The sequence below is a fragment of the Meriones unguiculatus genome, chromosome 9 (assembly GCF_030254825.1).
Source record: "Meriones unguiculatus strain TT.TT164.6M chromosome 9, Bangor_MerUng_6.1, whole genome shotgun sequence".
Lineage (NCBI taxonomy): Eukaryota > Metazoa > Chordata > Mammalia > Rodentia > Muridae > Meriones > Meriones unguiculatus.
Window position 1 is genome coordinate 62,533,346 of NC_083357.1, and position 128,124 is coordinate 62,661,469.

Here is a 128,124-nt window from a genome sequence, read left to right on the forward strand (position 1 = left end):
GACTGGAGCCCTCACCCCCACCATGAAGGGCTAAAGGAGAGATGCTTTGTTATTAACTGTTTCTCTTGTTCCCCAGGAGGCACTGAAGCAGTCCATTACACTTTGAGAGAGGGCGGGTTGGGACTTGGTAAATCAACAGTTTATAAGTGAGAACATTGTGAAATGGGCCATGCCTGAGACAAGCTTTGGAAAATCAGAGTGCTCCCAGGTGGATAATACAAACGGGTAATTGAATAGGACTTTAATAATTCATAGGGCCTCTATCTCCATGTATTAGAAGGTTCACTAAAGCAGGATGTGGTCTAATGTCTAATGAATTGCAGGCTTAAGAGAATCAGTGTGGTGATAGCTATCTTAGGAGGCTAAGACTTAGCTTTCTGGGAGTGTTTGACTCTCAAAAACAAACAGTGGTTGGAGAGATGGCTCAGTGGTTAAGAGTGCTTATTACTTTTTTAGAGGTCCAGGGTTTAGCCCTCAGTATCCACATTGGGCAGCTTACAACCTTACAGTAACTCCAGCTCTAAGGGATCTGACGCCCCCTTCTGGCCCCTACAGGGATTGCACACACACACACTATACATAATTAAAAACAAAATCTTTAAACAAACAAACAATCGTAAAGTAGGGACCAGTCTAAAACTTAGACTCTTCTTCAAATGTAATTTTTCAAGATTAAATAATTTATTGGAAAGAATGTCTTCCCTTTTTGTAGAGCAGGATAGATTTCTTCAGGTGAGGCTCTACCTCTTAAAGATTTTCCCACCTCTTACTATTGTCAAACTGGAAACTTAGCTCTAGCTACACCAGCCTTGGGAAACAAATCATTTCCCAAACAGTGCAGCCACCTTAAAAACAAAACCAAACCTAATTAATTCTCTGTGTGTGTGTTCCTGTGGGTACACATGTCACATGGCATGTAAGTGGAAGTCAGAGGACAATTTGCAAGAGTCATTTCTCTTATTTTTTATTATTTGGGTTCCAGGGTTTAGACTCAAGGTCACCAGGCTTGACAGCAAGCACCTTTGCTTGCCGAACCACCTCGGCCTACACATCTTGTTTTATAGTGTGACGCCTTACCCAGCTCCGACTTAACTTCCCTTGAGTGTGAGAACAGCTGCCCCAGGCCTCATTAAAGATCCTTGATGTGAAGACCCTTCCTTCAGGGATCACAGCAGAGGAGGGACCCTGGTGACATCGGGAAGCACACAAGTAGCATGCATTAGATTGAATTGAATTAGTGCTTTTGTCATGTGTCATTTGCCTACATCTGGGAGATGTGACAGCCATTCGGATAGCCAGAAGGCAGTATGGAAATCTTTCTGTTGGTCCTTCTACACCTCCCTCGAGAACTGATGTGTCTGGGAGCCACAGTCCATGCGCCTTCAAAACAGTCCTGTTTGGGATCTTATCATTCTGCTTCAAGCTCCGAGATAAACATACTTTCCATCTCTGTTTTTCCGCCCTCACTAGAAAGCAGGCAGGGTTGTCCAGAATGAATTTCCTGTGTCATAGAAACCACAGAAGCTTAAAATGACAAAACCATATGTGCATATTCTGCCTGCCTGGGCTTACACATCCTCTTATACCCAGAGTCCTTAGGGCTTGTGTTCATTTTTTTTTTCCTTTAGTGAGGGTGGATTCTTGCTGAGTTCTAGCTGTAGAGCTTAGTGGCGGAAGGAGGCACAGAGCCGGGTGTCTGTGCACTGGAGTGTCTCCAGTTGTCTACATGTGTAGGAGTCTGTGTAAGTGAAAGTGTCATTGCACAGATCTACACCAGGGACTTCAGGGAAACCCTTGAGCTTTGAGCAACCTCACAACCGGTCAATCCTCAAGCAATGGAATGCAAAGCTTACTTCCTCCAGAAAAAGCCTTAAGACAAGTAAATCAGAGGGAACTGTCATTGGCCCCAGGCGTGTCTGCACACCATTCTTTTTTAGAATTTCTGACTCTTCCACTTAGAGTGAATAATGTTTCAGGTAGGTGCTGGGCCCATTATTATTATTATTATCATTATCATTATTATTATTATTATTTTGGTACAATAAGATACATTGTGACTTTTCTCAACTAGAGCAAAACACCCAAAGTGCTACAAATGCAAAATAGCATATTATTCTTTCCATCTGAAACTCACAGCCTGGTTTTGAGAGGACCACAAAGGAAGCTGTGTTTAGAAGTGTGTGTTGAGGAGGCAGCAGGGGCTCCTACTTTGACTAAAAAAGAAACTAAGCCCAAACAACTGAGCTGATAGATGATTTGACGGCCTGCTTTAGGGAAACTAAATTCTGGAGGGAGTTCAAGAAATTAAAGTTGTAGACGGACTTAACCCATGAGTATCCCCCCCAACACGCACACCTTTTTTTCATTTTCATGTGTGTGTATGTGTGTGTGAAGTGTGCATGTGTATATGCACATTCGCATGTGTTTGGTTCATGCATCCGCCTATATGTGCGTGTGGACATGTGGAGGCCTGAGGTTGATTTTGGGTTGGATCAGGAATTATCCCCCATCTTTCTTCCACTTTCTTCACTGAAGAAAGGTCTCTCAATCAAACCCAGAGCTTGCCAATATAGCCAAGATTGCTGGCTTATCTTGCTCTGGGAAATCCCCTGTTGCTAACTTCAGAGTCTGGGATTACAGGCAAGCCACTAACCAAGCCTGGTATTTACAAGAGTGCTGGGATTCCAACTCTAGCCTTCGGGCCTGCTAAGTCAAGTTTTAACCACTGAACCCTGTCCTAAGCCCATGAGGACTTTTATGGTTGACTAACCAGACCCTTGGTTTCTGAGTATCTACCATAATGCTAAAGACTGTTTGAGAAGCCGAGGCTACGGCACAAACAAAATCCTTAGTCTCACTGAACTTGTAGCCAGATTGTCAGGTGTTAATGAGTGCTAAGAGCGGAGAATATCTCTGTGTAAGGGAATGGGTGGTAGCGGCTGTAGTTTTAGATATGTTGGAAAGAAAATGTCTCGTGTGTCTGAGCATGTAATTAAATACTGGATGTCTTTCGGAAGATCGTTCTAGATTCTAAATAAGCAGTCTCAGAGAGGCCAAGGTGGTCGCTGGTTTGAGAAACAGCAAGGGGCCAATGTCTCTGGATAGGCCAGAACTGCTTGGGCCTATATCACACAGCTTTTGTAGAGAGTGGATGGAGCCCTTGGAGGTTTTGAGCAGAAGAATGACATGATCTGATGGATCCCTGTGTTTGCATGGGTATTGTATAGACTGTAGAGAGGCATCATAGACAGGAGGGAGGCGGGATTCCATTACAGAAGTCCAGGTAGGAGAGATGGTGCCTGTTGGGGGGAAGCTGTACTGGAAATAGGACAGCTAGAGCCAACAGATGTTTTTAAAAATGTATTACAGAGTTTGAAACAGGAAGGAAGAAAGAAGGAAGGAAGGAAACAAGATAAGGATGTTTCCAAGGATGTGTGCTTGTTTCCAGAGAACTAGAAGAATGTTGTGCTTTATCAAGGTGGGAGGGAGCAGATTTCTCAAGGGCTATCAGAAGTCTGTTTCTGGACATGGAACCCCCGAAGCTGGGATGTCGAGCAGAGAACTGGTGATAAGAGTTCAGAGTTGGCTGGGAGATAGTGGCACAGGCCTTTAATCCCAACACTTGGAGGCAGAGGCAGGCGGATCTCTATGAATCCAGTTGACACCAGAAGCTTCACTTAGCTCCTCAAGAGTCCTGGGGCATTCATGTTTTGAACTGAGGATCACCTAGACCATAGAACATTGCTCTTCTTTCCCCAGATTCAATAAGCAATTCATTCAGCAGCAAACGTTTAAGGCACTGTGTAGGACATTGCCTATATCACGGACAATGAGACTGTCCTGTAAATGTTTAGTGTTGTAGGAGATTAAGATGAGACTTTAGCACAGTGAGGAGGGAGCAATTCTGAGGATCTGGCACGGGAGAGGCACCTCATCCTGTCTGGGAAGTCAGAGAAAGCTCCTCAGAGAATTTGCTCCCCAAGTGCTCCTGCTTAGGGGTAAGTAGGGAGAGCCGTGTGGACCAGCGAGTGTCAACAGGGTGTTTCAAGCAGATGATACAGCAGGATGACAGGCATTGTGATGAGCAGCTGAGCGTGTCTGGGGTGCAGCGTGAATGGGGTGGATAGAAACAGAGACGGAGGCTGGAGCCTCACCATGAGTATGCGCTGGGAATGCATTCGAAAACCCTCAGGCAGCCTCTGGGGAGCTTTACGTAGAGGGAAGAGGTTAAGGAAAGGGTAGATTGGAGAAACCAAGCCTGTATGCAGTAGCCTGAAGAGTCTGAGGAGGGTGACCATCTTAAGACTTACAGTGCTCCAAATATGACCTAGACGTGTGTCTGTACAACATTAGGTAGGGAAGGGGACACGGGTCTCGGTCTGCTTTGCTTAATCTCAGCTGATGAGAGATGTTCTTCAAAGGGTTGGTTACTTTAAGGGAAAGGAGGTGCCAGCAAATTCATAGAAAGCCAGGGTGTGGGAGAAAGGAAGAACCGGCAGGCCGGAGACGAGACAGCCCTCAGGAAGGGCAAGCCTGGGGGCAGCAGGCAGGAGAACAGGACTGTAAACCCCCAAATGTCAGTCTTTCCAAACACACTCTGTTTGGCATGCACATGCGTTTTGTGTATCCAGGGCCAGGCCCCAGCTTCCTCGGGACGGTGCTTCGTGTTCGGTGTCTCTGTGTTTAGAACCAGGCGTTTGTGAGGGGATGTTTTGAGTCGGGGATGAAGTGAAGAACTCTGGAATGTACACTGTACTTCCTGCAATAGAAAGGGATTTGCAGCTAACATATGCTGGGAGAAGACATATGTCCCTGAACAGCCTGTGGTTCCAAGAAGAGATTTCAACCAGAAGAAACGATGGGCCCTGTTCATATTCAAAGTATGGGCTTGCTTTGCTCACAGTGGGAGGTGGGGTGGGGGCATATGTTTTGTCAACTGAGTGAGCATTTCAGTTTTATCAAAACTCAGTCATTTTAGGAAGCATATGTTTGGTTAAATATTTAAATGAGGTAGTTTAAGAAAAATAAATTCAGCTGGGTTGGTGGTGGTATATGCCTTTAATCCCAGCACTTGTGGGGAAGGGGCAGTCTCATATCTGAGTTCTAGGCAAGCCTGGTCTACAGGACAGCCAGGGCTACATGGAGAAACCTTGCCTTGAAAAAAAATTAATTAATTAATAAAAAAATAAAGACAAATAAATTCAGGCAGCAGGTTTGGGTCAATGGTAGAATGCTTGCCCATTGGGCACAAGGCCCTGGGTTAACTCTCTAGTACTGTAGAAAATAAATTAGTAAATAAATACATAGCCAGTAATGGTAGTACATACTTGTAATCCCAGCCCTCATGATGCAGAGGCAGGTAGACTTCTGTGAGTTCAAGGTCAGGGGTGGGACTATACAGAGAGACACTGTCTCTAAAATAAATTAAAAAAAGCAAAAACAAATAAACAAACAAAAAAACAAAAGGCAAAGCTGGGCATGGTGACACAAGTCTTTAATCCCAGGATTTGGGAGGTAGAGGCAGGTGGATCTCTTGTGAGTTTGAGGCCAGCCTGGTCTACAGAGCAAGTCCAGGACAGCCAGGGCTCTTACACAGAGAAATCCTGTCTCAAAACAAAACAAAACAAAACAAAATTAAATTAAAAAGACAAATAGATACTTAAAATTATAAAAAAAGAAAAATAAGGAGGAGACAGTTGGCAAATATAGCTGAGTTGGCAGTATGTGTGAAGCCCTGGATTTGGTCTTCAATGCAACATAAATGGGTATATCCATGCATACCTGTGACCTCTGCCCTTGGGAAGTAGAAGAACCCTTAGCTATCTAAGAAGTTCAATGTAGTAGGCCTGGGCTAATGACACTCTCTCAGAAAAACAGTAAAGCCAAAGCCAGACACTCACCCTTTTATGAAGGCTAGCAGTCTAAATCTCACGGTGCCGCTCATACTCCAGCTGGAGACCTACTTTGTATATGAAACTTGCATTTAGCTCAACAAGTATTTCTGGAACCCTGGTTTTTTACTAGGAAGACTCATCTCCTTTTCTTCTCAGACACCTTAGTCTCTGGGTTGCAGTTAACACGGGCGACTTCAAGTTGATCAAGAAAGACACGAGGGGGGTGAGTACACAGACATATTTGAGGAAACTGGAAACAAGCACAGAAAACCATGCACGGACTGTAAACGTTCCTTTAATAACGAAATATGCCATTCCAATCTACACTTTCATGTTAAGGGAAGGCCTTATGTGTTAGGTGAAGTCATTGTTGAGATTCCCTATGATGCTTTGTTCTTAATTCAGAAGAGCACTCTTTCTTGAGGTTGAGAATCAGAAGGGAGATGCTGTCTTGGGTGAATTAGACCCCCGGCAGGATTGTCCGAGAGCAGGTACTGCAGACCTTTTAGAGTAGTTAATTCATACATATGTGGCTGTCTTGTTCGCAGGGGGATATTGGTGGCATCCTTGACCTTCAGCAGCTTAGATGCCAGTGGGGGATCTACAATACCAATAAAAATGTCTCCAGATATTATGTAGTGTTTGTGGGGACAAAAAAAATCACTAATTGTGAACTATCTGCCTTAGGAATTTCCATTTCAGTTGGATAACTTTATTTCAACAAATAGTTGGAGGCAGGGGAAAGGGCATACTGTTTAAAAAATTATTTCTTGTGTATGTGCAGGATGGAGGATAACTTATTGGAGTTGCTTCTCTCCTGCCACCTTGTGCATGCTGGGGCTCTAACTCAGGACATGAGGTTTGACCACAGCACTGTTACCCGTCTCTATAGTCCCCAGGACCCATTATTTCTTATTTGCTGTGAGCTAGGCACTATCTCTAGCTACTCTGTTTTATCTTATATATCAAGAAGCTGATGTTCAGTGTTGAACCCGCCGAAGATGCCAATGCTAGTTCAGGCGCTTAAAACAGGATCACACGTGACCCCTCCAACTTTACCAACACCCCACTGACTCCTAGAAACACAGCAAGTCCCAAATTGGAGGTGAACTGCAACTTCAAAATATTTTTATAACTTTCTTTTTTGAGAAAGGAGCCGACTGTCACTCCTTCGCTCATTAAATTTGACCGTAAGCACACACACTCAGACATGCGCGCACACCCCTCTCCACCGGCCTTGGCCTTATCTCGGAAAAACACAGGACTACACAATGGAACAGCTTCGATTCTCCCTGTTACAAATTATCCAAAAGCCAGAGCCTAACGGTGCCAAAAAGCAACCGGTATTGTTTACACAAGGGCTGAAGGCTAATAGTTAACTTTCTCCCATTTAATTCCAGAAACAGTAAACATCGCCTCGCGTTACAACTACAAGCGAATAAATGTCATAAAACGGGGAAAGAAAACTCCTGGTCCAAAGCAAAATGGAAAGGTTGGGTTTTTCAAGCGCTTCCGCCCTCGCGCGCCGCCCCCGGCTACTCGGCCTCTGGTCCCTGTCGCCCTCGCCAAGCTCCTGTCCCTGGCGCCCAGAGCTTCTGGCTTCCTTTCCCGCCCTGGGGCGCACTGGAAAAACAACAGCCAGAAACTTTGGCTGGGTTTGCAGTTCAGTCGGGGGGTGGGGGGGGGAAGCAAAAAAAAAAAAAAAAAAGAGTTGGTGGGGGGTGGCGAACCAGATACTCTAGTTCGGTTCCGGACAGAGCTGAAGGCTCCGATTTAGGGGTGGGGTCTGGGGGAGGGGGGGTCACAACTCGGTCAGGTTCAAGTGCGCATGTGTGAGAGGAGTCGCTCCAGCACTTATTGAGCGCCCACTGTGTGCAGCCAGCCAGGGTGTGCGGGGCGCGCGCGCGGGGCCGAGGCTGGGTGCGCGCGGGCCGTGCGCGCGCGTGGCCGGGGGTGTGTCTCCGCGTCTGGCTGGCTGGCTGGCTGGCTCGCGGGCGGACTGGCTGCGAGCGGCTCGGCGCGCTCCCTTCCCGGGCGGGGGAATCCGGGCCGGGTTGTGGCCGCGGCCGCGTACGTGAGCGCAGTGTCCCGGAGAGGGAGGGCAGGCCGGCCAGGTGGGCGCGAAGGCGGCGGCGGCGGCGGCGGCGGCGGCGGGAGGCGGCGCAGTGCAGGGGCCGCGCCGGTGGCGGGCAGGGCCGCGGCCGCTGCGGGGAGCCGAGCTGTCCGGGCCAGTGGCTGGCGGAGGTGAGCTGCGCGCGGGATCTTGCAGCGGCTGCAGCCCGGGATTGGGGCCGGCAGCCGGGGGTCGGTGTGTGGGGGGGACCCAGGAGGCTCGCGCGGCCCGGGCGGGACTGGTGCTGCGGCGGCGGTGCCGGGGTTGGGGGTGGCCGCTCGCCCTCTCACGCGTAGCCTTGTTTATGTCGCGGGTCCTACGGCCGGATCTCCCTCCCAACTTTGAGCGGTGGCTGGGAGTGGCCTCGCGGGGCCACACTGACCTGTTAACCTGCCCCCCTTTCCGGCTGGGCCGTCAGCCTTGAGCTCTGCGCGCCCCTGCCCTCTCCAGATCCAAAGAGCGCGGTGCTGCGGGACTGGCCTCGCGACACACCCTCTCTCAACCCCTTTCTTGTGGCCCCCTTCGCTGCCCCCTTGGCCCTCTGCCTGCCGGGCTCACCCCGGGTCCCTCCTTGGCCGTGGCACTGAGGGCCTCTGGAGTGGCCGATGGGGGCCTGGAAAGGGAGTTTGTCATGGGCAAACAATTCGGAGGCAGTGTTTCCTTCTTGCCTGGGAGTTAAGCTCTGCGCCTTCACTTTGGGGCCCACTTGGAGGTCTAAAGAGACCCACCTGCCAGCAATCCTGCGCGAGCCCTGTTTTCCATCCCTCCCTTTCCTGTGGTTCTGGAGGACTTCCACCAGACATGGGTTCCCATGATGCCAGGCAATGGTACAGGGGCTATCTATAGTTCCTTCACTGCTTTCTTTATTCTCCCTTAACAGAAAGGTGTAAAGTGGGGCAGTTCGTTTCAAAGCGAGCGCTCAACAGGTATTATAGCCTGGGGACATCCTCCTAAGGGGCTGTGTAAACAGAGGTTCTTCTTTGGAAGAAGAAGAACACAAGGAAATTGGTTAACCCACAGGTACCTCCGAGAAGCCACTCAGTTCTCTTCCCACTGCCAAGCTTCCTGGATGATGTTTAGCTGCACGTAAAATGTCCAAGGTCTCAGAAATCTACAAGACTGGAGAGAGACGCTCTGAGAGCTCAAGTTTAAATTAATGTGCTATGGCTGCTAAGTTAACCGAATGGTTGGGGCACAGGCGGCATGGCAGTTAAAGATGGAGAAGGCCACTCAGCACTCATTTTGAAATAATTTCCACCTGTGGACAATTCCCTGGCAAGACTCAAATTCAGAAGGAAGACTTCACAGGTGACATTCTTGCAAACGGAGTCCAGGGGCTTGGTTGTCTGTGAGAGAGAGAGGCTGCAGAAACATGGATATTTCCCTCCAGGGCTTATAATCTTCTGGAGGACACAGAAATACTTGAGCATGTGAAATAAGACTCCAGATGGGACACAGTTAGTTGTCAAAATGCCAGGTGCAGAAATGGGTGCTGTTGGAGGTCACAGGGAAGGAGCTACGGATTACCAGGCCTGTGTTGTCACATCTTGTCCTTGCAAGATGAGACTCTGAAGCTGGGACCCAAAGTGGGAATGAATATGGGTTTCTCTAGAGACCAGGAGATGGCCTTGGCCCTCTTGGAATGTTTCCTGAACAGTAAGAGATAAAGATAGAGAGGAACAGTGACTGAGATTGTGAAAGTCCTAGAAAGTCAGACTGAGGAATCAGACTTTTATCCTGGGTGTACTAAGGAGACATTAGGCCAGGGAGTGATGTAACAAGGGTATTTGTAAAGGATTTTGAATCTGATGTCAGGAGACAGAGCAGAGAGTAGCCTGTTGCACTTTCCGAGTGCTGTGGGTTTGGACTTGGTTTTATTGGAAGACATTACTATTGAAATAATCTGTTGACGGGGCAGGGTGAAGGGAAGATGAAGCTAGGGATTCCTGGTGGAAGCTGAACACATACCAGGGTCTCGGAGCTGCTGTAGTTGGTGATCAGGATCGGAAACCTGTAGAGAAGGTAATTGACACTTGGGCTCTAGAGAAGTCTCTTGTGTTTGGCAGGTTATCCAGGTGGACGTAGGAACATAGGTGCTAGCGAGTGTGGTTCTGATAGGTGGGAACCCTGGAGGGTAGTGTAGGTGACTCAGGGAGCATGCTGGGAGTTGTCTTGGTCATAGGGGCAGCAGAGAAGTCACTTGGACCCTGGTCTGAGCCACAGGGCCTCTGTTTTGCTTTCACACGCACTGCCTGAGTTTGACACTGCCTGGGTTTGACGGTGAAGGGGGAGGAGCAGCTCTGGGGAGTGGGCTTCTAGGAAAGTGAGACATTTATTTTAACCATTCGGGTGGGGTTGGAGGTTGGAGAGAAGTGGAGTGGGCTTGAAGCTAAAGAAGTAAGTTATCAGGCTTTGCTGCATGCTGAACTTTACTCTTTACAGAGATATTAAGTCTCCTGGGCTGTTTGTGCAGTGGGGAGGGACAAACAGCAGTCTAAAGGAAGGCAGAGGAATTTGGGGCCTTTTGTAAGGCCTGGCTTAACCCAGTCCCAACCAGTTACCCCTTCCCAGGATTCTGGTGACACGAATAAGCAGGAGGTTGCTGATGCTTATATTTTTCTTTTTCTTTTTTTCCTGAGCTCTGAATTCTGCTTTCTTTTTGCAAGAACGACTTAGGGTGATTTGAACAAATTCCCCAAGCCTCAGCTTGCAACATCTGAATTTGAAGGATGATTGCAAAAAGTTGTAGAGTGAGTTGGGGTTGTTATTTCAGTTGCTTTTTTCTCTGAGATGCAGAATCAGTGAACTGAGGGAAGGGGGCCTTGAGGGCTAGTGACTGGAGGCCATACGGATCGTTTTCATTCTTACCTTCTCTTTTCCTTCTGTCCTCTGGTCTCTTTGCTTCTTTTCCTTCCTCTTCTTTCTCCACTCACTTCTTTTTCTCTTCCCTCCCCATTCTCTTCTCTTTCCTCTTTTTTCTTCCCTTCCCTTCCTCCTTCTCTCTCTCTCTTCCTGTTCTTTGTTCCTTCCATCCTTCTCTCCAGTCCTTTTTGCTCTGTGACCCGTGGGCCTTGAATTGACAGCAATCTTCCCTTAAGAGTGACTATCAAAATGATAATCGTGCAGAGCTGACACAGGGTTTGTATGCAGTTGTGACCATGACGTACAGTAAGAAAGTTGAGGGCTGACAAGATGGCTCAGTGGGTAAGGTTGCTTGCCATTGAGCATAATGGCCTGACTTTGATCCCCAGAATTCACATGGTGGAAGGAGAGAACCAACTCCTGAAAGTGCAGGCAAGCACACTTGCACACACACACACACACACACACACACACACCCCTTACACTCACATACTCTCTAAATGTAAAATAATGAAAGGAAATTTATGTCATGACTATATGTACCTAATCATGTATGTGAAAATCAGATTTTAGCTTGTGAAGTCCTACCTCTTTTCTTGATGCAACTTTTTTTTTTATTGTCTTTTCTGTTACATTTCACTAAAAAAAAATGCTATTGTTTTTCAACAAGTGGATCCAACCACTCTCTAGTGGATCATAATTTACTCACAGTTTGAAATGCACCGGGAGACTTCACATTCCTCAAGTATTTATGAAGTTGTGTGCAGAGCGGCACCTCCCAAGGCTGGAGGTAGCTGCAAGCCCAACAGAGAGGTGGGGGTTTATGGTCCAGCTAGAGAGATAAGATAGACGTTGGAGAAGGGGCAAGGCAGAGTGTTAAATGCCAAGATGAAAAGTCAGTGCTTGAAAGTGCTGGAGAAGGTGTGTGTTTGTTTGTTTTTGAGACAGCTAAACCTCTGGATTTTGGGGGGGCTTTGAAGAGTCAAATATGGCTGCCTCCTCCAGATGAGGGATGGCTGTCTTATGAGTATAAAATACAGATGTTATAGTCCCCAGTGTCAGTGTTCCCAGGTGCTTTGAAGCAGTCACTTGAAGCAGTTGGTTGCAGAGTACTGTAGGACATTTGGCTTTGGGACCTCTGGTGTCACGACCGTGAATGCCAAGGCAGGCAGCCCGGGATCTATGTCGTGGGCTCTGACTGGCCACGAGAAGACTGTAAGAACATAACATGGAATCTGGGATATTTGTGTGCAGTGAATTCATGTTCTGCAAATCAGAGGCTGATCCTGAGGAAGTTGGAGCCTGGAAGTATTTTTACATGATCAGTATTACATACGGTGTTTTGTCTGTATGTATGCATGTACACCATAAGTGTGTAGTGCTCATGAGAGCCAGGGGAAGATGTCAGATCTCCTAGAAGGGAGTAGGACTGTGAGTCTCTCTGTGGCTCCTGGGGCTAGAACCTGGGTCCTCTCCAGTCCTAAAATGGTATTCTTTTTCTTTTCTTTCTTTCTTTTCTTTTTCTCTCTTTCTTCTTTTTGAGACAGGGTTTTTCAGTATAGTCCTGGCTGACCTAGAATTCCCTCTGTAGACCAGATTGGCCTTTAACTCACAGACCTCTGTCTGTCTCTGCCTCCCAAATGCTAGGACTAGGACTAAAGATGTGTGTTAACTGCCACTCAACCAGAATGGTACTCTTTATAGCAAACTTCCAGTGGATAAATTCAGATGGGACTTGTTTCTAGGGATGCCAGGGTCTGTCCAGCATCTTCACTGTGGGTTTCTGGCTCTCATGCATAGATGGTGACTTCAGGTATATCATCCAAGGATGATGATAATTTGGTAAGATATGAATCACGACGGTCAAATGCCACAAGACACTGTCTTCTCAGGACCTGTGTCTCTGTGAGGTAGTACCAGGAGTGAGAAGGGACAAGCCTTCTCTCTCTGGTTTCTTTACCCCCGGGATGGCTCCAGGATGCAGGGAGGCTACAGAACAGCTGCCTCAGGTCTAGGTGGTAATGGGTAATGGGAATGACTTCAGAAAAACGAGTCTGGTTTGGTGACCAGCTGGAGTGAATAAATTCAGGTTTGTAGTCTAGAACTTTCTAGTGTGTGCTGAAGAAGCCACAGTCACCTGTGACTCAGAGGCATTCCCACATGAGGGGCCGACCAGTGGGCGCCCTGTTTTGTTTTGGTATAGTTAGGACAAAATTCAAGCATTTAAAAAAATACTATTTTTATAGCAATATAAACCAAAGACGTTGGAAGCTAGACTTGGTGCCTCATACCTGTGATCCTAGCACTTAGGAGAGGGAGGTAGGACTTTAAGTTTGAGGCCTGCCTGAGCTATGTAGACTTTGGGGAAAGGAGTTAAAAAAATTTTTTTTAAAGTTTAACTATATTCCATTAAAAAAAAAATGTGTCTCTAGGAAGTAGGGGTAGCCAGAAGTCAGCTGAGCTCTATCAAATCAAAGCCATTTTCCTGTTTTATATGATGGCTGAGGGGGTAGCAGCTATTACTATTACCTTTTGGCTTTAGTAAACACTTTAAAAACTTTTATTTTTTAAGCCAGCATATAATGTGTCAGATGCCATTATGCCATTTTTGAGAAAGTGTGTTTTTGTGGCTCTCCTTCCCCGTATCTCCTCACCCCTGATACAGCCATCCTCCCTCTGTAGCATTTTCAGTCCCTGAGATAGTCATGTCCCACGTGTCCTCTTCCCTCCCTGTCTCCATTTTTCCTCATCACCCAATAGTACCGTGTCTTTTTTAGATGTTCAGGCTTTTATTGGTAAAGTATTTAACACTTTTTTTAAAAAAGACATAGTTGTTCACAGTAAGTCATAGGTGGTAAAGAGTGATGGGCTGGGTGGTGTCATTAATTTAGTTTGACAATCACATGCAAGAAATTAATTATTGGCATACCACGTCAGCCTCGAGGGAGGTCTGAAAGCCAAAGCTGTGTGAGTCTGCTTTTGATTGGTTTAACTTTTTTTTTTTTATTTTTTCCGGTGTTGGGGGTGTCAGTGTTTTTCCAGTTTAGGAGTCACAGAAGTGGAAGGGATTGCTTATTTCACTGTGAACCAAGGTTCAGAATCAGCTAGAATGAGGAGCGTGAGTTAGAAAGAAATTCAGGAATGAATGAATGTCAAGAGCGACTTTAAACGTTTTGAACTGCGGGCTAGCAAGGTGGCTTAGAGGTAAAGACACTTGCTCTAACATAGCAAGTATGACCCCTGGGCCCACTGGACCCACGTGAAGGTGGACGAACTGACTTCACAAAGTTGTCCCCTGACTTCCATACACAGGCCAGGTACTCATCTGTGACCTACCAGTCATGCACTTTTGGTATAATGCTATTTGGAAAATTAAAACAAACTTGAGCTTTAAAGTTCTGAGATGTTTGCGCGCTCTGATTGGAAGTTCTTCTTATGAGGCCGTGTCCAAAATGTAGACACTGTTTTATGCAGGCATTGCCCAGAGACTGAAGACTATATAGTGAAGAACTATCTCATAATACAGTCCTAGCTGGCCTCATGTTCCTAACAGCCTCCTGGTTTAAGCACGGGCAGCCGCAAATGAGTCTTGATGGGTGTCTTTTATGATGATGGAGTACTACGAGGTTAGGAAAAGTAATGTTTAGGAATAGTTAAAAACAAAACAAAACTGGGAAGATGAACCGCCCAAAGGCTCATTTATAGGATGAACTCAAATGTTTGATGAGAAGCGGTGGTGGATTGGGAGGGAATGAGGGAGAGGGCTACGGCGGGGATACAAAGTGAATAACCTGCGATTAATATAAAAAAATTATTAAAAATAAAAGAAGCTGTGGTAGACGAAGATGTGACCTGCACTCGTGACACTAATTCAGCACACACTGACTCGGCCTCTAAAGTTAGTTGATGGGCTTTGAGTCCCCCCCTCACTCCAAAGACTGGGGGAACAGATTGCAGGTCAGCGTACGGAAGGGTTTTTCCGGTTGGCAGGCCACCCAACAGTGGACGTGCCTGCCTGGGTAGTAGTGAGCTTCCCGTTGCTGGACGCATTTAGGTTGGATTTAAGCTACAGATCAGGGATGTTTAGAAAAGAAGAAGGAATCAAGCCGATCTCTAGAGCCCGTTACGATTTTGAGTCGTTGTGTGACTTGTCACGGCTGAAAGACGATGTGGGGTAGTGGCTGTACCTCTTGGATCAGTATCACAACATACGTTTCAAAGAATGTTTCTTCTCTGTGTGGTTTTTTTTTTCTTCTTCTTCTTCTTTTAAGTACTGGAGATGTAACCCAGACCTCACACAAAGGCTAGCAGCACAGGGTCACTGGGTCACATCCCAGCCTGGTCCTCGCATTTTTGAGATGGGTTAGGACTTGTTTTGTGAGTCTTATCATTGGATTGGGTCCTCCGGAAAAGCAAGGAAGTGGGAGGATGGTAGATCATCAGGAGCACTTCACCCTCTATTCTGTTGGTCTTGTTTGTTTTTGAGTATGTGTGGTGTGCCTGTTTGCCTGTATATGGGCATGTGTGTCTGTGACAAGTAGGTAGAGGTCAGAGGTGGCCGTCAGGCGCCTTCTCAGCTGTTTTCCACGTTAGCTAGTTAGGCAGGGTCTCTCTTACGGGCCCTAGAGCCCACTGACTGGCTGGTCTAGCTAGTCAGTTTGCAGCAGGGATCCCCGGTCTCTGCCTCCTGAGTCTGTCTTGAGTCCTGGGATTACAGGTGTGACCGACAACTGAGCCAGGCTGTCGCTCACCTGGGTGCGGGGCCAGCTCTCCTCTATTTCCATGTTGCTTATGCTTTGCATGGTGTCCATGCTTGTCTAGCTTCTGGAAACGGGTTCTTTGGTCCACATATTGTGGGTATGGAGGAAAGTTAGATGGCATGTAGTTTTGCTGTGTGTGATTTCCAGGATGGAACCCAAGGCGTTACATACTTCCCAGGTAAGGGCTGTATCAGTAAGCTCTGTGCCGAGTCCTAGTGTATGTGTGGGCCATAGGACAGCCTCAGCTGTTCTTTAGATATTCTTTTTTTTTTTTAAAACAGGGTCTCACTGGCCTGGAACTTGCCAGGGCTCTGCCTGTCTACAGGTGTAGTTGGCTTGCATTATTTGTTTGTTTGTTTAACCTGGATTCTGGGGATCAAACTCAGATCCTGACTTGTCTTCCCAGCCCCCTCAGTTCTTGCCTTTGTTGGAGACAAAGTATGTAGTAGCTCAAGTTGTTGGCCTGAGAGATCTCGCTTTGTATCCCAGGCTGGCCTTGAACACCCCATCTTCCTGCTTCCCATCTCAGGCGCTGGGATTACAAGTTTAGGTTGCCACACCCAGATACTTTTTTTTTTTTTTAATTAAAAAAGCAAACTTGTAAGAATCAGCAGTTCTCAGTTTTATTTTGTCCTCTGAGTACTGGGAAGTCATAAAACTCTTGGCTAAAACCAGCCAGCCAGTGGCTAAATGTAGGCAGTAATAAAACTTTTTCTCCCCTTTCTCTCTCTCTCTCCCTCTTTTCTCCCCAAGACAGAATTTTTCTGGGTAGCCCTGGCAGTCCTGGAATTTGCTCTGTAGGCTGGGCTGTTCTTGAACTCACAGATCTGCCTGCCTCTGCCTCCTGAGTGCTGGGATTAAAGGCATTTGCCACCACCACTAGGCTTGCTTGTTTTAATTTAATTTTTATTTTTAGATTTATTTATTTTAATATGTATGAGTTTTGCCTGAAGTCTGTGCACCATGTGTGTGCCCGGTGCCTGAGGAGGCCAGAAGAAGATGTCAGACTGCCGGGTACTGGAGTTATAGTTAGAGGATAGTTTTGAGCCACTGTGTGGGTGCTGGGAACCAGAGTCCTGCAAGATCAGTAAGTGCCCAGAACCGCTGAGCCATTCATTGCTTTAACCCTTGTGACTGTCACTGCTATGCATGCTCCTTACATAGATAGCATAGAAAGGTTTCTAGTGTCCTATTAAACACTTCAGAGTTCCGTGGCTTAGCTGTGTTTGCGATTCTGTCTGTCTGTCTATATATCTATCTATCAACAGACTGGGTCTCTCCACATAGCTCTGGCTGTCCCGAAACTCACTATGCAGACCAGGCTAGCCTGGAACTCACAGAGATCCATTTAACCCTTCCTCTGGAGTGGGGTTAAAGGCGTGCACCACCACTCCTGGCTGAGGCTGTTCTCACTGGGATTGTGATTTCTTCACATTCGCAAGGCCCTGGGTTGGCTCCCCCTGGTCAGTAGTCAATCAGGTAATCAATCAGTCAGTTTCCTGTATGGTGAGGTGGCCCCACTAATGCCGTAGTGTTTTTCTTATGGGTTGTGTAAAGTCTTCCTCTTCGTTAGCCCAAGTGATCCAGATCGGTTCGCAGCTGGAGGAGTCGGAGGAAGCATGATGGGGCAGGAACTGTCTTACTGCTGTGTGCGTGCGCGCCGTGTGCGTGCGCGCCGTGTGCATGCCTGTGCGCCCTGGGTGTGTTTCAGCTTGTTGATTCGGAGCCCTGCAGTATGGGTTAGAACTGGAATGGCTCCAAAGGAGGTCCCTTTGGATTACTAACGTCCCCATGACATACCCCCCCACCCCGACTGACATAAAATTTAACCATCTGCAGAGTTTCCGCAGAGTTAACTGAGTTGCGCTTGTGAGGTTGAAATAAGATCTGTCTTGCAAAACGAGCTGCTGGCTTGAAGCACACGCAGTCTGTGCACTGCTGAGCTTGCAGCCTTCTGGCAGGCAGGGGCCAGATTCCAGTGGAAATCACTCTTAACTAAACACATTATTAAAATGTATTGAGCAGGGTCTCAAACTCTTCTTTAAAAAAAATTAAATGAGTGAGAGTTTTATTGCATAAATAATAGACAAACATATTCTCTATAGGGAAAGAAAAATACAGCCCTCAAACGGGCAGGAAAAAAAAAAGGCTTCCTTGACATTCACTCCTAACCCTAGCTTTTCCCCCCAGAGGTTAACCACTGTCCTGGGGTTGTTGATATTCTCCGGATGCTTTGCATACTTACAGCTGTGCCTCTCCGACTTAGGCACTGTACTGCATGTGGGTAAACCTTACCAGGGTCTCTTGTCAGCCTGTGGAAGCTGCCTTGATGGTATTTCCTGCTTAGATTTAGAAGGGGAACAATTGTTTCATTCTTTCCTTTACTGATGGACACAGGAGTTACTTCTCATCTTTTTCTGTCCCAAATGCCCATATAGAAAACATTGTTGCAGCCTTTGGATAAGTTCTGGAGTAGGGGAGTTCTTGGCTAGTAGGGTAAGGCGATTGTACATCCTGATGAAGGCACGGGATAAGGGGCTCTTCTGAATGTAGAGTTACCATAGGCTGAAGGATGGTTGCATTGTGCCTTGAGCAGGATTTGGTGTGTGCTAGGTGTGTGTTTTCTGGATCTCACTGGCCAGGCAGGCCAACTGATGGTAGGTGAAGAAGGCTGGTTTTAAAAAAAGGCCCCTTTGGGCCCAGTAGTCGATGTCTGGGCCCATGCCCTGAGGACTTTGGTATGTTGGTAGTGCTTGTGTGAAGAAGAGACAGCGTGGGTGAGCAGTACTGTGGATCCAGAATGGGCAATTCTAAGCTCTTCACTCTTTCACTGGAGACCGGATTCATCTCCCCCATGCGCTCTTCAGGATACAGCACATGGTTTCAGTGCTCAAGTTGGTGTGGGGCACTGGGCGGTGTTTCTAGTGTTCCCTGAGAGTGTCTAGACCCCTGTCACACAGGTCCTTAGTGGTTTGTTAGACAGAAGCTGTGTATCTTTCTCCTGTTTGCACTTGTGGCCACGGTTGCCTGCCCTCTGCAGAAGTCCTAGAAGGTACAGACGCTAATTAGGTCCCATTGATGTTGGAGCCAAAGTATCGATGGAGAGTTGCGTGTTCCCGTTCTAAGGCTGCCGTGCTCACATGACCAGTCACCCGTACAAAAGGTAGAAACCCGTTTGTGTTCTGCATGATTACCTGGGTCCTGCCTTCCGACTCTTCCACAGGTGGGGAAGGCAGCGTGTAGTCCGACCCTAGGGCACCAATTTTCCATTTTTTCAGACCTAGAGATGCATTCCTGTTCCTGTGTGGGGTCCTCGTGTAGCTTTCCTTCTGCTCTTCTGCAGGTGTCTGCAGAGCCTGTTTTTTTCTGTCCTTTCAGGATTTGGTGTCCAGACTTAGCACGCCCTCCGCCCTCCCCTTTCCTCCCACTTGGAAGGTTTTTCTAGAGCTCTCAGCTTTGACCTTTCAGCTCACCCTGTCCACCACATAAGCATGGAGCTTTGCAAATTGTCTCCCTCCCTCCCCCAGGGGAGTGACCATTGTTCCCAGGGTGCATAGTTTTTGTTTTTACTTTTATGGGGGTTGTATCCTTTTTTCCCTTCCTTCCAGTTTTTTTTTTTTTTTAGTTAATTTTTTTTAATTTGTAGTGTTGTATTGGCAGAGTGAATGTCTTTATAAAAAAGATCTGTTTGTGTGTGTCTTCCAAGTGTGAACATGCACCCACGGAGGCCACAAGGGAGGGATTGGAACCTCTGAGGCTTAAAGCTGGAGCTCCAGGCAGTCATGAGCTGCCCCAAGTGAGTGCTGGGAACCGAACTTAGGTCCCCTGGAAGAGCAGCGAGTACTCTTACTTGCCGAGCCAGCTTTCCAGCCCGCTGAATGTCTTTTTAACAAGAAGACATTTGTTTTTGTTTTTTTGAGTTAGGATCTCTCCTGACCCTTCTGCTCAGCCCACCCCATGCCGACATTACAGGTATGCGCCTGGCATAGAATGTTGTTTTGCTTTTGGCCCTTGTGGCTACGGTAGAATGGCAGTCTGGTCTATTAGGACGCACACGTCCTACTCTGACAGTGTTGCTACACTACACTTCCAAGGTTTTGATTTTTTTTTTCCCAGATGCCCTTGACCGTTCTTGTCGGTGGCAAATTCTGTTTTCTTCTTTTAAATTTTAGCGACTCTACATTGTGTGTGTAGGGGGTGTGGGGAGGACACGGCTGCCACGGCACGGTAAGTAGAGGTCAGTGGACAGCCTGAAGGAGTCAGTTCTCTCTGCCTGCCGTGCGAGTCTTTGGGTATCAGACTCAGGCTGTCTGGTTCACGTGGTGGCCAGTGCCTTTGCCTGCCGAGCCATCTCACCAGCCCACCATTCTAATTTGCTGTGTTCCCCACTATAGGGCTACTGCCATCCACCTATAAATTTGACTCCCCACCACTACCTACAGTTGGATGTCTGTTATCTGGTCCCTGTACTGGGGACTGCATTTAGGGCTCTGTACATGCCAGTGAAGTCCTGTGTCACAGGCCTGACTCGGACTTACGCTACCCCATTGCCTTTGTTAGAAGTCTCTCTTGGGGGGATGGAGTAAGCCTGAAGACCGGAGTTTGAGTCTCCAGAACCCACGCACAGCAGGTCCAGTTCGCACCTCCGTGACCCAGTGCTGCTCTGGTGAGCTGGCAGGTGTGACAGGAGAATCTCTCAGGCTTGTGGGCCAGCTAAGCTGGTGTTTGCAGCACACCAGCAGACGACAAGGTGGAAGGCCGAGATGGACGCCCCAGGCCGTCCTCCGGCTTCCACATGCGCCTTGTAGCGTATGTGTGCCTACTCAGTAATCCACAGACATCACACCCATGCACCCACACGCTTACACCTTTCTCTTTTTGGACTCTTGTTACCGTCCAACTCATTGCTCCTTACAGTGTATTAAAAAAGTTTACTTTTGGCTGGAGAGATGGCTCAGAGGTTAAGAGCACTGTCTATTCTTCCAGAGGTCCTGAGTTCAATTCCCAACAAACATGGTGGCTCACAGCCATCTATAGTGAGATCTGGCACCCTCTGCTGGTGTGTAGACACACATGCAAATAGAGTGCTCATGCATAAATAAATAAATCTTAAAAAAAAAAGTTTACTTTTTCTTTCTGCTACAAAGATATATATATTTTTTTATTTTTAATCGACCAACAAAATTGTACCTATTTACAGGTGGTGGCATGTGCTGGTCTAACGTTTACTGCATAGCTTAGCTCTGTGTTTGACCTGCATTTCCTCAGTGTTTTCTCTCCTGGACCTGGGCAATCAGAATAGTTAGGTGGAAGAGCTTTGAGACTAAAAAAAAACAAACAAACCAAGGCCCCGCCCTCCGTGTGTGTGTGTGTGTGTGTGTGTGTGTGTGCGCGCGCGCGTGCGCATGCGCTTGTGATGCCTGTCCTTGTGGAGACCACAGGTGGGAGGCTTCCTTGCTTGCTCCCCAGCTTGCTCATCCAGGCTGTCTCACAGCTGAACCTCGGGCTAGCTGGCTGAGAAGTCCAGCCTAGCCAGTTTGCTCTGTGGGATCCTCTGCCTCTTCTGATCGCTGCCTTTACAAGCGGCCTGCCACGTCTGCTTGGCATTTACTCGGGCTCCAGGGATCCAAACTTCAATCCTTAAATTTGCATCATCAGCACTTTATTCATGAAACCGTTCCCCTAGGCCCCCAAAACGTTTTTGAAAAGCAAACAAATATAGCCGGATGGCTATGGTGCACGTCTTTAGTCCCAGGACTCAGGAGGCAGAGGCAGGAGGCTCTCTCAGTTTGAGGCCAGCCGGATCTACAGAGTGAGTGCCAGGACAGCCAGGGAGATGCAGAGAATCTTTGTCCTGAAAAACCAAAACCAAAACCAAAACCACCACCAAAACCAAACAAAAAAGAAAAGCTTTAAACTGTCCTGTAAGATAGAAACTAGTGTCTGTGTGTGTATGTGTTAGCATTTCAAGTCGTAGTTGCCAAGGCATAACAAAGAGGCTTCCCTCTCCCTCCCCCGAAGTTGGGGAGTTGGAGCTCATTTGCTGTGTAGGCTGTTGGATTGTGCCTTCTCTGCGAGTGGCCCTGCTGTTGGGGGGAACCCCATTCCGGATCCCTGGCCCAGGGCCCACTTCTCTTTTCATGCCACGTCAGTGCCACTTTAACCGCACTGTGACTTAAGGTCTTTAACAGGGAACCCGAAGGGTCATCCTGCCCAACCAGCCCCAGCCCAGCCCTTCACCCCATCGTGACCATCCTGGCTGTGCTGAGAATGTGGGGCTTCTGGGCTCAGATCATCTGAGCTCCCAGCTGAGATCTGTCATTTTCTGTGTCTGTGGTTCTGGGGAATTGCCCCCCCCCGGGGGGGATCCAGTTTGCTTATCTGGAAAGTGGGGATGGCCAGGGTGCTTCTCTTGTGAATGATCTGCGAGGATTAAATCAAGTACAAGTTAGTGGTGCTTAGGGAGTTGATCAGCACAGCTATCACGCTAGTCCTGAACACAGCCTGTGGAAGGCTGTGGGTTTGGGTCAGGTTTCCTGTTGCTTGCTCGTGTGTTTTATGTTGTAACCCACCGTTCTAATGAAGTGGACGTGAGCAGCTGTGCTCTGGGATCGCAGCTGTGTGCCTGTAGTCTGCGCAGGCCACACACTCTTCTCAAGGCAGGGTTGTCACCTTCACTGTCGTTCCTACACTTAGCGTTGTCTTCAGGGGCCAGGCCCTGGGGTAGCAGTGCCAGCAGATGGCTAGGGCCTGGGGCTTTGCTCAGTGGCGTCCCCATCCCCAGGTTTCTGGTGAGTCAGTGCTCAAGCGTGTCTTAGCACCAGTGTGGGCTGATCTGCTTCACGAGGCTGGCCAGGCCACACCCCAGGGAAGTTTGGCAGTCAGCCTTGAAAACCCTGGGCAGGGCCCCAAGACAGATGTAGGCACAGGGGAGTGAGCAGGGGAGCAGCCCATGGCTGAAGAGAGGTGACAGGCGTCCAGTCATGTGGGTGACGGGTGGGCCCTAGGCTCTGTGCTCCCCGGATGTCTAGGTTGGCCTTGAGCGTGGTCTGGGTGTGGAATCCAGGGGGTTGTTGGCCAGGAGGCCTCTAACAGCAAGAGGTTGGGTTTCTTTTCTCCCTGTCTTGCTGAAGTCAGCTCTGTTGGGATTTCAGTTAATCAGTGGCTCTCCCATGGTAGGCTTCTGGATTCCCTTGAGAGTGGGTAGTTGTATTTCAGGTTCCGGTACAGTACCCTGGTACAGTGCCAGTTCCTAGATGGCTACTAGGTGGACAGTGGCTGCTCAGAGTCACTTGCCATGGTATCTAGCATGGGCCTAACGGCAAAGACAGAAACACAGTGGTGTGCAGGCTTGGCTCAGTGGGGCAGGTGCGTTCTCGCCCTCACAGGTGAGGTGGGCAGCTGGAGAATTTAAGGTGACAGCTTCTGGGGGCTGCTGAGGCGGACATGGATTCCTGAGGGGGTACTGATGTGGTGCCTGGATTTCCACCCTCGGTGTTGAGTGTCTTTGCAGGCACAGTGTGTCTGTGCCTGCATTGTTTGTCATTGTTAGCTTTAAATCTCACACTGATGCCTAAATTGGTGGCACATTTGCCCTCGGCGCCTGTGGCACCGGGTGCCCTGGTTCTCCACCACAGGAACTCATGAGGGCTGTTGGATGACCTATGAGTCCAGCCAGGAGCGTCACCAGGTACTTTGGCTTTTCCTCCAAGCCCCACTGCTTGTTTATTTGGCCTTGTCAGGGGCCGTGGTAATTCACGGGAGCGACGTCCGAACCTCTTCTAATGGCTTCACTGTCGGCAGCCATTCCCATTCATTTGCCATCACCGGGGTCTGAGGTTAATTCATTTAGACGATGGCCAAGTTCCAAAGTGTGTTTGCTTAACCACTTTTCTGAAGAGAGAGAGAGAGAGAGAGAGAGAGAGAGAGAGAAAGAAAAAGAAAGAAAGAATTCTATCCTATGCACTGCTTCCTTCTTCAGGGAGTAAAACAGCATCTTGTCTAAACTGAGTGTCTGGAGGGGACCTTGGGTGCTTCCTAGTGGCCGCCATCTGTCTGCTTGGTAGGTTTTTTTAAACTCTCATGTCTCTGCTTTAGGTTTTGGGGTGTTGATCTTGCTGGCCTGGCTTGTCACTCCTGCGGGCACTTCATATAGCCCCTTCTTGGGAAAGTCACTCCTTTCTTCCCAAGCACCCCCCCTTCCTATCCTGTGCCACCCTCTGACTCCCTAGTTCCTGGAGAGGGGAGAACCAGGCCCAGGAGGAGGCAGGAATGCTGTAAATGCCCCTCCCCCATTGCTGGTGTGCTTATTTATTTATTTGTTTGTTTGTTTTTGGCAAACGGGTGGCTTTCTCAAGGGACCTTGTTTGCTCAGCTATTGTCCCTCCATATTAGAAATCATCTAACATTCACTTGTTGTGTATGCGCGTGGAATTCGGTCAGAAGACCGCCCAGCCTGCAAGAGTTCAAGCCTTCTCCCACGTGGGTCCCAGGGATAGAATTCAGGTTGTCAGGCTTGGTGACAGGCACCTTTGCCCTGAGCCATCCTCGATGTTTTATTGAGTCACTGGGGTAGGGTAAAGGGTCAGGAAAGTCAGGTAGACCTGAAAAGATGTCTGTTAAACTGAGAGCAGGCAAGAGGCCACCTGAGAGCCCCTCCTTCGTTCCTTGAGCTCCCGAGACAGGCTCTCAAGCTTCCCTTGAAAGGCCACAGAGCGATCAGCTCTCTGGGGCCTGTTTCCCTGGGGATACTCAGCTCCTGGTTCCCTCCCAGGAGACCAGGCTCTAGGGAGAATGCCAAGTCAGCACTCCTTTATCTCCCCGCCTCCTTCAGGGAGGCTCACAGAGATCAGAGTTTTAGCCCCAGTTTCAGTGAGGTTTAACCCACACCCTTCCCTCTCTGGTTTGCATTTATTTCTTAGCTGGTTGAAACCAGGATGTTACTGTGTGGCCCAGGCTGTTCTCCTAGGCTCTAAAGATAATTTTTTTTTCTGCTTCAGCCTCCTCGGTAGCCAGGACTATAGGGATTGCAGGAGTGCACTGCCCGGTTCTTTCTTGTGTGTATGTATGTGTTTACAGAGCTAGGGATTGAACCCAGAGCCTGGGCCATGGCAGGCAAGTGCCCCGCTGCTGGGTATCCCCAGCCTTTTCACCCTTTTAAACATTGTGAAACTGACTCCGCACTAAACCTTGAACTTACTCTGTAGCCTAGCCAGGCCTCAGACCTGTGATTGTCATGCCTCAGCTCCCTAAATACTTGGGATCACAGCCCCGCACCACGAGGCCTGCCTCGGTTTCCAGCTTTTGTGAAAGCAGTCTTAGAGCTGAGTTTGAGTGCTGTTTAAGACCCTGCCTTGGGCTGGAGAGATGGTTCAGTGGTTAAGAACACCTGTTGTCCTTGCAGAGAACCCAGGCTCAGTTTCAGCAACCACAAGGCAATTCACAAGTATTTGAAACTCCAGTTCTAGGGAATCTGCTGTCTTCTGACCTCTGTGGGAACCAGGCATGTTCATGGTGTGCATATAAAACACTCCCAAACACATAAAATATATCTTTAAAAAGCTTTACTTTTTCTATAATTGTGTGTGAGTGTTTTGCTTGTATGTGTGTACTGTACATGTGTGCAGTATCCACAGAGACCATAAGAAGGCAACAGAACCCTTGGAATTGGGGCTGTGAGCTGCCATGTGGGTGCTAGGAATCGAACCTGGGTCCTCTGCAAGAGCAGCAAATGTTCTTAACAACAGGGCCATCTCCCCAGCCCTCCACCTTGTGCTGATGGCTGCCTGCACATCAGAGGAAGCAGCAGGTCTTTTTTTCAGAACTATTTTTTGTTTCATTTGAAATTTTATTTCTTTTATGTGTCTTGAGTATTTTGCCCGCGTGTATATCACTTGCATGCAATGCCCAAGAAGGCCAGCAGAGGGCGTCAAAACACCTACAACTGGAGTTATGGATGGTTGTGCGTTGCCACGTGGGTGCTGGGAACTTGACCAGGCTCCTCTGCTAGAGCAAGTGCTCTTAACTGCTGAGCCATCTTTCCAGGCCCCAAACTAACTATTCTTGAATCTGGGACCCTGGGAAGACTTGTTGACAGTAACAAACCTTGATTGACAAGGAAAATCTGGTCCGTAAGAGGCTCTGCAGTCCCACTGGCTAAGGTTGGGTATTCCTCAACAGAAGTGCCTGGGAACAGAAGCGAGTCAGATATTGTACCCTGCCCCCAAATTGTATTATCTGCAAATGCATACTAAGATAGCCTGGATAGGGAATCCATGCCCAAGCACAGAAGTCATTTGTTTCATATCACGTACCCTGAAACCCTGAAAGTAGTTTTACCTATTTCTCTGTGTGTGTGTATGTGGTATGTGTATGAATGAATAAATGCTTGCATGTATGTATGCATTGGTACATAACTGGTGCCCTCTGAGGCCAGAAGAGCATGTTGAACCCCCCGGGCCTGGAGTTACTGCTGGTTACGAGCTGCCACTGTGGGTGCTGGGAACTGAATGAACCCTGACCCTTTCTAAGAGCAGCGACCGCTCTTAACTGCCAAGTAGTTTCTGGGGCTCCTCGCACCCTGTTTCTAATATGCCTGTGTTTTCACACGAGGCCACGTATGGAACTTTCAGTGGCGAGGCGCGGTGCGAGAACTCACGATGTCCGAGGTTTTCAGATGGGAACCCTCACTGGATGCCCGGCGCTGTGGCGCTGTGCTGAGCATTGTCTTGTTGGATAGAGCCGCAGGCAGGACGGATGGGAACAAAGGGTGCTGTGTCTCTGAAAAAGCTGGAAGGAGGAGGTAGGTGCGAGGGGCGGGGAGTGTCGCCGGGGAGAGCTGTGAACTCCTTCCTCTCCTGCTCTAGTGCAAACAGAACCGCCTCTGTCACCCTGTTGAATGCCAGCTGGGCCGTGAGAGCCACAGGCGCATTTGTTGATCAGGTTCATTTATTATTTGCTGGAAACCAGATCCGATGACCCGCTTCCCTGGCCCATCACTGGAATATGAAAATGGCTCTGTTATTTGAGACCATTATTCCTCCCTTCCATTATCCTGTTACATCTATTACTCCCAACAGTGAGAGGCTTCGTGCTCCATTACCGGGTGCTGTGGAGAGGATTCCAGCCCTGGTTCTTGGCTGGCTGACCTTATTTAAATTTCACCGGTCATCCAAATTATGGGACCCTGATATAGTGTAACCTGGTTTAAAAAAAACCTTCAGGGAAAAAAAAAAAACAACAAAACACCACAATAATTAGAAAACCCAAGAATCTAAATTTTTACCGTGTGGACAACTGATTTGGAATTTTTTTTTTTTAATTATGTCTTTTTAAGTGTTGCATGTGGTCGTGCATGTCACAATACACGAGTCCAGGTCAGAGGACAACTTGGAAGACTTGGATCTCTCCACCACGTGGGGTCAGGGGATCAGACTGAGGTTGCCAGGCTCAGAGAGAAAAATGCAGGTGCTCGCTCACCAGCCCTCGGCCAGTAGATGTAGAAATGCCACATGCATCGCCGATATGTTCAGAGCTAGCTCTCCCAAGAGTGTAGCATGAAAATCTTAAACATGTGCCCCCCCCCCCAGAAGCACTACCTAGGAGCTGGGGAGATGGCTAGGAAGAAGACCAGTGTCTGAGTCCCTTGAACCAAGGTGGACCTAGGAGTGGTTGCTCGCATCTGTAACCCCAGTGTTATGGCGAGATGGGGGTGGGGCGCGAAACAGCAGAAGCTCCAGAGCCCCTAGCCTGGTGTACTTGAATGTCTAATGTTAGAGGCTTTGGGTTAGGGCGTTGGATGCCCTCGCTGGGTAGAATCTTTTTTTGACTTTTTAGATTTATTTTTTAATTCTAATTACATGTGTGTGGCTTTGTATATGTATGTGAGTGCAGTTGTCCAATTTCCTGGAACTAGAGTCACAGGTGGCTGGGAACCGACCTTGGGTCTTCGGCAAGAACAGTTCATGATGTGAGCTGCTGAACTATCTCTCCGGCCACCTCACTGGGATCTCTCTCTTTTTTATTTCTTTCTTTCTTTTTTTGAGGCAGGGTTTCTCTGTGTAGCCTTGGCTGGCCTGGACTCCCTTTGTAGACCAGGCTGGCCTCAAACTCGCAGAGGTCCGCCTGCCCCTGCCTCCCCGAGTGCTGGGATGAAGGGGTACGCCACCAGCTCCTGCTCTCCCAGGGTTTCTAAGTAAGGTTTTTGTTTTGTTTCGTTGTTTGGTTTTTGTTTTCCTGTTTCTGAGAATAAAAAAAGCCCAGGTGGGGTTAAGTTTTGGGTTGTGTTTTCTTTCTTCCAAAGACTTGAGAACCGCCAGGGAGGGATAGGAGGTGACAAAATGCAAATGGTGGCCTGGGAACCAGCATGATCACGAACGTAAATACACGATCGCTGTAACACACACACCTGACAGCTGAGATACCGGCCAGTCATTATTGGAAACAGACTCTGTGGAGATCTGCTGAAAACAAGAGGCACGGCTTTCTGATAACCTTTTGTCCTCTAGTCGAATTTAGAATATAAGATTGGGAAAAAAAAACCAACAAAAAACAATTCAAATTAAAGCATTAGTACAGATTTAAAGGGGAAAACCCTGGTAATTCTCTAGTAAAGGACGAGGACTGCACACAGGATATTAAGTACCGAAGCAGGTTCAGAAGTTTTGTGTCTTTACTCTGACTGGACATCAGCGACGTAGTGGCTGCCAGAGCTTTTGCAGTTAGAGGCCTGGCTCCAAGCTTCGCCCTCCTCGACTCTGAGAAAAACCCCATGTGTTGTGTAATAAATCACTGGCTTATGACCTGTGTCCTGGAAGTGCTGGTAGCTGATGTCATGGCGTGCCACAATGCCCCTGGGTAGCAAGAGGCGCAACCATTGTGTGCAGCTCTGTGCGCCTGCAGATGTGTGCCGAGGCGGGCCGTCGTCCAGCGGCCATTGTGCGGTGAGTGGCGATTTGCGACTGAACCACAGAGCTTGTTTTACTGTTCTGTCAGGTCCAGCCGTGTAACCGATAGCAGATGTCTGCATGAAAGGCTGTTCGTCCACCAGGCTGTATTTGCCGAGCCTGAGTGAGTGCTAACCGTCCCTGGACATTGACTAAAGCACACAAGCTGCCCCTTTCCTATTGGTGACAGCATTTGGGGCTCCAGTTCCTCCTTCCTTATGACATTCTGAGACCGCTTTATGAGTTTATGCCCCAGTGAGGAATCCTGTAAGTGGAGAATGTAAAACCAGAAAGGCGGCATTTGGCTGCGCCCTCAAGTCCAGGCCTTGTTACCCTACAGCACGAGTTTCTTAACATTTTCTCCGCCGCTGCAGAAATCACATGGCAAGCTGAAGGCTGGCGGGTCCAGGAACCCTTAGTAGCTCTCAAGAAAGCATCCAGGGAGTGTGGATAAGAGTCAAAGGTTGGGGAAGAGGGGCCTGAAGGAGGCCCGTGGGACTGATGCATGCAGGCAAGGGGGAAGGGCGAGATGGTCTGTGCCAAGTGACCAGCTAGTAACCACCGGAGTAGGTGTGACTGCCCTTCTACCCATCTCTCCGGCCAACTTCTGTTGTTAGTGCCTCATTACTTCTGAATCTTGGAAGCATAATGCGTGTTTTTGAGTGGATTTTGGGAGAAAGTCGCCAGCCCGTGGAAGCAGGCCAAAAAGCAGGCGTTTTGCCTACTCGTGCAGCTCCCTCTGGTTTCTGGAAGGTACAGGCTTACCCATCAACAGAAGAGCATTCTTTAAAAAAGAAGACAGGCTTCCAAAAACATCGGCAGAGTTTGTTGCCCAAACATCTCAGGTTCGTTCTGAAGACCGGGAGCCAGGGAGGTTTGGAAACACCTCTGTCTTCGTTTTCAGTACTAGAAACCCCAAACTTCCGGCTCAGGAAAGTGGGGGCAGCTCCTGGGAGTTATTTATTTATTTATTTTGGGCCAAGAAAAGGTTTTTTTCTGTGTTAGAGCTGCCACCTGTTGTCAGTAGGTGGTACTGCACTCCAGCTTCCCTTTGCTCTGTGCTGTGTGGCTGGGATTGAAGGCAGGGCCTCCCCTGCACCAAGCACGCACCCAGCACGGAGCCACACACTCGTCCAGTGGCTGCGGTTTAAAAGCCATTCATCTGGGGCACTTTTTTTTTTTAAGTTATCACAAAGCTCTATGAGAGTGTGAAGGCACCAGCCACCTGACTTGGGGACTCGGCATGCCACGTCTCTGCGTTGTTTCTTGGGGCTCCTGGCCAAGCCACCTGTGTATCAGGTTCCAGCCTTTAAACAATGGCTGCAGGGAACCAGCCATTCCACTTTGCTCAGTACTTGCCTCTTTCTTTCCCCCCCAATCTCTGTCTCGCTTTCTCTCTCGTGCGCATGCATGTGCGCTCTCGCTCTTGCTCTCTCTCCCTTATTGTTTGAGACAAGGTTTCTCTGTGTAGCCCTGGCTGTCCTGGAGCTTGCTCTGTAGACCAGGCTGCCTTGAATTCAGAGATCTGCCTGCCTCTGTCTCCTGACTGAAGTTGTGTGCCACCACCACCTAGCTGCCACTTTTTTTTAAATTATCCTTTTATTGTTATTGTTTTTTCTTTTTTATTATTTAAAACAATTTAAAATTTTAAGTATGTTTCGATCATATTTTTTCTCTCCTCCAAATCCTCCCAGATCTCCTCCCCTTTCCTACCCACCCAATTTTAAGTTCTTTCTCAAATAGAAATAAAAATAAAAACCCCAATACAACAAAAAAATCCCCCCACCAAACCAAGAAAACAAGATAAAGCAACATCCAAACAGAAAACGAGAACACAAAATTGCAGCCAACTAAAAACATACAAAAAACCTTGTGGAGTCCATTATATGTTGGTCAGCTGCTCCTGAACAATGAGGCCTGCCTTGGAATAGTTGATACACCCAGTGTCACTCTATTGGGGAAACGAAATTTACCCCTCCCAGCAGTTATAAATGACAGTTCCGTTGTTAATCTTTACCCTATATTGGTTAAGTTTTATTCATTGATTTAATATATATATATATATATATATATATATATATATATATATATAACAAAGCCAGGAATGGTGGTACACACCTTTAATCCCAGCAATTGTGAGGCAGAGGCAGGCAGATCTCTGAGTTTGAGGCCAGCCTGGTCTACAAAGCAAGTTCCAAGGACAGCCAAGGCTGTTAATACAGAGAAACCCTGTCTTGAAAAATCAAAAGTAAAATAAAATAGAAGTAAAACTATAAAAACGTATAATAAGATAAAACAAAAACTATCATATTGGAGTTGGACAACAGAAGGAAAAGAGCCCAAGAGAAGGCACAAGAGCCAGAGACTCATTCGTTCGCACACTCGGGAATCCCATAAAAATACTAAGTTGGAAACTATATCTTTGCTGAGAGCCTGCAGGCCTTGTGTGTGCTGCCCCGGTCTCTGTGAGGGTCTCTGTGAGTTTCTCCGAGCTGTGAGCATGTTGATTTAGAGGGTTTTGTTTTCTCAGTGCCCTTCGTCCCCTCTGGCGCTTATGCGCTCTCCGCCTCCTCTTTCATAGTTATTTTTTTTCTTGTCTTGGTGAGTTGTTGTAGATGTGGTTGCAGTAGAACTTGCCTGGCTAGTTGGGAAAAGAAGCGAGGATTGGGGGTGGGGGTGGGTGCCGAGGGACCCAGACAAATCAGCCCCGAGGTCCCCTTGGACCAGGGCAGAAAGTAAAAGCTTATAGGACAGCTCACAGACCTGTGGTACTAAGTGTTTTAAAGGGTACTTAGGGCTAGGAGATGTGGTTTACTGCATTCATTTATTCGTGTGTAGAGTTAAGAGGACAGACAACGTGCAGGAGTCGGTTCTACCATGTGGGCCCAGAGGATCAAACTCAGGTCATCAGGCTTGGTGGAAAGTGACTTTAGCTGCTATTATTAGCTCCGTGGTCCCGACAGGTAATGGATTGGGGGAGGACTGGAAAGGGGAGCGAGAGGAGGAGGAATGTGCTGGAAAACCCTTTTGGGATATTTAGCGTGTGTGTTATTAACCTAATGGTGTCCTGGGCTGGGGAGGCAGCAGTTGAAAGCCCTGTGGCTTGAATACCCCCCCTGTTCCCCCCCCCCCCCGCCACACCTGGCATGTGCTTCATGCGTGTCTGTTCTTCAGCTAGATACCAGCAGAAGAGAAAAACAGACCTGGAACAGCAGAGACCACAATGCTCAGAGACCCAGAGGAGTTGAGAGGCACAGGATGGCTGTGGGGAGGAGGGCCGTGTGAGCTGGCAGAGGCCGGTTTTTCCTCTTCTGTTTAATGATTATTTTTACTTTATGCATACAAGTGCTGTGCTTGGGTGTATGTCTGCGCACTGTGCGTGTTTGGTGCCATCAGGAGGCAGAAAATAGACCTTTGGATTCCCTTGAACTGTGGTTACAGATGGTTGTGAGCTGTCTTCTGGAAGAGCAGCCGGTGCTTTTAACCGCCAAGCCACCTTTCCCGTCCTGGTGGCCGTAGTTTATAGAAGAAAAGCAGCATGGTGTGTTTCCAAGGTTGTCTGCGACTTTGAAGAGAGCCCAGCTTGGGAGTCTGTGTGTCTAACAAAAGCCCTCCGCACCGATCTGGCAACACCATGTGAAGGACCCTTACTAAGGAAGCGATGGTGGCTGTGTGTTATGCTGAGGCCCAGCCCAGAGGCTGTCTGATGCAGGCAGAGTAGCTGAGACAGCAAAACATTGGCTCTGGCCTTCTGGGCAGTTATGGGGGGGGTGTTGTTAAAACAGCAGTATTACACCTGTCTAAGAAAGTACTGGTGGCTGTTTTTATAGAACAATATTTTCTGATGTAGGAAAGATTTAGCTGGTATATTAAGTGAAAACCAGCTTACCAAAAAACAATTTCATTTTTATAGAAATAAAAGTGGCTGAAATGAGTGAAGTGGCTCACACTTGTGATCCTAGCACTTAGGAGGCTTAGGCAGGAGGATTGCCACAAGTAAGGCCAACTTGACCTGCATAGTAAGTTCCAGGCCAGCCATGACTACGTAACATGACCCCGTGTCAAAAACAGAACAAACAAACGACAAAGAAAACAACAACAGGTGGTATGTGAGTACAGTTAGAGAAGAGGAATCTGGATGTTTTTAGAAAAAAGAAAAAGGGAGTCAGGCCTGGGGCCCTAGCTCAGTTAGTGAAGTGCTCGCCTGTTGTGCATGGAACCCTCGGTTTGGCCTCCAGCACCACTAAGTTACACGAAACAGGAGTTTCAAAATGTAAAATAAAACACAAACAAGAAAATGGGAAGGGCTGGGGAGGAGTGGCTATCTTTGGGAGGCAGGTTCACAAGTGATTTTATTTTCTTTGTGTTTATCAATATTTCTTACATGTCCTCCTAGGAATAAGTCTTTTTTTTTTTTTTTTTTGTATGACGCATAAATAGAGCCAGCAGGATGGCTCATCAGGTATAGCAGCCAGCCACCAAGCCTGCTGTCCTGAGTTTGATCCTTGTGACTGACCTACTTTGTGAAAGAACTGACTCCTGCAAGTTGTTCTCTGACTTTGACACATGGGCGGTGGCACAAATGCACAAAAATACGTGTGTGTGTGTGTGTGTGTGTCTTAGAGAGAGAAAGAGATGGAGAATTCACTCAGTTCATTCACTGTCCCTTTTGTCTCTTCAGCAGACAGGGGCAAAGTATCCAGTATGCTGTCCCGACGCCTTGGTAAGCGCTCCCTCTTGGGAGCCCGGGTGTTGGGACCTAGTGCCTCCGAGGTGCCATCAGGGGCCAGCCTCCCCTTGGAGCCACAGATAGAAGTGCCGGAAGGAGCCATGCCCCAGTCCTCACTCACCTCTAAGGACCCCGTGTTCCAGGATCAGCCCAAGGAAGTCATCAGGGCCCTGGGTACCTCAGGCCACCCACAGGTGGTCTTTCAGCCTGGACAGAAGGTAGGTTGATCCCAACACAGACACATACCCTTGGGCATCGAGACTGGCAGGCTAGTGGTGCCTGAGTCAGACCAGGGCATCTCCATAATTGTCATGCGGAGGAAAACGTGGCCAGGCATTCTGGGGGTGCTCAGAACCTCAGATCAAAGCATGGCCTTGACTCGCTGGCTTTCTGTCTGCCTCACTTCACAAATGTAGGCGGCAAGGAGAAGGACCTTAGACTGCAGAAGCCAGAGAAGCAGTTTTCAGAAGCTGCAGGTGCAGGGGTAGTCCAGATCTGAGGAGAATTTTTTTTTTCTTGTATCCCTTCGCCATGGCTGGGTCCGTGGCCACCTAGGCCTGTCTGTCACTAGATCCAGATTAGTGGGGCTCCTGCCTTAGCCTTCTCTGGGGTCCATCCACAGAGACCTGGCCTTTGTCTTCTCTTGAGGCTTGTTGTCCCCTAGACCTCTGTCCTCATGAGATAAGCTGGCTTTCCTACTCCCAGGTACCCTGACGGGAGGAATAGTCTGTCTCTTTCCCTGTCCAAGGAATGCTGGGGCTTAGAACTCTCCAGAAGAAAAGCATTGAGTAAGAGGCGTATAAGAGTTCAGGGGCAAGGAGGGGGTGGGTGATGGATGAGCATGAATTTGAGATTCAGAGTAACCCCAGTTTCTGGCCCGCTCACTAGCTCCTGGGGTAGAGAGTGTGTAGGGAGCTGAAGGAGGAAGATTTGATCCCACGTGGCTAACCTGAGCGCTTGGGTAGGCAGCAGGTCCCTGGGAATCCCTGCTTTCTCCCGGCCTGTTTAGGCTGCTGTAGTGGAATACCTAAGGTGGGGTAATGAGAAGACAGTAGCTAATTTGGCTGAACCTGCAGGAAACTGGGAAGTCCAAGAGGAAAATGAGAGCAGGAAGTGAGAGGGTCTACATCCACCTGTATCACAATTCTCGCTCTCCCTGCCTGCCCCACTCCCTGGCTTAGCTCTCCTGTTGTGACAGGCCATTCGAGAGAGCAGCAGCTCTCATGACATACTTGCTCCCACTAGACCCCACGCCCTGACACTGGTCTCGGGCATTAAGTATCTAACGTGTGAACACCCCAGTGTTTACACGGGGTGACTGCCAGATCTTAGTGCAAGCTCAGACTTCAGCGGACAGAGCTCCGCACCTATGTCTCAAGGGCTTTGGTGTGGGAACTCCCGAGCGTTGACCACTGGCCATCATTCCCCTGCAGGTCTGTGTGTGGTATGGAGGTCAGGAGTGCAAGGGCCTGGTGGAACAGCACAGCTGGGCCGAGGACAAGGTGACGGTCCGGCTGCTGGACCAGAAGTTACAAATCTGCTGTAAAGTGGAAGAGGTGTGGCTGGCGGAGCTGCAGGCAGCCGCACCCCAGCTGCCAGCCTCGGAGCCCAGAGCCCAGGCGCCAGCCTACAGACCTGTGTCTCGGAACATCGATGTTCCAAAGAGGTTTGTTTGAGTGGCGAGGGTTATAGATATGGTCTGGGGCGCTGTGCGGGGATGTGGGGTCTTGGGTACCTACTTGCTGGGATCGTGAAGCGAGATAAAGAAGAGGCGTCCTCTTAGGAAGCCGGGGTACCGTCCTTTCTTCTCCATCGCTCTCCTGTACTGACGTGTATTCGGTTTGGTGAAAGTTTAAACTCAGCTCACAATTTTTCAGGAGGAGAGACAGGAGCAGATGGCTTAGATCGGTGCCAGGGCTGGTTCTATTCAGGGTGGAGAAAAAACGGTTTCAGCCTTGTGGGCCAAGCAGACTCTGTCATGACCACCTGTTGCAGCAGCCATCAACCCTACAGGCACGACCGTGCTTCCTTCGGTGCAGACTAGTCAAGATCCCCAGACTTTACTGCGATTCTGTGTCCTTTGTATGTGTCATTTGTCAAAAAGTAAAGGGCTTTTGCTTCTTAAATAGCATTTAAAGAGGGAAAGCCGTCCTTTCGTAGCTCAGAACCGGACAGGCAGGAAGCCGCTGTCGGGAGCACAGCTGCCGTCATTCTTCACACTAAAAACCCCCGGGTGAAGAATGGATTTTCTGCCCTAGAGCTTAATGTTATGATGTCACCCTGGGGCTCCGGATGGCGACGCACGCCCTGTGGTATACTCTGTGGGCCTTTTAAGATTTAAAAGGAGAAGCTGGGGCTGGGAAATGGTTCAGTGGCTCTAAAGTACTCGCTGCGCAAGCCCAACAGCCGCAGTTCAGCACCTGGAGCCCATGTACAGGTGGAAGGTAGAGGAGTCTACCCCGTAGAGCTGATCTCTGACCTCCACATACGTGCTATGGCATGAGTGTGCTAGCCCTCACAGCATGCGATAAAATAATAACAATAAAATAAAACGGAGAAACTTTGCCAGCGGAAGGATATGCAGACAGCTAAGCCCATCCCACCCCCTGTTTGTGGGTATGGGGGATGTTGGCAAATTAGGAGGCTTAAAAGTGTTTCTTATTGCGTTCATTTATCACGTTTGGGGGTGCGTGTGCAGGCTGTGGTACACACTCGGACGCCAGAGGGTAACTTTCAGGGGTCCGTTCTCCCACTCTGCGGGTGCTGTGTCCTGAGCTCAGCTAGCCAGGCTTGGCAGCCAGCACTTTTACCCATGGAGTCTTGCTGGCCCAGAGGTCCCAGTGTTTTAAGACCAGAGGAGCAGCGTTTCTGGTAGTGTATCCAGGGGAAGGCCAGCAGAGAACTTGTTTTTCCCTCGAAAACACAACAGAGATGATGTAGAGTACCGTTTACTGCGTTTCCTGTGGTCTGTCTGCTTCAAGCCGGGTTGCTTCGTTTAGTAGACCCGGTGCGTAAAGAGTGAGTGAACGAGGCAGGCCACTGGCCGTTTATTACATTCCAATTTTCCCCAGGTACTCTAGATTTCAGATAGGACTTACTTCACTTCCGAGTGTAGAGGAGAAAGAAAAGCACATGGAAGATTCTAGGCAGCCTGTACAAAGCATGGGGCTTAACACTGGGAGACGGTTTCATCCGGTTATTTATTTTATCCTGGTTTGTTTGCCCGTTGCCTTATGTAATAGGCTCTGTTGACATTCAGAAGCTGACAGAATGCCATGTTTATTTTGGCAGAGGGGGAGAGAGAAATCCATTAGTGTAATTGTTTCCTCTTAAATTTGAATATAAGACAGGGGGAAGGAGGTAATTACAGTGTTTAGATTCCAGTGGGTATCATTTATTCCCATGCTTCACCTTACCCTCTCGACACTTCTCTCTGCCCTCCCCTCCAAATAAAATGCTCCACTGTAAGTTGCAGGGGTGGAAGGAGAGTTTCAGGAAGGCCTTTGCCTTACTGTCGGTTGAGCTTATGCCAGTTGACGGGGTGGGGCTCTGAGGAGACCGCTGTCAGTGTAAGGTGACCCCGGGAAATAAACAGATGTGGCAGCTTCATCTGTGGGCATTGTGGGACCCGTCGGCCCAGGAAGTAAGCACTCCCCTTCCCCTCCCCATTTGAATGCAGGAAATCGGATGCGGTGGAGATGGATGAGATGATGGCGGCGATGGTGCTGACGTCCCTGTCTTGCAGTCCTGTGGTGCAGAGTCCTCCTGGGGCTGAGCCCATCTTCTCTGGTGAGCGAGTGGGGTCGGGCTTGTGCCTGGCATGGCAGAGGCCCATGCCTCTCTCTTCCCAGTTTCTGATTGCCAGGGTGCGCCCGGCAGTAGGGTTCTGGAGGCCCGTAAGACTGTTGATCTAGAAGTGCACGCACCTGAGCAGAAACCTCTTGGTGCTTTGTGACAGTGCCTGGGCTCAGCACCAAGCCAAGCTTCCCCGCCACTCAAGCAGGTTCTATGGGAGCCTGGACAAGGCCTACAGGAACATTTATTTGGTTCACAAAAGCAGAACTCTGCTTGAAGGTCCCCTAGGGGCTTCTGATGATCAGTACTCACTTTTCAGTGCCCAAGTCAGCCTCACCAGTTACAGCAGGCGCACAGGCCACATACCAGAGCTGAATTCTCGAATTTGATTGCTTTGTACAAACCAATAGTGTGGGCCTGTGAAGTGACTCTGGGTGAAGGTGCTTGCTGCTAAGCTCACAACCTGTGTTTGGTTCCTGGGACCCACGTGGAGGAAGAAAAGAACTGACTCCTCTAAGTTGTCCTCTGACTTCCATTTATGCATGCTCGTTCTCTCTCTCACTCACACACATACACACACACACACACTAATAAAAAAGTCCCCAGTAGTATGACTTTTGATTTGGGACCTAAGTTATTCTAATGGAAATTCCTTATCTGCTCATTTTTAAAGCTACGTAAGTGTTTTAGGAGAACATGAAGCTAATTCTAACTCATATTGAGAGGAAAGTGGCCTTTACAAGTGTCCCTTACAAGTAATCTTTGATCCAAAGCAAACTTTATTCCACCCAGAGGCTGTCACTGCACTTGGGGACATCTAGTGGTGAATCCTAGCAGTGTAGCCTACTTTAATGAGCACAGAGAAGACCCCAAGGAGGGATGCCAAATTCTCAGGAAGTTTAAGTCCAAGAAGTTGAGTCAGCAGATTCAGGGAAGTTGCTGAAGGGAGTTCCCTCTTGGATCCTTGTTCATGGGACCATGATCAGTTGTTTCGGACGCTTCTTGAGTTCTGCCCTAAACATCTACTGTTTTAAATTGTTTGTGGCTGTGGTAATCTCTCAGTTTCCAGGAAGAAAGCTTTAAGACAGGACAGGGGTAACCGGGGAGGAGGGGGTTCTTTACCCCGAATCCTATTCGGGCAAGTGACTCCTAGAAGTAAAGAGAGCCTGGCCTGGAAACGTGGGGCCTCAAGGTTGGCCCAGCCTTCAGATCTGCCCTGATCACTTGGGGTGACAGTGTCTCTTTAAGCCCAGGGTCAGGGGACTCTATACCATCCAGATAGGAGCTGGGACTGCTGGGAGCTAAGGTTTTCCCGTTTTTTTTTTCTTGCTATTCCTCTTGTGCCATCAACTGGCTTGGCACGAGATTTGAAGACAGAATCGAGAGCGTCTCACTTGAGCCTAAAGCAGCCCACAGACCCCATCAGTTGAAAAAATACAAACCTAGGCGTGGGGTTTTGCTCAGTGCTATAGTACATGCCGAGAATGAACAAGGCCCCAGGTTTCACCCTTAGCACTACAGGAGACAGAGAGCGAAGTAAAACAGTAAACACCAACAGACGCACACAATCAAGAAAAACTAAACGGGAGACTCCTACTGGCTATGTGTGTTCTTCTTTAGGGGCAGGTGGCCGCTGCAGTGACAGGTAACACAGGGCTTCCTGGCACCGGGAGGTCACCTGGCTGTATTCTCTGAGAGTCCTGGAGGTTTCTTTTCATGCCCTTGTCCACGTTGACATGATTGGAAGGGTCTTTTCAGCATCAAGGGTACCCACCCCACTTGCTTTCACGGTGAGGATATTCCCCGCCAGGCTGGACCCAGGGCAAGTTCCTCCTTTTAGCATGGACAGCATGAAGTAGGTTTTACTCTCATTCTTTTTATTAGTCCTCAAAGAACTGAGGTTGCAGTGTGCATGTGGTAGTCAGTGATCACCCATGTGGCCATGGCAGAAAATACCCAGTAGGCAGAGCGGCTGTAGCACCGAAAATCACCGTAGTATTTGCACCTGCCCTGATCTTAGAGCTCAGGAAGAAGTTTCTTTAATGATTAAAATTGTTTAGTAGTACTTTAGTTTTTACCGTTTTGTTTTGACCCCGGGGATACGCCTGACTGTTCTTCCCCTCCTTCACCTCCCTGCCTGACCAGTTTCCCGTGCAGCCTGCGGGGACCCATGGAAGGAGAGCGGTGATGTGTCTGATAGCGGCAGCAGCACCACGAGCGGGCACTGGAGCGGGAGCAGCGGCGTCTCCACCCCCTCGCCCCCCCACCCTCAGGCCAGCCCCAAGTACCTGGGAGATGCCTTTGGGTCTCCCCAAACTGATCATGGCTTCGAGACTGACCCTGACCCCTTCCTGCTGGATGAACCAGCCCCGCGAAAGAGGAAGGTAGGTGTCTGGTGAGCATATGGAGTGCGTAGGGACAGAGCAGGGACACCGTAGGTCTCAGGTGTTTCTAGTCTTCCTCTGCTTCACTTGTCAAATTCCCAGGCTGAGGTGGCTGCTTCCTCTTCTTTCTCGTTTTTTTGGGGTGTGTGTGTATGTGTTTGTGGGTGTGCATGCACATGGAGGCCAAGGGTCAACCTCAGGTATTGTCTTGAGGTGCTGTTAATCTCTCCCTCCTCACCCCATCTTAGTTGTTGGGTTGTCGAGACAGACTCTCTTAACTGGCCCGAAGCTTCCCAAATAGGGTAGGCTGGATGACCAGTGAGCCCGGGGAATCTTAGGTCTGCCTCCCCTCTTGTTATTATACGCGCGTGCCCCTCTCCCCCTTTTTTCTTTACTGTGACCAGTGAGTCACTTCTCAAGTACTCTTGTGCATGTTCCTACATTCTCCGGGAGTCCCTTCCCTGGAGTTTTCTCTTTTGGGTCCAGCTGATGGTGGCAGCCAGCTGAAGTCCTCATCAGGCAGTGAGAGAGGCTGGGGAGAGGGATGCGCAGACACCAGTTCCTAAGACTTCTTTCCCCCTCAGAACTCCGTGAAGGTGATGTACAAGTGCCTGTGGCCCAGCTGTGGCAAAGTTCTGCGTTCGATTGTGGGCATCAAACGACACGTCAAAGCCCTCCACCTGGGGTAGGTACTAAAGTTGGTGCCTCTTTTCTGAGGCGCCATTTAGGTGTGCCTCTACCCTGCTAACTCCGCACGACCCGCAGCCTACCTTCTGGTGAAATGGCTTGCCTCGGGCGCTTCCCAGTGCCTCTCCCTGACCGCCGTTAGTTAGAAGGATGCCTTCCCTGGGCAGGGAGATTGCATCACGGTCACTGTTGATGCTCTTGCCAGAGCACGAGCTCCGTGTGTCTTGTAGTCGTTTCTTCCTACCTGGTGCAGGAAGCAAGAGGTTTCAGTTCTGGGTAGAAGTGGAACAGTTTGGCTCAATCGCTGGTGAGCTTGTGTGGTGTGGACACGACAGCCACGTTTCACTTCTACTGCTGTATGTGGGAGTTAAGTGTACCAGCTGTAGCACTAATGTGAGGGTCTCATCTCTGTACAGTAGCATGAACTGCCTCACAGGCCTTGGAGATGGGGCCTCAGCAGGGCTGGGTCTGTGTCACACACGTTTGCTGTTGTGTGAGCTCTCGTGTCAGGAAGAACGTCTCCCGTGGATGGGCATGTTCTAATTCCTTATGATATCCTCTGGGAGCAGGGCTCCTGGGTGCTCTCTTGGGCATGTCCCCCAACTTCCTAGGTGGGCACAAGCAGTCATTTCCTCCCTGTAACTTTCCGCTGGATTCGAACCAAGGCAGCATGTCCGTAACGTTGGCCGAATGTGTGTTCCACACAGGGACACCGTGGACTCTGATCAGTTCAAGCGGGAGGAAGACTTCTACTACACAGAGATGCAGATGAAGGAGGAATCTGCTGTGGCTGTGGCCGCTCCCCCTGCCCCGGGGACGCCCACCGGAGAGCCAGCGCCTGCCTCCCGTGTGACCAGCCCGTCCCTTGCTGCTCTTTCATTGCCTCCACCCAAAGTCCAGTCCTCCGGCCCAGAACACCCTGGCCTGGAGGCTTCCCTGCCCTCAGTTGAGCTCAGCAAGTCAGCTCCTGGCTCCTTCTGGCACATTCAGGCTGACCATGCCTACCAGGTACGGAGCAGCCATATGTGGGGGGGCCCAGCCTGGGAGCTCAGTGGTCACTGACTGTCAGAGCACAGGCCTCTGGTCACCTTGACTCAAGAGTGAGCCTCCTGGCCAAGTTGCTGATCTTACTTCCACAGAGAGGGAAAAGGAAAGGCGGGGGATGTAGACCAGTCAGTAGGATGCTTGCTTCACACACACAGGGCCCTGGGTTGATCCTCAGCCCAGCAGAAACCCCGTGTGTGGTATGGAGGCACACAGCTGCAATCCCAGCACTTAGGGGCAGAGGCAGGACGAGCAGAAGTTCAGGGTCACCCTCACCTACAGAGGGATCGGAGAGCCAGCTTGGGCTACTTGAAAACCCGTCTTAACAATGATGACAGACAAAACAAGAAGGAAGAGACAGGACTCCCCCGTGACGCTGGCAGAGGGGAGAAGTCTAGCCATGCGTCGGTGTGTGGATGGGAACTGAGAGCCGACACTGCAGACTGGTTAGAAGAGCTGCTGGGAGTGTACAGGGCTTCCCAGGCAGCCCCTCAGCTCCGAGGACTGGGTTACATTGAACGGTCCTGCTTTGAGTACCTGCTAGGTGTCAGCATTGGCTTAGGTAAGCCTTCCAGTTAGAGTAGGACATGGCCCTGCTTTCATGAAGTGCGCGCTGGAGCCAGTGTTAGCAATGAGGATTTGGCCGGGACTAATTTGTCAAAGTGCCGTTTCCTCGGGATAGAGAAGACGTGACATAGGCCCAAGGAACACCACTCCGTCAGGCTTATGGGCCTGGGGAGTTGTCCTGGTGAGGGGGGCAATGTCATTTAGAATGAGCTTCACTCTTTATACCAAGTTCATACGCCCGTATGCCTCTCTGAAGCCCTTTTTTGTGTTTATAGTTTGACTTTGGCAGACTTGACCAGTTTGCAAGTTAGTAAATGAAAAGCAGTGCTTTCAGCCAGCTGTGCCAGTGCGTGCTTGTAATTCCGGTGGTACCCCGGAGGTCAAGGTCAACGTGGGCTATGTAGTAAGGCCAGCCGCCACCCTAAAACCAGTGGTGCTTTCAATGAAGGGGGGAAAATACCTTGCAAAATAAGTGGGCTCTCCTCGTTAGAATTAGTGGCCACTTAGTCTGTATCTGACCAGGGCTCAGCCTTCGCTGACCATGGCGTCTGGATAGTGTGGCTGGTACTGTTACAGATACATCTAAGCCAGACTTCCCTGCTCGTATCCCCACTCCTAAGCAATTGTCTGGCAGTTCTCCATCCTGTTCCAGAAGCACCACTCAGACTCAGGAGGCTTTGGATTTTTTGCCTGAAGCATGTTCTCAGTAGGCAATCCAGCCATGGAATAACACTGTAAGGAATAAGTCACGAGGCTAGCGTGCAAGCAGTCCCAAGGGCAGGGTCACGAAGTCAGACACTGGAGCCTCTCAGGAAGGAGGTGGTGGGTGTGTTGAAGGGTTAGAGGCTTTGAGGCAGCTCACGGGAAAACCTAACCTGGCTGTCTCGGTGTTTCCCAGTAGGCAGAGATGAGACACTGGTGTTGCCAGCGGGAAGTTACTTGGACCTGAGGCAGATAGGTGTTTCTTAGTTGGAGCCCAGGCTGATGCACTCTTGTCTCCGCAGGCTCTGCCATCCTTCCAGATCCCCGTCTCCCCCCACATCTACACCAGCATCAGCTGGGCCGCTGCCCCTACTACCACCTCTCCCCTCTCTCCGGTGAGTGTATACCCCAACACCCCAAAGCTCTTACCTGCATCCCCAGGGCCGGGGGCCTGTGTAGTTGGTGTTGCCTATGCGTCCTGGGTCAGCCTACACTTGCCCTCAGCAGCTATAAAGACACTTCCAGGGGAGTCGGGTGGAGCAGTTTCTTGCTTAGAAATACGCTGGACAAGGCTAGACTCAGTCCCTTGTTCTGTGAGCATCTGTGAGTGCTTGTTAGAGTTCTAATGCCTGGATGAAAAGGAAGGGAGAGAATGTGGGCCTGTAAGAAGAGAGAACCACAAGGAAGATCCCATGTGCACTCGGAGGCCGAGTGGCCTGGACCAGAAGTCAAGCCACCATGGACGTGGACCCTTGACTCTGAACTGAAGGAAGCTGGAAGTCATTAGAACTGTGCATGGGTGACTCTAGTCTCAAGTGTCTGCCACAGACAAGCCTCCGCCACTGCAGAACCTAGTTACAGAAGGTGTCACTAAGGCAATACAATGCCTCCATTTGTCCCTCCATCTAAGTCCCCTAAAGCCTTATGGGTAGCTCCCACTTCTGCCCCTGACCCGACCCTCTCTGCTGAGAATGTCCTCCTAGGGGAGGTTGCACGGTCCCCTGCACCAGCACCTGCTCTGGGGCTCAGGGAGTCGTCTCTCTGTCCTGAGGGGGGGGGCGAGTGTCATGCTCACAGCTCATGTTTGTATTCGTCATCCCCAGGTCCGGAGCCGCTCCCTCAGCTTCAGCGAGCCCCAGCAGCCGCCACCCACCGTGAAGTCTCACATGATCGTCACCTCCCCGCCCCGGGCTCAGAGCAGCAGCAGGTGAGCCGCCTCACCCCTTGCCTTCTGCTTTCTGCCCTCCGACAGCACTGGCACTGGCGGGGTAGGCTGTGAGTCGACCAGGAGTCCCCAGGGTTAAGTCCCGGAGGCCGTGCTGGCGGAGCTGGCCCCTCCTCCCTGCATCTCTGGCTGCAGGTGCCGCTGACCGGCCCTTCCGGCTCCTCCGCGTTTGCCTGCTCATGCCCAGCCGTTATCTGGGTCTCGCCGCCACTGAATGACACCATCCTCCTCTCATTTCCTGCCAGGAAAGCCCGTGGAGAGGCCAAGAAGTGCCGGAAGGTGTACGGCATCGAGCACCGGGACCAGTGGTGCACGGCCTGCCGGTGGAAGAAGGCCTGCCAGCGCTTCCTGGACTGAGCCCGTCCGCCCGCCTGCATCCGCCCTCCCGCTCCCCGCCCCATGCAGCAGCCGGGAGGCCCCGAGGCCTGCAGCCATCAGCAGAACACAGATGTGGAGTGGATGTGGGCAGCAGGGCCCCCACTGGCTAAGATATAACACTTACAAACACTTTCTCCCCACCTTGTTGGGGCTGTTTTATTTTTCAAGAAAACAAAATGAAACTATTTTTCCCCCTAAAAATAGGAGAGAGCCAGAATTGACCAAGGGTATTCTGCAGCGAACCAGAGACCAAAGAATCACCCCCCAACCCTCACCCCCACCCCATCCTGCCCTCCCTGGGACTAGTTTGTACGCATCAGAAGTAGGACAGGAAGCCTTGCCTGCTTGTGTGCTGAGCTAGGAAGTCCTTTGCTCTTTCAGTTATTCCAGAATGGACTGGGAGCAAAAGGAATTTACTTTTTTTTTTTTTTTTTAGAAAAAGAAAAAAAAAAAAAAAGAACACTGTGGCAGGTGGATGGCCCACAGGGCAGGCGACAGTGCTTTGGTTTTACGTCTGTTGGGGCAGCTTCTGGAGATGGAAGAGGGACACCCTTTTATGATGGCAACTTTTGGATCCGGGTCCCCTCAGTAGACTTTGGCTTCTTCTCAAAGCCTGTCCCAGAAAAGCCGAGCCAGGATGAATTCAGCTTGAGAGTGGCCTTGAAACACTACCCTGAGCATCCTTCCAGCTCTGAGAGGAAGCGTGGGGGGAGGGGGTCTCCACAGAAACTATGCTCCTGCCGAGTAAAGTCCTTCCCGAGCCCGTTTTCCCTTCAGAGTGTCACAGAGGCACTAAAACGTTGGGTCTTCTTGTCAGGTGTGGAAGTCTGGGATGGCAAGGCCTCCTTTTCCTAGGGGTTCTCTGGGAGATCCTCGCAGACTGCTTCTGGGCTATCTACTGACATCCCAGGTGTCACAGGCTCAGGGAGTGCCACCAGGCCACCTCTCCAGGGACCGAGCTGCATTGGCTCATTACTTGTCATGGAGACCGTCCTCCTGACCACTGCGGCTCCACTGGTGCCATCACACGGGAAACACACAGATACTTTTCAGTCTGAGACACACTAAGGACTGTTAGAAAACCCGTGAACCTGAGATATTGCCTGTGAGAGGCAAAAAGTGTAGCCTGGGCTGCTGGCAGAGGGGGGCACCAGTGTCTGGGATGTCTTTGGTAGAGATGTATTTTTATAAGGAGCCAGGGCAGCCAGAGGTGGCCCCGGACACTTCTGCAGCTTCACCTTCATGGCTAATTATGAGCTGGTGACTGAAGTTCCTTCTCTCTCCCTGCTTCCCACGAAGCTTAGCTTCCAGTTTTAGGGAGTGGGTAGGGAATGTAGAGAGAAAGCGTCTGAACATGTGGGGACCCCACCCGGAGGCTCTCCTCTCCCGTCCTTAATCCCAGCGTGGACTGAGCGTCCACTTCAGCAGAGGGGTTTTAACCCAAGCCTTGGTTTGGAGTTTGCAGGTGTGTCTGACTGTAATGGTTTTCTCCATTGGAAGTGGGCTCCCTATGCCATTGGCATGCCAGGCAGAAAAGGAAGGGAGGGGAAATAAAAATTGATGGGACGGATGGCTTAAAAAGTGAGGGAGTTCTGATTTTGTTCGGTTCTTTTTTCCATTTCCGTGCAGCCATCCACATCTCTGTTGGTTCCCTCTTTTCTGGTAGTGTTGGCCTCCTACCCACTGTCCCCATCCACCCATCTACCCACCCCCTGCCCCCTCATCTTGATGCTTTCGAGTTGGTTCCTGACACATGGTCTGGCTTTGAGTTTGAAGGGCAAGGGTGGCCTGTGAACATACCCAGCCACCGGGCCCGCTTTCTTCATGTCTATATCTCCTTGCTTCCCGGCCCCATGGGTTTGGAATCTTGACTGGGTGAAGTTACCACAGGCGCGTGCTTTTGAAACCACCGGGACATAGCTTGCGAGCCGTTACCTTGGGAAACCATCCAGCCACGTTTCCGTTATTCGGAGCTCCCAATGTCACCTTCAGACTTGGTGCCATGTCAGGAGCAGCCTCAGTGAGTCTGAGGCACCCTACTCACTCCATGCTGCGAGTCCAGGGATACTGTGTGTGGCCAGCGGGAGTCTCTGGTACAAAACCGAAGGGCTCTGTGGTAACATAGGCTTGGATCAGGCCTTTAGCCTGCCCCTGAAAGCAGTGCTGCCGCTTCAGACAGTACCGTGAGCAGCGGCCACCTTGTCAGAGGAAGTGTAAAGCTGGACACCTTAGAGGACCCTGTGAAATTGGATGTGAAAACTGATTTGGTGGGGATTAAAAAAAAAACAAAAAACAAACAAAAACCTGTTCTGTTACTTTCTGGTCACCCCAGGTTTTGACTTTGCCAGTGGCAAAAAAATAAATAAAAATTAAAAAAAAAAAAAGATTAGAACAAAATAAAAAGGGAGAAAAAATCCCATCTGTGAATTTGTTGTATTGGCGCTTCTCCCCTTCTGCCACACCCTCCCCGCTGTCTTCCAAGTATTATTTTTACTGTTAAGATTTTTTTTTAAATGTGAAATGAAATGTAAGGTTTTTACAGCAATGACATGAAATATATTTTATAAGGAATAAAATGGTACATTGTCTGACTCAGTGTATGCCCGGACTGATTGCTCTCCTGTCCCTACAGTAGGTGGCAGGTGATAGCCATGTGACAGCTTATAGTGTCGGTAGGTTGGGTGGGGATGTAGCTCGGTGGAGGTGTCTGGCTCTAAGTTCAGTGTCCTAAAGCAAATTCAGGTAGGTCATATTTACCAGGGAGCAGGCTGGGTGCTTTTAGGGCCTGTTGTTGAAAATAAAATGGTGCTGGGCTAAATATCATTAGCCCTAATTATTGCTATGGTGTTACTATCTTACCTGCTATAACAATAAGACACAGTCATCTGTTAGATTTTATAATTAGCTTATAACACCTTGGGCTGGGCAGATATTTTCACCTACAATCTCAGCAACCTCCCCATTCACCTCCCAGCTCCGTCCAGTGCCATCCACCTTAGCCATTCTTATCTGGGCTACCTTTCATCCATAATCTTAAAAAAAACATGCATATATATATATATTGGTATTTTCTCCATCCACACCATCCTTGGAATCCTTCCTCCCAGATCATGGCGCATGGTGTACTCCTTCCTCCTGTCTTCTGCCTGTCCTTTGCTTTCCAAGATTCTCCTGTTTCCAAAGCCTGGGAACCTTAGCCATGCCTGCCTCCTTCCGCCCTTCCCAGGTACAGGCCTGTATTAACCAACCAGGAATAATGTCTTAGGCAGGTTTACGCCAAAAAGATAGGGCAGTAACCAGATCCTGATGGCCATTAATTAGCATCATCGCACAGGCATCAGACCAACCCCCAACAAGGGCCCTTATGGGGTACTCTTTTTTTTTTTTTTTTTTCTTTCCAAACCAAGAGTTTCTCTGTGTAGACCAGGCTGTCCTTGAACTCAGAGATCCACCTGCCTCTGCCTCCCGAGTGCTGGGATTACAGGCCTGGGCCACCACCGCCTGGCTAGGGAACTTTCTTCATCAGCTGAGGATAGTGAATCAGAGGTTTAATAGCTTGCCGAGGGTACCTTACAGCGTGGGAGTGGGGTGAAGGCATTGGTATTGTAATCTGGGAAGTAACTATTTTCTGTGTCTTCTCATTCATTTTCAAATGAAGGCATGTTTTGGGCACATTTCTGTGCCTGATGGGGAATGGGCTGGGAAGTACATTCTATATACTCACCAGCTTTTCATAAAATAATCGAAGCAGGCTAACTTTAAAAGAAACAGGTTTATGAGCTGCGAATCAGCCACATCTCAGATCCTTTAGCTTTGCTGTTCTCCTTGTGGGGCTCCTGTCCTCTCCATGCCCCTCTATCCCCATACCCTTCTTCCATAAGACTCTCTGTGCTCTGCCCAACGTTTGGCCATGAGTCTCAGCATCTGCTTCTATCCCCTGTTGGGTGGAGCCTTTCAGAGGACCCTGTATAGTAGACTTCCATCCTGTTTCCTCTCTTCAACTGCTTCTGATATCTATCCTGTTTGCCATTCTGAATGAGATTTAAGTATCCTCCCTAGGGTCCTCCTTAGTGCTTAGCTTCTTTAGGTCTGTAGATGGCTATCCTATGTTATACGGCTAATATCCTCTTTATAAGTGAGTATATATCATGTGTGTCTTTCTGTTTCTGGGTTACTCAGTCTCCATGTGGATCTCTGAGTGAGGGGAGCAGGGGTTGCCTCTACCATGAATTTGGTTGCCGGCTCTTTGATCACTTGCCCCTGGTGATGCAGCCTTGCCAGGCCACAGAGGAAGAGGATCCAGGCAGTCCTGATGAGAGTTAACAAGCTATGGACAGATGGCAGTAGTGGAGAATTTCCCCTTTCAGTGGACGAGGGGAAGGAGATAGTGGGGAAGAGGGAGAAAGGGTAGGACTGGGGAAGTTGAGGGAGGGGGCTTCAATAGAGATACATAATGAAAAGTTAAAAAAAATATGCTATGCATGAAAAGAAAGAGAAAGGAAGAAAGAAAGAAAAAGAAAGAAAAAGAAAAACAGGTTTAGAGGTCTAATGCAGGCTCTTGTAAGGACTTCCTCAACATGTCACCTCCCAGCAGGTGGCAGTGTTGGAAAAAAATGCCGAGGGATCACAGTGTGAAAATAGGAAGCCAGAGAGGCTAGGGTCTGTAGGTCCCTTTCTCAGGTAACAGCCCCCCACCCCCCTGCCACCTGAGCATCATGCTTCCCGCACATGAAGGTTGGGGACCTCCCCAGACATCTCCAAACCATAGCATGGTGTCTACAGGATATATACAGTCTGCCTCTGAGGGCATTGGTGTCACAGGTTTGACGTCACAGCTGAAGCTGTCCTCTGTGGGCAGGGTCCTCAGAGCAGAAAGCATACCCCTCCACTAGCTCATGCAACTTTATTCCAAGAAGAGCCTGTCAAATCAGGTTGAAGGAAGTTGTGGGGAGTTGTGTTTAAATGTTCAAAGGCTTCACTAAAAGGGGTGTGTCCCTCTTGTAAGAACTACTGCACCTCTCCCATCCAGATTTTCTCTACACAGTCTGGGCTGGTCTCCTCCTGCCTCCCAAGTGCTGAGATTACAGGTGTGCATCACCCTGATGGCCCTGGGAAGAATTCAAGGGGTGGATGGGGGGCAGGATGGAGACCTGGGGTCCTTTTTGTATTACCCTGGCATTCTGTGCAGGAAAGGCAGGGACTAGAGTGAGTGGCTGCTGAAAGGGAAGGAACCAGAGGAGTGGCAAGATGCTGCTGGGGCTAGAGGCCATCTCTGGGGCTGGGCTCTAAGGCTCCCCAACATCGCTGGATGGTGAAGGCCCCCCCTTGACCTTGGGACATGTAAGCAGGATAAGTTAACCATTATTCAGAATTTACCTGTTCTGTGGTACGACTTTTCCACATCAGCAGATTCAACAAACTGCAGACTGAGACTCTTAAAAAACAAATTGCACCTGTCCCATCCAAATACAGACCTTTCTCGTTATTCCCTAAGCAGCACAATAAAACAACTGTGTACATGGTATTAATATTGCATTAGGTTGTAGAGACAGAAATAATTTCAATACACAGAAGCATGTATGTAGGTTATGTACAAATGTGCTTTTTTTGTGCAGTGAATGATTTTGCTACCCACAGGGGGTTCTGGAACTATTTCCTCTAGGATATAGAAAAACAGTTGTATTCTGCTATTTCAGCAGCAGCAAATGGACTGTGGCAGGCATCTACCGTGTAGATATTGAACTGGTCAGTTACTCCAATTGGGGTTTTCTTTGTGTTTTGTTTTTTTTTTTTTTTTTGGGAGGGGGGTTTCCTGGCTGGACTTTTGACAGTCACACACCCTATCACGTCTAATGTTCCATGGAGAAAAAAGTAGGCGGGCATGTTTGCCACTCCTTTTCTCTGTCACAAAGCACCAGCCCCAAGCCAACAGACCCTTTGCATCATGGAAGCTGTTAAAAAAATGTTTCTTCTGGGTCTAAAGCTTTGCGTGGGATCTAGCAGCAGCTGGATATACTCAGAGGTTAACCACCGTCTCCCCTTCAACCCCTGCTCACACATCGACGCAGCCATTTGCATGTGGCTCCACAATGCCTGCTGCCCTCCGTGTGTTCGTGTCCCAGCATCTCCTCGTGTCAACTTGATGGTGTATGCAGCTCTGCCTATGAGTTTCCAGCCATTGCCTCCGGGAGAGGCGGCTCTCACAGTGCGCATTCGCAGAGTCCGTGCTTCTCCGTCGCGTCACTTAAAAGACAGCCAACACGTTTATCAACCATTTGCTCAGTAGAAGTTTAATGGAGAAAGTTGTCTCAAACAATCGGTCAAAAAGAACAGCTCTTTTACAAACAAGTTATGGCAGTGACGAGGCAAAACCCCAGGTCTGATTTCACATTCCTCTCACCTGGCCCTGGAAGAGGGCAGAAGGTGAGTGAGGAGATGGGGCCATTAAAATGTTAGCTGGAGGAATTACAAAAATACACTCTGATGTAGCAACAGGGCGGTGGTGAAACATGCCATGGGGAGGGGCGACAACTGGGCAGGGAGGGGCTGTGGGTGCTCAGTGCCTCGGGAAAGAGGGACTCCTGGCTCCCGGCCGGCAGGTCTGGGGGTGGACACATGCTGTTCTGGGGATCACCCGGATGCCTGCGGAGACAGGAAGGGTTGAAACGTCAAACCCGATAGGTCTTCTGAGCTGTCGTCCATCCTGTTAGCCTAACCACGTGACTAAAACAACTCAAAGGCGGCCACAGTGGCATGTGGTTTCCAAGTGACCAGAAGGGGTCGTTACTTGATGCCCTCCACTTACCTGCCTCTTTTGGGTACTACTGGCAGGAGTGACGCATTGGTTTGTTGGTTTGTTTTTTGAGACAGGGTTTCACAGGGTTTCCTTGGCTGTGAGTTCTGGACTCACTTTATAGACCAGGATGGCTTCAAATTCACAGAGATCCACCTGCCTCTGCCTCCTAGAGTGCTGGGATTACAGGCGTGTGCCACCACGCCCGCTTTTTAATTTAATTTAATTTAATTTTATTTTTGTGGAGTGGTGCATTGGATAGAAGAGAGGGTGATGGGCTGTGACTTAAAAGGCACAGTGACAAGCTCTTCCCAGTAACACTCATCGCTACCTGGGTTCTCAGCTTCACTGTCCTTAAAGCTCTGTCATGTGGCCCAGGCTCTCTAAACTAGGTGTCGAGAATATGAGGTCATGAGTGCCCTGCTGGTGTCTAGCAGGTCAAGGCCAGGTGCGGCAGAAGTTACTAGAGGTATAGGTCAGGGGAGAGGCTGTCCCCAACACCTGCTGTGCCCTTCTCAAAGTCTGTCTAGATCCTTCATTCCACTCCAGTGTTGGGTGGTACTGTTGGGATTCCAATCTTCCGAATATAGGTTGGCATTGGCACCATAGGTGCCAAGAACAACTTTGACAGTGGGAGCAGGCCAGGGTAGAAGGATTTCTATTATGCACAAAGCTGTTTGGGCTGTGTGTACGCAGATGAGCACAACCTCTCCTCTGGCTGGTGACAGGCTTGTGAACACACATCCGCTTTGGAACTCAGCATGAGCGTGTGGAGAAGAGAGAGAGAACGAACTGCTTACATGGCAACAGGACAGCCATTAATAATACCCAAATGAGCTTGCTAATGTACCCATCAGGAACTTTGCATGTTGAGCAAAGCAGCAGACAGAAGCCACTTATTAGCCTGGTTACAGCGCTTCTCAGCTGGAAGTATAATAGAAAAATAAGAAAAACCAATTGTCTGGCTCAAACAGTTTTTTTTTTCTTTTTTTCAAATAAATTGATTCTTGCTAATGGGCCCGGTCTTAAACTGTCTTTAGGTAAAGAATATTGTTGTGGTTTAGAATTAGATATGGGCTTTGCTGTCCCTTAAGAGCCCCTTTAAAGAATGCCATTAAGATTTTGAAGAATTCATGCTTACGTCTGGAAGATTCACTGCTAGGTTCCAGACAGGTCAAGCTTCGAAAGAAGTGGAACGCTTGTCAAGAACTGAAGTTGTGACTTTAGAGTGTACCAGCTCACTCGGGAACTTTGGAGATGGATCATTCTGTTAAGAGAGATACGGAGGCCTTCTCCCCACAATCTAATAAATGTGTCCATCTTTGGGGATAAGCTTGCTTCGAACAAGTGGCCTACCAACTTGGGCCATGTGGGCTGGCCCTGTGCCAGAGTGTGAGCACCAGAGATTAGCATATGGATGGACCTACCTCGAAAGAGGACTAGGAGGGACATGGCTACCTTGGACACGTGAGAAACAAAAAGAGACCATGTGTACTTCTCTGCTCTGTCTCAGAGATGGGCTGCGTCATATTGTCTCTGTTGGGATGCTATATCGTCAAACTAACGCTGCTTTTTGTATGAGGCTGTGTTTCCGAGCTGTCTCGGGAGATGTGTGGGAGCCTGCTCAGGTTCATATCAGCATATGTGGATGAAGGGACACGGACTTTCGGTTGGACTTTTCCTTAAATTCACTGTGCTAACTCCTAATGCCTTCCATAGTTATTCACTGCTGAGAACTGGGCTTGGAATCAGCCGGCAGTAACTGGGCCTCTGCTGTGTGTTTTCTGATAGGGTTTATATGGGTGTGTACCCAAGGATAGGAACGAAGCAAAAGAGAACACAAATGGCATCCTGGGAAGAGGCAAAAACTACAGGAAAAAAAAAAGACTCATTCTTCCTTAGTACATATTTAAAAACCCACTAGATCCATTGGGCCAAAATTCTGGAATCCTGGTTCAGCATGGGTGCCATTAACAATAAAGATCTGGTCTTGCCTTGGCAAAGGACCAGGATGACCAAGTTGTTAGAGGAAGAAATAAGAGCAAAAAGCACAACTCTGGGTCTCAGCAAAAAAGTCTTTGGCAAGGGAGAAATGGGAAATATTAATGGTTTCCATGGAGCTCAGCCCAGCCAGCCTGTGCTATAGGGTGAGGTGGAAAAGCTGTCTTTGAAGTAGAGCGGTAATCGGCCTTTTTGCAAATGGCTAAGAGGAGAGAGGAGAACTGGCTATTGGTTTTTTTTTTTTTTTTTTTTCAGATAAAGTCTCTGAGGAAAGGTGAGCTGAATGGTTGCTATGGTAACTTGCTGTTAGAATTGGTCCACTTAACTGTCCCCATAGTAACTAAGCTCCTGGAGAGCTATAGAGGAATTAGTTATCTTAACATACTACTATTATCCCCATGGTAACCAGTCCCCGGATGGGAGTGGTCAGCCTAAAGGAGAATGGTGGGAAAAACTTCGCTGGAGAAATGGGTAGGAGGCAGCTATGTGAATTTCTTCACTAACCAAACCTCTCAAGAGCTGGAGTCCTTGAGATGTGTGTGGGGAGAGGGAAGATGGAGTGTGAGTGTGTGTGTGTGTGTGTGTGTGTGTGTGTGTGTGTGTGTGTGTATTTGGGGCTGGCTAATGTGTTTCTAGGCCTGGAAGAGGCAGTTGGGTATATGAGGTCACTTCCTGCCCCCTGCTAGTCGGTGCCCAACTCACTCATGGGTTGCAGTGGCCGGTGCAGCTGGGAGGGGCTCCTTCTGGCTACACATTACCATTCTGGTGCAGAGTGCGCCGGCGCTGGCTTGACTGCATGCTCAGGACCAGGTACTGCCTCATAAACTCACTGAACCGCTTCTGGTTGGCCAACTTCCGGGCCGACTTCCGGGCCCCAGTGAAGCCCCCAAACCTCTTCTGCAGCTGCTTCTGCTCCACCTCCTCGGCGTCCTCTGCGCCTGGCTCTGTCTCTCGCGCTTGCGCCAAGCTCCTGACGCGCGGCATTCGCTTCAGGTGCTGCATCTCCGAGGCTTTTGGCTGGTAAAGAGCAGCTGACACGAGGTCTGGGTCAGCGGGGTCGAGCTGCCCGGAACCACTGGCCATGGCTTTGGTGCATGCAGTCCAGAGAAGGCGGGGGAACACCTTCTCTTCACACTGGAGGATGCACACCTACCAAGACACAGGCAGGAGGAAGAGAAAAGGGTCAGAGCCAGGGACGAGCTAAGTCACAGAATCATCTGTCTATGTTCCAGGGCTGCTTTTCAAGTGCCATTTCTCAAGCAGTGTGCAACAGTGTGTGTGTACACGTATATGTATGTGGATGTGTAGGCCAGAGGTCCACACTAGGTATCTTCCTCTATCACTAATTATTATTATTATTATTATTATTATTATTATTATTATTATTATTAGTGTGTGTGAGTATGGAGAGCATACTCACATGTGGAGTCTCTTTCTACCTTTATGTGGCTTCCAGGAACCAAACTCAGGTCCCTGACTCAAGTAGAAGCATCTTTACCCACTGAGCTGTCTCACTGGTCCTTCTTTCTTTATTTTTTGAGACAGGGTCTCTTCTTGTCTTGGAATGACCTGGTGCACTTGGGCTATACTGGCAAGCCCCAGGGATCTGCCCGTCTCTGCTTCCCTAGTGCTGGGATCACAGGTGTGTGCTTTCATGCCTGGCTTTCATGTGGGTGCTGGGAACTGAACCGGGATCCTCATGTCTGTGGAGCAAGCACTTTACTAATGTCTGAGTTAGGGTTACAATGGCTGTGATGAGACACTGTGACCAAACTTGGAGAGGAAAAGGTTTACTGGGCTCACCCTTCCACATCAGAGTCCGTCACTGAAGGAAGTCAGGACAGGAACTTGGAAGCATGTAAAAGGAACTTTTCTTCTCCTGGTTTAGTTGTTGTCTGGGAGGCTTATTGTCTCCATCTGCTAACCTAGGCCTAGTCCTGGAAGCTTCTAGCCTCCCTACAATCTAACCTAGGCCTAGAATGTTTTCAGCCTCTGAGATTTACTTTTAATAAGCTCACCCTTTCTTGTTCTTACTGAGCTCTGGGCTGGCTGATTTAACTCAGCAGTTCTGGCCCAAACTCCCCTCGCAACTAACTTATCCAATCTGGCTTTTCTCTTGGCCTCTGAATTGCTGTGCTTGGCCTCAAATTAGCTCCAGCAATCTGCTCTAATCTCCCGGCTCCATTTCAATCTCTGGCTCATTCTGTCTTTATCTGAGTTTTCTCAGCAACCCATCTCTCTATTACTATAGTCTCCCCGTGTTATCTCTCTTCATGTGAGAATTGGGCCCATTCTATTCTCTCAAGTCTTTCTCTGATTTGTCACTGTTTCTGCCACTCAATAGAATCACTTTCAAATATGGGTGCTTCCTTCTACAAACTAACTTTACCTTCATTGTTTGGGACCACGCCTGGACCTAAACGTTACCTGAAATTTGCTCTATCCCAAGCTGCCTTGGACTCAGATCTTCTTGCCTCTGTCTCCTGGATTAAAGGCCTATTTGTATTTCAGCTAGATTACACAGACATAGAAGATCTTTGGATGTGATCTCCTGCCAGAACAGCCATGTTCTAAATGAAAATTCCTCTACAGAGGCAGGAGCTGATGCAGAGGCCACGGAAGAGTGCTGCTTACTGGCTTGCTCATCATAGCTTGCTCAGCCTGTTTTCTTACAGAACCCAGGACCAATAGCCCAAGGGCTGGCACCACCCACAATGGGATGGGGGTGGGGGACAGGGGTGGGGGTGGGGCAGGCCCTTCCCTCCCCATCAATCGCTGATTGAGAAAATACCTTACAGATGCAGCTCATGGAAGCATTTCCCCAGTTGATGCTCTTTCCTCTCAGATGACTCTTAGCTTTTGTCAAGTTGACACAAAGCCATCCAGCACAACTGATGAGCCACCTCCCCAACCTGTGTGCAGTGGATTTGCATATATCCCCCCCCCCAATTTGTAGAGTTTCAGAGTTAGAAACAGAAAAGCCCTCTGACTCTGCTTTGTCATTTTATTAACAAAGAAACTAGGGTTCAGAGCTGTGGCTAGTTTATGTCCGGGTGATCCAGCCAGTTAACAGAGAATGAAGGCATTCCAAATTATACCCTGCTGTTTCCTTAGGCTTTTGGAGTCTAGAGTAGCTCATGGGTGTTACTCAGGTAGAAGAACTCTATTTCTTTCTGCCATTGAGCCAGGGAAGGGCAGACTGGTTACAGAAACAGGGGCACGTGGAGTTAGGTCTGCATGTGCGTTTTAAGGTTGTCCTTTGGCTAGGTAGATGGCGTGGTTGGTAAAGTGCCTGCTGGGCAAGGCATGAGGATCAGAGTTTAGATCCCCGGCACTCATGGAAAAGCCAGGCGTGGTGTGACTTGTCTGTAACCCTCGTGGAAGGGTGAGAGGATGGAGAGAGGAAGCTCCGTGGAGCTCTGTAGACAGCCATCCTGACCAACTGATGAGCTCTGCAAGCACTGGGAGAGACTCTCAAAAAGCAAGGTGGAGAATGATAGAGGAAGACACACATGCACTCAGGCGCACACTCACATGTACTACACGTATACACAAACAAGCTGGAAGTAAACTAAAGCCACTATATAGACACAGCCTTAGTGTCACTAATTTTCATTCTACGCATACTAGCCACATTTTGTACATCATTTATAGCAAGTGATGTCCAAACAACTCTGGATGCAGGCAGGTTGGGCATATGGCATGAAACCTATAACCTCCTGGATTTGTATCTGCTTAGATACCAACCAGGCAGTACCCCAGGAACTCTCTGCTGCTAGCCTGCCCCTCCCCCCAGCCAGGCACCAAATCCTCTAGTGGAGAGCAGCAGCTGGACCGTGCCATCTTACCATCACCCTCTGGCTGATCCTGACCTTGGCTTCACCCTCCTGCTCTCCTATCTCCATTTGGGTTTCCTGGGAGTCTCATTACCAACTCTTCTTTCTATGAGCATTTGGCTTCAACCCTGACTCTCGTTCTCACGTTCCTGGCCTTACCTAGATGAAAACCTTCCTTCTCCTTGACCTTGCCATTGTGATGAAGGATGTTTCAAGATACCTTCATCAAACTGGAGCTCTTGCCTAGCTCCCTGAGCAGGTTGTGATGGAGAGGCTGTCCACTGTCCACCCAGAGCCATCTCTCTTCTTCTCTAGTACAAAACACTGACTCCTCAAGGCAATAGTACCTTTCCCACCTCTCTGTAGTCAGAAGTGGCAGGCAATAAGAATACAAATGACCAGTTGGGGCCTACCATGAACTTGGGGCTGGGGTGGAGGGAAAGAGTACCCTTTTCCCTCCTTTCTTGCTTTCCTTTAGCATCTGGTTTGGAATGTGGGCATTTTGGGCCTTCCTTTTGTTGCTAACTGGAAACCATGAGGTAAATTAGAGGGTGGCCTCCTGTACCAGAAGTCAGATGAGCATGGGAACAGGACTCTGGCAGAATAAAAATACAGGAGACCAGAGAGCTTTGACACCAGCCCTGAACTCACTTCGTGGATTGTCAAATCTGTCTCCTTGTGTCCCTGTTATATTGGTCTTTGATGCCAGCAGGTAAATTCAGTTTTCATGTGATATGCTCTCCCCACCTACTGTACCTTTATTTCTATTGCTGTGATAAAATATTCTGACAAAAACCAACTTAGGGGGAAAAGGACTCATGTATTACTCCGGGTAACGGCCCATTGTTGCAGGGATGTCACAGCATCAGGAGCTTGAGACAGTTGGTCACATCACATCCACAGTAAAAACAAAAACAAAAACAAAACAAAACAACTCATGCACCTCCCTACCTTTTGTCACTCTGCCCTCTGATGGAAAGATCCTTTTGCTCCTATCCTTGTGGATCTGGCCATATTCTAAGTTTGCCTCTTTACCTTTATATTATCTTTTTTTGGTTCCTTGCAAAGAACTGCTCTGTCCTGCCTGTGTGTTCCCACCCAACTTTGCATTCCTCCTGTGGGGATTTTAACGAAAGATATGATATTTGCAATAGTTAATCTAAAAAGGTGAGCATATCTTACTCATATTTAAGTCCTTGGTAAGTATCTTCCTTGTATAGTGATTAGTAAACAGTCAATTAAATTCTCTTAAGTTCTGGATCTACTAGTGCATGGACACATTTGGTTGTCATGTGTCTTTTTAGAAAATGTGTGTGTGTGTGTGTGTGTGTGTGTGTGTGTGTGTGTGTGTGAAAAGTCCAGAGGACAACCTCAGGTATCATCCTCAGGAATGTTGTTCATTTCCTTTTAGGCAGGGTCTCTCATTGGCTTGGAGCTAATTGATTAGGCTAGACTGGCTGGTCATTGACTTCCAGAGACCTTCCTGACTCCACTTTCCCGGTGCTACGAGCACAAGCACATGCCACCATGCCCTGCTTTTTTTTTTTTTTTTTTTTTTTTTTAATTTTCTATTCCAGAGTAAGTTTAATTACAAAAAAATGTATTGCAATTGTTATATCAAAAACATTTATTTATTTATTTATTTATTGACAGGGTTTTACTGTGTAGCCTTGGCTGTCCTGGACTTACTTTGTAGACCAGGCTGGCCTTGAACTCACAGAGATCCACCTGCCTCTACCTCCCTGAGGGCTGGGATTACAGGCGTCAGTCTCAAAAGTACTTATTGATGAATGTTAAGCAAACACTATAACTTTCATTTCTCACAAATAATTTTGTATGGAAATAAATTTCCATAAAATGTGCATTGATTGGTTCCAACCCCAATTCTGGAGAGTGAACTCGGGCCCTCATCCTGGCAAGGTGATCCCCTAACCAACTGAGTGCTCATGTGGGGGTTGAAGATGTAGGGGCTATGGATGCCAGCAACAAATAGTGTCCGTGGTGGCAGGTTTGCTGAGTCAGTGTTCTCCAGAGTCAGCAGGAACACAGGGAGATTTGGGCAGCACTGATAAGGCGGGCAGAGAGGTAGGGTTGGGAATGGCTCAGTCGGTTCAACTTCACAAAGAAGGAACCCTGGACGCTTGCTGAATTTTCCGAGTACAGAGTACTCCCAGGTTCCTTATTCCAGATGGTAATTAGATTTTGGGTCAATGAGAGGAAATGAAATTTTGTGATCAAACCAGATGCCTCGGTCTTTACTGAGATTCAATACAACTGCCAGATAAATCAGATACTGACCAAATCATCACAGCTGTTGGTTTAGGAGAAGTTTTGAGGCAATTCTGGGCTATCTAAATGCACAACCACATTTTGAGTGCCAGATGGGCATCTGAGCCTAATGCTTAACCCTTTGGTCTGGGGTCCTCATCAGCCTCTTGCTTCACAGGGCTGGGCTAGTGGCTTATTAAGTGAGCTGGACATGCTTTCTCAGCCGTGATGATGACACTGCTATATTAAGCCTGAGTTTACATGAGCATCTGGAGTCTTAGACTGGTGCCAAATTGATTCGTAAAGCTGGGCTTTTGAAGAGACTGAGCGAAGGGCCATTAGGATGTCTGGATCAGAGAGTAGGGTCCAGGCTGGGGGTGTACAGAGGGTAGGCCTGGGTTCCAGCCTTGCACCACATTTCAGACGCAGGAGTCCTCTGAGGGGAATGAAGGCAGTAGTGGCCGCCTTCATTGTTTTGGTTCCTGTGTCTGGCCGAGGGATGCTTAGGAGCTATCTGTTCTAGGAGGTCTTGCCAAAATATTCAAAGGCATGGCCAGGGGTGTAACTCAGCCGTAGCTCACCTGCCCGGTTATTCACAGAGCCCTTGGTCCAATCCTAACGACTACAAGATTTATAAAAATAAATTCAGAGGCTGAAGAGATGGTTCAGTGGTTAAGAGCACTTATAAGTACTTACAACCACTTATGAGTGGTGAAGAGTTCTTATAGAGGCCCCAACTTCAGTTCCTGGCACTTATGGGTGGCTCACAGCCACCTGTAACTCTAGCTCCAGGGGATCTGACACCCTCTGTTGGCCTCCATGGACAACTGTACTCGTGCACTTACCACCTCCCATGTACAATATACATGCATACATACATACATGTATATAGAGTGTGTGTCTGTGTGTGTGTATTCAAAGTCAGACACTAACCAGGGCAGCAGAAGAATAGCATGGAGAAAAAAAAATCTACCAGAAGGGTTTCTGCAGCCAGGTGTGGTGGCGCACGCCTATAATCCTAACACTCAGGGAGGCAGAAGCAGGCAGATCTCTGTGAGTTCGAGGCCAGCCTGGTCTACAGAGCAAGTCCAGGACAGCCAAGGCTGTCTCAAGAAACAAGAAACCCTGTCTCAAGAAAAACAAAACAACAAAAAACACACCAAAACACAAAACAGAATTGCTTCTGCAGCAAACCATCTAAGAACTGTCACTAACTGCAGGCAGAGATGCCAGGAGGCAGCTTCTGGTACAGTAGTGTTAGGACTTTTCAATGCATCTCCCTACACTGTTTTCTGAGAGTGTATTCTCTTTGCCCCAGACTCTAAAATAACTCTGTGAAATGAGCCTCTTCCACTTGAACGGATGGACTAAGAGCCACTGTCAATTGGGTGGGAAACCAGAGGGCACTGCAATGGGCTTGGATGTGAGTCATGAGCTGACCAAAATTATAGCCTAACAAAAAGCCAACCATGCGTGGGCCACCTACCAGGATTAGAAATAGAAAAATGTCTGATGGAGCCAAGTGTCCTGAGGATCCGGGGAACGAGTCAGGATTACATAACCTGGTAGAGAGACCTGGGGGGGGTGACCCTACCTGAAATGAGAGTCCCTCGTCATTCCCCCTCATCAGAGCAGACATAGGCAAGATTTGCAGACTCAGAAAACGAGTCATAATTGCCGATGTTCTTGGCATTTCGTTCAACTTTAAAATGGGTTAAAAGGGAGTAAGAACTAGAAACAAAAAGCATTGTAACAGAGTCCGCAGGGGCCAGCAGGCACTGAGAAGCATTTATCTCCAACTGTGAGGCTTTTACCAATCCATCTTCTGACTTGTTTCTAGGAAGTAAAGTGAGTGCTGTCTGGACCCCAAAGACTTGAGACGCTAATGGCGAGATAGAAGCATGCTTCCGGTTCTTCACCACCCAGGCAGGACCCAAATGCAGGACTTTACAGCGGCTGCCCAGGATGTGCCCAGCAAGGAGCCTAATGTTCTGAAAAATCATTCAATTTCTACAAGGCAGGCTGCCTTAGCCCAGTTATGGACCACACGCTGGGCCCCATGCTGGGAGACCTAGGTAGGTAAACAAAGGAACCTGTTCACACCTTAGCCAGAGATGGGGGGGGGGATGACATGAATGAGCTAGCCAGCTAGCCATTAGCACCAACAGCCAGAAAAAATACAGCTCATGAGCATCACCCAGGAGGAATCCTTTTCTTTCATTTTCTTATCAAGTTCATGGTCAGATCGGTTAAAGAAACTGGGAGCGTGAGAGCAGGGGGTGAAGCCGGCATGTATATTGAAAATAAAGGTCACTGTGGAGAGAAGAACCCTGGTGGGGTTCATTTTCATCCTACATACACTGGCCATTCCTGTCTGTGCACGATCTACAGCAGTGGCCCGAGACGTAGGCAGGCTGGGCACGTGGAGGTACACACGCAGTCTATTCCATCCGGGGTCATTCTTATATCCAAGCCAGGCCCCAGAGCCCCAGGACCTCTCTGCTGCTGTTCCATTTCCCCAGGTACCACAGTGTCTACTGACCATCGACCTGACCATGCCATCTCTTCAGCTCTTTCTGGCTGGTCCTGGCCTTGGCCTCGCCCTCCTGAACTAACTGTCTTTGTTTGGGTCACCTAGAAGCCTCTCTTTTCTTATTCCTATGTGCTGTTTTAGCTCTGCCTCTGCTTCTCCTTTGTGTTTTCAGATCCAAATTCCTTACCTTTGCCTTTGTGGGTGAACAAAGTATTACGAGGTGATGCTTACCCTTGTCCTTGAAGTGTAAGTGGGGTGTAGTGGATGGGGTAAGGGAGAAGCAGGTGCAAGGTGGCAAGAGAGCAAAGGAAGTCAGGGTTCCCTGGGATCTATCGAGAGTGGCCGGACCTGGTTTTGAGCCCAAGAGAGAGGGGGTCAGGGGCACAGCTTTGACAGTTACCTGCAGCCTGGGTGAGAAAAGCCAGGGTGCATAGTGGCAACTCAGAAGGAGAGGGACAGAGAGGCAAGAAGCAGGCATTTGCCATCCCTGTGTTCAGGGACTGGGCAGAGGAATAGAGGCCAATATAGAAGGCTGGGAGAGAGTAGACAGAGAGGGAAGAGACCCATAAGCCAGGCAAGAGAAGCAAGAGATGTTTACGGAAAGATGAGATATCAGACAAATAGATGCTTAGAGGAAAAACACAGTGGATGAGCATCAGAAACACATGCATTTGAGGGGTCATTGGGCTGCCCTTCCTGATTGCATGACTGTGTCTTCCTGTCCAGAAGACAGGTATGCCTGGGGCTGGAAGAGTGTAGTGTTGGTTTGTTGGGGCAGAGGCCATATTTCTACCTGGAGCCGAGAGACAGCCAGGTGTATTGGGCACGAGCTACACTGGATTCCGTGCCTGCACATTTGCCTTAAGGGACAGCAATGACTTGCTTAGTTTGAAAGGCTGGGGTGATTGGAAACACAGCACCTTGAAAGCAGCTTTATTGACTTCAAAGGGGAAAAAAAATAATTGAATTATCCTGGATTTCATAGGTGAGAATAGCTATCTAGACTGAAATTAAAGGAGTAAGAAAGCAGTTCGTTTAATGAATAATAATTTAATGTTTGGTACTTCAAGTTGGAAATTTAAAACACAAAAGAGCATTTTGGGTGTTCATTGTAGAATTATCTGCAACATGGAAAAAAATAGATGACAATATGCTTGCTCAACAGATGGAGAATGGAGAAAAAGTTACATATTCATAGAAATAAATCACTTGAAATAATGTGTAATAACATGAGAAATTTAACCCTGAGATACTACATAAAGTAAGAAAAAAATAAGCCTCTCTTGGATTGATGCAGTACAATAGTTGATCTTCGTTGTCAACCTGAGGGCTTTAGACACAGTTGGGAGACACAGTTGATAAGGGTATCTAAAGAGAGGTTTTACTGAGGATAAAAACCCCGCCCTGAGTGCGGATAGAACCATCCCAAAAGGGGGACCCCAAGACTGAATGAAGACGTGAGGACTGAATGAAGACGAGAGATGAGCATGGCTATTCATCTCTCTCTGCTACCTGACCGTGAATCCGATGTGACGCTGCCTCAAGTTCTTGCCTCCATAGTGCCTCCTTCGTGATAGACTGCGCTCTCAAACCGTGAGCCAAAATAAGCCCTTTCTTAGATTTCAAGGATTTTTGTCACAGCAAAGAGAAAAGTAACTAATACGTGGGGTTGAAGAAGATTTGAATTTTCTTTATATATAATAGACGTATTATACATTAACACTGGGACAAGGGCATCCTGAGAAGATACTGGAAGATAAAGAGGGAGGACCACAGGGATCTGGTGGTAGAGAGGGAGGACCAAGGCAGCTATAGTAGGAAGATGCAACTCAGCTCCACCCATTTCCTCTTGGTCACATGACACGGCTCAAGTCCTAAGCCCTCTGGGAGAGACCTGAGTGTCTCACTTAGGGTTTCCTTTGGAGTCAGAGGGAGGGGATGGCCCCTCAAGCTTCTGGACCTACCTTCAAGTTGAAGCTTTCTGGACCTGGGTGGAGCTTCTCCTGGCAGGTCAGACAGTCCCTGGGACAGCTGCTGAACACGCTGGAGAGCAGGCTGAGCAGCAGAATGTCGCCGAACAGGATTTTCATGGTGTAGCAGCAGGGGGCAAGAGGCTGAAACACACAGAGGACACCTGTCAGTTAGTAGTCTGGGGAGAGGGCTGGTCAGCTGTGGGGGCCATGACCCAGGGAGGCAAGCATCATTCCTCAGTGAGGGGATTCCTCAGGTGTGCGGTTCACCTGGGCAGAAAGAATTATCCAGAGCGCCGGTGGCCCTGTTCCTGCCGACCTGGACTGCTTTCAGTCATAGGCTGTGTGAGCTCTGGATCCTGGGAGAGCGCTTGTGATCCCTGCCACTTGGCCGGCCTCTGCCAATCCAGGAACAGCTGTGGGGTGGGGAACAGCTTTCCTGGAGGCCAGAGGCATCGCATCCCAGCTGACCAATGCGCGCCTTTAGGTCAACCTCTTCTAATCTCAGTTTCTGTAGCCATAAAAGGGAAAGCGTGGCTCGTGCCTGTTTGGAAGATGAGATGTGACCTGTGAGGGCCGGGGTGTGCAAAGTGCAGGCAAGTAGCTGAGTGTGGCGGTGTACGTCTCCAATCTCATTTCTCGGGAGGCAGAGGCAGGTGACTGCAGGACTAAGATTCTCCCTCTCTTCCTCTCAAGCTTCTCTGGCCTGGCCAGGAATGCTTGTCCTCCCTCAGTTCTCCTTCCAGGAAGCTCCCCTGTGTTTGTCGTGTCACCCACGTCAGAACTGAGCTACTGCAAAGGTCTGAGTGTTTGCGTCTCCCTGGGGTCCGTATGTTGAAACCTGTGATCTCGAAAGGCAGCTCGAACAGATGAAAAGCCAGGAGGAGGAGGTGGGGGGAATAGTACAGTGGGTGAAGTGTTTGCTGGGCCAGTTCAGATCTCTGGCACTCAGCAAAGGCTGAGTGGGCACGGTGGGCCACCTGTCATTCCAGGGCAGCGGGAGGTGGAGACAGGGACTCACCTGAGAAAAGTGGACAAATAATTGCTTGAATCAGTGAATTCCAGGTGTAAGTGGGGGAACCTGCTTCCCTCTAAATCATCTATTTAAGGATTGAGGAATATTATCTGAAGTCAATCGTGGGCCTCCATACATACAGTCAGCACCCTCCCCCATATACTATGTACACACACAATGCACATACACCCCTATACTATGTAACCACTCCCTCCCCCCCCCCCACACACCAGAAAGAATATTAGCAAATTATTTCTCTGGTTTATCTGTAATGACGTGTCTAGAAACAACGAGATCCTGGGGGTGCTAACATAACGGAAAGGTTAATACCTTGCTAAATGGGTAAGATGATACTTTGTTGGGAGGCAGTGAAGGGCAGAAGGTGGCATCTGCTTGGAAGAAGCTTGTCACCTGTGCCTTGCCCTGCATGCCTTCTCTTTTTGCTTTCTCTCTGCCAGGGAGAAACTCCCCTGCCTTGAGGGTCTCCTCAGAACTGAAACTCTCTGAAGCCATGAACAGAATAAACAATTCCAACAACGAGGAAAGAAAGAAACCTAAAGCCCTAACCCCTGGGATGATTGACAGGAGAAGGTGAAATTTTGGGAGGGATAGTTAGCCCTTGAGGTACTGTCTGTGGATTAGGGAACAAGCCTCACTTAGCAATAAAGATGTTTGTATCTTGGCATTAGATTTCCTGGCTTCTAGAACCATGAGGAATGAATTGCTGTTATTTATAAACTATCCAGTCTAGGGCATTTTTTTTTTTTCCCGAGCAGCCAACAATTAAGATGAAAGCCCGATGGGGCTGGAGAGATGGCTCAGAGGTTAAGAACACTGTCTGCTCTTCCAGAGGTCCTGAGTTCAATTCCCAGCAACCACATGGTGGCTCACAACCATCTATAATGAGATCTGGTGCCCTCTTCTGATCTGAAGGCATACATGTAGATATTGTATACATAATAAATAAAATTTTAAAAAAAGATGAAAGCTGGCTTCCTGAATGCAGGTTTGTGGTGCTCATCTTGACATTCCATGCATGAAAACATTTCTAGAAAAACAGGTGAGGAAACCATTCTAAGACAGCAGAGTCAATGGTTAGTTAGTGGTTAGTTAGTTAGTGATGTTTATGCAGAATTGCATGAAAAAAATGTGATTTTTCTAACTCTTCTGCATCTGGGATGGCTATTCTTACTGTGGTGTCAACTTGACTACCTCAGGGATTGACTAAACCCAAGCAGCTGGGTGTAACTGTGAGGGAGCTTTCTTGTTACATCATTTGAAGTGTGAAGAACCACCTTTGTTCTGGATCTTTTGTTTGTTTTTGAGACAGGGTTTCTCTGTGTTCCTTGGTAGTCCTGGAGCTCACTCTGGAGGCCAAGCAGGCCTCATACTCACAGAAATGCTCCTGCCTCTGCCTTTCTAGTGTTGGGATTAAAGGCGAAGGTCACCACCGCCAGGCGAATCTGGATCTTTTGAGGTGTGAAGATCCACCTTTAATCCGGACCACATCTTCTGGTGACAGCCATTAGGACACAGAGGATGGAAGCTTGTTATTCATTCGCTTTCCCTCACTCTTGCTGGCAAGTTCATTCTCTCACTGACATGAGAGCCTACTTCTTTGGGATTCCGTTGTATAGTGAACACCAGCTGAGACATCCAACCTCATGGACTGAACAACTACTGGATTCTTAAACTATCCACTGGCAGACAGCCACTGTTGGATTAGCTGAACCACAGCCTGAAAGCCACTTTAATAAATCCCATATATATGTATTTATGTATGAATATATATCATATATTAATATACACACATATATTTATTCTATCAGTTTTGTTCCTCTAGAGAACCCTAACTAAAGTCTTAGATTAAACCTCTTGAATCAGAAAACCACTTCCTTGGATTATGGCATTTTGGGTTGGATCATCTTTACCTGGAGGATTGAATGGAAAGAGGAATAGGAAACTAGTTTTGACTGTTAGCGTCACACCGAAAGTCCCTCAGGAAGAGAGTCTTAATGAGAGGTTGTCCAGATCAGGTTTGTCTAGGGGCATGTATGTAGGATTGCCTTGATTATTAATTGATGTAGGAAGATGCAGTCCACTGTGGGCGGTACCTTTGCCTAGGCAAGAGGTCTTGAATAGTATATGAGAGAGAAATCCAACTGAGAACAAGCAAGTAAGCAAGGTTGCCTTTGTCTGTCTCTGCTCTAAATGTGAATGTGATGTAAGTCCTTGTCACTGTGGCTTCTCTGCTTTGATAGACTCTAACCTGGAATTGTAAGCTTAAAGAAGTTGCTTTTAAAATAAAATTGATTCTTATTTACGTGTATCTGTCATCTCCTGGAGCTAGAATTCCAAGCAACTGTGAGCTCTCTGACATGAGTACTGAGAACCAAAGAGTAGAAAGTGACCTTAACCACTGAGCTAACTCTTCAGCCCTCTAATTGTGTGATTGTGTGTGTGTGTGTGTCAGGGTGTTTTTCTCATAGCAACAGAAATGAAGGTTGAACAGAAACTTCCTAGAAATAGTGACATTCTTTATTAGGGCCATAGGTGTGTATATAGTTTCCCAAACCCATTAAATTATAGATTTAGATCTGAATTTTACCGTATATAACTTTCTTGCATAGAGAATAAAAAAATTACTGTTTTCATTGTTTCAATAGGAATGAAGGTTGAGTGGAAATTTTATAGAGATATTGACATTCTTTATTGGGGCTATTGGGATGTATATATTTTCTAATATATTGAATTATAGATTTAGAATCTGTGCATTTTCCTGTATGTAACTTTTCAGCACAGAGAACAAGAACAACAACAAAAGAACAACTGTTTTCATCAGATGATTCTAGGAAATCGGTGAGGTTTTGCCTTTTAAATGCTGCCTGCTGGGGTCTTCCAAGAAGCATGTAGTCATGGGCTCTACCCACAACCATCGAATCAGGATCTGTGTTGTTAGCAACATTCCTAGGTGGCTTATCTGTATGACAAAGTTAGAGAGGTGAATGGGAACAGTCAACAGGAGTAAGGAAGGGATGTGCAACAGGGAGCTGCCAGGGAGCCATATTGGAAGACCACTGGGCTCTTGTGTACCAAGAAGTGTTTCCTACCTAGGGGATGACTGTTAGAAAGGTTTTCAGTAGATTTTTGTTTGTTTGTTTGAAATAGAGTCTCATGTAGTACAGGCTGTCCTTAGACTCTCTATGTTGTTGAAAACCTTGAACTTCTGATCCTTCTATTTCCACCTCCCAAGCTCTGGGGTTACAGTGTGTACTGCTAAGCCCCATGTATAGTGTTGGGTATTAAACCCACAACTTCGTTCATACTAGGTAAACATTCACTGAGTTATATTCCCAGCCCTTGGTAGACATTTAAGCCAGTGAGTTACCATTTGGAGTGGGTCTCACAAATGAGAGTTTGGTAACAGAGAACCTGGGAGACCTGGGATCATAGCCTGCCCATACCCTTTGAGGTCAGGGCTGGTCCAGATGGAGCAGGTCTCCTTTGTTCTCCTGGGAGACTTGTGCTTTGTTTGTCCTTCAGATGCTGGCATGTCTTGAGCTAATAAATAAAGCACTCAGACATCTGTATCCATGAGTGTCTCTCCTATGCATTTTTCTCTTTCTCTAACCCAACAGCCAGTGTCTAGTTGAGATTTATTGCTTTATTATTGTAATAGTCTCCTAATTAGTCCAGCTAATGGTCTGGCCTCCCTCCAAGCCATTGGATACCATTTCATTCTTAAAATAATTCTATAATACCCATGGCTGTCAGATGTTCCAAAGACTTGGCTGGCCACTGGCTGCCACCTCATCCCTTGTCATCCTGGCATCGCTTCCAGACCCAGTGAGCCCAGCTCTCACCTCTATCAGGTTCCTAATGTATTCATTCCTTGTCACTAACTATTTCCTCTGTCAGAATGCCGTGTCAGCAGCGTCCTCCTTCCAGAAAGCCATCACCAGACTGGCTTGAGCTAGACCAGTCTTTGTTACAGCGGTGGCCTTCCAAGGCAATGTATTGCCTTAGGAAACAAGTAGGGCTCAGGGAGCCCATCTGTCACATGGGCTAACTGCAGAGCTGTATTATGTGCGTTTTCCAACCTATCATCTTGGGAGAGGAGTCCTGGGTTCAGATCATTGATTCTGTAATTCGCCAGCTGTACTCAGTCTCTGAGTTCCTCACTGTAAAAATGGGGACCATCTTAGGAACTATATCATACCAGCATTGGTGGGTTTGTGTTTGTAAGCAGTTAAAACGGCACCCAACATGTAACAAACACTTTATAAAAGAGAGCTAAAGCATAGCACTCATGCTATATTCTTGTCTGTGTACTTAGCAATCAATCAACGGTCACCTTGCACTTCTGTGTCTGCTTCTCCCACTGGCCTATATGACTTCCTGGAGGACCGAGATCCTGTTCTGTCATTCTCCTTGTCTGCCAGGTACCCAGGCTGGGACACAAACTTGAGGATCTGCTCAATGAAAGACTGACAGTGGGCGATCTCAGGAGCACTCCTCCTCCTTTTTCTCTGCAAATGTTGGGCTGAAGAACGTTCTGGAGCCTCATTGGGGGTTCAGTGAGCTCCTGGCGCAGGAGCTGTCTCAGCATCCACACCGCCCACAAAGGCTCCATTAACAAATCATCCTGTCATCCCAGTGAGGTAAGATGCCATCGTAAGCAGACACTGATGCATGTGTGCCAGAGAACTGTTCACCAAGGGTCATGGCTGGGGTTGTGTCCCAGGCTAGGTCTCTGAGGGTTAAGGACTTATCAGACCAGCAATGGGGATGCTTCTTTGAGGTAGAAAAAAAAATAGTGCAAAAAGCTATTATACAAAATAAATGTTCTAGAACGCAAGGCACTCTCAAATGGGCCTTTATGACTCTCTTGTTATCTGATGATTGCTTCTGTGTTTCATCGCAGCTCCTTGCACTCCCAGTTAGGAAACATTTTCGTAGGATCTATTCAGAACAGCATGGCTGTTTCCTTTATCGCCACACGATGGCAGTGGCCATATGTCACAGAAGAAAGGGTATGGGCCATTTCCTTTAGCTCCTGCTTAGAATGTTGACTGCAGGTCTGCAGGTTGATAAACTGTGAGAGATGTTAATGAGAAGCCCCTGCTGAGGATACTGAGGGAAGTCGTGAGAAGCTTGATGTGCAGGGAAGTGTTGGCAGTTTTTGACTGATAGTTGTCATTTACAATTTGGAGTAAATGGAATTTAGGGGGGCGGGGTCCTAGAACAATTAGCCAAAACACAAGCCCTGTGGAGATGGCTTTTGGTGAGAACTTACCCGATCTACCTGGCTTTAGTCAGGCTCTCCTCCTATCTGTACCTAATGGCCTTGCTTCTACCCTGTTTCCTCCTCCTCTCCTTCTTCTGTCCTTCTTCCTCTCCATTCTTTTCCTTTGCCTCCTTCTTCTTCTTCCTTCACTTTTTTTTTTTTTTTTTAAAGACAGGGTCAACTATGTAGCTTTGGCTGGTCTGGAGCTCACTTTGTAAACCAGGCTGGCTTCAAATTCACAGAGATCCTCCTGCCTCTACCTCCTGACTGTGGGGATTAGAGTCACATGCCACCTCCTTTTTCCTCCTTTTTGAGATATTCCTACTAGTTTCCTGCTCACATTCTCCCTGCCTCAGTGCCATCCATCTGGAATGACAGATGGTGCCGCCTCACCCCTGCACCTTTCCTTTTAACAAGCAGCTCCAGCTACTAAATGAAACACTTCCGTATTGGGAGGCATTCATTCCCCCTGCAGGTCTGAGAAGCAGCAAGACAGGAGTGACAACGGGACTCCCATCTCACAGGTGGTTTGCCATTTGTAAGTCTGGTCAGCATAAACACGTGTGCAGCAACCTGCAGAAATACATCACGACATAGACATATGGTTCTTTGGTAGTCCTTGTGGTATTCAGGCCAGTTGTGTGCTGTGTAAGATGACATTAAATAAGGAAAGCCTAATAGAAGTTTTAGATCAGGCTGGCCTCAAACTCAGAGAGCCACCTGATTCTATCTCCCGAGTGCTGAGATTAAAGGTGTTCACCTCCACTGCTCATTGTGAAGTTAAAGTAAAGATTTATTTTGTTTTTGGGACAGTGTGTCATATATAGCTTAAGTTGACCTTGAACTCACTGTGAAGATAATTTTGAACTTTTGATCCTCCTACTCCCACCTCCCCAGTGCTACGATTTCAGGCATGCACCACCACAACCACTTTAGAGGGTGCTGGGGATTGAACGCTGGGCTTTGTGCATGCTAGGCAAGCACCCCACCAACTGAGCCTCAGCCCATGGTGGTATACACCTGTAATCCTAGCACTTGGGAGGCTTAAAGCAAGACAGGCGCTGCAAGTCTGAGGCACGCACACACATACATACACACACACACACACACACACACACACACACACACACACACTCACACACCAGCAAACAAATAAAAGAAGTCTGAACCCCACCTGTGTGCTGGTTTGGAGCTTTGCATATACCCTGAGGTCCGGGAGAAGGGCACGGAGTAGTTAAATGATTCTGGAGTCATTTGTGCTCAAACCATACACTTTGTAACTGTCTGAACCTCAGTCTTGTCACCTGCAAGGTGGAGATGATGAGTCCCCCCCCCCATTTGAAGATGATTCGTCTCCCTCCACTTGTTTATCAGCCAGCGACAGTGGCTGGCCATCAGTAGGCACAACGTACCTGAGGGTGTTTAAGTTCTTAACGGCTTCCATTTCGTAAAGGAGCCCAGAGCAATTAGCCATTCACTGTGGCAGTCCTATAATCAGGCCATTTTGTATTGAATAAAGAAAGGTTTAATTACCTTTTATTTAGGTAATGGCACCTTATAAATTTGATTGTATCTTGCTGTTTATAAAGATAAGATGCCACCGTGATTTAGTCTTAATCTACTTTCATTTACTCTTGCCTCCAAGGGCTACACAATTAGCTGCTTTTCTGCTGGATGAAGACATGTGCAGTGAGAACTGAGTGGAGACGCTGAGGTTCGTTTCCTGACCTAGGAGGAAGCCTGTGCCTAGTGAGGAAGCCTTGATGAAGAAGAGAAGAGGGCTCACTCTCCATCAGTGATGCACACAAAATACTGTTATTTACTTAATAACAATAAAATAATGCGATTTGTTTTCATCTACAACCTTACCACTTGGGGGGGGTGGTGTAACTTTACCCCCCTTTCTGGGATAAACATCATTTCACAGAGGTTAAGCCCTTGGCCTAAGACGATCCAGATGATAAACAGCAGAGTTGAGTATTTCAACCTGTGTTCCGACTTCCCATAAAACTTGCACAAGGTTTACCCTTTGAAAAGGGTAGCAAACTGTGCTACTTTGTTGGGAAGGGCTCCCTGTGACCGAAAGCTTTTGAGAGCCAATGGCTTTATAAGATTCCATCCTACGGGCTAAGTGCTGCCAGCTTCACTCTACGGTTGAGAAGACGGAGGGTGGGAGAAACGCACTGTGAGGTGACAGAGCTGGGATGGGAGCCCCGCTTTTTTGTTTTGAGGGTACCTCTGATGATCTGTCTTCATGGGAATTCATCTGGGGGATTGGCTTAGTCCCTCTCTCCGATTCACCGAGAGACCTCACCGTCTACCAGCTATGCACCGGGAAGATACAGGGTCTTTGTCATAGCCTGGTCCTGCATCACAGCAGGATTCTGCTATTTATTAATTGGGCAAGCTGATTAGCTTTTATGAGCTTGTATTTATCCCACAAAGGTAGATAAAGTTACCTCCAGACCGCAGGGTTGTAGATGAATACAGAGGTCATCTATACCCTGCAAAGAACAGTATCTATACGGCTCATTGATGGAAAGGAAGTAGCCACAGATGCTTCTAGGAGGAAGGAGCTCCACCCTCATTCTCTAAGAGAAGTGCCAAAGCATCACAGGATTTCTTGTAGCCCAGGAAACAAAAGTCTTGGGCGGCAGCAGCTAAAATGTCCATACAGAGTATGGCTTGCTCCTACCTTGGCAGACTGCTTTCTTTCTTTCCTTTGATGGATACAATTGCTCTCTCTCTCTCTCTCTCTCTCTCTTCTTCTGCTTATCTCTGGCTGTCCTGGAATTCATTTTGTAGACCAGGCTGGCCTCAAATTCAGAGATCCACCTGCCTCTGCATCCAGAGTGCTGGGATTAAAGGTGTGCACCACCACTGCCCAGCCGATACATTTACTCTTAGTAATTTTCTCTCCTGCTCTCAATTTTCTACCCAGAGAGAAGCTAAAGGGCTTGGGGATTGAGGGCATAAAGCACCTGTCTACCCTATGTGGACCAAAGGTTTCCAGGTAGAGCTGTGCATGAGAAATAGCCCTGTGCAAGGTCCTGGGTTCCAGAGCTGGGACCGTTGTTACTTGTGGATCTTAGGAATGGCACTTTCATTTTCTGGGCCTGGATTTCTCTTCCTATAAAAACAGGCAGTTGCATGAGATGGTTAATATCCTTTGATTTTATGAATGGCCAGCAAGAGAAGCAAGAAAGAAGGAGGAGATGAGCCAACGGAGCAGTGGCTTCAAACAGCCCCCGACGAAGGTCATGAAGATGCACTGGGCTTCACAGAGGGCCAGGAGGGAACACACACATGTCCTTTTAGCTGTCACACGTAGGAAGGGAATTTGCTCTTAATGTTCACCTCCCTGATTCTGGTAAATGCTGCCACATACGTCAAGATAGTTTAAATGGACTTTTAAAAGCTTTTCTTTACATTCATGAAACCACTCTATGTTCTTTTCAAAATTATCATAAAACCCACAAAGGAAGAGAATGACAAATCTAGATTCATATAACCTTCCAGCGTCTTTAATTTTGTATCTCTAGCAACCAGTTTTAAAGAATGTTTTAATTGACAGGATTATACATAGTTTTGGAGATATGATGCATTATTTCCACACGTGTGCAATATGCAGCAATTAGATTGGGGTGGTTAGCACACCATTGCCTTGGAGATTTATCATTCTCTTATGGAGTGAATGTACTAGGTCCTCTACACTAGCTCTTTTGAAATCAAGAATTAGTTGTCATTAACCACAGTTACTCTAGCAATTAGTTTTGAATATACGTTGCCAACCTCCTTATTCATGTGACATATGTTATAAAATCCACTAATGTATAAATTGAAAAAGATTTAATTCAGGTGATGGGGAGATGGCTCAGTATGTAAAATGCTTGTTGCACAACTTGAAGACCTGAGCTTGGCTCCCAAGAACGCACATAAAGAGCCAGGAGTGGTATTGTGTGTCTGTAAGCCCAGTGCTCAGGCTGGCACACACACACACACACACACACACACACACACACTCTAAAATAAAAGAAATAATGTAACATCTCAATTTCTAATAACCGAGTAGGGATGTGGGTAGGTGAGCCCCTTTGGAGACCGCTGGTTGGGGCTCATTCACACTTTGTGACTTTGATGGTGAGCTGGGAAAAAGTTGACGGCTGACTACCAGCACATACGTTATTCGGCTCCTATCAGGAACACAACGCACGCACTCAGTTGGCTGAATGAAAGGATGAATGGGGTGACAGGATGGGGGAAGATCACGGGGCCAGCGTGAGGAGGAGGGAGGCTGGCTGTGTCACTGCAGGCTGCAGAGCTTTGTCTGGTTGGCCGGGAGGCCAGCCCAGCCCAGCCTTTCCCACCTGGCTAGTCTACGCTGCTGTAATGCCCAAGCAGCTGCCAGGATTTTTGCCAGACCCAGGGCCATGGGAAGTGGAGGGTTAAAGTGCTTGTAACCTATTGAGGGTTAGAAGGCTTGGGAAACCAACCTGGGTTCCCTTGCCCCCTCAAACTGGTGTGCTTCAACTCCCACAGCCAGAGTTTGTGGTTGGAATGCAAGGAACAGCTGTCAGCTTTGAAACGGAGTGTTTCCAAGATGCCATTCGTCTAATAAGTTCCCAGGAACCCAAGCCCCTAAAAGCCGATGTTCAGTTGACTCTCATTTTCTGAGATGTGTTCATTCTTTCCTAAAATATCTGATGATCCAGAGCAGAGGAAACTTAACAGTTTCCTTACGGTCTGTGTGAGTGGAGGAGTTGGGGAAAGGAAGGGTCTCTGAACCATATCATTATAAGTATGAAGTGTGGGACCAAACCTCTCATTATCACCGTGTGTGTGTGTGTGTGTGTGTGTGTGTGTGTGTTTATGAAACAACTATATAGCCAAATTTAGCCTACTGCCTGCCATTCATGGTTTCAAGAAATACTAAATTCCTTTGCCTTTCTTTTGTGCTTTTGTTCTGGCTGCCTTCAGACCCCGGATGCATGTGAATCCTACCCCTCTCACCACTGGCCTCAGTCCCTGGAGGAAGCACCCTTCCCCAAATTCCTCCGGCATTGACTCTCTGGACCACAAGCGTAGGACGGATCACACCCAGTCCCACATTATCCCATCATCTAGAGTTGCTTCCTGTCTGTCTGCGCTGTGTGCCTGCTACTGGTTCACAAGCACCGCAGACCATAGGGGAAGAGGGCACCCGCCCTGGGACGGCTGCCCTGGGTCCTGGTCCTGCAACTCCGAGATAACGATTTTTTTGCCTTCCAGCGTTGTTGCTGGAGATAATGGGTGGCAAGTGTGTAAGTCACCGCACACACAAAGTGCTCTTAGCGCCTCTGCTGAATCTATAGAGCCCCGTGCCGCCTCCTCTTGCCTGGTGGGGTGTAGCTGATAAATACCTGATTGATTGAAGATGGAATTGCTTGGTGACGGCTCCGGTCTCGGGCTCCGCTAAAGTCTAATCCTGCAATTACTCCCTTCACCGGCAATGCAAAGCCTGCTGAGTTCTCCGCAGCCCTAAGTGCCCTCGGACTTCGGCTGATAAGGCAGCAGCTGCTGCACATGAAGAAAACCATCAGCCGCGCCGGAGCACCTTCCACAGACAGACAGCACCGGGGGGGGGGTCACCTGGAAGAGTGCGGCTGTTCCTTTTCCTCAGGTGATGTCTGGGGCAGTTGCCCCCCCCCCCCCATGCAGGAGACTCAGCAAACCCAGGGGACAGGAATCCTCTCTGTTAAGGTGTCGTGGCCCTGATGGAGGCGTGTAGAATCTCTCCCTGCCAGGCTTCCTAGATGAGAGGAAGGAGGGTGTGGAGGACCCACAGGCACCGGGAGATCACAGCATTCTCGTTGGGAGGTTTTGATACGAAAGCCGGGCAGTTACTTTTCTCCCTCTCTGATGAAAACTCTCGTTTGGGCTTGCTGGCAAATGCCGTGTGGAGCTCAGCTTTTGTCAGTCTGCTGAACAATGTTATTGGTTATAATTGGGGCAATTATGAGCTGCTGGAGGAAGCTAAACACAGATGTTTAAGCCCAGGCTTGGGGTATTCAAGTCCAGCGCAGCATGCTTTAAATAGCCCCCCTCTCCGAATCATCCTGCCTTACATGAAATCCCCCCACCCCCAACTTACCCGTGTTCAAAGGGAGATGGGGGAGAGGAGAGGATGGGTAGAGAGAGGAGGGGGGAAGAGACGCACAAAGAGAGGAGGAGGAGAAAGAGAAGGCTGAGATAGGGCAGGGAGCGTTCAGATGCTCTGACGTGTGAGAGAGTTCCGTGAGACCTGGGCAGAGACCCTTTGAGGTGGGACAGGTGGGAAGTGGGGAGAAAGATGTCGAGAAAGAAAGGATACCTCAGAGCAGCCCAGGATCTGGAGGACCAAGGTCACGGCTTCAGAAACGCCCACGAGATTCACTCGGCCAGCGAGTGGCTTCGTTCGGCCATGCACACAGGTGAAGCTCAGTCCTCGGGTCTGCCTCTCCCCCACATTATTAACAGTTTCCATTAAGGTGTAAGAGAACTCAAACCAGAGTGACATCAGAGCCAGTGACAGCAGACAGCAGCTCGCACAAAGGGCAGGGAGCCACAGAATGAAAACCCTCCACGAGGTGTGCCAGGGGCTTCCCAGGGCTACTCTGAATGGCAAGCCCCTTCCCTGGGTCTGTCCCCTCTCCTGCGGCCACCTCTTCCCTGCTTACCCACCATCTAGCCAGGGCCACAACTGGGAAAGCAAAACTTTTCCTCATTTCCAAGTTCGGCTTTCGTTCGCATTAGCTAGCCCTCAGCCCTCCCCCTTCTCTACCCTCGGAACACTGAGAATAAGATGAATGGAGCCATAATCTCACAAGAGGCCAGCCAGCAGCCACAGTGGACAAAAGACAGAGGTGGAGGAGCCGGTCAGGCTGTCCTGCTCTCCCGAGAGGGCTCCGGGCAGATAGTGCCAGCCGCCCGGTGCTGGGGTCACATGCATTGCCTACCTGGCGCTGTCCGTCACAGGGCTCTCTCAGCTGTGAGGCTTGTTCCTCTGTGTCAGCCACGCCAGCATATATATCCTCCCCCTCCACGCACAGCCCTCCCCTTCCCAGCCTACCTCGACGATGACACATGCCTACGCTGACCCCCTTCATCAGCCAAACAGCCCAACTACAATCCTGCCTGCCTGGCCCCCTCCCCTGCTCGGCGTTCAGACTTATGACATGCCAACCTCCCCATCATCGCAGCCTCTAGCCTGCTTCACCTGGACTCTGGATCAGCCAGGATCCCTCAGCTGCCTCTCCCGGTTGCTTTCGGAGCCACTGTGAGGATGACCAGCCAGGGGGAGAGCTGGCAAGTCACTCAGAAAGAGAGGCTCCTAGTGATAAGGGATAAGGCAGACCCCAAAACCTGGAGTCTTCTTCAGTAACCTCTCTGCCTGAGGAGTGAGGATCAGGCAGCTTACAGGAGGGAGGGGGAGCTCATGCCCAGCTCCCACTGGCTCAGCCGAGCCCCCTCCTGATGTCCTGGCCTCACTGGGGTAGCAGGCCACACCAGGATGGTTCTGGAGGCATTCTCCACAGGTGCCCACAGCTCGGCACAGTACACATCCCAGAGCACAAAGCCCAGCAGGGACCCTGAGATCTCAGCTTTCTCCCTTGGAGCAGGTGCATTTCCTGTGGGCCTTAGGTTCTCTTCTGTAGAATGGGTGCAGCAGCTCCCAAAGATGGGAGTGGGGTGGTGAGGTTCTGTGTGTATCTGGGACATGGGGGCCTTTATTAAACACCAGAACACTGTGTTCTCTCCCGTGTCACCATCTCTTCGCTCTCGGTGGTGCTACCTGAAGTCTCCCAAATGCATCCAGGCGTTTTCCAAGCTGCTACTGCACCTTAGGGCATTGCAGGCCGCGGAAGACACCCTAACCCTTGTTGCCGAACCCAAATTTTCTTCTTAGCTCAGGCAGGGAGTGGCCTGCAGACAGGTGGCTCACAGCCATCGGGGGTGGGTTGGGGGGGTGGAGCTCCAGAATCTACCACAACCTTGTGGATCTCTTTTCTTGCCCCAGGACCCTGTTCTTCATCTTCCTAAGACCTCAAACATTTCAGAATGCAAGGCTTTCCTTGTCCAAGTACCCATTCAGGTGGCAAGTCTAGCTCTTGGTGCCCTGGGGACTGGGCAGAGAAGGGTTGATGGAAGTACCTGCCCTGACCACTGATGGCCACTGAGTTTCTTTTAAGTGTGACGGAAGAGTGCTTTATAATGGCGAGTTTTGTCCTATAGGAATCATAAGCTCAACAAAAAGGAAACAGCAAGGTTTGAGAATAAAGTTCCCTCTCATGCACATTCCTAGTGAAAAGGCCCAGGGAACAGCACGCCCAGCCGTCATTAAGATCTCTGAGGTTCTCTTGGTCGCTACAGGTCAAAGCAGCCAGTAGGGACTCTTTGGGTTCTCTGTGTGATGTGGGGAATGGGGAGACAGTTTTGCATCCTGTTGTCCTCGGGGTTCTGGGTATAGAGCCTCATCTTATACAGGCTGTGGTAGATGTTGCTGGCTGCCTGCCCGATATCTTTCTATCTCCTTATTGAACGGTGACTTTGATTTACTTAAAGTGACAGCATGCTCAGTGAAAGCTCTGCATTTCCCTAGCCTTCGGTGCGGCTGAGGCAGCCAGTGAAAGCCAAGCCACTGGTTTTGTTGGTTTTGTTTGTTTTTTTGAGACAAGGTTTCTCTGTGTAACAGAGCCCTGCTGTTTTGGACTCGCTCTGTAGACCAGGCTGGCCTCAAACTCAACAGAGATCTGCCTAACTCTGCCACCCGGGTGCTGGGATTAAAGGCGTGTGCCACCACACCTAGCTTCAAGCCACTGGTTTTTCGGTGGGATTTTAAAGTCTTTTTAAGGTGTCAACTGAGCCAGCAGAGGCTCTCCCTCTCCCATGCTTCGTCTTTCCTAGAACACAAATATGTTAGCTGGAGTTCTAACCACGTTCTTGGATCTTGTTTGCCCCAACGCCCCCAGATAGGCTTTCTCTGTGTACCTTGGCTGTCCTGAAACTCCTTCCGTAAACCAGGCTGTGGTCTGGAGCTCACAGAGATCCCCCTCCCTCTGCCTCCCTGAGTGCTGGGATTAAAGGCATGCACCACCATGCCCAGGTACTATCTTGGATCTTGAGGCAGCTTTGAGGTTGGAAGCTGTATAATGGCTACTTTTCTTGTTGCTGGAAAACAAGGGAGGAACAGTGCATTTTGACTTGCAGTTTGAGGGTGCGAGTCTTTCAAGGTGGACGTAATAGGGTAGAGTTTGATGCAGCTGGTCATATTGTAGCCACAGTCAGGAAACAGAGCAATGGATGCTGGTACTCAACTCAATTTCTCTTTTTTGTTCAGCCTGGGATCCCAGCCAAAGGGATGTTGTTTCCCACACTTAAGATGGGTCTTTCTGCCTCAGTCGACCTAGTTGAGAAACTCTCTCATCTCTCCCCCCCCCAGAGGTTTGTTTCCATAGTGATTCTAAATACCATGGAATTGACAATATTACCACAACAGGCTAAAGGAGATTCAAAATAAATACAGAAGGTTCTGGGCTCCGTATGGCTGAGAACCTGCCATATTGATTCTAGGCTTCCAACAATCACTATTTTTTGAAGGGGGAAAAAACACCCCACCCTCAAACCTTTCTTTCTACTGTCATTAAAAGGTTCGATTATAAGTTGCTGTGTTACATTTAATGCCAATGGCAGAGGTTTGACACAACAGAGGCCTTGTTTCTCTCATGATTCTTCAGACTGGGGATTCAGGCTGGGCTCAGCAGGCTCAGTGTGGATTTCTTACTGACCTGCAGTCAGCTCTGGGTCAGCTTTCAGAGGCTGGCTCAGTTCTCCCGAATTCTTTCTTTCCTGTACTCTCCATAGGCCACAGTGCTAGTGCGCACGCATGCACACACACACACACACACACACACACACACACACACACACACTCACACAGAGGCTGAAATACAGGTGTAAGCAAAACTGACCAGCTAAGGGTAAGGCATAACACGTGGGGCCTCTTGAGGCCTCAGCTTTGAGCTGGCATTCCATGGATTTGCTGTGTGTCTTGGCAGGCCAGGGCCAGGTAGGCTAGACACTATAGTTGAAAGACAAAGAGAGGACAGCCGTATAGAGCTGGCTGTATAGAACACTTTCGTTCTAAGCCATTTATTTGGATTTTCTGTTAGTATACAGGGGGAAATCTTCTTGAATAACACACCCATCGTTCATTCTTAGAATGTTCAGAAAAAGAAAAAGGAAGAGCGAAGAGTTCCGACTCTGAAATGTGCCCCTGAGGCTGTTTTGAATATTAAGCCTCATGGTAGTCGAAAGGCTGTGAAGCTGTTGGGAAAGGGGGCTGGTTGTCAGCCATTGTGGGAGGAACGCTCACCACATGCTGCTGCTGCCATGAATTCCACCTTGACGGATTAACACCCTCTGAACAACCAACTCTTCCTCCCTTGAGGTGGTTCTGCCAGCTTTTTGTGGCACTGATGAGAAAGGTAACTGATGGGCTTGGTGAGGGAGGTCCCCTCACCCCATTTCTAGGAGCAGACTCAAGCCAAGGGCTATAGGAGGTGGAAACTAGATTCCAGCCGTTCTCACGGGTGGATCTTGAGGCAAACTCTCCCATCAGGCGTCCAATCCTCCCCAGAGAGGAGCTGCCAGGGAAGAAAGTGCTCAGAACGTCGCTGACTCCACTAACCTCCACCCACCCAGCTATTTTCCTCCCTCAGGAGGCCAAGCGCACCTTCCTTGCAGGTATGTGGCCGCCTGCCTGGGATTTACTGATGGATTAAGGCACCTACGGCCAACTGGTCGCCTTAGTAACCACAGCAGCAGGGTCCCGAGGCTGGAGGCTGCTACTGTTTTTCCAAAGAGGGCACCTGGCTTCACATTTTAAGACTCTTTCAAGTTGTAACATAAGAGGACATTAAAAATAGACACATTTCTCCACAACTTTGTGTCAAAATGAGGATGGTCTTTTGAAATATTGAGAGCAAGGTGAATGTCAGGGAAGTCTAAGAAAGGTTTCCCACCACTGGAGTCATTTGTTTGTTTGTTTATTTATTGACGCAGTGCTACGAATGGAACCCAGGGCCTTGCACAACAAGGAAAGTGCTGTACTAACGAACCACATCTCTAGTTTTTTTTTTTATTGATGCATAAGAATTGTCCATATTTAAGGTTTTTGAGTGATGGAGATTTATGTCTACCATGTGAAATAACCAAATCAAGGTGTTTAGCAGCTGATGGCTATATGTCTGGTAATGGATAGCTGAATCATATGTTCATAATACTTTTTTTTTTTTGAGAAACTCAATATTTTCTGTAAGGACTTTACTAATTTGCATCCCCAATAGTGTCAGGTGAACGCTCCCTTATCTGCACCTCCTCATCTTTAGTGACGTTTTAACAGCAATGAGAGGACATAAACGCTGGATTTTAAGTGAGTAGAAGTTTCACGTAAAGAGGGAGTGATTGCCTTTGAAGGCTGGGAACTGACCATGGGGAGTGGGTGCTCAGTGCTGTGAGAACAGAGGGATGGAGCAGCTCACCTGGGCCGCAAGAATTATGCTAATGAGTGCTGATCAACCACAATGGGTGCCATGGTGGCTCAGGAGATTAGAGAGTTAGGAGACCCACAATAGGCACTGATTGTAGTTCAGGATGGGAGTGAAACAGGTTCAAGCGAGGAGAGAAGTGACATGATGTTTAACATCTCAGAACAAAACGTTAAGATACTGAAGACAAATCGCAGGTTCTAAGTGGGCGGAGAAGTGTCAGCCCGCCTTCAACAGAGCCGAGGCCGAGGATCAGGGGTTGGAGGAGTTTGTTTGGGCTGCTGCAGCGGAGTTCTGCGGACGGACGGAGTGGCTCCAACCATAGGCGTTTATTACCCTACTGTTCTAGAAGCCAGGGTGGTTTGCACTGCAGGCTCTTGAGTTGATTGGCCGCCTTCTCCTCCCTGCATCTTTACGTGCTTGTCCTTTTTCATCTCTCTCATAATTTCTTCACAAGGACACCAGATATGCTGGGCTAAGGTCCATTCAAAAGATTACATTTGCTCTTGATTACATCCTCAAAGGTCCTGGCTTCAAAGACATTCTGAGTACTGGGGTTAGATCTTCAACATAGGAATTTGGGGGGCAGGGTCTATCATTCAGCCTGTAAGGGGGAAAATGGAACCATACCCACCGGAGAGTAGGGCTACAGTCACTGAGAGGGAATGGAAGTTCACTGTGGGGCAAGGGTGAATAATGGTCAGAGTGACTTCCCATAGAGTTGGGGCTGTTGGCTCTAGGATGACAATGGTCCTCCAGTTTGCCATGTCAGAGCATCTCTTGAGCTCTTCACACAGCTCTTGTGGCTCCATATTAGTGGTCTTGTCTAATCCAAAACCTGTACCCTGAACTTTGAAAGCTCTGTCTCCAGCCACACCCCTACACTGTACCCAGATCCTTGAATGCTAAGACCATGAAAGCATTAGGGAAAAAAAAATGCATTAGGTGGTGTTTAGAATAAGACAGCATCTGGTCATGCCAGCACCTGACCCTGGAAAACTCTAAAATGTAGTTGGTAGGGATGCAGAGAGGCGGTTCTGCTATTTTTGTGTTTTACATATCTTCAGAAATACACACATGTTCTCTTTTGTTCACATGAGCCCTATGTCTTCCTGGTCCCTTGTTAAAGCAGAAAGTTTTATGCAGTAGCTCACTTTTGCATGCTCGTGGTGTCCTGAGTGTTTTCTTTCTTCACAAATCTCCCAGTGCATTCAGGGTGCTCCCATTCAGTGTTGATGCATACAGTGATATCATACCCCTGTGACTCCTGTCCATATTCTGTGCCATAAGTCACATTGTTACAGCCTAAGTTTATAATACTTTTAAAAAATATTTGCTTTTAAAATTATGTGTGTGAATATTTTGCCTCAGTATGTGAATACTATGTGCAAGTCTTAAGCTTGAAGCCAGAAGAGGGTATCAGATCCCCTGGAACTGGAGTTATGGACAATTGTGGCCTGCCATGTGGTTGCTGGGCATTGAATCTGGGTCCTTTGTAAGAGCAGTCTTAACCACTGAGCCATCTCTCCAGCTCCGTATAACTCACCTTCCTTCTGATTCCTTCCTTCATCCTTGTTTCCAGATATTATCTAATGCAAATGACTCATCTTTATTATCATCTGTCAGACATTCTGATGTCCCTTTCTCTCCTGTGATGTAATGAAGGATGGTCTTGATCTTCCCACCTTCCCGTGAGTGCCGGGATTGGGAGCCTGCATCACCGTACCTGGTTGCTGTGGTGTTGGGGATTCTGAATATGGCTTCACAAATGTTAGGCAAGTGCTCTCCCAGCCGGGTTTCACCCTCAGCCTCACCAAACTGCTCGATACACAAAAGGTGGGCAACTCGATGGAATGTGGTGCAGAGCTCATGGTCTGGCTTGGGAGATGGGTTAGAAGTAACAGAGGAATGGGAGGTGGGTAGAGCGTCTGCAGAGAGGGATGGGCCCTGAAAAGACATGGCTCCCCTCTTGTGGGGGTCATGGAAAGGCTCAGTGTATGGGAAGGAAGCGAGTAGGATCTTGAAGAGCTAGTGAGATCTGGGTAGGCAGAAAGAGTGAAGAGGGGAGGTGGGGGACTCAGGTCCATCGACAGTGAGTGCTGAACGAGGCAGCAGAAGCCTGGAGGGGTGGCCTCAGGATCTCAGGCTTCTCCCAGCCATGGGAAAAACAGGGCTAGTATTTGCTCAATATTTTAGAACATTCGGCTAGGCACACAGTGCTTATTGGCTGGATGGACCAGTTCCTGTGTTCGTGGCTGACCCCAGGGGCTGTCTGCAGCCCTAGAGTTTCACCAGAATAAACAAACAGTTAAACAACAGCGTGGAACGCTTCCTTATGCCCCTGAAGACAGCGCTATGTGAAAAAACAAAAACAAAAAAAACCCCCAAAACCTTGACATTTCGAATTTCTAGATTAGGAAATCCCTGCTCTCCAGTCTCCCCTTAACCCCCATCAGAGGTGTGACTGGCTACGGCGCCCACCCAGGCTTCATTGGGGGCAGTGCCCTCGCCCTCCCTTTTCCTGCCTCTCACCAGACAAGTTGGCTTAGAGCTGGGATAGTGCCATTTCACAAAATTGTGTTCCTCATGCAAGATGACTATCTTCCCCAAGCTATTTCCTGGTTCTGAAGAGGAAAATACAAAATACAGCTTGGAGGGGAGGTTGGGAGGGAGGACAGACAAAGTAGTTTCAGTCCTTTGTAATATAAAATAACACGTTTCAAAGTCCATTTTTATCTGTATCCATGAAAAGTCAATGATTTAAGCATTTTCTTGCAACTTTTTGGTCCTCCATGGTCTCTTCCCATTGTGGGCTACTGCAGGCTTTAGGTAGGTTTGCACACATGGGCACATGGCCACATCATTCTAGGGCACTTACCACTCACCCACAAAAGCTGACATCCTTGGAATTCACTTGTGGAAACGCATAAGCACAGCACCTAAGATCCACACAGAGACAAACGGTTTGTTAAGACGGTGTGGTTGTTTCTCAAAGGGAAGGAAGGTGATTAATCTCCTGTGTTGAATGTCATACAGCCTAGCACCTGCTCCAAGGACAAAAACTTTCCTGGAGCCCCTTGGCTCCATATCCTCATATCTACTGCCAGCGAAAGAGGTCAGAGTTCCCCGGACCTAGCTCTGAGAGGCCAAACTCATAGAGGACTGACTGAGAACAGCTCCCCACCGAGGAAACACATCTGTATTCCAGGCTGTCACGCGGCCTCCACGGGGCTACATCTGGGACCGGAATGTTTTATGGAACCATTAATAGTGAATTTTCTGCTTGACTTCCCTGCTGCCTGGAGACAAAAGGCACTAGAGGGCTCTGTGTGGGGCTCAGGGGTGGGATGGGAACATTCTGATTTGTATTCCATAGCTTCTTGCATGTGTATATTTTCAACACGACACAAGCAAGGCTCCCTTGGCAGCAGAATTCTGTGTATTCTTATTTGTTCATCGACACATAAGCGACAAAGCTTCCTGGCGCCAGGCACGAGCCATTCAATGACACCCTGGACCCCTCTGAGCTTGTCAAACGCAGTTTGTAGGAACACAAAGCAGGAAATATCCCAACGTGAGCAGTATCCAGATGGTTTTAAATTAATGAAGCATAGACTCAGAGGTGGCCCGGAGAAGGACTTACAGATGTGGACTGAAGGGGGAAGAGCATGCCAGCCTGTGAGTAGATGTCTTTCTTTGCAAAATTTTGTTTCACGTGATGAGAGTAACACTTACGCAGTGGAACTGGAACACGCTCAGGGGAAGTGAGGACTTTAAAAATATATATATATATATAGCCAGTCTTTGCCAGCTGAAGTGTTGGTGCTGAGTGAATAAGCATTCTACCACAGAACTGCCCCAGGGGCTTTCTCAGCTGGAACTATCACTCCCAGAACAGGAAATGGCATTTTCTTCCCAAATGAGAATCCCACCGCCCCCATCCCTAACTACACAACCAATACGTACTTGTTGTGAGAAAGAGTTCAAAGAGTACACACATTATAAAATGAAAATGAAAAAAAAGAATCTGAACTTCCTCAGAGGCCGTTGATATTACTGTTTGGTGGTGTCAGCTTTTAAGCTTTAAAAAAAATGCATATATCTTGAAAGCTCATGGTCACAGAAAAATTATTATTATTAATATTTAAAAAGTATTCTTTGACAGTTCACACACCTATACAATATAACTTGATGATAGCTGCTCCCAGCCTCCCTTTCCTTTCTACTGTTGGAACCATCTGAAAGCTGAATTACACATTATCACCCTTGTAGGCTTTTCCTTGTCGGGTACCAACTAAAATTAAAGCAGTCTCTTTCCCATCCCCATCCCTCACTCTCATCAACCCCAATTCAACATCCTCCAAGATCCAATATGTCGTCAAAGCTTCCAGAGAGCCCTGATATTTCTTTTATGAGTTAGAAAAATCCAGGATCCAATTGTTATATATTGTATCAAAATCTACAACAGTCCTCATGTCTTACTTTGTGTCTGACAGAGTCCTTTTGATGTGTTTTTTTTTTTTTTTTTTTTTTGGCTCAGTTGTCTTATTGAACGCTCATTACTATGGATTTTACTTCATTTCAATTTGATTCATATGAAACTGTTTTTTATTTTTTGGAAAAGTATTATGCCGCTATGAATTTCTTGCATCAGCATACAGTAAGGAACTGCTGTGAGGATCTCTTAGTAACGGGAGCAGCGTGTAGATGAGCGTGATGGAAATTGGTGTCATTGTAATCATCTAGAGAGCCATGAGGTGATAACTCGGAGACCGTGTGTGCAGCTTTTGTTTCTGCATAGCTTATAAAGTGCTCCTTTTCCAGAAGAGGGATTCAGGCCTGTTGGAGCTGGAGTTACAGGCAGTTGAGAGCCTCCTGAAATGGGTGCTGGGAACAGAACATACCCTTTCCAAGAGCACTGTGTGGTCTTAGTTGCAGAGTCGCCTCATTATGTAACATTTTATTCAGCATTAAATAAGAAAAAAGGATCTTTGCCTTAATCAGAGGTTTTATTTTTTCATTTTTTATTTTATTTTTATTATTTACAGTTTATTCACTTCGTATCCCAGCTATAGCCCTCTCCCCCAGTCTAATGATCGAGGAGGTCCTCCTCCCCTTCCATCTGACAGTCTATCAGGTCTCATCAGGACTGGCTTGTTTTTTTTTTTTTTCTTCCTCTGTGGACTGGTAAGGCTGCTCCCCCATCAGATTAGGTGATCAAAGAGCCAGCCCATGAGTTCATGTCTGAGATGATCCCCGTTCCTATTATTGGGAAACCCTCTTGGACACTGAGCTGCCATGGGCTACTGTGCAGGGATCTAAGTTATCTCCATGCATGGTCCTTGTTTCTAGTAATAGTCTCAGAAAAGACTCCTGGGCCCAGATGTTTTGGTTCTGTTGCTCTCCTTGAGGAGCTCCTATTCCCTCCAGGTCTTTCTATCTCCTCCTTCTGTCATAAGATTCCCTGCACTCTGCCCAAAGTTTGGCTATGAGTCTCAGCACCTGCTTTGATATACTGCTGGGTAGAGGTCCTTCAGAAGCCCTCTGTGGTAGGCTCCTATCCTGTTCCCTGTTTTCTTCCTTTTCTGATGTCTGTTTCGTTTGCCTTTCTGAAAAAAGATTGAGCATCTTACCCAGAGTTGCAAAGCGATTTTTCTGATCTCTTCTTTGCTTCTTAATGGTTTCTCCTTTGTTCATTCACTTCTTCTTTCTTTGTAAATACATTCATTTGTTTGTTTATTTAAATTTGAGACAACGCTCTGGAGCTAGCTCAACACTATGTACATGACAGGCAAGCTATGATCGCCAGAGCTTTATGGGTACTGTAGATGTGCAGATCTTACAACAATGATCTAAGGATGTAGTTCCATGGAAGAGTGCATGAGGCCCTCCCTGGGCCTGATTTCTAGCGGTGAACCCCACCCTGAGTGCTCAATGGGTCAAACACTCTTAGGGTAATATTATTTTTTGATGTTCAAATTGCCCCAAATTTGACAGGCCCTCCTGTGTCTCAGACTGACCTTGTTAGTTTTAGATGGAGTGTTGTGTTTTCTGGCACAAGAAATCCCAGAATTCCCATGGCCTTTAGTGCTGCAGATCAGAGAGCAACCACAAGAGAGAACCCGGATGGTTCAACATGAATCTATTCTTCCCTCACTTCCGTTATTCCAGTGGATGCAGTGATTGATGGATCAGGAAAATAGCCTCACAGAATAAATATTCCTGCCCATGTGTGTTTATGGATGTGTGTGCTCCGTGAACAATAAAACATCTAGAGGGTTGGTTTAGAACCAAGGCAAGAACAAAATATCTAGCCCAACCCTCTCTCATATTACTCCTTTAGGAAACCTCATCTTTCCATTTCAAATTTGCATCTGCTGTTCATCTTAGTCCAGTTGAAACACAGCATAATGTTACTTGTTTGGCTCTCACCTCTCGAGTGATGAATATTTGGGTAAACCCTATACGTTTGTCCGAAAATGATCTCCTACTCCATGACAGAATAGCAGATTTCACAGTTGGAGGCTTCAGAACAACTGTGCTAAAAAGGTGCTATTATTTTACTGCAAGGATGGAGAAAGGGGTTTCAGACGGTAACCTGCTCACAGTCACAGGCAGGTAAATAGCAGAGTTCTCACTTGGATCCAACTTGCCAGACCCCAGTTCTGGCAATTTCTCTCCTATTCTTTGTAAGCCTGAGTGTGAAAATTTGTTTTCCTGATAGAGTCGATCACTAGACATGCCTAAGCACCTACTATGTGTTCACCACTATGGGAGGCGTTCAAGGATACCGTTGCCAAACACCGACTGTGTGCCAGTAATGAGAGATTTGCTGACCGAGCCAGTGACTGAAAGACAAGATTCCCATCGTGTCAAAGCTTTATGAGCTCATTCGTGAGTGAGGGGAGAGAGGGAGAGACTCAAGTGGAGAAATGACAGCGGTTAGCTCGGAGGAGGTTTCATACGCGTGGCGATGGGTTCAGTGGAATGTTAGGGCCATTGCAAGATGAAGTAAGCTTGATTCAATAAAGTGTGTGAAGATACTGGTTTCTTCGGACTTTCTCCCACAATACCAGTCCTTGTGAAGAGTTGGAATTGAAAGTAAGAGACACACCGGGGGGGGGGGCTTGCTAGGGCGAGTGGACAGATGAGCACACATTGTGGTGGGCAGGGCTGTCGAATGTGAGCAGCAGGGAGACGTACGGTGGCCTGCTGGGATGGAAGCCAGCAGGCGACTCGGAGTCCTCAGAGCTGAACTCGTTCTGTTCTTTCCATTTGTTCATTTTGCAAAAGGGATGTTGACTGGGACATCAACACCCGGGACACCCATGCTCTAATCTTTGCAGTGGTCTTCTCTGCACTGAATTTCGCCCTCTTCCCACTCCGTGTGACAATTCACACACGCTGAAGTCTTAGCGGCTGGTATGGCTATAAGCAAAGCCAGTCTATTTTGAGAGGCGATTAGAGCTAAAAGAGGTCATGTAGGTGTGCCCTGGTGCATGCAATACAACTGGTGTGTTTATACAAAGGTCAAGGGGCACACACCGAGGAACAGCCATGAAGACACACCAAGAGGGTTCCCAAGGGCCCGCAAGCCTGGAAGATGGATGCCGAGCTCTGTTGACATCTTGGTCTTAGATGTTCAGATCCTGAAACTGTGTGAACAAAGGTCTGTCGTTTCGCCCCCCTGAGTCTGTAGTGTTTGGCCATGGTGGACCTTGCAAGCTAGTACACATCCTTCAAGCAGGATCTCCGCTACCCAGAGACGGGAACACAGCTCAGAGAACTGAAGTAGATTACCCGAGATCTTGCAGACAGGGAGTGGGAATGTCAGAGTGCAGAAATAAGGCTGTCACCCTGAAGAGCTGAGGGGTGTGTGTGTGTATGTTTGTGTGTGTGTGTGTGTGTGTGTGTGAAAAAGCTTCAAGGGTGGAGATGATATTTAATGTTCCAACCATTGTGTCTCCATGGGTGGTCACAGTTCTAGGCACAGTACTTAAACGTTTGTTGCATAAACATCTTTGCCCAAGAGAGCCTTATGATTTGGCTTAGATAAGAAACCAAGATGATACGCTATGGGATGATGGCTCAGTGGTAAGAACACTTACCGTGCAAGCATAAGAACTCGAGTTCCAGTCTTCAGAGCCCATGGCGCCACTGGGGCCTTTGACCCCGGGGTTAGAGTGGGTTAGAGACGACCCAAGAGCTGCCAGCCTGAGACCCTGTCTCAAGGGAACACAGTAGAGAATAACAGAAGAAGAAACCCAGTATCCTCCTGTAGTCTCTGCATGTGCAACACACACACACACACACACACACACACACACACACACACACATACACACACGCAAAGCAAGGGAGAGGGAGAGAGACAGATATGGTTACATGGACTTTTAGCAAGATGAGATGATCCAGCTTCTTGTGCCAAATGACAGCATGATGAAGTCCTTCCTGTTGTCTAGCAGGGAAAAATATCTTATAGCCACTCTTTCTCCACAGATATGCATTATTCATGCACTAATTCTTTTGTTTGAGAAAATTCACTCAGGGTAGAGCCACCTGAGGACTCATAGTCTGAGATTTCACTTATAAAGTACATTTTACCCCCATTATTAGGATTATGAGTGCTGTTCCTCTTATCTTCTGGTTCATCTAATAATTTGAAAAGTCTTTCTCAGCCCATTTTCTTTTCTTTGCCTCTAAAGGTAGAAAATGAAAATTTCTGAATTGTTAATTTTGTTCCATGAAGGCTAAAAGTAGACCACAAAGATAGTATCTCCTGCTTTCTTTCACAGCTCTGTGAAAGATGGTCATTCTTTTAGTGATATGAAAGCGGGAGGGCGAGCTAGGGGGACAGCTCGGTTGCTGAAGTTTTTACAAGGCAAACATGAGGACCTGAATTTGATTCCAGCACCGGAGAGGTAGAGATCTGCAAGATGCCTGGTGGCCAGTAGCCAGTGTATTTAGACTATTTAGTGAATTCCAGGCCAGTGAGACTCTGTCTCAAAAGAAAATAAGATAGATAGCCCCTGAGGAAAGATGCATGGCCTTCATATGTGCACACATGTACCTGGGCATATACAAACACGCATGCATGAAAACACAGCACACAGCACACACACACACACAAATGCCAGGTGTATTCTCCCTCCCTGTGCCATCATCTTTTCAGGCGACGCTGTCATTCTCCCATGAAAAACTAACTTTTGCCACATTTGGCACAGCCGTAACAGTGAAAGATGATAATCTCCGGGATAACAAAGCAGCGGTGAGATGTTGTGAGACGTAGAAGAAGAGGAATCGGCCGGATTCCTGTCATTTCTTAGATACAGTGTCCTTGGGTGAAATGGGTTTCAGTGGAATGTTAGGGACATGGCAAGATGGCGTAAGTTTGGTTTAAGAAAGCGTGTGCAAATACTGGTTTCTTTGGACTTTCTCCCACAAAACAGTCGTAAATACCAGTCCTTGTGAAGAGTTAGAATTCAAAGCAAGAGACACACGGGGGGGGGGACTTGCTAGGGCGAGTGGACAGATGAGCACACACTGTGGCGGGCAGGGCTGGCGAATGTGCGCAGCAGGGAGACGCACGGTGGCCTGCTGGGATGGAAACCAGCAGGCGACTTGGAGTCCTCGAGTCCTCCTACCTGATGCTTTGCAGGGAGGTGGGGACACCAGATCGGGGGTCTGATTAAGGTCACGCCTCAATCCACCTACCGTGACCTCTACTCTGCAGGCAGGCATCCTACAGCACCCCCCCGCCCCAAGAATCCTAAGCCGAAGTGGAATAGTACATTGATACATGCAACCATTTTCCCGAATCCTTCTACTACGATTGTGACATTTTTTTTACTCCCACGAGTGAAGAGTTAACTTAGAATGTGTAACAGAAATGGGGGGGGATGGTTAGTAAGCACTTCAGTGGGTCCCCCAGTCAGTAACACAGATTAAAACCCACGCTCTGCCTTCAACGCTGATTAAAACCTGCCCCATGCTCACGCATAAGCGACTTGGTTAAACTGTCCTTGGCCATGAGCAGTGACTGAGCAGGGCTTGATGGTTTAGGGGGCCGTGCTGGTTTGCCATTAGGGGCAAGATGCCTCGGGCTGCAAAGCTGAGGCTGAACATAGAAGTGATGGTAGTGTCTGAACTGGGACATGCAGGGGATCAAGAGGACACACATTTGTTTTTCAGATTCTGGAAGGACTTTCGTAGGAAGAAAGCTTATAGAGGCATTATCTCAAGAGGTGGCCGAGCCTGCAAAATGAATCTCACAGGTTGAGAGGAAGGTGGAGATGACAGCTATAATTGGCAATGAAAAGAAACCTCGAGCTGTGGGCGGCCTGCCTGCAGGGCTGTGGGCAGGGCCATTCATTCCCAGGTGCCTGGGCGAGGAGGCTTACCTTCCTACTCTCTCTTGTGGAAGCCTGCTCCCAGAGGAGTCAATGAATGTTTCCCGTTACTTCAGCTGGTAGTCTCAACAACTACACATGAAAAGGCTGGGTATGTTCTATCACTTCTGTCTCTCAGGTGAAGCAATAAGAGGCTAAAGAACTTCATCCCCAAGTTGATGGGTGGCTGGCTTAGAGGTCAGTCAGACTCCGGGCTGGTGTGTGATGGTGCGCCTTCCACTCACCACCAAGAGCTACCATCTCACTCTTAATGAATGCAAGATGGAGGACATAGGCAGACAGAGAGCTGTGGCAAAAGGCAACCCTGTTACTCTTCACCTGGGGGGGGGTAACAGAAAAAAAATAAGACCATTCTAGTCATTCTCTACCTATGGTCAATTCTCCCCACATATAGCCAGACTTGCCTCGAACCCAAATATTTTGTATCTTTCCAGGATACCAGTTTCTTAATTTTTAAGCTCATTTATCCTCTCTCCAGTTTATATGTATGCATGTGTATGTGTTGTTGGGATAAGGATAAAACAGGTGCTCTGTCTTGAGGTACATTATACCTCAAGGTACAGACTGTTGCTTCTCATAGGCAATTGCTTAGTGACCCCTGGAATTCAGCTTGTTGTCTGGGAACTGTGTGCAGCTGTGGGGTAAATGAGTAGAAGACTTATGAGAAGATGTCCTTCGGTCCCAGGCATCCTATACTTCCATGATGGGTTGCATCATGGATCAAAGAGACAGGAAGCCACTCCCTAAAGACGGGGCAGAGAGAGGGCTGTAGCTCTTGGTGGGAAGAAATGGATTCACCTTGGACTCCTGCTTCACCGCCCTTGGCTGTGGAGTGTGAGGGGAAGGTGCGGCCTTAATGGCAGAGACTTCTCTTGTGCAGACAGAACACAAAGCAGCTGAGACGTGGCAGCCAACGCCAGCCATGCTGCCCACAGATGACTGTAAACCCCTTCCTTGATAGAGGTGGCGGAGAAGCCATGTCTTCTGTCCACTCAGGCTCTTCTAGAAGCCTGTGGAAAGCAGGTAGAGGATATCAATTACATTTGGTGTGGTCTGGGAGTTAAGGGAACCAGACTGGCATGGGTTCTACTGTTAGTGAATGGGTGTGAGAGCCTGGGCCTTGGGGCTCTCTGTGCTTGTCTCAAAGTGTGAGGGGGCTGAGTTAGAGCTGAATCAGGCCTGGCTCCCCACCATTGTCTATCGATTTCCTCAGGCTGGACAGATTCTTCTGTCTGCCTTTTCAGCTCTTGGCTGGGAGTATTTGTTATAGCATACTCAAAGTAAACTAGAATACCCCCTAGGGGATAATGTTTTAAATGGAACTGCAGAAAAATTTATTGTGACTGTTAAGTGGCTAAAGAACAGAGACTGTCTAGGGAGTGATGGGATGGGAGTTGAGCCTTACCACTAATGGGAGCAAGTATGTACAGAATTGTGGCTAATAACTGCCTTGGGCCAGCCTTAGCATTTGCCAAGAGTCTATTGTGTCTATTGTTTGAATTTTACTTTCTTCCTGAAAACCCTTTGCTGGCTTGGTGTGTGTCTTACAAGCTTGGAGTGGCTGATTTGATGGAAAAAATATTTTAAAAAATAATTAGACTAAGGGGTTATCTGGAGCTTGGATTCCTCTTATCTCCTGTTCTCAAGGTCATTAACATGGCTGTCATTGAGAAGTTTCAAGGCTTCACTTATCAGCAGGATTTATCTTGCTCTGCATTGCTGGTGAAATCACGGCCTTCACCGTTTCTGTCAGTCTGTAGATATCAAGGATCGAGGGTTACTCTGAGACCCATGGGCAGTCAGGCTGTCTTCTCAGATCATTCTCCTAGCTAGTTGGTAGATGGATAGAAAGATGGAGCCGGGGAACTTGGGGAGGTGAAAACCTCTGAGGTAGGCAGAGTTCTGCTTTCTACCATCTGCAGGGGGACTGATTTATAGAGCCATGATCACCCCAGCTGGAAGAGAGCGTCTTGGGAAGTGGGGGCAACTTTAGGGTTGTCAGCTTTCAGCAGTGAGAAGGGGACAGGGGAGTCCAAACTTACACCCAAGTCATGCACGCCTTCTGTGTGAAGGAAAGGCTTGTTTTGGCCCATGTTTTCAGGGAACTGTAGTCCATCGCAGCAAGGACAGAGTGCTGAAGTGGCTTAGGAAATGGTAGATGAAACCGTTAACTTCCTGGTAGACCAGAAGGCAGTCTACAACCTTTAAGATTCATTTTTATTCACAGTTGTGTGTAGCTGTGTGAGGACACGTGTACGCTAGTGTAGGTGCCCAGAGAGGCCAATGGCGTCAGAGCCCCTGGAACTGGCATGACAGCCAGATGAGAGCCACCTGAGGTGGGTGCTGGGAACCGAATTGAACCTGGGTCTTCTACAGCGGCCGAACAAGGTCTTAACTACCAAGCCCCAGTCCATAACTTTTAGAAGCCCGCCTTTAGGGACATACTTCCGCCTGTTAGGCTCCACTTTAAGGTCCCGTGGCCTCCTGAAAGAGGCTACTAGTCAGAACAAAAGTTAAACATGAGTCTACTTTCAAATCATAATGGAGCATAATGAACTCGAGGGCGCTGAAAGGCTGCAGAGGAACAGGACAGGTAAGACAAGGAAGCTCCGGGGCTGGCATTCAGCCAGAACTCATCTGTGCTGGAGACCAGAATGTGTCTGGCAAGGCAGCCCACATGGAAAGGGGTTGATGAAAAGAGATGATGGACCCTCTTCTCCCTTGTCTGCCTGGAACCTGATGAACTGACCTAGGGACCACAGGACGATGGTCCTGTGGTTTCTTGAGCCTGGAAAGAAAGGGAGTCTGGGGTGGCTGACAGTGGGGAAGAGACTGGGTGGCAGTGACACTCCAGGGACACTGTTGTAGCCCAGGTGTGAAGGGACGAGAGAAAGTGGCATGGCTCTCGATAGTGCTGTGCCACTGAGCCCATTCTTTTATTTTTTTTTTCCCAACATAATATTTTTATTGATTATTTGGGAATTTTTTACATAGTGTATCCCGACCACACTCACTTCCCAGTTTACCCAGGTCTGTCCCTCCAACCCTTGAGAGCCCCCTAAAGGAAAACACACACACACACCACACACACACACACACACACACACACACACACACACACACGTCCAATTGTGTTGCTAATACACTCAGTTGAAGCAGGGTCACACTCCCAGTAGCCAGCCCCTTGAAGGAAACTGAGTCCTTCCCCACCTGTACACACACCAGAAGCCATCAGTTGTGGAGAGCTACACACTGGCCTCCTTGTTGCAAGTTTTAAGAGTTTTCTTCAATTGCTTCCTGTCTAGGCAGTTATTTTTTGGAGGGCGGTGGGGAGAGGGTGGAGATAGGGGTTATCATAGGAGCCCTCTATGACCCTCTTTCTCAACTGTGAGTCTACAGTCATCAATACCACTGCAAAAATAGTCTCCTTTGCAGTCAGCAGGAGCACAGATCGTGGACTTCCACATGGTTTTTGGAAAAAAACATAGACCATGAACGTTCACGTGGCCTCCGGCATCAGTACATGCCATGGATCTCAGCATGATCTCCAGAGGCAGAACAGGCCACGGACTCAACTCTGCCCTCTTCTGCAGCAGGGGCCATGGGCACCATCATGGTCCTCAGTAGCAGCACAGCTAGTAGGTTCATTCTTTTTTTTTTATTTTTATTTTTTTAATATTAGTTACAGTTTATTAACTTTGTATCCCAGCTGTATCCCACTCCCTCATTCCCTCCTATTCGCGCCCTCCCCCCCTTATCTTCTCCCTACCCCTTTCCAAGTCCACTGATAGGGGAGGTCCTCCTCCCTTTTCATCTGACCCTAGCTTATCAGGTATCTTCAGGACTGGCTGCAAAGTCCTCCTCTGTGGCTTAGCAGGACTGCTCTTCCCTTGGGTGGGGGGTGGGGGTAAAAGAGCCAGTCATTGAGTTCATGTCAGAAATAGTCCCTGTTCCCCTTACTAGGGTACCCATTTGGATACTGAGCTACCATGGGCTACATCTGAGCAAGGGTTCTAGGTTATATCCATACATGGTCCTTGGTTGGAGATATAGTCTCATAAAAGACCCCAGTGCCCAGATATATTTGGTCCTTGTAGTGCTCCTGTCCTCTCCAGGTCATACTAATTCCCCCTTCTTTCATATGATTCCCTGCACTCTGCTGAAGGTTCATTCTTAACGTCACCATTGTACTTTCAAGAAGCCTGGACCTTAGACCCTGGTAATGTCTTGACAGCTCCACAGTGGGCCATTTCTAATTTCCCTGCCCCATGCGCATTGAAACCCTAACACTGTGAACTTGAACAGTTGTAGAGAGCTTCCTTTCTATGCCTCTGGTACTTACAGCCTCCTCAGTGGTCCCGGAGCCTTCTGCTCAGGATGAAGGACCACCTCCCATCCCTCTGTGCTTCCAAGCAAGGCAGAAATCCATTATTAAGCATTCAGCCCTCCTTTTCATTACAATCTCTTGCATCTGATCTTACAAAAAGTCAGTTTTAATTTTGCTTCTTCTGTGTCTTTATTTATAACTCACCATTCTGATTCAGACCTCCTCCCTTTCCCTTCTTTCTCCTGTGGCCTCATTGATAAAACACTTGCTGTCTTGAAGGTCTACTTTAATAAACTTACCCACGCTTCTATGAACAGAATGCATTTCTTTGTAATGCTATTACTGCATGTAATCCTGCGGCTTCATTTATTGCTTTGCCTTTTTTTCTCCAGCAACAGCTTGTACATGGTACAGAGCATTCTGGGACAAACTGTCAAATCTCTTATCACTCACTTGGCTAAAACATGCACATCAGCTACTTTTCCCTCCTGCGTGTGTTCCTCTTGGTGAGACTGACATCCCTTCCTCTGACTTGCGATTGTTCATAGGACCATTGCCTCTCATCCTCCACCTGTTCAAGCAGTCAGCACCACCAGTCCCTTTTCTGCTGCGGAAGCCGTGGTCACTCTCTCCTCTCCGTTGAAGCTGAGCACGGCAACCTACCAGCATCCCAAGAATAGATCATTGGGTGAATTGCACAGAGCCATTTTGCCAATGTTAAAAATGGGAATCAAGAATTTCTTCTCGGGGGATATCAAAGATAAAAATAAAACCTCTAGTGACAAAAGACTTCATAAAGCAGAACTCCATGATACAATATCCATTTAGCAAAATCATGGTAGTGGGTTCACCCTTAAGGCCTATGAGCTTCCCATGCATGACTTCTTGGCCAAATTTACAGTGCCAGGAATGGGTTTCCTCCTGTGGAGTGAGACTGAAGTCTAATCAGAAACTATTTGGTTAACCCCTTAACATTCATGCCACTATTGCATGCATTGGCATATCTTCCCAAGGCAGTGTGTTTTGTAGATAAAGGGTTCATAGCTGGGTAAGACTATCGATGACTTCTCTCCCCCCAGTAGTCTGTATTATGTCTTCTGGTACTACAAAGGCTAGCCAGCGGGGAGGAAGCTTTCAGGTCAGCAGTAGCTTGATTTCTGTAAGTTTGGTAATCAGAGTATGCAGTTCTTTAGCGGTAGGGTCTTACCATCGGCTTCTAGCGGAACACCAAGAGCACAGGCAATAACCTGCATTGTTTTGTGATCTCTCAGACTCCCCATGTCTGTCACTAGGGCACTGGGCTTTATATTTGGCACTTATGGCTTCCAGGAGGAGCATTATTTCTGATGTAGGGTAACTCACGTAGCTTCCTACACACACACTTCAGAAAGTTTATAGTTTCTAATAGGAGGTTCTCCTACAGCCTTTTCAAACATTCTTAGTGATAGGCATCTCTCTCTCTTTCTCTCTTTTAATCTTCATATGCCCCTCCCCACTTAAACCTCATGCCTCCATAATTTACTTTCCCCATTCAGAAGCATTTAAATGATTCTCGGCTTATTGTTGAGTTTAGGATGTTTTTGTTTTTTTTTTTTTTTTACTTTCATTTTATTTATTTTTTTTTTACTTTCATTTTATTTATAACAGACCGCATTAACTATGGGTCCTCAGAAGTACCCGTGAATCTCCCTGGATAACATAAGGTATAGACAGATGGATTGCTCAAAGGTCAAGTCATGTAACTAGCGGGGACCACGCTGTGGCACTGGCATAAGGCATAGCACGGACCTAAACCCAGAACAGAGGGAGTTCTTGAAGCTAGGATACCCAGGCAAGGTTATTTCCTTCTGCCAAACACATTTAAGTGAGTTACAAGGGCTGTGGCTGTTGACTAAATGGGTCACCTGGCTCAGTCACTCTCTGAATCCACATCAGCGAGTGCTCCGGGCTCTCCCTCTGGGATGTCAAGCTGCAACCAGCTGACAAGCCTCTGCTGTAGACAGGGGCAGTGGGAAGGCAAAGAAACTTTCCTGTGGGATAAACTCGAGAAGTTGTTAGAGGATTAAGGAGGTCACAGCTACAAAGGGCACCTGGAGAAGAGAAAGCACTGCAGTTAATGGCCATGGCTCAGGATGTCAGGTGAACTAGCTTGACTGACTCAGAATTTGCAGCTGGAAAGGGCCAGAAATCTTATACTTTAAGCCCTTCAAGGAGGACCTCCTGAAGGTACGTACAGTCTGGCTTTTGACTGACAGTGACTGCGCTCTGTGCACACCTGAGAGCCCACTCATGTGACCCCCTCAGTCATCTTCAGGAGTTCCAGGGCTTGCATGGCTCTGCCTTTCTCTAGGTGAGGCCTTTTGTCCCTTGCTACACACCCAGACTTGGGTTTTGGCGTCTTAGTGCAGGATGGAGCAAGCTGATCCAGCTTGCTCAAGGGCAGCGTTCAACCTTCTGAAGATAACTATCGTTTCTCCCCTGAGTCATCTCTCTGCCTAAAGGAGCCTGACTCCTCCAGCCGCACATCGTGACCCACAGTTTCCTGAGTCTTCACGATCTTGCTTCCTCCCTTTGGACAATTTTCAGGTCTATGATTAATGCAGAGTCCTCCCTCCTGAAAGGATTAGAGTTGGATTATGACAACAGCAGAAATGTAGCAAGGTGAGGTTTTATTTCTGATGTAAAAGGGAAATAGTGATCAAGAAGAACAAGGAAGGAAACATGGATGATACACTAAGGGATAATGGAAGTGATGTCCTCGGGCATAGGATTTGCCTCTGAGCATTCCTTTTGCTTGCTTTAAATAATAATTTAAAAATCGTTATTACGCTGCGCATGACGTGTGTGTATTGGGGGGTGGGGTGGGGCGGTGCATGTTGCTGAAGGCAGAGGACAACTTTGTGGAGTCTGTTCTCTCCTTCCACCTTTATGTGGGTGCGAGGGATTGAACTTAAGTTGCCAGACCTGCCCATGCTGAGCCCTCTTGCTGCTCCTGGCTCTGAGCAGCAAAAGTACAATGAAGAAGACAGTGAGCTATGGGTCCTTGTTGTTAAAAGGGAGAATGCATGTGAGACTCTTAAAGGAGGCTTTTTTTTTTTTTTTTGGACTTCAAGCTTTTTATGCATTTTTAAAAAAATGAACAAATGTTTTATCTTGTAATAATTTCAGATTTAAAAAGAAATAAAAACAATGCAAAAAAAAGAATTTCAGATTTACAGAAACATTGCAATCGTCAGAGAGGGGTCTATTCTCCTTTCCAGTTCCCTGTTGTTACATATGTCTTACATAACTTTTCCTCATTCTAAGACATCAAAACTGTAACTGTTGACTAAATACCAGACTTTATTTGGATTTTACCAGTTTCCCACTAATGTCCTTCTTTGTCCCAGGATCCCCGTTGAACTTGGACCCCTGATTTCACTAGTTTCACCTGGTTTGTGAGTCTCTCAGCTGTTTCTTCATATTATAGTATTATTATTAGCATCATCATCATCAGAAATGCTACATATTTTTGTCATAGGCTGGTGATTGAATGCAGGGTCTTTTACATGCTCGGCAGGTTCTTCACTGCTGAGTCACCTAGTTATAGATTTATCCCTAGTGAATTAATTTCCTTAAATAATGAGATTTGTAACAGGATCCCCTTTCACTGACGTCTCTTGGATATATTTCCAAGTTCAGAGACAACTGATATTCTGGTGAGTTCTATGGACAAGGCTACTTCATGCAGAGCAGGTAAGTGAGAGTCAAGACTGCAGCCTCTGGTGTTTAAGTCAGAGGTAGGGACTTTAGCCCTCATATCTGAACATCACTGCCACCAGAGGAGCTTTCTAAGAGAACCTGTAGCCGGAAGGTCAAAGTTATATTCTCTGGCAATGGCTTGGAGTGTTGTTATCTATTTGGACAAACAGACACCCTCAAAGGTTCAGCCCTCATCTCCTAGGAAACATTAATGTAATGCGCATTCAGCTAAGTGTGAAAATTTACTCTGAGCAAGCCTCCCCCCTCCATTTTCTCCTTTTCTCCAAACTTATTTGGACCCTCCAAAGTTGTTATTTTTCTTCTTTCCCCTTTTCAAGTAGTTTTCACCCCACCGTCTGTGAACTGTGAGAACTGGAGCTAAGTGTGTGGTAGCAATTACACGCTGGAGAGGCAACAGCTGTTAATCAGGCCAGGTAAAAAGGGATTTGGGGAGGAATGCATAGCAATGGGCTGGAACACTGGCGTTACTCAGACACAGAGTGACACCAGCCTGGCTGGCTGGATCCTGCTGGCAAGGCTGCCAGGTCCTCTGCCAGGGTGAGCATCCTTTTTTTGACGGTGACAGTGCGCTGTCCTACTTCACAGTCTATGTGACTTTGCAACCCTGAGGACCAGCTCGAAGAGCTTGATGTGAACAATAAGTTCTGCCCTAGATCGGCAAGAGTTTCTGATCACCTGGCAAAGACATTTTCTCTGCAGAAACCTGAGGCTAGGTAATATTTTAATCTCAAATGGTGTGTGAGACAAGGTCTTACACTCATGAGCCTTCAGTCTCAGCCTGCCTGGTGCCAGGATGAAACCTTTTAAATGCCTCTGGAATACAATACTGTGTATCAAGTAATGCAAAATCCTTCATGAAAAGAACACATTTGAATTGAACATTCGAATTCAGTGTTGCTAGAGCGTTTTCTGGGTGGAATTTCAATGGAGTTCAAAACTGTGACATAAGTTTGACTTAATGCCACAGGTAACACTTTGTGACCATGCCCTGTGGATGCCATCATGCCAGGCACCAAGGGCTCAAAAACAAGTCAAGGATCCCAGCCATGAGCACTGACAGCTTGGTCAGTGTCAGCACAGAAGGTAAATTTCAGGTGTGGTAGATGTTGTGATAGGTATTCACAGAGCGCTGTGGAAACTCTGAGGAGGGTGTATAACCTAACCTCAGGGTTTAGGGACAGCTGTATGAGGTGTTAACTTGAGCTAAATAATAAGACCTTGGAAGAGAGGCTTAGCTGCATAGGTAAACACATAGCCACATGCAGCACTGGCCCTGGAACTTGTCTGTCTGTGTAGGTGTAGTGTGCCTGGAGGATTGGAGCGAAGAGCCAGGCAAAGCTGTTACAGGGCTCAGGCTTTCTATCCTGCTGGGGAGAAGCACGGGGTTCTCATGGATGTGACATTTTTCCTGTTTTAGACAACCTTAAAGGATGGTTTCCATGGGCCAGACAGGATGCTGGGGGCTCAGAGATGGTGCTGGGGTCTCTGAGATGATGCCTGGGGCTCTGAGATGTTTCTGGGAGCTCTGAGGTGATGTCGGGGGCTCTGAGATGGTGCTGGCTGAGGTATACTCTTGTGATCTCCTGTTCCCTTCTCTGCTAGGTCACTAGTGGGAGCCCGGCAGACTGAGTGCCTGACCAAGCACAGGTGTGGGCTGGCAGAAAACCTGTTCTCTGTAACAATGAGAAAAAGTAAGCCCACAGACCTGGAAAGAGCCAGGTTTTCAGCCAGCCAGTGCTGTTTCTAAGGACATAGGTTTCTACCTCCACCGAGACCCTCTCTTTGGTTGAGCTGCTCTCTTTCCATGTGGCTGGAGAAGGGAGGATCTCCTATGGTCCCCAAGAAACTAGGGCCTGATCAGGTGCTTTAGCCAAGAAGTCCAGGTATCTCCTGACTGAGGTCTGGGTCTCCTTGGCTCACAGGAGGCGCCTTCCCGGGGCCCATTAGAGTCCTCTAATCTAGCCCACATGAAGGTGTGCAAATAGCTGGACTTGGCAGCTTGAAGTGAACCCTAACCAAAACCAGAATTGGGAGTTCTGATTTAAATTTGGGACAAACAAAATTATGTCAATTCACAACTCTCACAGAGCCTACTGGAATATTATTTTAAGGGATGCTTATAGAACAAAAAAATTTCAGGAATAAAAACAAATCATTTTGTGTGTATCAGTATGTCTGCTTGCACAGGCTCATGAATGTGTGCTGTGTGTATGTACATGAGGGGAGACCAGATGAAGTACAGGCTGTCCCACTCCATGATCTCTGCCTTATTCCCCTGAAACAGGGTTTCTAACTAAACCTGGAACTAGGCCAATGACCAAATCCAGTGGTCTTTCCTGACTCGGCCCCTCACGGTGCTGGAGTTACAGGCACATGCTGAAATTTGAACTCAGGTCCCATGCCCTCACAGGAAGCACTCTTACCTCCTGAGCCATTTTCTGTCCCTAAGAACATTCTCAGTTACAAAAACTGAAATAGAGTATACCACAAAATGAAAACAAACATTGTTGATTTAGTGATCTGGCGGGGTTGGGGGTTGGGGATGGGGTGGGGGTTGGTGGGGGGCAGGGAGCAGGGGTGGGGACAAAGAGTGAGTAGATCTCTGATCACACAAGACTCAGCTACCAGTGAGTCACTGGCGTTATAAAGACAAACAAGCCCAATGGAACCACACTATTCTCGTTCAGTTTGCAAGTCTGATTGTGACTTATTTTTCCATTAGCTATCTGTTCAGTGTGTGTCATGGTGTATGTGGAGGTCAGAGAACGATTCTTGGAAATGGATTCTGTCTCTCCTTGTCTGTTTCTCAAGACTGAACACAAGCCTCCAGGCTTGACCACAGATGCCTTTACTCACTGAGCCATCTCGCTGGTCCCTGATTGTGATTTAAGCCACATTGTTCTTCTCAATGGTTGAGTCTGTACTGCACGAAAGGCTGTGCACGAATGCGTTTTTATAATGCCGCCATCTGCAACATTTGGGTGATTTGAATTCAGTTCTTCAGGTGAGTGCGTTTATATGTCATTTACATGCCATTTGCGTGGGCCGAAATCTGCACCCATTCTCGGCACCTTTGTATTATAAGATCTAGAAAACCAGCGACAGGGAGAAGAAAATGCTTCCAATCAAAACCCATTTGGAAACTTGAAAGCAACATTTATGGTAATATTCGTGACTGAAAATGTATTGTTGAATTTTCCCAGTTTACAAAAAGGCTAGATGGCTCAGAAGCTGTAGATATAAACAAAAAGACAAATGCTATAACAGGAATGCAGAACGTGCAGGTGTAGAATCTGACCGTGTGGGACATGAACAAGTACAAAGTTTGTCAAAAGAGTGAGTCTGATAATGAATTAGAAATTGGATTTTATTGTAGGCAGTCATTTCTCTCTGGTTACGGATATGCCGTATTCAAAGTCCCATATGGATTTTTCCAAGTTTTTTTTTTTTTATGTTATTTCTGCAACTGGCGCCACAGTCTGCCTAGTAAATTCCCAGCATGCTAATTTTGATGCTATAGGTAGAAGGCACACCGGAATGACAGAGACACCACCCAGCGTCACAGCTGCTGTAGGAAAAAGAGGTGCAAGTCACGCCGCAGAGAGGAAGCTTAGAGAGCCAGCCCAACACCGAAGATAAATACACTGAAAGAAGGCAAAAAGAAAACACAACAACAACAAAAATAGGTGTCAAAAGAGTCACTAAAAATGACGTTAATCATGGTACTGGTAGACATCACAGGTGATATGAAGAAGCAATTAGCATGAGGCATCACGCTCAGAGTACGCATTAGCTAGTGGGATATGTGTGATAACATAGGCGAGTGGTGGAGACTTTGCTCTCTCTCTCTCTCTCTCTCTCTCTCTCTCTCTCTGGAGAGATGTGGGGGTTCCCTCAGTTACTTTTCTCAATGCTGGGACAAAAATACCTGGCGGAAGCAACTTAAGGAAAGAAGAGCTTGTACTGGCTCATGGTTTAAAGGGGCACAGTCCACCATGGCAGAGAAGACACAGAAGCTGAGATTGGATTGGTTGGGGCTGTAGAGAACTGGTCTTTTGGCTTCCAAAGATCTCTGTGGAGTAGAAAGTAGAGATGGGGATGTTGACGTTCAGGTGACTTCCTCCTTCTCCCCCTTTCCTAAGTTAATTACTCTCAGTCTCCAGTCTATGAGATGGTGCTAAGTGCCGCCAGGTCAAGTTTCCCTCTTCAGTTAACCATCTTTGGAAATGCTCTCATTGTCGTACCCAAAGGTGAGCCTCATGAGCAAGCACCATCAGGAATACCGGGATGAATCAAAGCGATAAAATAAACCATCACAGGGTCACTTTGACTGGTAGCAGTTTGCTCTGAGGATGCTGAGAATGACTAGGCATCATGATTTTGATTCAAGTTCAGTGAAGGAACAGTGAAAGCTAAAGCCATACCAACAGCATCCATAAACAGCACATCATTTTAATAGGCTAAGTCAAGAAATGGGTACCTCTTTCCAAGACTTTCCATGTGGAGGCAATCCATCTGTGAAGGAGCAAGCGGCAGGAAAGAGGTTTTGAATCAGGGATGCAATTATGGTCTTTCTCACGACACTGGTCGTGTCACAACTCTGCTTTTGAGACTATGTTCATTTTCCTCGACTTACGCATCCAGTGATGTGTTCCTTATCTTTATAGTTCCTCATCTTTATAACCTACTGCCTTGGGGCTGAGAGATCATGAATTTTAATACCGAAGATGAGACAACAGAATCTCTCTGGGGTGCAAAATAGCTCAGTTGCAGAAAGCTGGTTTCTCCTCCAACATTTGATTATTTTTCTTCTTCGGGAGGAAGAAATCAGTGATGACTGGCCGTATCTTAGAATTATCCCGAAGAGCAGCGAAGAAGCCAGGGAAGCTGCTTTCTGAAGAGTAGATTAGAAATCCACTCAGCGTTGATTCTTGGGATGAGAGCCATCCTTCCAGCTCCCGAGTGTGATGCACTCACCGATTTAGCATCTGATAGAAGGCAGAGTGTTTTCAGCGAGTCACACACTCTCCATGGCTCCCCCGTCCCCGTCCAAGCCATGCATCCATCACCATCCAACGGAGCCCGGCTCTTGCTGCCTTACTCAATAATTTCAAATTTTATACTTGAATAGAAAGAAGAGAAGCCAATCAAATATGGTTACCTTCTGGTGGCACAGAATGTGTCATCAGTCCAAATTAAAAAAAAAAAAAAAAAAGAGTTCAGATAAGCCTCTGCTTGCATTTGAGACCATTTCCTGATGGGCTTTGGGGGATAGCTCAGTGGGTGAAGAGCTTGCTGGGAAAGTGAAAGGACCCGAGTTCAGATGACAGGAATCGGCATGAAGCCAGACAGGATAGTTTTATCCGAAATTCCAGCTCTCCTATGGCAGGATGGGGTTCAGAGACAGAGGAGTTACCCAAAGCTCACGGACCAGTCAGCCTGGCACACATGGCAATGAAAAAGAGACCCCGTCTTTACAAAGGTGGAAGGTGACAGCCACACCTGAGGTTGTCATCCTGTGACTTCCACATACAGGCTGAAGCATGTGTATGCCCATACACACACACACACACACACATATACACACACACAAACACTATTCCACATACCACACATACAAACCATACATATATACGACACCACAAACACACACAAATACACACACCCACACCATACCATAAACACCCACACAGACACTATACACACCACACACATCACAATCCTATAGACACCATACACATACACACACACACACACTCAAACTTTTCTCCTGCAGCAGAGTGGGTTAAGGTTGCGTTGGTCAGCTGACAGTCGTTTTCGAGGTGATGGAAAACGTAGGTTCTAACTTGATCAGTGAATGAACCTATTGAGGAAATCACAGCTGAGTGGATGAGTGGGAGATGGGTCTTGTTGGGGAAGGCCACAGGGAATGTGCATCTGAAAGGTATGCCTTGTCCTGGGCTCCTCTCTTTCTTCCCTTCACCAGGTCCGCATCTTCCGTCTGCCATACAGTTCTTCCCCACAAGCCTAGAAACATGAAGGCAAGTGACCAGGGACGGAAGCCTTTAAAGTGGTGAGTCAGAACAAGCACATTCCATTTTTTTTTATTGTTAGAACCGGATGGACTGCTTTAGAAATGACCTACAATTTGTGCTCTAAATGCTCATTAAGTGATTTGTGGCCACAGACTGGTACAGGTGAGTATTTACTTAAAGCAGTATTTCATCCTACTGCACTTCCCACGCTTGGCTCTTTTAAGGATGTCTTTTTCCTTAACGTAATATTTTAATTGATTATTTGGGAATTTCACATAAGGCACCCTGATCACCTGTACTTTCCAGTCCTCCCAGGTCCACCTCCTGTCCTTGTGACCACCCCCCAAACAAGGTAAAAAATAAACTCCAAGAAAAACAAGTTCAATTTGTGTCGTGCACATAGTCACTGGAGCATGGTCAAACTCCCAGTGGCCAGCCCCCTAAAGGAAAGCGAGTCCTTCACAACCCTGAGCCCTGCCAGTGGCCACTTACTGTGGAGAGCTACATTTTAGCATCCTTACCACAGTTTTTAAGAGTTCTCTTCAACGGCTTCCTGTCTAGGTTGTTACTTTTGGGGGATGGGGGTTGTCATAGAAACCGTCTATGTCTCTCAACCGTGAGTCTGCAGTCATTGGTACCATTACAGTCGGCAGGAGGATGGATCATGAACTTCCACATGGTGTCTGGTGACAGTATGGACCGCAGACCTTCCCCCGGCTCCTGGCTCTAGCACATACCACAGACCTCAGCAGGATCTCCGGTGGCAGGATGGGTCATGGGTGCCAGCACAGTTCCCAGCAGCAGCCCTGCCTGTGGACAGTAACCTGGCTTCAGGAGCAGCACAGACCACAGACACCTGAGTGACTTTCCGTGGTAGTGCAGGCCAATAGCTGCAGCAGGACCACAGACATCATTACGGCCTCCTGTGGTCTTCTTAAGCAGATCTTAAAACCAGTGCACGAATGGGATGGAGTAGACCCACTAGAGGCCGGATACCCTGTAGATGGCAGGCAGAGAGGATCACCCACAGAGATTACAGGATCTGGCAGTAAGAAGACCCGTTTCTTCTTTTCTGTTTATCTCTTTTACTGGGTCATTTACTCGGGTTATGATCTAGTTCTGTGTTATTCAGGCTGTTGCTCAAATTGTTCCAGCTTTGGACCTAGTTTGGGTATTCTGCTATTTTAGCGGCTCCTATCTCCCTCAGACATGCCCATCCCTTTAGTTTTCTGAGCATGCCCTTTCTATCCAGAGCTTCACCTGTGTTTGCCTCAGGCCTGGAGTCAGCTGCTTCTCTAAGCACTGGCTGAAGGTACTGTGGGATGGTACTTGGCACCTAAAGTCTGGATCTGAGGATGGTGGGCACTAGCCGGAGTCATTGCCTGTAGCAGAGCTAGGAAAAAAAATTTATACCTCTTCGCCCTTGTGTACACACATAGCGCTAATTTATTCCTGTGTCTGTCCCGATTCTAACCCAGCACCACAGACTTAATTCTAGTCTTTCCCTCTTGCTTATTATAATGTCCCACTGTAACCCTGAGAAATCCAGCTCTCACCAATGACTATTTGTCTTAGTTGGGGTTTCTGTTGCTGTGAAGAGACGCCATGACCACAGCAACTCTTATAAAGGAAACCGTTTAATTGGGACTGGCTTACAGTTTCAGAGGTTTTGCTCATTATTGTCATTGGGGAGCATGGCAGCATGCAGAGAGACACGGTGCTGGAGAGGCAGATGAGAGTTCTGCATCTTCATCTGCAGGCAGCAGGAAGGGGCTGTGAGCCACTGGGCCAGGCTTGAGTTTCTGAGATCTCGATGTCCACCTTCTAGTGACGGACTTCCTCCAACAAAGCCACACCTAGTCCAACAAGGCCACACTCCTAATAGTGCTACTCCATGTGGCCGTGTTTATTTAAACCACCACACTATTCATAACTTTGCGAGGCTGTAGAACCTTTAGGAGGTGGGACAAGGCTGGAGGAAGTGACTCATGGGAAGGTGGGTCATGGGGGGAGGTGATAGCTCAGCTTCACTTCTTGTCAGTTCTGCACTTCCTGATTTCTGGTGTAACGTAACCAGCTACCTCATTCTCTGGCCACCGCACCTTCGCCACAATGGTAAGAGCTCTTGTTAAACTGGAAACCAGAACAAACCCTTTCTCTGTTAAATTTGCTTCTTGTCAGGTATCTGGTTATAGCAAGTAGGAAAACAGCTGTGTAATACGGACTGAATGGTCCCCCCCTCAAAATCCCCAAATTGAAGCCCCAACCACCAGCATGACTATACTTACCCATAAGGCCTTCTGGAGCTGGTTGAGGTCAAATGTGTTTACAATGCTGACAGGTGAGCCCCTAATCTAAGGGAGTTATGTCCTTCCTTGACACCATACTGTTCTCTCCTCATCACAATATAAAGATTCGGTTGAGAATTCTCTGTCGTTACTTGACTATGGTAGAATGAATTAGAGGCTCCTTGAGGTTTTATTAATTAGCATGCATTAATTGTATAAAATAACGTTTTTTGTTTTGATGGTTTCATAATGCATATAATACACTTTAATACTTTTTTTCACTCCTGGATTTTTATTTTAATGCCTTCCCTGAAATACAACTCATCCACTTAATGTGTACAATTAAATGGATTTTTGTGTGGGCTGCTGAGCTAATTTTTTTTTTTACCCCAGTAAAATAGGCATAAAATTGATGTATAGGTCATTGGCATTCATGCTGATGCACAGCCATCGACAAGATCTATTTCCAGGATGTTTTCATTTTCCCCACTGAAAATTCAGACCCGCTGAGCTTTAATGCCCGTCTCTCTTACTCCTGGTTCCTGCGGTCCCTGCTCTATCTTCTGCCTTGATTTCGACCACTCTAGACACCTCATCTAGGCAAAAATCATGTAGTATGTGTTCTTCTTGTGGATGGCTTATTTCATTTAGCACCGTAGTCTTAGAGCATGCCCATGAAAAGATTCGAACACAGAATCTTTCCCAGGCTCCTCAGTAAGATGCCACTGCTCATAATGTACCATGCTTCGGTTACTCCTTCACCTGTTTTGGGGTAGTGGGTGGCTTCCTCCCTTTGACTACTGTGAACAATGCTGTCTTCAACTCTGAACTACCAAGTCTTTCATTTAAAATGTTAAATAGCTGATATGAGAATAATCATTTAATTTTAAAAAGTTGGATACCCTGTGAAAAGTTTCCCTCCTACTAATTCCCACAGGCCCTGTTCTTGTCTGCACTTACAATTCTCTTATGCTTCTTCTACATCTTTCCAGAGAACACATTGCTTCCTTTTCTCTTTGCCATGGATGGCACAGTGTTCTATGTATACTGGTATTCACCTGCTTTCGATCCCTTTCATTTAACAATGCTCCTTGGACGTCTAAATTAAGAGACTTTTGCATTTTAATTTATTTATGTAAATTTTTGCATATATGTCTGTGCTTGCCTTAATTTATATACATGCACTTGCCTGTAGATGCCAGAAACTAGGAGAGGATCCCCTGGAATTGGAGTTCTGCATGTCTGTGAGCTGCCTGATGTGGATGCCTGGAACCATACCCAGGTCCTTGGCAAGAGCAGTAGGTGGTTTTAATAGCAGAGTCACCTCTATACCTGCATGGACAACATTCTTCTTTTCCTAGGTTTATCAAATATCATTGTATAGATGTACCATGCTTCGTTTAGCTATTTCTTATTTCTCTACAGACAGTTAGGGTTTCCAGTTCTGAGTTTTGGAAGCACAGCTGCGATAATGAATGAATAATCTTGTAGAAACGTCATTTTTATATCTGAAAACATTTGTATGATCCATTCCTAGAAGTGAAGTTAGTCAGAGATCTCGCATGAGTAATGCGCATTAATATAGCCAAACGTATATAGATATCTAAATATGTATCTCAAAATTGCTCACATATCCGTGAGTAATATATTTAGCCAAATTGGTCTCCATTGAAGTAATTTAAGTTTATGCTCCCGTCAGCAATACCCATGCAACCTTGCCAACAAATTCAATCTCAAGTTTTTGATTTTTTTTTTTTTTAAATAATCTGATGGCAAGTTAGAGTCTGACAGTCACTTGTCCAAGGAGAGTCACATCATTGCTCACTGTTCATTAATTGTTGTTGTGCCAATGAAAACAGCTGGTGAAGATGGTATAAGCCCCAGCAGGTATCTTGTTTAGTGTCCTCCTCAGAGGGGCTATTGGGAAATGGTGGGCAGTGAGGCTCCTCTCAAGAGCTAAGATAAGGGGGTCACATAACTGAAAGGGGAGAGGGTCATTCCAAGAGCAGAACCAGGGACTGCCAGGCTGGTCACCTGACACACTCCTGCCTGCTCCTCTCCAGTGGGACCTGGTGAGTGCTGTGGGCTGTCATGCTTCCCTCCCTCTCATAGCTAAGTGTTGGCTTACTTACGCTGCTCCCACTTTCTTGTTGATCGGGTGAGTTTCATAATGTGTTGTTTTAACCAATAGGTCAGCAGACTGGAGAAGGCACATTTGGACCCACCAGTGTGGACTCTGAGCTGGGTGTAGTAACTGGACTGGAGCATAGCGGACTGTCTGACTCTGGCTGGCTTTGCTGGGTCCTAGATAAAAATTTCTATTTCCATTGGTTATAGAAACTTGGTGTGGTAGTTTGAAAGAGAAATGTCCCCCAGGGGGATGGAGAGTTGGCTCAGAAGTTAAGAGCACTGGCTGCTCTTTCAAAGCAACTCAGGTTTAATTCCTAGCACCCACATGGCAGCTCACAATTGTCTGTAACTCCAGTCCCTGAGGATCTGACATCCTCTTTTGACCTTCACAGGCAGCAGGCACTCACAGGGTGCACAGATGAGCAGGTGAAGCGCTCATCCATATAATAGAAAATAAAAATGAAGCAATAACAAAGTCTCCCTAGGCACACACATTCGAACTCTCGGTGGCCAGTTGCTGGGGCTCTTCGGAGAAGTTATGGAACCTTTGGGAAGTAGAGCCTTGCTAGAGACAGTACATCACTGGGGGCAGGCTTTAAGGGCTACAGCCTTGACTTCCACTTCCTGTTTTCTCCACTTCCTGGGTGGTTTTGGATGGAATGCAAGCTCTCTACTTCCCGCACTGCCGTCATGCCTTCTCTGCCTTTGTGGAGTCTTCGCTCTGGAACTATAAGCCCAAATGAACCCTTTTCTTCTCTAACTTGCTTTTTGTCAGTGTATGTTATCACAGCAATAGAGAAGTAACAAATGCACCTGGTGTTGTTGAGATGGGGAGAATTTTCCCAGCAGCAAAGACTGACCAGGACGGAGTTAAGTAGGATCCAGAGGCCATCAGGCAAATGTCTTGATTTCTTGATTCAAAGCACAAAGGCAACTGGTGCTGGTCTGACAGAACTTCTTTAGACAGCCAGACATAAGACAGCATTGAAGCCACTTGGAAATGTTCCCCGGCAGGAGTCAACAATTCCACTTCTCAGAAAATCTTGCACAGGGAAGCCAGGAGATAGGCACAAAGGCGTTCATAGATAGCAACATCACTTACAGGAGCGTAACATTGGAAATGACTCATGCATATGTCCACAGGGTGGGGGTACAAATTGTGGTGCCTTTACCTACTAGTATTCTATAGCATCAGTATAGACAGTAAAAAAAGACAAACAACAACAACAACCAAAAAAAAAACCCCAAACCAAACCAAGTGAACAAATAGCCATGTACATCATCCTGAAGAAATCTCATAATCATGGTGCTGAGTGAGGAGAGCCGGAAGGAGATGCAGTATGCTACCATTTATAGGACGATGATTACCATCGCTTAGGGCCTCGTGCATATGAAGTGAAGCATTAAAGATATACAACCAAGTGTCGCTGCTCTGGGAATTGATCAGATTTGTCACTCATCTTCTTTAAAGCTTTTCTGTGAATCCTCTACTCCCTAACTTTAGCTCAGTAAATTCAGGCTTTGGAAAATGAGACTGCCTGCCAGAGACATGCTGACCTTCTCCTGGGGTTCTCTCAGATCAGGACCCAGGTCCGGAGTGGGCCTTGGGATGACAGCACTGTTGGGAACGATGGCCCTCCTCTGTGACATGCTGGGATGCCTGGCTCTCTGCCCCAGCACTCACTCCTTCCCTTCTTCCAAGTTTAAGTTGCGCTTAAACTTGCTGGGAGCATCACAGCTGCTTCTTCTCCACCCGCCTCTGTTCCTGGTTCAAAGGCAAGGATGAGCGTGCTAGGCCAGCAGAGTGCCCACTGCTGGGTCATGGCAAACCCGTGGGGAGACAACTTGTTGACTGAGGAGAGACAACTGATTTGAACTTTCAGCTTCTGTGGTGGGAGATGGACCCTCCCTGCTAAAATTCAGAAGGCTGGCAACATCTCAGATTCCCGACTTGGTGTGATCTTGAACAATGAAAATAATCCAAGACAAACCTTTCCTACTCATGGTCAGATGTAACCAACTAGGTGTCTGAGGTGGAAGAACTAGACAACACAAAGGCACTGAGGTAAGTTTTTTGAGAGTATGGGTGGGATGGGAGAAGGTGGAGAAGAATAAACGAGGCTAAACTTTCCCTGGACATGAAGAATACTGAAACTGTTGTGTTTACAATTGACTCTTGTTTATTTATTATGAATTTTAATTAAACCAAAAGACCTCTTTCACTGGACCACAAACTCTTCAAAATGGGAGGCCACCCCTTTCTTGGAAAGATGCCATGTTCTCTTAAATAGTCCAGGAGGAAGAGAGCTTGAATCCTGGGCCCACTACAGCAGCTCACTTATGTGTCGTTGTATCTGTTTGTTTGTGGTATGCTGAGGGTGGAAGCAGGACCTTGAACTTCCTGGGCCTGGGCTTTGCTCTTCCGTTGCGCCTCCAACCTGACCAGGTCAACTGCCAGTGGCCATGCCAGACGCTCACAGTCAGTCTCTCTAAGTTTGAAATTAGAGCTGAGATGTTGGGCAGACATCTGCTTCCTCCCTTCATCTGTCAGCTCTCTCGGCTCCTCACATGCCTGCCTGTTCTGGGCTCAGAAGGAAGGCACGTGCCATGTTTGTGCTTTGATTCACCACATTGTTGGAAGATATCAGGTTGGCCCAGCCTGCTCACTGCCAATTCTGGCAGCTTGGTGCCATTCTTTTTCACAGCCAGACTCTAGGAGGTTTTCACTTGCCAGTTGGATTTCACAGTCGCTAGTTTTCCCACTCACGAAGCAATTTGTTGAGCAAATGGAATATCAGATGTGAGCTCAGCTTCAGGGGTGACTGGCATGGATGCCCCTGCCCTACTGCTGGCTGTTGCTGGCTGTAGGAACAAACTTGTAAACTCATCCAGGAATCCAATGGCTGCAGCGTGGATAAGCATCTCTCCTACTGTCTGTCCCAAGAGTGTAACATCTGCCACTGTCGAGTCCCCAAGATTTTCTTAACAAATGAACGTTCAGGTAATGATTGCTTAATTGAATAGAAGGTTTCGAGAAAACGACCGTTTCCTACCCATAGTTCCCAACGTGCCCAAGCCACAGCTCACCTTTGGCCTTCTATTTTCCTCATCTCAGTGGTCTTTTGAGTTAGATTAGTCAGGATAACATCTCAAATTTCCTCTTTCAGGTTGTTTTCAAAGCTCCATTCCCACTTTTCTCTCCCCTCCTTCCTACTGAGCAGGATCATGACTAACACAACTTCCACTGAGAACTAATTATGAAGATGGCAGTGAAATGACTATATCAGTAGTCTCATTAATCCAACCACTCGGTACAAACCCTGATGGAGATGAGTCAAGGCTATAATGTTGCAGGGGATGGGTCCACCGGAGCACCAGAGGGACCAGAGGGACCGCTGGGTCCATCTGGCTTCAAAATCTGATGCTCAGTTCTAGGGGGGAAGAATGGAAGGAAGTAGCAGTTGGGAAGAAGCGTAGATGGCGGAATAGGCTAGCCATCCAACTGAGGGTGGAGCTAATGGGGTGGGGATGACAAAACTCAGCATCGTAGAAGAACAAAAAGCTGGTGGTAGACTGAGGTTTTTGAGATCTGCAAAATAACTCCATATATTTTTGTGGGTCACAATTAAGTATTCAAATTCCTAAGTATGCACATACATGGAGAACCCTGCATTCAGGGTAGGGAAAAAGATAGCTCAGGCTAGGACTCACTATTGCAATGTTGAACTGTAATGAAGGAGGGGACATATAGGGGAGCGAGGAGGGGAGAGAAACTTTGATGCACAACAACCACAGCCAAGGTCTTAGATTGGAAAGAAATGGAGCCTGGTATAGTTTTCTGAGGGCTACCTGCACTGCAGCTGATTATTGGGACGTTGGACAAGTCTCGTGGACCCCTTCTGGACTTCCCTCCATAGACTAGAGAAGGTCTGGTTTGTCTCTACTGCTCTTGGAGGTTCCTGCTTCTGTGAAAATCCTTTCTTTTCTGTGAATGAATAAATACTTGATCATGTGGTGATGACCGAGCATCCAAATGAGGGGTTCTTTTGAGTAGGCAATACCCAAGCTTTATTGATATGATTGATGCATAGAAGATCATGGTTGAGTGATCTTTTGGGGTAGTCATGGTTGATCTTTGTACGTGCAGTTGTGGCAGAGAGAGAGAGTTATAAGTAAAGAACCACTCTGGACCGGTGCACACACTTTCTTAGCTGTCTCTCCAGCCCCATCCTTTCATGTCTTATCTGTCATTACTTCTTCTCCCCTTCTTTCTCCATCGACACTCTGCAGTGCTGTCTGTACAATCTTCCCCCTTCCTGTATTCTTTTCTTTTCTTTTGTCCTTTAGTGACTGTGTTTCTTGGCTTTGTGTTTGTTTCTCTCCTGTGTTTCTCTGAATGATGCCTATGGGCTGGTGACCAACAGGAAATATGCCAAAAGAGCTGCTCATGTTCTTATTAATGCTTTCCCCTGTCTTTCTGAAGTAACAAACTTTGTCCTGAGTAGAGTGTGGCAAAAGAGATGATGGTCCACTTTTGGGGGAGCTCAGCTACTCAGCTGTAAGGTACCAGAGAGAGAAGCCATAGCTGATTGTGCTGGGACACAGCTAAGAGAGTTCCTTTCAGGGAAGCAAATCCCAAGGAGTCACTGGATGAGCAATATGACCTTGCAGCTCAGGTCTGATTCTGTTTTGGACAGCTAGAGAGTGGAAGCTCAGTAGTGAGAAAAATCTTCATTTCAGACAGTCATAACTTTTTACTGTAGTATGTCCCTGTCGATGATACAAAATAAATAAATAAATAAATAAATAAACAGCAGGGAAAAAATATGGTTGATTTTTTTTTTCCCCAAAAAGGTCTGTGTGGTCACTTTCCAATTCTGAGCTCCCCTCTGCTGGGTTGGGGAATGAGCCCTGGGTTTCCTTAAGCTGGCGGAACAATCAGCACTCCCACATGGACAGAGATGTGGGCCAGGATGCTGAAGAGGGAAAGATATGGGGAAGAGCTGATGCGTCTCTATGGACGCAGGGCCCAGGAGCTTCAGAAAAATTGATGTACTGGGTGATTCTCTAGGTAGTCATTGTGTTTGTGTGTGTGTGTGTGTGTGTGTGTGTGTGTGTGTGTGTGTGCGTGTGTGCGTGTGTGCGTGTGCGTGTGCGTGCGCGCGTGTAGTACATGGAGTGGATGCATGTATACACTCATCTGTGTGCTTGTGTGTGTGGAGGCTGAAGGACAGCTTTCAGAAGCTATCCACCTTATTTTTCTTTTTTCTTTTTTTTGAGACAGAGTCTCTCACTGGCTTGAGACTCACCAAGCCCCAGGGCTCCATCTATGTATGTGTCCTACTATGTCTGTTTGTTTTTTAATTTATTACAATTTATTCCCAGCTTTAGCCTCCTTCCTTGTCCCCTCCCAATCCCGCCCTTCCTCCCTCTTCTCCTCCCATGCCCCTCCTTCAGTCCACTGATAGGGGAGGTTCTCTTTCCCTTTCATCTGACCCTAGCCTAGCAGGTCTCATCAGGACTGGCTGCATTGTCTTCCTCTGTGACCTGGTAAGGCTGCTCCCCTATCAGGGGGAGGTGATCAAAGAGACAGCCACTGAGTTTATGTCAGAGACAGCCCCTGTTCCCCTTACTTGTAAGGGAACCCACTTGGAGACTGAACTGCCACCAGCTACATCTGTGCAGGAGTTCTAGGTTATCTCCATGCATGGTCCTTGTTTTGAGTAATAGTCTCAGAAAAGACCCCTGGGCCCAGATTTTTGGATCTGTTGCTTTCCTTGTGGAGCTCCTGTCCCTTCCAGGTCTTTCTATCTCCCCCTTCCTTCATAAGATTCCCTGCACTCTGCCCAAAGTTTGGCTATGAGTCTCAGCATCTGCTTTGATACCCTGCTGGGTAGAGTCTTTCAGAGGCCCTCTGTGGTAGCTCCTATCCTGTTTCCTGTTTTCTCCCTCTTCTGATGTCCATCCCATTTGCCTTTCTGAATGAGGATTGAGCATCTTATCCAGGGTCCTCCTTCTTGCTTAGCTTCTTTAGGTGTGCAGACTTTAGTATGTTTATCCTATGTTATATGTTTAATATCCACTTATGAGTGAGTATATACCATGTGTGTTTTTCTGCTTCTGGGATACCTCACTCAGGATGATCTTTTCTAGTTCTCACCATTTGCCTGCAAATTTCATGACTTCCTTATTTTTATTGCTGTGTAGTATTCCATCCTGTAAATGCACCACACTTTCTATATCCAGGGACATTCTGGCTATTATGAATAAAGCTGCTACAAACATGGTTGAGCAAATGTCCTTGTTGTATACTTGAGCACATTTTGGATATATGCCTTGGAGTGGTATAGTTGGATCTTGAGATAATACTATTCCTAATTTTCTGAGAAAGCACCAAATTGATTTCCAAAGTGGTTGTACAAGATTACATTCCCACCAGCAATGGAGGAGGGTTCCCCTTTCTCCACATCCTCTCCAGCATGTGTTGTCACTTGAGTTTTTGATCTTAGCCATTCTGATGGATGTAAGATGGAATTTCAGGGTCGTTTTGATTTGCACTTCCTTGATGACTATCATGAGTTCTGGGTATTTGAACTCAGTCCTCGTGATAGCAAGTAAAACAATTTTCCAACTGAGCCATCTTCCCTCTAGTTATATATTAACACCAGACCTGTGTCTTTGGCACGTTAACCTTTATTTTGATTCAGTTGTATAAGAAGTCTCTCTTTTCCCTTCTCTTCCTCATACCAGAGTGCTGACAGATTCCCTTCCCTTTGAAAATGGCCTCACCCTCCTCCAGTATGGACTTGATTTGTGTATTGTTCCAGGCTGTCCCTGGCAGCCCTCATGCTGCCATGTCATACTCTGGTGATCTGGTCCCACCATGCTGCTGTCCTTGCCTGAGTTTGAAGCCAGCCTGGGCAACATCATGAGACCCCATCTTAAAACAAAAATTCTTTTCTTTTTGGTCTGAATGTTTGTATTTTCTTAACTTGTAACTATTCAAACAAGATCGAAAGTACAGAACAGTGAAAACAGAGACTGAAGGTATACTTGTGATCAATCTTGAATGTGCCCATCAGTGAGTAGGGTACGAAGATTGCAGATAGATGGGGTTGTGATGAAGAATGTTCTGGAATGAAGAAGCGAAGGCTTCTGTAACGGAAATGTATGAGGCCACAGTGTTTTGGCGTTTGCATTTGAAAAACAGTGATATCGGTTTTGAGAAAGAAGCAAAGAGCATTAAAGAGCCTTTTCAGGTCACATCTTAGCATCAAGGCTCAAAATAGGCTTGCAGGGGACCAGCTTTATCAGCATCACATCAGAGATGCTAATGTGGGCATTGAGGTGGCTCAGCCAAACAGGGGCTCACCGCCAAATCTGATAACTGGAGTTTGGTGCCCAGAACCCAAATGGTGGCAGGAGACAATCATCTCCTACTCTGACATTCTCCTCTGACCTCCATATATACACCAGGGTACACACGTCCCTATGTACACATGCACACTCGGGAAGGGAGGGAGGGAGGGAGGGAGAGAGAGAGAGAGAGAGAGAGAGAGAGAGAGAGAGAGGTTGTCAGGGTCCACACAAAGCTACTAAATCAGGAACTGGGGACAGTTCCAACACAACTTTCCTGTTTTCATCCAGTAACCTTCAGGTGTTACACATGTATTTAAAAATTGAAGAAAGGAACAAAAAAAAAAAAGTAGAAATCATCTGAAGCCCTGGCCCCGCAGGATAGCCACTTCATGCTTCAATTATGTGCACAGATGGGATGACGCTATGGGTGCTGAAACAAAAACTCTCCTGGAGTTAGCTAATGTGACGGTTAATCTCAGCTGTCAGCTTGACTTGAGTGAGAATCACCTAGGAGATTTGTAAAACACACCTCTGGGTGGACCTGCAATGGCATCTTCAGAGATGATTAGATTGTGAAGGCTCTGATGAATGAATGGATCGAACCTCTAATGGGTTCATGGTGCAATGGCCTTGCTGGAAAGCAGTGGAAGTTAGGAGGTGGGATTACATGGAGGAAGTATATCCTGGGTGCCCTGAGCCCTTCCTGAGTTCCTTCTGTTTGCTTCTAGTCCACCATGGGTTGAACACCTTGATCCTCCCGACTCTCTCCGACATGATAAAAGAATCCTCTGAAATCCTTCCTCCTTTGAGTTGTTTATGTAAGGAAAGCTGTCACAGTCGAGGGAGAGGCGGGCCACATGGCTGCTGCTGTGACTGGAGGTTGGGGCAGGGTATCAGGGCTGTTGTCCTGGTGCATTATAGATCAGCTACGAGTCCCTCTTCCAGCTGCCCCAGTGCCACATGTAATCTAGCTCTCCCGGTCCCTTCCCTGCCGTTTCTATTGTTCCTGCCTAGAAAAAAAAAATGAACCTTGTTTCTTTCCCCTTGGCCAAAGAGGAACTTTGTTGATTCAAAGTACACAGCTATGGAAAGGAGAATAATATAATGAAAGCCACCCGCAGACACATTACCCACCTTCATCCGCTCGAATTAAGCCACTCCCAGCTTAGCATTCTTTAAAAGAAACGGCAGATACACTATTCAGGCCTCCTGCATGCTCTCCATGGATGTTTTCTTCTCCCCAACTCCCTTCCTCCCTAGAGGGGATCATTTTTATTCATCCACATTTTAATATGTTTTTTTTGTTGTTGTTACATATGCTGTGTATCCAGAAAAACCCTAAAGTACTGTTTTGCCTCCCTTAAATGTTTGTATAAATAGTGTTCTGTTGTGAATGTCTCATTCTTTCACTCATCATTGTGGTGGGGATTTATTTAAAGCTGATAGGTGCAGCTTCCGTGCTTTCATTTCTAACACTGTCGGGTGTTCCAGTGTTTGACTGTGGTACAATGTACTCATCCACCCATCCATCCATCCTCCGGAGGGTGGGCATTGGCTTACTTCCAGGGTGTGTGGAGGGAACGTGTGTTTTGTTTCTTATTACATTACAGTCAGTGTTTTGGCTCATGTCTTTCTGTGCACAAATGCAAGAATTTTTTGTGTCTATGTGTGTGGATGTCCCTGTACATAGGTCTAGGTGCCCACGAACATGAATTCGGAGCCACCGTTGAGTATTGTTCCTCAAGATCCTCCCACCCTTTTCTGTGGAGACAGCCTTTCGTCCACCTGGAGCTTGCTGATTAGGCCAGTGAGCCTCAGCATCCACCTGGCTACCTCCCTGACACTGAAATTACAAGCTCACGCTACCAGGCCCAGCTTTTCATGAGAATTCTGGAAGTCAAACTCAGGGCCTTGATAACTGTGTGGCAGTTATCAAGTTGTGTGGCAAACACTTTACTGCCTGATCTGTCTCTCCAGCTCTATTTCCTTGTGGTATTATAAATTTTGAACTGCCAGATCAGAGAAGGCTCGTTTTCAGCTGAGCCTGATGGAGGCTGCCCAAACGCCCTCCAGTCAGAACCGCTTACACCTGTGTTCCAGTCCTGTTTCATTTCTGTTGCTAAAAACAACCTGACAGAAAGGCAACCGAGGGGAGAAAGGGTTCACTTTATCTTACAGTCTTATGTCACAATCCATGGCAGCAGAGATGTCAAGACAGAGGGAACTTCAAACAGCCACTGTCAAGGGCAGAGAGAACAGGGTGCATTCAGGGACACTTTCTTGCTGTGCTCAGCTCCATTTTTCAGCCGTCATGTAGTTCAGGACCCCGAGACAAGGGAATGGAGCCACCCACAGTGGCAGTAATAAAGAGAACCCCACAGGCATGCCCATGGGCCTGTATGTAATGACAGTCCCTCATTGAGACTCTCTTCCCAGTTGCTTCTAAGTTTTCCCAAGTTGATGTTAGAGCTAATTCTCACAACTCCCTTGCCCTGTGGGATGTCCAGTTGTCAGCATTTGTCAGTCAGAGTGCGAGGACACCTCCGTGTTGATTTCTTTTGTATTTTTTTCTCACTCCTGGAGACTGTGTTTCATGTGTCTGTTGGCTACTTGTACTTTCTCTCCTGAGAGTGTTCTTCATGTATGCTCATTCTTCTCCATCTAAGGCCACTGAACTCGTCCCCATGAGAAAGATGAACGGCGCTTGACACTCAGGAGCTGGTGTGGCACTGGCAGGGAGGTCTGGCATGTGGGATCCTGTGCATTCCATGCAGTATCAGCTGCAGACAAGACTACCATGTGGCCATGAAGAATTTAGGTCTGTGTTAGTTACTTTTCTCACTGCTGTGATAAAATACTTGATGAAAGGAAGAAAGGATTTTTGGGGGTCGACATTTGAGGGGATGTAGTCCTCCATCACGGAGAAGGCATGGTGGGGAGAGCATGAGGTGACCGATGACATCACACCTTCAGTCAGGAACAGAGCAAGATGAAAGCTGGCGCTCAGCTTGCTTTCTCTCTCTCTTCCCCTTTCTATTCAGTCTTGGGTCCCTGCCACTGGATGGTTCCACTGCCACTCAGGCTGGATCTTCTCTTCTTAGTTGAATTTTTCTGGAACCTTCATCACAAACCTGGCCGGGGTGATTTAAAACCCAGCCAAGTTGACAATGAAGAGTCACCACTACAAGATGGAGGAATCCCTTTTCTACAGCTGCGTCTGAAGAAACACCTGAACACAGCACAAGACCCGGAATGCTCCTCAGAGCAGGTGACGTTCTAAGCTGACCCCAAATTCCAGAGTCCTGGAGCACACATATGACTCTCTGTTACTCAGCAAACACAACCCTAGGTACTGTGTGAAAGGCTCTTACAGGTGTCATCCAGGTCCACTTCAGCTGACCTTGAGCTAAGGGGATTATCCAGGTAGGCTCAGCCTACTCTGTAAGCCATTTAGAAGCAGTTTTCTCTCGATGGTCACAGAAGAGGGACCCTGTGTTGGTTACTCTTGTTGCTGTGGCAGAATGACTGACATAACACATCAAGGGGAGGGGGGATTTCCCTTGGCTTATGATGTCAGAGGATTTGCTCCATTGTGGTCTCGAGGGCACGGTGGGATAGAGCAGTGTGTGTCCCAGCAGGCTGGGGAGTAGAGATGGGAATCCTGACATTTCGTTGGCTTTCTTCGTTTCCCACTCTTATTCTGTTCAGCCCATCCCCACACCAGCCCGCAGGATGGTGCCATACTCGTTCAAGGGGATTCTCTCTGAGAACCTTGTCACAGACGAAACCAGCAGTGTATCTCAGCCACCCAGGTGATTCTTCAACCAGTCACCCATCGTAGACATGATCTGGCTGCCCTAGAAGAAAGGAAGCTACAGTTTTAGAAGTGTCCCCAGAGACCAGGTGACCCTCATGGTAGGAATCTCTTGGAGATGACACTCACCCTTGGTTACATGGAAATGAATTCTACCATTGTCAGTATGCTTGGAAAGGGTCCCAGAGTCTCAGAAGAGGACTCTAGCACAGCCTGAGAGTGTCAGCCATGTTGACCTGGGCTGCAGACCTATAGAAATGGGGAGATAATATGTTTGCAGTTATTTTACAGTGAAGTTTGTTAAACTTGTTATAAAGTCATAGAAGGAGAGATTTCTGTTTCGCTTACCGTTTTAACCTCACCCATTTCTTGATGAAGAACTTTAATCTCTTCTGCACCCTGACATCACCCATCCCTAACAAAGCCCTTCTGGCTTAACCCTTCCCCAGATCAGCTCATCATAAGCACAGACCGCCATTCTCACGCCAGCCTGTCTACCATTCTCATGGTATGTGTGCTTCCTCTCAGTGACATGTGACAAATCTGAACGTGGTTGTCGTTCAGCCACAGGTATGCCCCAGTGGTCTCTGGTTAGAGAACACTGATATCACTCTAAGATGGTGGTCCAAGGTCTGGGGTGAAGTGTTGGGCTGGCAGTCTGAGCTTTGAAATGGGCTTGGGCGTCCACTAGCCAGGTGACTCAACTGGGTCGCCTACTTCCTAGGTCCCTACTGTTTTCGTCTGTAAGATGACATGATGGGGCATAAGACCGCAGGCAGCTGTACAGGAGGGAGGAGAGAACTCTGCAGTCAGGCAGTCCTTGGTTTTATCTTCACTACTACCTAACGATCTGTGGCTTGGGTCCACAACTCTTCCCACAGTTTGGTTGATTCAATTAAGTGTGACATTTCTTGAGTCCCACAGGCATTCTCAATGCTATTTATGCATGCTGTGAATGCACACAGTAAGTAGCAGTAAGAAGTATTTTGACTGCACAGGGTAGTGACGTTAACGACTGCTTGCCACCTAAAGGATCTAAGTTGGTGACATGGTGGTCCAATGGCTGATATGCATCATTAGCACCTAGAATGTAACATACATTTTTTTTTTCTCTCAGGACACTCTGAATGTGATTCCCCACAATGTTTCCTGCTTCCTTTGATTTCTTCCACAGGATTTTGGCTAATGTTCTATGATGCAGACCTGTTATAATCTTTGCTGCTAGGTGTGAAAATGATGGTTAGGGTTACATTACTGGCTTTCCTCATGGGTGCCAATGGACCGGTTTGAGTCTCCAGGAGAGTAGATGCATATAATTCATTAATCCTCACAGGTTAGTTTTCCCCGCAGAAGCCCCTTCTCCTCAGGCTTTCTAGGAACCCTAGCACAGAGAGGTGCCCCACCCGTGGAAGAAGGGCTCGAAGCGCTGCAGCTTCAAGCTGGATTCTCTACTCATGTTGCCCAGAGCTCTGCCAGTGATGGCTGCTCCCTGTCCCATATCACATGGAGGTGGTGCTGCTCTCATGCCTCAGCCCTGTGAAAACCCTGTGCTGAGTACAAAGGAAGACTAATGGAAGGGTCTCAGGGCAACTGCTGACCACTCCCTCATCAGGCAGCCATTCCAGCTCATCACAGACCCTCCTAGGAGATCGACGCTAAGATGCCTGAGCTCTGGAGGCTTGGAGGACAACTCATAACCTCTCTTTTCTATGCCTCAAATTTGCACCTGTTCTGGGTTTGGCTTATATTCCTAAACTGCATTAGTAAAGTAACACCAGAGAAACATAACCAACGTGGTATTTATTAGAGTTAGCTCATGTGGTTATAGAAGCTAAGGAGAAGCTAGCTTCAGGCCCAGAAGAATCTGTAGCAATGGTTTTAGCCTACTCTAGATCTGAGGAGCTGAGGCCCAGGATAGCCAGTGATGTAGGTCTTGACAAAGGGCAGGAGGGGGTAATGGGCAGAAATAGGGAGAATCGGACATGAGAAGAGAGGAGAGCATGAATTTTCCCCCTGCACTGACTTTTATTCTGCTCAGGCCTTCAGGGGGATTGTATGATGTAGCCCCACTGGGAGGACAAACTGCTTTATTATTCACCAATTGAAATGTTACTCTCATTCAGACAAAAAAAAATTGTGTCTAAGTCCATCTGTGCTGCTTTAACAAAACTCAAGACTGGAGGAAGAGAAATTTATTTTATCACACATTTGAAGGTTGGGAGACCCCAAATCAAGGTACTAGCAGGTTCAGCGTCTCATGAGGGATGTTCATTGTTTCCCGTGTGGGGCAGTCCTGCTCCATCCTACCTGGGAGAAGGCTGAGAGGCAAAAACCAAAACCAAACCAAACCAAACCAAACCAACCAACTAACCCAACCAAACCAACCAATCAACCAATCAACCAACCAACCAACCAACCAACCAACCAACCACTCAAACAACCAAACCAAACCAAACCAAACCAAACCAAACCAAACCAAACCAGAGTGCTCCTTCCTAAGAGGTCCTACTTCTCATCTTGGGGATCTAAATTTTGAAGGGATGAATGAATTTAAACCACAGCAATTCCCCACAGAGAAATGGTATAATAATTAACCAACTATCTAGGCATCCTGTGGCCCCATAAACTAACATAAATTCAGTCACCACAAACCTCTCCTCCTCCAGACCCCGAGGCCTTCCTGCTTCCCTGAAGACTGTCTTTTGTCAAGTCTGCTCCAATCTTCCAGACATATATTTGAATCTCAGTCACTAAGAATGTGTTGTTCTCATCTCGGCATGCTCCTAAACTGCAGGCGTCAAGCAAGTTGCTTGGGACAGGACAAGAGAGGGAAAGACAGGATTGCTGTCATCAGGAGGCCTCCAGGGTGATGAGAACAAGAATAAGAAACCTAAGCAGAGAATGTGCCCGGTATGAGGGAGATGGATAAACAGGTAAAGAAGACCGAGGGGACTGGGGGTGGCAGCAGGGAGAGATCTTCTGGAGCAGGGCTGAGGGAAGTCGTTGTGGAACAGTGGCAGGGCAGGGGAGGGGTCAGATGATATGAAAAGCACACGTGAGTCTAACATGATGCCACAGATCTGGTGGCTGAAGTAGCTGACCTTACTTTCTCACAGCTGAGCATCCTAGATCCAGTATAGACAAGGTGACCACTCCTGAGAGCCCTTGGCTTTCTGGTGGCCATCTTAGCATCCTTACCATATGCATATTATGTTCTCATGTGCATATTATGTTCTGATGATGATATAGCCATTTTGGATTAGGGCTCATCCTGACATACGGGGCCTGTATTTAACATACGGGGCCTGTATTTAAAGCGATACTTCCAAGTATTAACTAAGATTCTGGGGGTTAAGACTTTAACATATGGACTTGGGGTGGGGCATTCAATTTCTAACAATCGTATAGGCCTTGCTCAAGGGACTGTTTGGGTTTCATTCTGTGTACTGCTGATCAGAGAAAACTGCTGTGTGGACTATGTGGAGTGAGGACCGGGATGATGAAACAAAGATCATTGGCATTTATGGCTTTAAGAGCATGGATATTTATTCTCATGTTTTCTTTGGAGTAGAGAGGTAGTTTCCACATCATGGCCTCACTGAAGAGATCTAACCTGTCAGGGCCCCTCTTAACAAGTCACCTGAGAGCTGCATGTCATTGTCTCTTATTCCTCTGGAAGACTCCATCCCTAGTTACTCAACCAAATATCTAGACAAGAAGAGAGAAGGTTTTGCGGGGAAGACACTGACCTGGCAGAACCCCCACACTATTCTTTCATGAGGCTAAAGAAAACACACCTTTGCTTTTCTAGGATTTCTCTGTTAATTTACTTAAGATTTCGTTTGCTTTAGGAGTCACCCATGACTGGAAAATGTATTCTGTCCTTAGAGCTAAGGCTTAGGCTGAGATTTGGGGAGATTTCTTGAGGAGAGGGCCTTGCCAGGAGATCTGAGTTCAGAATCCTACTGAGGGCTGTAAGTTAATTGAACGGAAACAATGAGTTAGTCAATTGTCATTCGAGTCAGACCTTATGTCTGACACACTGTATCATCAAAGCCAAGGCATTCTGGGAAAGAATGATTATCCTCATTCATTATGCTCAGATTCTCCAGACAGTTGAAAAATGCTAGATTACAGAGTTGCTGGGGCAGAACCTGGGAAAGATAAAGTTATAATTGAAAGCTACGTACGTGATGTATTTTCAATGAGTTTGACTTTCTACTTCTTCCGGGCATGTTAAGAAATCTCAAGTAATTGTTTTTAGCCAAAGCTAAATTTAGCACCTTGGAGATGGATGATTCTGTCACTCCCTTGCTGAAATCATATTAATGGTTTCCTGTTGTTTCGTAAGTGCCCCCACTGAGCGCCTACTGTGTGCATGTCACTGACAGAACCTTGTCTTCATTTTCTTTCATCCTTGTAACACTCCTGGATATCCTTGCCAGGTTTAGGGAAAAGTCCTAACATGCCCAGTTAGTTACGTTTGAATTTCATACAAATAGTAAACATTTAAAACTGTGTTCCAAATATTGGATTGTGCATACTGTACTAAAAAGATGGCTTGTCTGGGTGCAAACGCAGACCAAGCAGCCTGCTTTCTCTCTGGTTATCCACCTGGGAAGTAGGTGGCACCATCCGCTGTCTTCAGAGGAGGAAGGAAGATGGGGAGTTGAGTCCTGCAGCCATGGGGATCGTGCATCATCTGAAGCGTTTCAAAGTTCCTGGTCTCATTCTTGTGCCCTTCAGTTCCACACACTGTGCGTGGAAGACACCACGTGGCAGGAGAGAAAGCCACCTTTCCTAGCACCCACCACCGTGACTGACCTGCTCCTGTGATCGACGCAGGAATCCACTCACCATGGTGAAACTCTCCAACCTCAAACCCTTCCTATGAGAGCCACTTCTTAATGTAGCTATGACAGCATTAAATCTCAGCGTGCCAGGATGTTCAGGCATGCCACCTGTGGCGATTTTAAGTGATAGGTGTTGGGACTGCTCAAGGAACTAATTTATCTTGTCTGGGAGGCTAGAGAAGATTGCAGAGGGCAGACAGCATCTGAGGCAAACCTAAGAAAATAAACAGATGTCAAAAGAGAGGAAAAAAGAGCATTCTGGGAATAGGATGTAAAACAATGGGCCATATTGTCCCCAGGGTCCCAGTGTCACCTGGAGATGCATATTCAATTCTGGATCAGCAATAGTCCTTGGAGCCTAGGTTCTCATCATTACCCTTAGATTCCAGTGTGGGTACTCACTAGATGACCTCCCCCAAAAAACAACAAAAAACAAAAACAAAAACAAAAACAAAAACAACTCCAGGAGCCATGGGGGAGGTTTACAGATACACTCAACCAAGGGAAGGATTTTTACATTCCATTGATTTAAGTTAATATCTTTAACTTAAAGACACATTTAGACTCTCTTAAGAAAAGATCAAGTCCTCCAAGATTAAAGTAGAGCAATTTGAGGAAGTATAATTTTGAAATGATTTCTGAATGACATTAGAGCTCTGGTGACATTTAAATGGTTGAGATAAGATGAGAGTATTTTGTACATAAGTCTGGAACCAAGATAAAAATTGGAAGACAAATTTATTGTCAGGGAAGCTGATTAGGTGGGCATGCTTTCTCTCTCTCTCTCTCTCTCTCTCTCTCTCTGTATGTGTGTGTATGTTTCAAGGGTTGGAACCCAACAATTCATGCATGTTAGACTAGTGCTCTCTCTGAGCTAGTCATCCAATCATTGATTGGCATTTAGATGGCTGCCTTTTGTCCATCAGAGAATTTAAAAATACGTTATTCTTTTCTTTTGGATGAAATACCTGCTTGATAGAATCAGGAACTAGTAAATGATTCTTTCAGGTCAAAGAGACCAGCATGTGAGCCTGAAGGACTCAGTGAACAGAATGTCCTAAATGAACATATTATTTCTGCTTTCTGACTTAATCATCCGAGAGTTAACTTTATTTCGAGCAATCACACATTTATTTATAAAACTTAGGGAAACATAAGAGGTAGAAAGAAAAGAAAAATCATGCCTAGTCTTATTTCCAAACAAAACTCATTACTTTTTTGCTTTAATATAAAAGTATTTATCTTCTGATGGTACTTCCAATTTGGACTGACTACAAAAAAAAATGCACATATCCCCCAGCTTATTTGAGTGACCATGACATTTTCCTCCGAAAACAGACTTGAATAAAGAGCTAGTTTAAATCACATCCAGTTTGATAAACACCTGTTGAGAGCCGTGTGCATGGTGCTGAGTTAGTGCTTATGGTGTTACTAAGAATAGTAAGATACAGCCCTTGACCTGAAAAGGTTGTAAACCGGCGATGGGGTCAGATCTGTGTAGATCAAGATGGAAGTATTACAGGAGTGTCAAACGAGACAGGGAGCTGGCGGCAGGCAGCTGTAATATGGGATGGAATGTGAATGAGGGTTTGAAGAGGGTGGCCTTTGAGCTGGGGCCAAAAGGCTGACCAGCAGGTGCCAGTGACAACGTTAAAATCAAGAACTAACTTAGCTGGGATCCCTCCCTCTACCCAAGTCACTTTGGCCGTACGACGTAGAGCAGACACGATGGTCTTTGTGTCTGCTATCTCCTGGCTTCTAAAAATAGAGTATGCCGCATGATACTACTTGCTGTT

At 47.5% G+C, this 128,124-nt stretch overlaps 2 protein-coding genes across 9 annotated transcripts; one reads left to right on the forward strand and one right to left on the reverse strand.

Moving 5' to 3' along the window:
* Positions 1–7,896: 7,896 nt before the first annotated feature.
* On the forward strand, positions 7,897–46,468 carry Znf395 (zinc finger protein 395). 4 transcript variants are annotated; one of them, XM_021654458.2, is made up of 10 exons: positions 7,897–8,138; positions 33,255–33,520; positions 34,736–34,968; positions 36,982–37,091; positions 39,243–39,481; positions 40,066–40,166; positions 40,876–41,176; positions 42,784–42,876; positions 43,585–43,688; positions 43,952–46,468. In XM_021654458.2, exons 2-10 carry the CDS (start codon positions 33,278–33,280, stop codon positions 44,061–44,063), a joined length of 1,536 nt encoding a protein of 511 aa, XP_021510133.1. In that variant the 5' UTR covers positions 7,897–8,138; positions 33,255–33,277; the 3' UTR covers positions 44,064–46,468. The 4 variants fall into 4 exon arrangements, with proteins under 4 accessions (XP_021510133.1, XP_021510127.1, XP_060247322.1 ...); XM_021654452.2 differs by having other exon boundaries at positions 33,258–33,520; XM_060391339.1 differs by lacking the exon at positions 7,897–8,138 and adding an exon at positions 27,606–28,570.
* A 3,886-nt stretch (positions 46,469–50,354) lies between these two features.
* Positions 50,355–77,169, reverse strand: Pnoc (prepronociceptin). 5 transcript variants are annotated; one of them, XM_060391344.1, is made up of 4 exons: positions 77,022–77,169; positions 63,480–63,629; positions 53,637–54,027; positions 50,355–50,726 (listed from the first exon to the last, which is right to left on the reverse strand). In XM_060391344.1, exons 2-4 carry the CDS (start codon positions 63,603–63,605, stop codon positions 50,641–50,643), a joined length of 603 nt encoding a protein of 200 aa, XP_060247327.1. In that variant the 5' UTR covers positions 63,606–63,629; positions 77,022–77,169; the 3' UTR covers positions 50,355–50,640. The 5 variants fall into 5 exon arrangements, with proteins under 5 accessions (XP_060247327.1, XP_021510545.2, XP_060247324.1 ...); XM_021654870.2 differs by lacking the exon at positions 77,022–77,169 and adding an exon at positions 76,762–76,922; XM_060391341.1 differs by lacking the exon at positions 77,022–77,169 and adding an exon at positions 76,137–76,282.
* Between the last annotated feature and the right edge of the window lie 50,955 nt (positions 77,170–128,124).

Coding starts and splice junctions, on each gene's coding strand:
- Znf395 (XM_021654458.2), top strand. CDS start 33,278: ATGCTGTCCCGACGCCTTGGTAAGCGCTCCCTCTTGGGAGCCCGGGTG. Junction 42,877..43,584: donor CCACCTCTCCCCTCTCTCCG/GTGAGTGTATAC, acceptor CGTCATCCCCAG/GTCCGGAGCCGCTCCCTCAG. Junction 43,689..43,951: donor CGGGCTCAGAGCAGCAGCAG/GTGAGCCGCCTC, acceptor ATTTCCTGCCAG/GAAAGCCCGTGGAGAGGCCA.
- Pnoc (XM_021654870.2), bottom strand. CDS start 76,911: ATGAAGGGGGTCAGCGTAGGCATGTGTCATCGTCGAGGTAGGCTGGGA. Junction 54,028..63,479: donor CAGAAAGCTTCAACTTGAAG/GTAGGTCCAGAA, acceptor GTGTCTTGGTAG/GTGTGCATCCTCCAGTGTGA. Junction 50,727..53,636: donor GCGCACTCTGCACCAGAATG/GTAATGTGTAGC, acceptor CTGTCTCCGCAG/GCATCCGGGTGATCCCCAGA.